Source organism: Monodon monoceros, unplaced genomic scaffold (assembly GCF_005190385.1).
Source record: "Monodon monoceros isolate NGI ecotype Baffin Bay Population unplaced genomic scaffold, NGI_Narwhal_1 Super_Scaffold_7, whole genome shotgun sequence".
Lineage (NCBI taxonomy): Eukaryota > Metazoa > Chordata > Mammalia > Artiodactyla > Monodontidae > Monodon > Monodon monoceros.
The window spans coordinates 94,839,074-94,969,892 of record NW_021703784.1 but is presented as its reverse complement, the minus strand read 5'-3'; the positions used below and the strand labels follow the sequence as shown (position 1 = coordinate 94,969,892).

At 42.4% G+C, this 130,819-nt stretch overlaps 1 protein-coding gene and 3 pseudogenes across 2 annotated transcripts; 1 reads left to right on the top strand and 3 right to left on the bottom strand.

Moving 5' to 3' along the window:
- Positions 1 to 28,595: 28,595 nt before the first annotated feature.
- On the bottom strand, positions 28,596 to 30,359 carry LOC114887200 (annotated as a pseudogene).
- Positions 30,360 to 55,850: 25,491 nt separating this feature from the next.
- LOC114887605 lies at positions 55,851 to 56,296 on the bottom strand (annotated as a pseudogene).
- An 18,882-nt stretch (positions 56,297 to 75,178) lies between these two features.
- On the top strand, positions 75,179 to 128,766 carry NUP160 (nucleoporin 160). 2 transcript variants are annotated; one of them, XM_029207061.1, is made up of 36 exons: positions 75,179 to 75,446; positions 75,701 to 75,812; positions 79,192 to 79,402; positions 80,022 to 80,244; positions 81,576 to 81,654; positions 82,540 to 82,654; positions 83,403 to 83,561; positions 88,517 to 88,594; positions 88,879 to 88,976; positions 91,134 to 91,218; positions 93,031 to 93,099; positions 95,103 to 95,186; positions 95,446 to 95,616; positions 96,375 to 96,474; positions 96,751 to 96,916; positions 97,612 to 97,739; positions 97,826 to 97,986; positions 100,152 to 100,285; positions 100,946 to 101,016; positions 101,652 to 101,811; positions 103,107 to 103,176; positions 103,761 to 103,859; positions 105,123 to 105,242; positions 116,451 to 116,546; positions 116,647 to 116,741; positions 116,836 to 116,932; positions 117,021 to 117,126; positions 121,020 to 121,180; positions 122,525 to 122,585; positions 123,339 to 123,449; positions 123,626 to 123,749; positions 124,702 to 124,803; positions 125,426 to 125,567; positions 127,219 to 127,344; positions 127,780 to 127,884; positions 128,348 to 128,766. In XM_029207061.1, the coding sequence occupies exons 1-36, from the start codon at positions 75,347 to 75,349 to the stop codon at positions 128,435 to 128,437; spliced, it is 4,209 nt and encodes a 1,402-aa protein (XP_029062894.1). In that variant the 5' UTR covers positions 75,179 to 75,346; the 3' UTR covers positions 128,438 to 128,766. The 2 variants fall into 2 exon arrangements, with proteins under 2 accessions (XP_029062894.1, XP_029062895.1); XM_029207062.1 differs by lacking the exons at positions 127,219 to 127,344; positions 127,780 to 127,884; positions 128,348 to 128,766 and having other exon boundaries at positions 75,339 to 75,446; positions 125,434 to 125,499.
- LOC114886524 lies at positions 88,679 to 89,636 on the bottom strand (annotated as a pseudogene).
- Positions 128,767 to 130,819: the final 2,053 nt, after the last annotated feature.

Genomic DNA, 130,819 nt, shown 5'->3' with positions numbered 1-130,819 from the left:
CCCCCCCCGCGGCATTTTCTCATTAAAATGGAAGAAGGAATTAAGCCCCCACGCACATATACACTCACACACCCAACATAAAATGGGGAAATGGAGCTTAGACAGACTAGAGTTCTAACCTTCACTGTCTATATGACCTTGAAGTTCCCTGAGCCTTCCTTTGCTTTCTCATCTGTGAACTGGGAAGAAAATTCAAGACACCTGACTGGGTGCTGGGAAGAGCCTTCCTGCCCCTGTTTAGCTCCTCCCCCAAGCTTTAGCCCACACTCTGACCAGAGTTGTCCCCCCTCTCTCTGTCTGTCTTCTCACACACACACGCACACACACACACCAGCTCCCCAGCCCCACCGCAGACATGCATACTCATTAAATGTTAGCTGTCGCAGTTATTACGGTTGCTTAGGTTCACCTCGTGAATGCGAATTTGGAACCAAGACCACCAGCGCAGGGTCAGCTGGCACCACCACCACACTGCCTCTGGAAGCAAAGCACTCTGAGGAGCAAGTCGGATGTGACGGGGTCAGTCCACGCAGCATAAGAGAGAGCCACGACTGTCTCAGCAGTGGCTTTAGCATTAGCCCACCAGCTCATGGCTACTCCGTGTTATTGGCCCCAGACCTCCACCCACCCCAGCCATTCCACTGTAGTAATCATTTTGAGAGAAGCCTTGAAAGATCACTGGTCTCTAGGCCTGACAGTTCTTCCTCTTTCTCTTTGTCATTGACTCTACAGACTTTGACCTCTAAGCCTTAAGGGGCTCAGAGAGTAGTGAAAAGATGTAGACATCCTGAGGCTGCCTTTGTCTATGAGCTTTGCTGCTAAGCTGCTTTGTAAACCTCAGGGAAGTAACTTCTTTTCTCTAAACCGTTGGTTTCTAATCTGCAAAGACAGAAAACCAACATCCATTCACGGCTACCAGGTGTTTAGGTGCACGTTCGTATTGTTAACTAATCGTTTGCTCTGTAAAATGAAGGAGTTGGACTATGTAATTTCTGCGTCTCTTCCGGGAAAGGTTTCAGTAGTTGCTTTCAAAACCACTCCAGCTCTCAGCCCAGGGAAGGGGCTGTGACCTCACAGAGAGGACACAGGATAAAGACCCAGGCTGGCCTGGGTTTAAACCTCTGGTCTGTCATTTCTCAGCTATGTTGACATTGGGCAAGTCACACGGGTGCTCTGAACCTCAGTTTCCTCATCTACAAAATGGGAACAATAATATCTCCCTTGTAGGGCTGCCTGGAGGATCAAATGAGATGGGTGTGTAGGAGCCTAGCGCTGCACTTAGGAGAGAGTAGGGCTGCAATGTGGGTTCCTGCCTCCTTCCTTAATTACCCAGATTTGAGGATGTCTTTATGCTAATTATCTCTGCTAACCCCTTTAAGGTTTTGTTTGTGAGAAGGAAGCAGAAAGTTGCGTCTGATGGTCTAAGAGAATGCTGATGACAAAGGTTTCATTTCTGCAGCCTACGCTCCAAGCCAGTGTCGGATGGTCATCACCACAGATCCAAGCAAAATCAGCCTTTCCCTCGAGACTCTGATGCCCAAGAACAAGTATATTCCTTTCCAAACTTTTTTATTTTAATTTTAAAAGTTCCCCTCCACTGTGCTAGGTGCAGCCCAGAATCTGGGTCACTTTCTCTGAGAGGCTCTCTTTGACACCCCTGTGTATAATTCTAGCCCCTCTCCCACCTCTGGCCACTCCCCATTCCCCTTCCTGCTTTGCTCTTCTCCATAGCACTTATCACCACACAACAAACACACCCACACACGCAGTTCCCTAGAATGTAAGTACGGGGAGGATTAGGGCTTGTAGGGGCTGTGTGTTCACTGCGGTGTCTCCAGTGCTGAGAAGAGGCATTAGTAGGCAATAAATAGTAAGCATTAGTAAGCTCTAAATAAAATGTGTTGGAAGAATGAATCTGAACCTGAGTCAAAGCCAAGCTGGCAGTTATGGCCAGATAATAATAAAATACCACACGAGCCCCTCATTTCACAGTTTGCAAAGCCTTCTCACAGTATCTATTTGATCCTGTGCAGAAGAACTTCTGCATTTTCTAGGTGAAGAAACTCAGACATGAAGCATCTCTGGAAAACAGAGGAAGCTCTCCTGGCCTCTTGGCCTTGAGCAAGTCACTTCCCTTCTCTAATCTCATTTTTTCCTTATGAGAAAATGACAAGGTGTGGACTGGTTCCCTTCTGGGGCTCAGACTTTTAAATTCTTAAATCCTGTGACCTGATTGTTAACCCTTTAAGGACTGACTCAAATGATGTTACCCATAAACCGTAATTGCAGAATCAGGACAAGTTGAAACCTCTGCCCATCTGATTCCACTTCCAGTCTTCTTTCAGACTGCACTCCACTGGGGGACATTGCAGGTGGGTCTGCTGAGACACAGTAAGTTCTATATGCCAATGAGTTGTGGTAGTTGTTTTTGTTATGGGGTCAAAGAAGGTAATTTATTTAGTTTTTAAACTATTACTCTGCCTTTGGCTGGGTTTCCACTAGTCTTCTAACTTGACTGTCCATCTCCAAGCTCTCCTCTCCAATCCATCTTACACACTGCTTGGAAACTAAATGAACAAACCTTGCTTTCAGGAAATCAAAAACTTTCAGTGGCTCCCTACTGCCTACAGCATACACATAGACGGGTTAGCCTACCATTTGAGGCCTCCTCAATCTTCTCCTGACCCTTTCAAACATACTTCCCTACCCCACCCTGCTTTGTTGCACAAGAATTCCCTGCTCCAATCAATTCAACTCATTCATTCGTTCATTCATTCAATAACTATGTATTACATTTCCTACTATAAGCCAGACACTCACAGCTCTAGGCGCTGCTGTGATGAACAAGTTCTGTCCTCAAGAAGAATATTTTCTAGAGGGGAAAATGTTGGGCAATAAGCAAGGAAACAAGTTAACCAGATTATTTCAGGGCTTCCCTGGTGGCGCAGTGGTTGAGCGTCCGCCTGCCGATGCAGGGGACACGGGTTCGTGCCCCAGTCTGGGAAGATCCCACATGCTGCGGAGCAGCTGGGCCCGTGAGCCATGGCCGCTAAGCCTGCACGTCCGAAGCCTGTGCTCCACAACGAGAGGCCACAACAGTGAGAGGCCCACGTACAAAAAAAAAGAAAAAAAAAAAAAAAAAGAAAAAGATTATTTCAGATAATGATAAAATCGACACTTGTGCTTTGGTAGCTCAAACAAAGCAGGATGCAGTGGTAGAAAGTGGTGGCACGATCTTAGATCCTGTGATCAGGAAGTTCTCTTTGTGGGGCCACATTTAGGGAAGACTTGAGTGAGAAGAAAGGGACAGCCACGTGGAGACCTGGGAAGAGGGTTCCAGGCAAAAGCAAGAGCAAGTTGCAAAGGCCCTAAGGTGGCAACAAGCTTCACATGTGCTCAGGGTGGAACGAAGGCCAGTATGGCCAAATCAATGTGGACAAGGAAGAGATTGGTGGGAGATGAGGTCAAGGAGGTAGGCAGGGGTCAGCTCAAGCAGAGCCTGGTGAGGAGTCTGGATTTTATTCTAAGTATATGGGAAGCCGTTAGAAGATGTTCATAGGAGAGTGACATGATTGATACATATTTTAAAACATGACTCTGGCTGTCGTGTGGAGAGTGAGTTGTGGACAGTATAAGAAGAGAAGCAAGGGGACCAGTTTGGAATCCTTCTTCACTTAATCTCTGGTTACTTGTTTGTGTATGTGTATCCATCAGTAGGCACTGAGATAAATTTCTGTTTTGATGGCTGTGTTCCGCCTTCCCCTATTAGGTGATTGATTCTTCAAGGATAGGGTAGGTACACCAGCAAAACTGTAGGACAGAATGGCATGTTAGCTATGAGCACCTCCAGAATCTCATTTATTAGTGACACCCATCAGATAAGTTACTGACTTCTGTGAGCCTCAGCTACATAACTGAAAAAAAAAAAAAAAAAAGATGGGGGTGGAGGTGTGATTACCTAAATAATGCATGTAAAGTGCTTAGTACATACAGTTCCTGGCGTATAGTAAGCCTTCAACAAATCATAGCTGTGGTTATTATTTGCAAGGCGGTTGTGCTGCTGGTGGCTATGACTTTGGGCAAGTTTTTTTCCCCTTTGAGTCTCAGTTTGTGCATCTGTAAAATGGGTTGCAGATAGAATTCAGCTCTAAGATTCTCAATGCCTCTGTTCTATTTGTAAACACTTTAGAATCCACTTTAAGTAATGTTGCCCAAAGCCCATGTGATGTGATTTATTCTTCATAATGTTGCACCGCCCTCTGTTGGACATACTCTGCCAGCATACTTGTTGGATCCTTAAATCAGCAGATGAACAGAAGCCCAGACCTCCCTCGCCTATATGCTGACAACTGTCTCTTCTTAAGTAAGATCTCTCTCCATATAGCTACGGATTATTTTTAAAACAACAAAAATAAGGTGTTTTTTGCATTTTTAAATTCTGTCCCTACTTTATTCCATTTTTAGGACTTTGTAAAAGTTTAGGATTTTAAAAATTTATCTATTTTAACACAATTTCAGACTTACAAAAAAGTTGGAAGAATAACACAAGAATTAACACTATATCTTCACCCAGATTCCCCAGATATTTACAATTGATCGCATTTGTTTTATTATTTTCTTTGTCTGCACACACAATACATGCACACATACATACATATGTAATACATACATATTTTTTCTGAATCATTTGAGAGTGAACTACAAACATGAAGCCCTTTTATCCCTAAATACTTTATTGATGATGATGTAATATTATAAAATCTTCAGACTTTATTCAGTTTTCTCAAATTATCTCGTCTCTTCAGAGCAGAACAAAATCCTACATCCCATTTTACATTGGGTTGTGCTGTCTCTTTCCTTTACTCTGGAATAGTTTCAGATTTTTTCTTTATCTTTTTTTTTTTTTCAGTATTCTTGGCTCACTCTCTTTTTTTTATTATTTTTATTATTTTTTTGGCTGCATTGGGTCTTCATTGCCGCGCACAGGCTTTCTCTAGTTGTGGCGAGCCGGGGCTTCTCTTCATTGCAGTGTGTGGGCTTCTCATTGCAGTGGCTCCTCTTGTTGCGGAGCACAGGCTCTAGGCGCACAGGCTGCAGTAGTTGTGGCACTTGGGCTCCGTAGTTGTGGCTCACGGGCTCTAGAGCACAGGCTCAGTAGTTGTAGCTTAGTTGCTCCACGGGATGTGGGATCTTCCCAGACCAGGGCTTGAACCCGTGTCCCATGCATTAGCAGGCGGATTCTTAACCACTGTGCCACCAGGGAAGTCCCTCTGTGTCTTTCAAGACACTGACATTTTTGAAGACCACAGGCCAGATATTTGGTAGAATATGTCTATTTGGTTTTGTCGGATGTTTCCTAATAATTAGATTCAGGTCATGCATTTTTGGGCAACCCAATACCACAAAAGTTCGGGTGTTTTTTGTTTGTTTGTTTGTTTATGTAGGATCTTAGTTACCCGACCAGGGATCGGACCAGCGCCCCCTGCAGTGGCAGCCCAGAGCCCTAAACACTGGACTGCCAGGGAATTCCCTGTGGCTGCGGGGAGTGGCTGTTGAGTTTAAAAACAAAGAACAGGGGCTTCCCTGGTGGTGCAGTGGTTGAGAATCCACCTGCCAATGCAGCGGACACGGGTTTGATCCCTGGTCCAGGAAGATCCCACATGCCATGGAGCAACTAAGCCCATGTGCCACAACTACTGAGCCCGTGTGCCACAACTACTGAAGCCCGCGTGCCTAGAGCCCGTGCTCTGCAACAAGAGAAGCCACCACAATGAAGAGTAGCCCCCACTTGCCGCAAGTAGAGAAAGACTGTGTGCAGCAACAAAGACCCAATGCAGCCAAAAATAAATAAATTTTTAAAAAAAGTATGTGCTTAGGAAGGGTATGCAATAATATACATTAGAAATTATTATAATCATGTATCTATTTGTTTATTTGCATAAACAAACACTTGGGCTCTTTTGAAAAGTACTGATGCCAAGACCCACCCCTAGAAATTTTTATTAAATTGGGATATTGCTTGCATATTAGTATTTTCTTAAAGCTCTATAGGTGTTTCTAATAGGCAATCAGGATTGAGAGTCATTGATTTCTACTCTGCTAACTCAAAAAAGAATATTAGACAAATTACAGAGATCCATAAAAATACAGTAAGATAAGATGAATTGCAAGACGGGAGGGACATTCAATAGGAGAAGGACACACATCAAGTCTCATAGGCTTGCTTTGAATGGGCTATAAATTTGTTCTAACAAACAACATGAAGATAATGAAATAATGTTAAAGACAGAGACCCAATTTTAAAATGATATATACAAGGTAAAACTACACTGCGTCTAGAAAAAGATGAGAAGAAATAAACTAAAAAAGGTGTCAGTGGTTGCATCTGAATGGTGACATTATGAGTGATCTTAATTTTTTCCACATTTTTCTTTTAAATTTATTTATTTATTTTTGGCTGTGTTGGGTCTTCATTTCTGTGCTAGGGCTTTCTCTAGTTGCGGCAAGCGGGGTCCACTCTTCATCGCGGTGCACGGGCCTCTCACTGTCGCGGCCTCTCTAGTTGCGGAGCACAGGCTCCAGACGCACAGGCTCAGTAGTTGTGGCTCACGGGCCTAATTGCTCCGTGGCATGTGGGATCTTCCCAGACCAGGGCTCGAACCCGTGTCCCCTGCATTGGCAGGCAGATTCTCAACCACTGCACCACCAGGGAAGCCCCACATTTTTCTTTAATGTCAAAATTTCCTTTAAAAAATCTGAGGTATTTTTAGTAATTAAAATGTTTTCAAAATATCAATATAATTAAAATAATTTTCTTTTGCATAGCACTTAATTTGCAAAGCTCACATTATCTCATAATAGTAATATGTAATAAGTAAGTGATAATAATGATTTATTGAATGCTTACTATGTGTCAAGTACTATACTATAAGCTTTACATAGATTCTCTTTTAATCCTTACAGATACTCTTTGAGGTCGATACTATTATGAACCCCATTTTATAAGATAGAGAAACAGACTCAGATCGGTTAATTCACTTGCCCAGTGTCAAACAGCTTCTCAGTGTCAGAGCAAGGATTTCCCTCTAAAGCTTTAACATCTAACCACTAAGTACACTATTGTCTAATTGCTAGGAAAAACAGGTACTCTTATGCAAACTCCACTAAATTTAGTTATTTTGCATGCTGTTTGTTAAAGGTTTTTTTCCATATCAGATGAATGTTTTATATGAAAAATGCCTTGGTATGCTTTGATTAGTAGCTTTGAAAATGAAATGAAAACTCTTGCTATTACTTTGGTTGGTAGCTTTCCACCAACATTCAGGCACGGGCTTTTTTTTAAAAAAGCAAAGTCACAAAATAAATGACAATCACCAGGCAATATTCAGTAATTTTTATTTATAATAAGGATTATAAACATGATGCGACATTTTAAAACATTTATAGAACAGTCGTTCTTCGTTCAAAAGGAACTCAAAGGATGTCTTTAATTCTTTTCCCATGCATCAAGACCAAAAACTTTTACTGAGATCTGTCTAAAAGGCTTAGGGATAGAAAAACAAAATCTAAAAGTCTGGTTTGGTTTAGTGTAGTTGAGTTTTAATTGCTTTTGTTTTTAAGAAAAAGAATTGGAAAAAGATGTGGGCTGTCCACTGTGAGTTATAGAATAAGCAGAGGGCTAGGGGGTCAGGAGTCCCGGGTTTTGGTTGTCACTTCCCCTCTCTGGGTTTTTACTTCCTTATTTATAAAATGAAGGGATTGGACCAGACAATCTCTAAGGAACTTCTCAGCTCAAAAATTCATGATTTTACAACTGGATTGTCCTGACTTGTTCTGTATTACCTGAATCTAAGGAACAGCAGAAGCGGCAGCCCTCTCCTAGTCCTGAGACGGTGCCAGTGTGTTGTTGGACAGCAGAAGAGAAATGAATCAAGGCTGTTTCCTCCCTGTCAACCCTCTATCCACTGAGGCTGCTCTCAGCTCTAGCTAGAGAATGGAGGCCCCAGAAAGAAAAGAAAAACAGGGATGGCACAGTGGTTGAGAGTCCATCTGCCGATGCAGGGGACGCGGGTTCGAGCCCCGGTCCGGGAGGATCCCGCGTGCCGCGGAGCGGCTGGGCCCGTGGGCCATGGCCGCTGGGCCTGCGCGTCCGGAGCCTGTGCGTACCGCACAGAGAGGCCCGCGTACCGCAAAAAAAAAAAAAAAAAAAAGAAAAACAGGGATGGAAGCTGAATAACTGGATTTGAAGAAGTAAGAGGAAGGAGAAAGCGGAGTTGCAGAAAGAAAGTGAAGGGAAAAGATGTCCCTTTTTGTTAAGGATTTTCGTATATTTAAACATCCCAACATTTTGTAAGCAAATCAAAGTTTACATGATATATTCTGGTATTCCAAAATGGATATAGTAAGTTTAGATCTGTAAAGAGCCCATTAAAAGTACTGCATTTATTTAAAGCTTTTTCTTCCCATCACTGGTAGTTTCTAGAGCTGCCCTGTCCAAAATGGTAGCTGCTAACTCCATGCGGCTGTTTAAAGGTAAATGTAAATTAATTAAAATGAAATAAAATGTAAAAGTCAGCTCTTCAGCCGTAATAACCACGTATCAAGTGCTCAATAGCTACGTGGGGCTAGTAGCTACCATACTGGGCAGCACAGACATAGGGCATTTCAATTATGGAAGAAAGTTCTACTGGACAGCACTATTCTTGAGGGTTTGATTAAAGGGAAATGGAGTGCAGAACATCTGAGAGAAGATTAATTAGACAATAGGAAAATGAAAATGATGCAAATAGGCAGTTGTTAATAATTATAATAGTTCCAGCTACTGGATTTCCCAATTTATATGCATTCTGTCACTCACTCCTTAAAATTTCCTCATGAGGTGAATACACACATTATCCCCATTTTACAAATGGTAAAACTGAGGCTTAAAGAGATGAAATTGCCTAAGGTCACATAGCAAGCAAGTGCACCCAGTTTACACAGCACCAGACTCTGTGCCTATTGCCTCCTTACCTCAAGTTTAAAGGGCAAGAACCGCTGGCTGGTTGCTGTAGATGTGATGCATGCTGTCCTAGGCACAGGGGACACGGTGTGACCAAGTCCCCACCCTTAGGGCAGGTGAGAAACAAGGAAGGAGTAAGCAAATAAAGGCATCATTTCAGCCAGTGACTGATGCAAAGAAGTTAATAAAATGGAGTAATATAGACATGGGGAAGGGGGTCCTGGAGGCTGTGTTGGGGGAGAGGCCTCTCTGAAGGGTGGCATTGGAGCTGAGACCTGAACGATGAGGAGGCACCAGCCCTAAGGAGAGCAGAGGCATTGACAGAGCAAACACCCTGCTGCAGGACAGAGCTTGGTGAACCAGAAGACCAGCAAGGACGCCAGCCTGCGTGGCCATCGCTGAGGACAGAACGGAAAGCATGGGGGGTCTGCAAATGGAGAGTCAGCAGTCCCTGCCTCGAGCTTCCTCAGCTGTGGGGAGAGAAATAAACCCAAAGGGCCACCCAGGCAACTCTCGTCACTCATCTCCACTCTGACCTCCCAGGTGGAGCCACCCTTCCCTTTCATCTTACCCTAATGGTGCTTAATCTTCTAACTGGTCTCCCCGCTTCCACCAACACCCCCTAGAGTCTGCTCTCTACTCAGCAGCCACAGTGATCCTGTTAGAAGCTAAGTCGGTGCACCCTGCCTCAGCTCATAGCTCTCCGAAGTGCCCCATCTCACTCACAGTAAAACCCAAAGCCATTGTGATGGCCGACAAGGTCCTATGCAGTCTGCTCCCTGCTACTTTCCTGACCTCATCTCCTCCTATACTCTCCCCTGCGCACTCCATGCCAGCCACACTGGCCTCCTTGCTGTCCCCAAACATGTCAGGCCCCCTCCTGCCTCCATCCTGCTCTGCTGGAACGCTCCCTCCCAGACCTGCCAGTTCACTCCCTCGCCTCCTTAAGTTTGGGCTCCAATGTCACCTTCTCCATGAAGCCTTCCCTGACCACCATATTTAAATTCAAACCCCTCTTACCTGCACTACTTTTCTCCCCGTCACTTATCCCCTTTGAACGTGCTATGTTTTTCCTTATATTTCTTACATGCATTTAGACTGTGTGTTGTCTGTCTCCCATCTAGAGTTTACCCCTTCCCTGAGAGCAAGAATCTTTGCTTTGTTTCCTACTGGATCCTTCGCCCCTAGAACATGCACATAGTAAAGAGCTCAATGTTTGTATTTTTTGATAAATGTAGAATGAACATTGAGCTCCACTCTCTTGGGAGTCCTCTTCCAGATTTGGGGTCTATCTCCTGGCACAGTAAATGTGGCAGAACCCCTTTCTCCCTATGACCCCCTGATTTTTGTTATTGGTCACAGGTGATTGATATTAAAAATAGTTTTTTAAATATTTAAACCAGTGACACATCTCAGTTTAAAATTTGCTGGCCTCTCCCCAGCCTCAGGCACAGACACTCTCTAGAGCAGCACGGGCCAACAGAAATAGAATGCAAACCACATATGTAATTTTAAATTTACCAGTAGCCACATTAAAAGAAGTAAAAAAGAAACAGGTTAAAAGAGTTTTAATAATGTATTTTATTTAACTCAATAATCTAAATATTATCATTTCAACATGTAATAATTATTTTTATAATTTTTAATTTTTATTTGTTTATTTATTTATTTTAAATGTTTATTTCTTTATTTATTTTGCAGGTCTGAGTTGCGGCACAGGAACCCTTAGTTGCAGCATGCATGTGGGATCTCGTCCCCTGACCAGGGATCGAAACCAGGCCCCCTGCATTGGCAGCACGGAGTCTTACCCGCTGGGCCACCAGGGAAGTCCCCATCAACATGTAATAATTATTAATGAGATATTTTACATTCTCTTTCCATACAAAGATTTTCACGTTCAGGGTGTATTTTACACCTACAGCACATCTCCACTTGGACCGACCACATTTCAAGCTCTCGAGAGCCACATGTGGCAAGTGGCTACAGCCGGCTCTGCGGTCTCTGGAGGAGAGGGTATGGGGTCCATGGTGCCAAAGCAAGAGCTTTGGGCCTCTCACCAAAAGTGTTGGTAAAAAAAAGCTCGCATAGGGCTTCCCTGGTGGCGCAGTGGTTGACAGTCCGTCCGCCTGCCGATGCAGGGGACACGGGTTCGTGCCCCGGTCCGGGAAGATCCCACATGCTGTGGAGCGGCTGGGCCCGTTAGCCATGGCCGCTGAGACTGCGCGTCTGGAGCCTGTGCCCCGCAACGGGAGAGGCCACAGCAGTGAAAGGCCCGCGTACTGCAAAAAAAAAAAAAAATCTCGCATCAGCAAAAGCTCCAGAAGCAGCCAAGCCTCTTTCTTTCTCCTTCCCTCAACCCCTGCCCTAGGCCACTTTAGGCTCTGGGCTCTCCCTTGGGTGCTGTGGGTTTCTGCTCCTTTCAGGGCTCTTCCACTTGGAGGCATCCCCCTCCGTGACACTCGTGTGACCCACCAGGGACCCAGACTCTCTGCAGTGGGGAATGTCCAAGGTCAGCCTCGTCCATCAAGGGGAGGGACGCAGGAGAACAGACCCTCTCTCCCAGCAGCCCTGGGAACAGAATGCACACATGGGTTCCTCTTCTTCAGGGAGAGCAACTGCGCACCCAGCCCAAGGAATGGGGGATGGGAGAGGGAAACAGGCCCTTCAGCTGGAATTTCTGTTCATGCTTCTCTCCAGGAAAAAAAAAAATTCTGGAGCAATTTTGGCTTTCCTCTCTTACAAGTCAGGACAGTTGACCCGTTCCCAGGGTGAAGTTTTCTGGACTTCAGCCCCCCTTCCTATAAAGCTCTTCCCCCAAAGACTCTGCAACATGGTCCCGTTTTGCATCTGCAGCTTGCTTCAGCTTGTGTCCAGGCTGCCCAGTCCCTAGGCCTCTCACTTGCTGACTGTATTTTTATCACCCTCCCCTCAACCCCACATGCTTATTTCTGCCTTTTCTTTCGCCCCTCCAGGCTCTGCTGTGGTTTTTGATGATTTCCCCTTTGTTTAATCATTCTGGTGAAATTGGACTCAAAATAGAAAGCAAGAGAGTGCTGACATGGATGGAAAATAGATCTGCTAGAACAACTTCAAGTAACAACATGCTAATCGCTGTCCCCTAAATATCACCAGCTCACACACTTCTGGACATGGTGTCACCTCACAAGCCAGGGGCAGCCCTTTCACTCCTCGGACAGCACACGTGTATTAGGGTTCTACGAGGGACAAGGTTCTATTGCGCCAGCCTCTGGGGGAGACAGAAGTGGGTAGGCTGTCAAGCCTTCTGCCCCAAAGGACCTTGTACGGAATAAAGACGATGCCTGCCCTGAGCTCAAAGCTTTCAACTAAGCTGTAAGGAGGCAGGGGTCTCATGGAAGAGGGGCACTTGAACTGGGACTTGAAGGATGGAAGGATTTTAAGAGGCAGAAACAGCAAGGAACTGCCTATTTTGCCACCAGAGGAAAGGCAGTGTAGAGGCAGGGAGTGGGAGAGACACACCCATTTGACAAAGCAACTGGCTTTTGCCTGATTGGTCTCTGCTGGTGCTGGATGGATGGCTCAAGTTTTTGATATTCTCCCTGAATGGAAGGGATATGCCAACTTCCATGCCCAGGGCTCCTGTCCATGTTTCCAACACTAGGGCTTTATGGCTCTGAGAGCATCCGAATGAGACAGTTGAGGGAGGAAAGCCTGAAGAACAGAGGGATGCCCTGGAATACTCGCAGCCGAGCTGCCATCACCATGGGCGCTTCTGCAGCCTGTGGGCCACCTAGATGAGATGACAACCTTGAGCTCAGGTGGCTTGAATTACTGAGCTGAGGCCTCCCTGGAATTGTCCCAAGGCCATTGCCCCATGGTCTGTCCGCTTCAGTGTGAGGGGCAACCCTCCTTGTAGTGGATGGTTGAAGATTATTTTCTCTTTTACAAAAGCAGAATTAGAGAGAGAGAGAGAAAAGATGTCTCCAACCTCCCCACCTCAAGAAAGTAATTCCTCCTATTTAGGGAACCAATTGATGGGGAAAGTCTGAAAGAGCTTCACAAATCACACAAATTCAGTGCTGGGTTTATTTTTACCTCTTCTGGAACCATCCCCCCAAGCTCAACTCAGGCATCCAAGAGAGATCATGCCTGGTCCCCATTTTAGCGGTACCCGGCACATGCTCCGTCATATCGCCTAGGTTTGACTCTTTTTTGTTTTTCCACAGCATTGATCACTATCTGAAATTCTCTTGTTCATTCACTTGGATTCTAGTTGATCGCTGGTCTCTTACCCCGCCCCCAACCACACTGTGTCCCCAGAAGAGCAGGATCTGTCATGGCACTGCAGTATCCCCCGTGTTTTGCAACAGTGTTAGCTTGAAGTGGGCACTCGATAAATATTTGTGCAAGTCCACAGAGGGCCGCATATTAGTATCCAACAAACTTACAAATGCACATGCCCTCAACTCACAGTGACTGAAAAATGAGATCAGGAGGGTGAATCTATTTTCCTTAAAGGAACCAAGAGAATCTCGGCACCTCAATCATCAAAATAATTCATTACACCACTGTTTAGAATAACAAAAGACTGGAAGAACCTAAATGTCTACTTGGTTATGCAATAAGGATGCCACGCATACCTATGAAAGAACAAGGACGCTCTTTGTGAACAAATATAGAAAGATTTCCTGAATCTAATCTTTTTTTTTTTAATTATAGTTTGATTTACAATGTTGTGATAGTTTCAGGTGTACAGCAAAGTGATTCAGACATACATACATATATTATTTTTCAGATTCTTTTCCATTATAGGTTATTACAGGATATTGAATATCATTCCCCATGCAATACAGTAAGTCTTTGTTGTTTATCTATTTTATATATAGTAGTATGTATCTGTTAATCCCAAACTTCTAATTTATCCTTCCCCCCTCCTTTACCCTTTGGTAACCATAAGTTGTTTTCAATGTCTGTGAGTCTATTTCTGTTTTGTAAATAAGTTCATTTGTATCTTTTTTTGTAGATTCCACATATATGCAATATCCTGTGATATTTGTCTTTCTCTGTCTGATTTACTTCACTCAGTATGATAATCTCTATGTCCATCCATGTTGCTGCAAGTGGCATTGTTTCATTCCTCTTTATGGCTGAGTAATATTCAATTGTAAATATATACCACATCTTCTTTATCCATTCATCTCTCGATGGACATTTACGTTGCTTCCACGTCTTGGCTATTGCAAATACAGCTGCTATGAACATTGGGGTACATGTATCTTTTCGAATTAGAGTTTTCATCTTTTCCTGGATCTACTCTTAAGTGGAAAAGCAAAACACAGGACAGTGTTAAAGTATGCTGTTAATGGTGGGAAAAAAAAAAAGAGAGGCAGTGTATTTGTATTTGCTTGTTTATACAAAACAACATTTCTACCAGTTATCAAAAAACTCTTCAATAGTTATAAGGACAATCTACAGGGAGGGGAACTGGATTACTTGGGAGCAGGGAAGTTTTTGTAACTTTTGAGCTTTGAACCATAAGAATGTGTTACCTATTCAAAAATAAAATCCACAACCATATTTATTTAAAATATATATTGATTGAATAAACTGATGAATGTAATTCAGTTTCTCTTGGTGGCTTTCAGGAAATGTAATCCAGTGTCCCTCCCATTTTCATTCACAGGCACAACCCTGGGCCTGCCCTCACTCTTCCCCTCCATTCCTCTCCCCTCCACTAAAATAAAGCCAAATTCCTGAAGGCTGGGCCCCGTAGGAGCTGTCTCACTTACTCACTGGAGGTGTGTGAAGGACAGGTAAACAGTGGCATGTGGTGGCAACCGAAATTCCCTCCGTACCAGTGTGTTCGTGTAAACAGAATAAAAGAACATCATCATGTTTACCTTCTAGGGAGTTTTACAAAAACAACTTTCCTGCTTCCTTAAACTACTAGATAAGAGCAAATAAACTTGGCCCTGCTCTGAGTCAACTAGCTTAGTTGAAACCATGGATTCTGGGGGAAATTTGGGGTAGAGAAGTGGCAGCAGCCTCTTGTATACCTGGTGTATCCTGGCTGCTGAGAGAGTCCTGTCTGGACTCTGTATCGTTCTTGAGCTGATGGAAAAAGGGTCTCTTAGAAGCCACAGTATCCAGAAAGATCAGGGCCAGCTCAGACAGTCCAAACCAATCTCCTGGCCTGCCTCTGAAGGCAGCAAGCAAGGCCAGCTTTGTGGGTGTTCAACCCACACTTAGAAGGAGCCCTGCACTTGGTTTAATATCCTGCTGCCACCATCTTGAAATTCTTACTAATTTTTTAACAAGCAGCCCACCTTTTCATTTTGTCCTGGACCCCCCACATTATTTAGTCAGTCCTTCAGGAAGTGTCACAAAAATCCTTGTCATCTCAGGCATTCTAGTTTATTGTTTGTTGTGAAATATATAGTGTCTGTTCTCATTTGTCTCATCTGGGTTTGTCAGATCCTTTCTTGAAAGCCATTTTAGGAGAGCTTGAGGGTCCAGGTACTTGCAAAGGTGGACATGCAGGAGGGGAAGGGCATGGTCAAGATCAAGGGACAGGGTAGGCCACTCCAACAACTTGAGTACAGCCAGACACTGCCAGCATTTCTTTTTATTCCTGGTTCTCACAGGGTACCTAGAATTACTGGTTCACAGTGTAGCTCATCTGAAGAAAATCTTCTGAAGAAGACACAGGGGCAAGGCCTCTAAATTTTTTTTTTTGTGTGTGTGGTAAGCGGGCCTCTCACTGTTGTGGCCTCTCCCGTTGCGGAGCACAGGCTCCGGACGCGCAGGCTCAGTGGCCATGGCTCACGGGTTCAGCCGCTCCACGGCATGTGGGATCCTCCCGGACCGGGGCACGAACCCGTGTCCCCTGCATCGGCAGGCGGACTCTCAACCACTGCGCCACCAGGGAAGCCCAAGGTCCCTAATTTTTGCATTTGTCCTTTCATTCCAGAAATATTTATTGAGCAAATAGGTGCTGGACATATAATAGGAAGGCATTTTCCCTGCCCTCATGAGCTTACAGTGTAGTAGAGCCAGGCAATAAGCAACTAAATAAACACAGTGATAAATATGAATTGCAGTAAGTGCAACAGAGGAAACATAATGCCAAGAGAGAATAACTGGTGGGAAATTAGGAGGGCTAAAGGGACTAGGATAGGGTCATTAGAAGAGGCCTCTCTGAAAATGTGACCCTTTGGCTGAGACCTGAAGGATGAACAGAAGCAGCTATGTGTGAAGAAAGGAGAAATGGCAGACCAGGCAGGGGAACAGCCTGGGAAAGGACATTGGGATATTGGCATGTGTGGGAACCTGGCCTGTTCATGAACCGGACAAAGGCCAGAGAACAAGGGGGAGAGTTCAGCGAGAGGGGGCTAGGGCACAGACCTGTTTCTGCAGGACTTGATAGAATCCACTGAGGATCTTGGCTTTCATTCCAAATGCAACAGGTAGTCTTTGAAGACTTGTAAGAGAGATAGTAATGCCATCAGATTTGCATTTTGGCAAGTTTACTCTGGCCTGATATATGTCCCGCTTCACTGGAATGAGTGTCTCAGGAGTGTTAGTGGTGAGAATGGGGGGAAAATCAGTGTAAATGAAGTATGCTTTAAAGGGGGAATAGACAGGATTTGATGATGGATTTTGGGGCGGGGGGATAAAAGAGAAAGAGAGATGTCAAGGATCCTGACCCATAGGTATCTTGCATGGGAGACTCAATGGCTGCAAGTGACATTTACAGAATTAGGAGTAAACAGATTTTGGAGCTGAGGACCAAGATTAAGAAACCGATTCTGAACATATTAATTTAGATGACTGTGAGATATCAGAGTGGAAATGGCTAACCCCTCCCCACTAGACAAGTGAGAGGGAGGCTTCTGTCCAACGGCCCACTTGGAGGGACAGGATGGTCAGAAGAGACGGACAGAGCCTGGCTTCCTACTCCCTGTGAGCCACTGGGTCCTGGTCCCCACCCTGAAACTCCAGGACAGACTCTCCCTGCAAGATCTGGAATCATCAGTGGCCTCTCCCTCCCACCCCCACTCCACCCTCCCAATTGCCTCAGTTTACCACCTGATATGGCACTCATGCACAGAATAACAAGGTTTAGGACAAATGCTCTGTAAGCAGCAGACATGTGCCTTGTGGAAGGGCTCATGCTCATTGAATGTGGGCACTAACTTTTTCTCAGAGCAGAGTCCCTGAATCACACTGGCCTGGGAGGCGGGAGCCCTGGGTGGGTAGGCCCTCCAACTACACAGTGCTTGAGGGCTTACAAAGCACTTTCACATCCACTGTCTTATTCTCTCAACAACCTTTGAGACCAGGTGGGGATTATCATTAACCCCACTTTATATTAGGAGGTTCAGAGAGGTTAATTAATTTGCCTAGGTCACACAGGTAATTGAGAAGTCAGTCTGTCTGATGCCAAGATTGAGGCTTTTTCTAGAAAGCTGTGTCATTTCATGGCAGGGACTGCCCATGTTTAGAGAAAGCTGCCTTCATTTCTGAGATACTGAAAGGCACTGGGAGGGCCCCACTGCCTAAGACACTGCCCAGAACCACAGCCTATTAGAGTTGCAAGCACCCATAGGGATCCTATCCAGTCTCCTCATTTTACAGCTGACAGGAAAAGAGACTCGCAGAGGGAAGGAAATTCGTGGCAGAAGAGGACTAAAACTCAAATCTCTAGCCTAGATCTCTTTCCACTTCCCTCAAGGCTTCCAGGGTTTGGCACCCTTCCATCTACGGAAGAGTCAGCCCTTGTGCTAGGAGAACTTTGTGGGAAAGAAGAGTAACCAGAACTAAAAGGTAAAATGTTGCTTGGCAACTAGAAATGTGGGCATGTGCGGCACCTGGCATCCATTTACCCTTCTTTCTTGTGTCCTCATCCCCAGGCTTCCTCCAGGGGGACCACTCCCAACCCCTCTTCAGGTTCTGCACCTGGGTGGAATTCATTTCCAGGAGTCCATTTCACTTCCTGCTTTAGGAGTAGGCATGTGACTCAGGTCTGGCCAATCAGAGCATCACATTTCTCTGTCCACAGTGATTGGCTCAGGAATGAACATGTGACCTAAGCTCAGCCACTCACACTCTCTCCCTCAGGACCCTCAGTCTTAAGAAGACTGCCTCATGGACAGAAGAAATACCTGGAGTTATTTGTTTTTGCTGCTGCAGCCTGTGCTTTCTAACCTAAATATTTTTTTTTTTAATTAATAAATTTATTTATTTAATATTTGGCTGCATTGGGTCTTCGTTGCTGCACGCAGGCTTTCTCTAGTTGAGGCGAGCAGGGGCTACTCTTCATTGCGGTGCACAGGCTTCCCACTGCAGTGGCTTCTCTTGTTGCAGAGCACGGGCTCTAGGCACATGGGCTTCAAGTGGTTGTGGCACGTGGGCTTAGTTGCTCACAGCATGTGGGATCTTCCCGGCCCAGGGCTTGAACCCGTGTCCCCTGCATTGGCAGGCGGATTCTTAACCACTGCGCCACCAGGGAAGTCCCTAATCTAAATCTTTAACCTTCCTGACAATTCATCCCAACTGAAGACCTCTCAGCAATTAGGAAATCAAGTGATAATATCATTTCTTGTATCTCCTGACAAGAATGTTTTACTGAGATGTAGCAGCTTTGTTCCTGAGTATTTACTTGGAAAATGAGACTTAGTGCAAGAAAATTCAGCTAACACAAAACCTTTTAATGATTCCTTTAAGTCAGTGACTCTATATATGTGGTCCCCAGATCAGCATCATCAGGGTCACCTGGAAACTTGCTAGAAATGCTGATCCACACATCACACCCAGATTTACTGGATTGGGAACTCTGGGAGAGAGGCCAGCAGTCTGGGTTTTCAGAGGTTCTCTCTGATGCCCACTAGAGCTTGAGAACTACTGCTTTTAAACCATTGAGCTCAGTCCCATATGGGTTTACTAAAACATTCAGGTATGAAGAAAAAAGATGCTTTAAAGTTGTGTCTCATTTCAGACCAAACTTTACAGGATCATTGTATGTTAATCTAAGGAGTTGGAGACATCAGACTTAAGTTCTAATCCTCTCTGAGCTATTTGCTGGTTGTGTGAATTTGGGCAAATGATGTCACCCCTTAAGCCTCAGTTTTCTCATCTGAAAAACTTGGAATAATAACATCTCCTTTATAGGTTACTGTGGACATTAAATAAGGTAATGACTATAAAACTGCTAGCATATAACAAGCTCTGGATAAATTTCAGCTCATTGTTATCATGTGTATGGAATTAAGGCTACTAATTACTTATTTAAAAGCACTGACTCCCTTTCACTATCCCATGGTGGCTGAGAACACATTTCCCATGTGTCTGAAACTGATGTCTAGCACAAAGAATGGAACCAGAAGACCTATGTCTTAGGCCTGGCACTGCCAACGATTTACCATATGTCATGAAGTGAGCCAGCTTCTATCTCTGAACCTCAGTTTCCCCATGTGTTAAATAAGTTGGTTGGGACTGGATGGGCTATAAGGTCCTTCTGGGCTCAGACACTCTGAAATTCTAAGTCTGAAGCCTGGAACAGAGTTTTTTTAATTGGTCATAGGAAACATAGTCTTCAGAGCCAAAATGCATCTGGAAGCAGCTATTTCTTAGGATATGTGAAAAGAGAACCACCCCCTAAAAGTGGGCATTAGAGGGAGGCAAATCTTCCCACACAGCAAATGTCTCTATAGATTTACCCACTTGTCTTGGGGACCACCCCATCCCCTGGGCTGTACCACCAAGGAGCTACCTCCTCACTCAGCCAGGAGAAAGAGTTTCCCTTTCTCTGTCTACTGATCATTGCTTCATTGCTTGGCTTGAGTTGAGTACTCAGAAACTCTGGCCAAAGGCCCTCCCAAAACAGAAAACAGAGTGACCACTAGCCCTTAAACCTGCCAACAAGAACAAGAAGTTCAGTCTCTGCTGGGTTTTAAGCCAGGATCCAGTACATCTCACAAAGTCCCTGCTCTGCTTAAGCCAAAACGGCAGGGCATCAAATCACACCCATTTCATTTTCCTCTTTTTGCTTATCTACATTTTCTATGTTTGTCCCCCTAAGCTGGATGCTTATCATTTCTGGTTAATCCTCAAAGCAGTAACTTCAAATGGAGGCTCTCGTCAAGCCCAGTAATGGTTTTCCTTGGTGATAACAGTTCAGTGCATGGGGGGACCCCATTCTAACACCAGGGCAGTGGATGAGTGGATGTCCTGGGAAAGTCACTTAGCATCCCAGGGTCTGCTTTTCACTGTGGTAAAGTAAGGGGAAGTTGGACCCGTTCTTCACCTACACTACTTCCCAAGACTGTAACAAGCGCCACTCAAGGTTTGGTAGCTGTTGAAAACACTGTGCAAAGTCCTGAGTCTGATCCTGCCCCTCCACACTACAGGCCATCGCCTGGTTTGGGGTAGCTTATTATGGATGTGAGTAAATAGGGAAAACGTGAACTGACTGATGCAAATCCATTAACAGTACAACCCTGATGTCCTGCTAAGGGATGGGGCGTGAATGGGGAGGTCTTGGAAGGCTTCACATACTTCCCCAGACTCCCAACTCATAAAGGACAAATTGGGAAGACAGTGGCAGAGCCCTGGATTCACCCATCTCCTCTATATTTCAGATAAGGAAACTGAGGTCCAAACTGGAGAAGTGAGCCCTTAAGGCCACACAGAGAGTAGGTGACCAAATACTGAGCCAGCAACAGCCTCTGACTCTGCTTTTATGGTATGAAAGCTAGTGGGTCCAGGGAAATTTTTTACTACTAAGTTGGTAGATGAGATGCAGCCTTCAGCACTGCAGATTGAGACCCTCGTCAAAGCTGAAGAACACCCTCTGGCACCCCTACCCCCTCAGAAGTAACAATAGAGGCCGTGCTGACTAGGGCTGCATTTTTCCCAGGCAGTCTCAGACAAAGGGCTGGCCTGGCCTGGCCTTGTTATCTCTTGGTCTTAATCAGCTCCACTCCATTTTCTGTCATGGTTTATCCACAAAAGACTCTTTGGCTGCCCAACAGAAAAGCCAAGCCAAGGTCCCAGAGTTAGTATGAAGGCCAAGCTGGGACTGGTTTGATGAGAGAAAAATACAATGAGTGTGCTAGGCCTGCAGCCTGCAGAACCCTCAGAAATCCACATCTCTGCACAAAGAGGCAGCGCCGGGTAGTGAAAAGAGCCGGCAGACAGGCCTGGGTTCAGATTCCAGCTACTTCCCAGCAGCATGACTTTGAATTAGATACTCAGCCTTCTGAGCCTCACTTTCCTCATCTGTAAAATAGGGATGATACCACTGGCCCCACAAGTTGTTGGACTGTGTATGTAACATCTCTAGCTCTGGGCCTGGAAGAAGGGACTCTGAGTATGTTTGTTTTCCTGATGCTCAAATTATAGAGTTGTGCTAGTGAAGAATTAGAGGTTCAGCCCTGACCTGTGGGCGGGCATGGCGTGACTGGCAGAGCCCATGCATTGGGTTTGAGGATGACTCTGATGTTCACCAGCTGCGGCAAATCCCTCCTCTTCTCTAAGATTCAATTTCCTAGTCTCTAAGTGGGAAGCTTAATGCCTTTCCTGCACCCAATTTATGAATGTGCTTCATCTACTATAAAAAATGCCAGTGTTGGGCTTCCCTGGTGGCACAGTGGTTGAGAGTCCGCCTGCCGATGCAGGGGAAACGGGTTCGTGCCCCGGTCCGGGAGGATGCCACATGCCGCGGAGCGGCTGGGCCCGTGAGCCATGGCCGCTGAGCCTGCGCGTCCGGAGCCTGTGCTCCGCAACGGGAGAGCCCACAACAGTGAGAGGCCCGCGTACTGCAAAAAAAAATAAATACCAGTGTTACCTCTTCTCATTAGCACATACTGGTATGTAATCAAATCCTCCTGAGGCCTTGGGCAAGTCATTAAGCCTCTCTGGGTATATCAATCAGGGTCCCAGCAGGCAACAGATGGCACATCCAAACTGGGTAATTTTCTTAGAGCATAATAACAGGGCTATTTACAAAGACATGTGCACAAATGGATAGTGGGTATCTCAGGGCTAGTGACCTCAAGGAGTCTTTACTGCCGCTAGGCCATGAAGGAGCAAAGGAGAAGCAGTCACTAGGACCAGAGAGGTCAGCTGTATTGAGAGGCCACCTGTTAGGATGCTGTGGCCATCAGAGGAGGAATGCAGCCCATCCAGAGTGCCCTAGCAGGGGAGGGAGTTAAGGAAATAATACCCTTACCTTGATCTCCTCCTGCCGTCCGATCTCCTGTGTGTGCTTCCCTTTGGTCTGATCAAACTGGAGGCCAGAGAATAAGGGAACCCAGTGATACAGTACATCCAGGGTAGCCTCCCAGGATAAAACACAGAGTGGAAAAGGGTGAAGAGAAGGGCTGGAGGGGCATTGGGCGGGTATCCAGCACACTGGGCATCAATGTCTTTCACAGTTTTTTATTTTTATTTATTTATTTATTTTGGGCCACACCGCGCATCTTGTGGGATCTTAGTTCCCTGAGCAGGGATCAAACCTGGGCCCTCATCAGTGAGAGCACAGAGCCCTAACTGCTGGATTGCCAGGGAATTCCCTTCTTCCACAGTTAAAGGAAGGTATTGAAGGAGATGACCTCTCCTTCTATCTCACCCTCTGATAGATTCTCAGCACTTTTTCTAAGCTTCAGATCCAGATCTAGAAGGGTTAGACCCTAGGAGGGAATCCAAGCCCTCTCCTAGGGAGATCTTTAGTCTTCCCAATTAATCAGGAGAAATGACATCCTTTTCTGGCAGCCCCAAATTTAAATTATCGCCTTTGAGGCCCATACTCAAAGCAGAGGGCAAAGCCAGCCACAGAGGGAGTCATTCTTTGGATGACTATGTTTTAATATTTATTTTTCTCTTTTAACCAAAGTGAGCCAGGTGCATGTCTCAAATACTAAACAGATGCCCTCTGCTTCCATTCACTGGAAAAAATATAATGCAGTAAGGTGTCTTTAGGCCTTATCTTTAGAGATAATAAATTGCATACAAGTGAACACACTGGAGCAATCTAATTTTTTTCCAGCACCTTCTAGCCGACAGTCAGTGTAGCTCCCAGGGGAGAAATCAAAGAGCTGAGTAATCTTGAAGAGACAAGAGTTCCCAAATCCCCTTTTCACTCCATCCCATTCCAGATGGGTGATATAAATCATGTGCCTATAAAAGGAAAGATAAGAGAGATCTTCCCAGGGAATCTCAGCACAAGCAATCCGGGGCAATAGCTAAACCCCTGGGCTCTAGAATCCTGAAAGCTCGGATTCAAGTCCTTGCTCTGTCACTTACTACTTACCTTTGTGACCTTGGACAAGTGACCTAAGCTTCAGTCTCCACATCAGTGCGTTTGACAGATTACGCTCATTTAGAACAATAATAATGCTTTACCTACCTCATAGGCTTATTTCAAGAACGGAACGAAATAACACGAACACTTAGCACACAGTAAGCATTCAATAAATAGTGGTGATGGGGAAATGGGGAGCTGCTGACAGATCTATGATGCTGGATCCATAATAGTGGCTCTCCCCTGGTCATGGGACTTCGGCTATGCTTCTGCTATGGCCCTAATCACTTTCCCTTGCATTTTAGCCATCCATATTATCCCCCTGCTCTAGAGGTGTCAATCACAGTGCTTGCCACACCCATAGCCCCTTGCCATGGAGCACCACGCTTCCCGCACTATTATAAATCAGAGATAGTTTTTAGCTCCTTGAGCAAATCATCATAATAAAATACTGTATTTTATTTAGTCCACTGTTTAGAATACAGGGCAAAGAAAGGCCATCCCAATCCTGTAATGCAGATGGTACTAGAATCTACTGATTTAACCATAAAAGCTATAGGAAACCTATCAAACAAGCTGTGACAGTACAAATAGTACCTGTGGAAAGGCAGCCTGTAAACGCAAAGCATACCTAAAACAAAAGAAAAGGAGGGAGCACAAAAACATATTTACCTTTTATTTGTTTTTTTTGTTTGTTTTATTTGGTTTTTTTTTTGCGGTACGCGGACCTCTCACTGTTGTGGCTTCCCCCATTGCGGAGCACAGGCTTCGGACGCGCAGGCCCAGCGGCCATGGCTCACAGGACCAGCCGCTCCACGGCACGTGGGATCCTCCCGGACCGGGGCACGAGCCCGCGTCCCCTGCATTGGCAGGCGGACTCCCAACCACTGCGCCACCAGGGAAGCCCCTATTTGTTATTTTTAATATTTTTATTTATTTTACCTTTTATTTGTTAGGAACTGGCAAGGAGTTTTCCTATGAGATGGTGAGGTAGGACTACCAGGAAGAAGCTTTACCCTTCTTTTTTTTACAGTTAAGTAAACCTCGGACAGGGTGATTTACCAGGGTCACACAGCTAGAGAAAAATTTCAAATCTCAACAAACTGATTTGTATGTTTTATGCCACCCCTTTCAAAACTATTTTGCTAGCACTGTCTATAAATATCTCCTGAAGTGTGCTGGTGACCCAACTCCACAAGGTTTTTTGTTTTTTTTTTTTCAGTACGCGGGCCTCTCACTGTTGTGGCCTCTCCCGTTGCGGAGCACAGGCTCCGGACGCGCAGGCTCAGTGGACATGGCTCACGGGCCCAGCCGCTCTGTGGCATGTGGGATCTTCCCGGACCGGGGCACGAACCCGTGTCCCCTAGCATCGGCAGGCGGACTCTCAACCACTGCGCCACCAGGAAAGCCCCACAACGTATTTTTCAATGTTGTAAAATTTTATCATGATCCATTTGCATTGTGACAAAAATCATACCTAAGAAGACCCCTCATCTAATCTGTTGTCTAATCTTTTACATCCATCTTTTACGGTGATAAACTACTGCCCCGGAGGAGCCATCCACAAAGTTTAGGAATGGCGCTCTTCCAGCCTTGGCTTGTGTGTCGGCACCCTCCTTCGCTCATGCAGCCTTTAGAAAGTGACAAGATCTCACTCTGAACACTGGAATCCGTGTCCCTGTTTTTCTGCACCTTTCTCCTCTTTCCAGCCCCACTGCACCTGCTCTACTTCAACTCTTTCGATTATTACAATAAACTCTCGGTGGTCTCCCCACCTGCAGCCCCTCTCCAATTCAATCTATTTTGCACACATTGCTGATTAATTTATCCACAACCTCACTCATATCACAGTAGCTTCCTATTGCCTATAGAAAGAAAAGAAAAGCCTCTTATCCCCCATTCAAGACCTCAGTGATCTCTTTCCAATCTTAACATCCCTGCACCAGCACTCCCAGTGAATTGGGTTTTTCACTATTGCCCTCTACTCCCCTTATATTCCCAAAATGATGTGTCCAAGACCCAGTTCCTCTCTCTGTCTGTCTCTGTCTTTCTCACTTTCTCTCTTTCTATTTATCTATCTCTATCTCCCAGCTCTACTTCCTCAGTGAGTGTTCTGTTCTCAGAAGTCTCTCCCCTTGTTCCTGTAAGATAACTGCCAGTGGATTTGAAGAACACGTGCTTCCACATCAAATTCAGTGGAGAAGAGGAACGCCTGTTTCCTGGTAGATCTCATTGTCTGTGACTGGCCTGACCTTTGTCATACCCCCATCCTTTAATCAATGCTTGTGGCCAGATGGTGGGATAAGTTCATTGTAGGAACTCCCTAAAGTTCCTAGTCATGAGGTTTGGGTAGGACTGACCCCTGCCTTCAAGTCCAGAGATGAGCCCTGACTGACTTGGTTGTGGATAAATTAACCAGCAATGTGTGCAAAATAGGTTGAATTGGAGAGGGGCTGCAGGTGGGGAGACCATTGAGAGTTTATTGTAATAATCTAAAGAGTTGAACTAGATGCTCTGGAGGTCCTTTCTTCCATGGAGCCTTTCCCCTACTGCCCCAGCTAGAAAGCAGCTTCCTTCTCCTCTGAACTTGCAAAGCTCTTTATCCGCATTTCTTTTATTGCAGTTACCATTGTCTACCTTGCATTCAAGCTCTCTGGCTTATCTCTGTGTCCTGGGCATCAATCACGGTGCATATCACACCCACAGTCTCCTATGAGGAATGGCCCTGTCTACAGTTCCTGGCTAAGCAGCCAGCCCTGAGTTACTTTATGTGACCATGTCCACCCTGTCTCCCCGTTGGCCATGCTGATTGGACCTGGGGTGGGCAGCTGACCGACAGGCAGGCAACCATAGGCTAGCCAGCAGCTTCTGAGGGTCTGAAGTGAACAGTTCTACCCAGAGACCTCAGTAATTAGCCTCACAGCCCTGAGTGAACTACGATGATGTGCAGGCAGAATCTCTGTGTAAGCAGAAGCCAGAAAGCAGGGGAAAACACAGCGAGTAGAGAATGAAGACTATAACCCTCAAGAATAAGAAAGTGGAGACTCAGAGAAGCGAACTAATCTGCCCAGCAAGTAGTCTAGTGCTAAAGCCTTCTCTCCCAACCAGTACACTACCCTCCCAAATTGCTACCCAGAGCAACTGCATTATATTCGATGCAGACAGACCCTTAGTATACAAGCTAACAGATGCAAATGTTAAAAGGAAAAGAACAAAAGGGTCATTAGTGTTGGCTCTTTTCTCTGGGATGGTCACCCAGGGCCTCTTCCTGCCCGTTAGTCTTTTGGTCACTTCTTTTAAGATTGTCCAGGAACCTTTCCCCCACATCATACCCTGATCAGGAACGTTTTTCATCTTCATTGACCCTACATATCATGGGCAGAAGGCAAAGCCCTGGAAGAAGTTCATTGTCATAGCTCCCTTCGGGGGAGGCTACCCAGCCGGCAAGAACCCACAGTTCTCAGAATGTTTCTCCACTCCCACCCAAGACTGGTTCCCAGCAGCACTGCATTAGGTACTTTTATTTACATTGATGCGTCTTATTCTCACAATAACCTTGAGATGTAAAACTGAGATTCAGTAAACCATTCAAGGCCACGAATCTCTAACATGCTATCATCGTGATCTTAACGCAAGTCTGGCGGGCTCCAAAGCTCAAGCTCTTTCCACTGTTCACCACTGCCTCCAAATTGGAAAGACAGTGGGGCTAGGATACAACCGTGACATACGCGCATAAGGTTTTTGCTTCATTTTCTTTTTTTTTAATACTAGAACCATTGGTTCATTTATGGATTCACTTAGCACATTTATGTGAGTGCCAGGTGTGTTAAGTTTTTACCCCTGGAAATACAAAGGTTTATCTCTTTCTTTTTTTTTTTTTTTGCAACGTCCATCACCAACATGTTTTAATAAAGGTGAACGTACACATTTGGCTTCCTCGGAATGTTCACTTCAAGCAGATATCTCCAAGCAGACGGTCAGTCTTCTCTGGCCTTTGATGGGATCTGGCATCTTCGTCTCTCCTTCCCTAAGTTCCTGCCTTCATGGCGGGGAAAAGGCTCGTGGAAACCAAATCCTGGAGGTGGATGTTGTCTGCTGAGACACAGCATCAGCCCTTCCTCTGGAGGCCAACTCCCAAATCCAGTTGACCTCCCTTCTCTTTCTTTGAAAATGTACACGTTTCACACATCTGGGCCCGCCCGTTCCTCCCTACCCATGGTATCCATGCCGTGGGGTCCATTGCTGGAACACCAGGAGCTGCCTCTATGGAAAGACCAAGCCACCCCTTGACAGCAGGGATGGCAGAGAATCCAGGGAGGAAGGATTCCTGGTCCCCTGGCCCGCACGGGAGCAGGTGGCTGGGGGGAGCATCTTTCTGTTTCTCGGTCCATTTGGCCACCCACCGCGCTCAAACTCCAAAGCACTGAAACCTGACTTAACTGTTTTCTTGCCCCAAGAGTCACCAATCAGCCTGACCAATGAGGCGGCCAGAAAAGAAGCCCCCTGGCGCGACTTTTGCTGCTTCCAAAGGGGAGGCCCCTGCTTTGGTCGTGGACTTGGTTCTCACCTCCCTTTTGCCTCCATCTGCAATTCCTGGGGGTAAAAGCTTTCTGAGGCTGTCATCTAGTGCAAGCCCAGCTGTCCTCGTGGCCACATTTGGATCCCCTGGAGCCAGGGACAGCAACTCCAGGAGGGGGCCAGGTGGAGGCACGCGGCTCAAGTTCAAATGCATGTCCATCGGCCAGAGTCTCCGCTACTCAGCCCTGGGAAGGCAAAGCGAGGGGCCCCTTCCCTGGGAGCATTTCTCAGACCCAAGAAAAAGCTGCTCAGGCCACACCCAGGTCACCTGCAATTTCAAAGAAGAAAGCCTGGGGCCGGGGATTGCAGGAGAAACCTAAGAACAGGTCCAGCGGGTGAGTGGCAGGTCTCACAGGGGTCCCGGCCTGGAGTGTATCTACAAAGATCTTTCGGTTGTTGTTCACCGAGGCTGGGACCGGCTGACTCTGGATGGTGTCCAGCTGGCTACCGGCGTCACCAGGCACTGCTGAGGTGGCAGTTTTCCCATGCAGATCCACAGGTTATTAACAAACCCCCACACACATATACGGAGAACCCCCCAGAGCAAATGCCTCCCCAGCCCCGGATGGATCTTGATAAATATGAGAAAACAGTCAAGACACAAAACCTCATTGGTCCAGGTGGCACCCTTGGGTGAGTTCTTGATGTGGGCAGTGACGATCGGTGCCCCCGCCGGGCTCCAGCAGCTCCCCGCTCTCTACAGCCTCAAAAACCAGCTCAGCCCCCCATCAGTCCCTACTCCTGAGAGCCCGAGTTCGACCTAGCGACACCTGTGTCGTGCGTCCCTCGGCCGACCATCTCCTGGCCCCACTCCCAATGGCTGGACTCCTGCAGTCCACGGCCTTTGGTCTCAATGGGCAAAAAGCAGGAGGCCAGGGCAGCCAGGAGGCAGCAGCCACTGTAAACCACCAGCGTCAGGTACACGGACGATTCCAGCATCACCTGAGCAATGAACGGGGTGATGAGCGCGCCCACCCTTGCCATGCCACTGCAGGTGCCCAGGCCCAGAGCTCGGGTCGCCGTGGGGTAGACCTCAGGTGTGTAAACATAGGCTGCTTGGAAGCCTCCAGAAATAAACGCTCTTGCAATGAAGAGTAACAGAGTGAGCATATTTCTTCCAACACAGATAAACAGCAGGAGGATGCAGAGGGAGAAGATGACGAAGCACAGGGCCATGGTCTTCTTGCGGCCCAGGCGGTCGATAATCCAGAGAGTCACAAGAACACCTGGGAACTCAGACAGGGTGGTCCACAGCAGGTCCATGTAATCCTCCTCACTCAGGTACTCACAGGCCAGGCTGCATTTTGCCTCTACTGCCTTCTTCCGGCTGGAGGTGCTGCAGACATCTCCTGCCTGGAAGAGCTCAGTGGTGAGCAGAACTAATCCCTAGTAAGAGAATGCATTGGAAAACCATATAAACCACAGCAGCAAGGTTGTCCATCTAAAATGGGGTGTGAAGAGGTCCCTCATTTTGCCTCGGTCTTCCTGTCTGGATATGATGAGTTTCCCCAGAGGCATGGGGGCTCCGTTTTCTGTGGCTATCCTCTTTAAGGTGGTGATGGCCTTTTCCTGGTTTCCGGACAGCACATCATACCTTGTGCTCTCTGGCAGCCAAAAACACAGAACAGCAAAGAGGAGGAGTGGGACAGCCGAGAGGATGAGCAGCCAACGCCAGCCCAGGCTGGGCATCACAAACACAGCCAGGACAACCTCGAACACTGTCCCGATGGCCCAGAACACCTCAATCAGCAAAATACACTTAGCTCTGGCTTTCATGGGAAGGAACTCAGCATACAGCGTCACCGACTGGGGGACCCCTCCGATCCCGAAGCCCACCAGGCCCCGGAGCACCAGGATCCAGCTGTACACGGGCGCGAAAGCACTGAGGATGCCATAGTACAGGGTCCAGAGCACACTGATCTTCAGCCCTGTTTTCCTGCCTTACTGGTCTGAGATGTTTCCCCAGAGGGTAGAATTGGACATCATGCCGACAAAGACCACCGAGGTCAGCAACGCCACCTGCCAGCTGGGCAGCCGCCACTCGCAGTGCAGCTGCGGCGCAAGGATGCTCAGGATCATCATCTCCATGGCGTCAGCCATCCAAGCCAAGCCGGTGAGAACAGAGGGCTTCCATTGAAATTTTCCAAAACCAATGGCTTCCACCGCATCTTCCACCATGAAAGTATCGTCAGTGGGATTGGCAAACTCCTTAGGCACAGCTGCCCCATCATCCAGCTCGACGGCCTCTAGGCCTGCACGGACCCCTTCAATCTGGACCTCATGCTCTCCCGAAGCCGTGTCGTCCTCTGACCTTGCACTCTCGCCTGTGCGACGGAATTTCACCACCGGCAGCTGCCTTAGCTGGAATAAGTCCTCCTCCATGTCCGCGCTGCGCCAGGACGAGCCCTTTTCATGGCCCTTACATGGTGGTGGTGGATGACGAGGGCTCGGGGGCTTCAGCACTAGGGCTCTGGACCGCGCGGCTTCCTCCCTCGGTGGCAGCTGTTCCGGGGAGGGAGCCGCCAGGGGCCAGCCCAAGAGACAAAGCCGCCGCCGCCACAAAGGTTTATCTCTTGATTTAAGACATTCATTAGGCACATATGTGAACATGTTAAAAGCGAACTGTGTCACATTTTCCTCAGGTTTACAATAGGAAGGAAAAACACACATGAACAAAATTGTTTCAATGGTTAAATTATGATCCTGATTCTTCCTATAAACCGCCTTTAGAAAGAACACTCTAATTCACTTGAAGTTGTTCACATTTCCCCTAACTTGATGAAACAACTTTTCTCTTTAGTGTGATCATCTACGGCTGTAATGAATGAAGCCTCTCAATTTGACTGCTTGGTGGAAAAAGCAATGAAGGAAACATTGTTCATTTTCTTTTTATTGGCATCAGTAGTATTCATAACAGATTGTTATCTTGAGCATTTATTTTGGCAATGACATATTTGTAAAACACCAGACAGACCCCTGACTTGCTTAACAAGCTGGTATCCTGAGTCTGAGGAGTTTGTGCACGTGGTCATGTCCAGCCACGGGATACAAGTGTTGAAACTAGTGGCTGTCCCAGGGGTACTCAGTCGGGATTCTCTTGTGATGAGGATATTACTGATGAGAAATTTTTAAAGACCCGAGGGAAAACCCTCCCTTGATTATGGAACACTTCCAATATATCTGAGTGCAGTTGGAAATGTGTATGTAATATCCTGATGGGAGCTCTTCTCTACGTGTCCAAAGTTGTTTAGGCAAGTTCATCCAGAAATACTCCCCAAATGTAGCTAAACTTCAAAATTTAAATGGCTCATGTCCTAGTTTCAAACTATTTCACTGTGTGCTTCTATTTGTCCAGTCTATTCGAATAATACCACACTGATTTGAAAGAAGGAAATATTTTATCTGTTTCATTTATAAAGTCAATAAATTTATTCTGAGTGGCAGGTACCAAATTTATTCAAATTTATTCAATATGTGGCAGGTACCAAAGACTCAATGATGGGTGAAAAAACACCACCTCCTCCATGAAGGAGCTTTAGTCTTTAAAGCAACAGGTGTTTCTGCAATTCTATACTAGTACTAATAAGAGCTTCTTTCCGCTGATTCATTACAGTTTGTTTGAGCATCACAATAATCCTGGGGTAGGCGAAGCTGGTTTTACAATCTCCGTCTGACAAATGAGAAACGTGAAGATGAGAGAAGTTATGTGTTTTTTCCCAAAGTCCCACAACTTATAAATAATAGATCTGAGATTCAAGCTCACTTGGTCTAGGGGTCCCTTTTATAGAGTCAAAAGTGCTCTTTGATCATATTTTAGACTTGATATTTCTTGAAGGCACACAATTTTCTGCTTGCGGTAGTCCAGAGTAAGGGTTAGCAAAATATGGTCTGTGGGCCAAACCTACCGCCACCTGTTTTCAGAAATAAAATTCCATTGGAACACAGCCACACACATTCACTTGCTTTCATGCTACAACAGCAGAGCTGAGTAGTTGCAACAGAGGTTGTATAGCACAGGGGTCCCCAACGCCCGGGCCACAGACCAGTACAGAAGGAGGTGAGCAGCAGACGAACAAGCGAAGCTTCACCTGCCGCTCCCCATCACTCCCCACTGCTTGCCTTACTGCCTGAACCACTGCTCGCATTACCACCGCTTGCATTACCACTGCTAGCATTACCGCCTGAACCACTGCTCGCGTTACCACTGCTCGTATTACCACTGCTAGCATTACCACCTGAACCACTGCTCGCGTTACCACTGCTTGTATTACCACTGCTCTCATTACCGCCTGAACCACTGCTCGCGTTACCACTGCTCGTATACCACTGCTCGCATTACCGCCTGAACCACTGTTCCTATTACCACTGTTCACATTACTGCCTGAACCACTGCTCGCGTTACCACTGCTCGCGTTACCGCCTGAACCATTCTCACCACCATTCCCCCCGTCCGTGGAAAAATTGTCTTCCATGAAACCAGTCCCTGGTGCCAAAAAGTTTGGGGACTACTGGTATAGCACACAAAGATTAACATACTATTTCTGGCCTTTTATAGAAGAAGTTTGCTGACCCATGTCTGCAATATTAACTTAACTTCTCTTCCCTTGATTTGTAAAAATTAATTAATTAATTAATTGTTCTTGGCCGCTCCATGCAGACATGCGGGATCTTAATTCCCTGACCAAGGACTGAACCCTTGCCCCCTGCAGTGGAAGTGCAGAATACTAACTACTGGACCGCCAGGGAAGTCCCCCTTCATGTTTATCTTTGGCCAGGGTCATGGGTCATTCTGACACCAGGATCAGGGTTCAGCCTAGGGCTATCAAGATGACAGTTCCGCAAATTCTACCATTCATAAGGGTTTTCTCCATCTACTTGTCCTCAAATTTTGCCTCATGTCCCTACCTCTTCTGGTAGACTTAGGGCCCCAGAAGAGCATATGACTTCATATCCAAAGGAGGAAATATTGTGCATAAACAAGGACTTGATTTGCTAAAAAACTGCCCTCATTAACTCTATCCTAAAGCCATGGCATATCCTTTCTCTGTATGTAACGTCTAACTTGAGAAGAGGCTACCCAAGAATGCAGTTGGGTGCACTGGACTTGGTCCAAAAGTCAAAATGACTCTCTAAGACCAATCCTGTGCTTTCCCAACTGTGCCTGAATTTGAAACAAGTTCTCCTTATTTTGCAGTTCCAGCGGAAGACCAAGCAAATGTGCGTAATTAATGGTCAGGGTTTCCATTCACACCGCCCATGCTTCTCCGCCCAATGCACCCTTTTTGATGCCCTCACAGCAATTTGTATCCATCAGTGACAGTCTCTATGCCTGGCACCTTCAGTGCCTATTAATTCAATAAACAGGTCCTGTAGTATGCCTTAAGCTCTCTCTTTGACACTAGGAAAGTTGGGGAAAGAGATGAGAGCCAGTTAATCCAGATCCCTACACTGACAAAAACCTCAGATGCACTTTTGGCAGCATCTACAAAAGAACTTACACTTAGAGTCACTGTGCTACACCAGCAGAATTACACTTGATTCTGGACTATGGCACTTAGAGTCTACTTTGAATTAATATTGCTTTCTATTTCTGCAATAACTTGTGAATAACATTATAAAATTACATTTTTTGTGGTAAAAATATTAATTTGTTAAATGTAAACATTTTAAATATACCACAATATGTATCACACTGCTTTTTTTTAATGAATTTATTTATTTAAAATTTTTTTTAATTTTTGGCTGTGTTGGGTCTTCATGGCTGCATGCAGGCTTTCTCTAGTTGCGGTGCGCAGGCTTCTCATTGCGGTGGCTTCTCTTGTTGCGGAGCACGGGCTCTAGGCATGTGGGCTGCAGTAGTTGTGGCACGTAGGCTTCAGTAGTTGTGGCATGTGGGCTCAATAGTTGTGGCTCGTGAGCTCTAGAGCACAGGCTCAGTAGTTGTGGCACACGGGCTTAGATGCTCTGTGGCATGTGGGATCTTCCCGGACCAAGGATCTAACCAGTGTCCCCCGCATTGGCAGGCGGATTCTTAACCACTGCTCCACCAGGGAAGTCCTGTATCACACTGCTTTAGACCTTCTTCATATTTTCATTTATCAGGAGCTACAAAAAACCAGAAGAATCCTGAGCTTCCATTGACTTCCAGAGGCCCATATGCCTCAGTCGGGTTGATCTAATAAATAAAGGTGTGCTGAAAGTAGACACTGAGCTTTCCTAACAACATCCCCGAGTTTGGCCATAATTGGGTATGTTTCACTTCCTACTATCATGTTCCACATTATTTGTACTTCTCAGGATCCATGTAGATCAATGAGGAGGAACTCATGCAATTATGGAAGTCACCTGCCTCTTCTGCACCTCCCTCCTGGAAAAAGGGAGAAAGATTAGCCCAGGGCAGGGCTTATTTTTAAATCTCGGACATGGGGCAACTCCAGAACTGTCTACTGCATCAATGAAACCAAAATGCAGACTTCCTGAAACACAGCTATAACCTGATACATACACTCAAATATCATTAGCGTATGAGCAGCCAGCAGAATTGTCTGCCAATCACCTCTTTAACTTGGCCCAGTGTAGCCCACAAAGCTGATGTTAATATACATGTGTATGTACACACATATACATTCATATATATAATATATATACATAGTCACACATATATATAATGAGTTAAATTAACACTAATTTCTGAAATTTTGCTCTCAGTTTCAGGTGATAGGGATGAAAGCTACTGTATCTTTACATGATGCAGTGAAACCCAGAGTCTAAAGGGCCACTTGGGGGTGGGGTTATTATTCATTTAATAAACCTTCATTATGATGTCTAGACACCCAGGATCTAGGAGCTGAATAAGGAGCCCATGCCTATGAGGCGCTCACTGGACAGTGGGATACACCAACTCCAATGTATGACCACAGAAAGTGCTGTTCTAGAGATATAAACCAGGTGCTGCTGTGTCTCCAAGGAGAAATGAATTGGGGCAATGAACTGAGGCTGGAGGAAGACTTCACCTAGAAGTGATATTCAGCAAGGCCTTGCAGAATGAGAAGATTATGAGAGCCAGACCTGAGGAAGAAGATTTTAATTCAATTTAACAAACACGACTTAATCCCCTACTCTCTACGCAAAATACTAAACTCTGTGCCTTTCTTGGAATAGATGCTCAGTAAACACTAGCTTTTGTGTTGCTAGGTGCAGACAGGGCCAGCAATAGCCCATAGGGCACCTTTATTCAATTAGAAAAGGCATCCCTCCTCTAGACATTCAGAGGTCGAAATCAGGGCTCATGACTTGGTGAGTCAGGCTAGATTTCAGAATCACTTACAGCTCCACTTACCCCTCACACTAAGCTCTCGTGCAGAGTGAACAACCTTCTCAACTGTAAGTGGTAACCCTGGGAACAGGAAACACAAAGATCAATAAGGCATGATCTCTGCCTTGAGGAGCTCATCTGGTAAAGGAAAACAAAAAAACACATATGATATCATATAAGTGACATAATAAAGGTATGTGCAAATATGGGAAGGAGCAGCGAAAGGGAGATGTGATCAAAGACTTTAAGACAGGAAACATGGGACCAGTTTAGGGAAGGCTGAATGCTCTTGGGCAGGTAGATTTATTTCTCTACCCCAATGGTTCCCTAGCCTAGAAGATCACCAGAATCACTTGAGGAACACTTAAGAAATGACAAACTCCTGCCCAGGGTAGGCCTCGGGTGGAGCCAGGAACCTTCATCGTCACACGTTCCCCCAGGTGAGTGCTGGGTTAGGAACCACAGGTGTGAACCAAGCCCCCATTCAGCCTCTACTCTCCCAGCACCCAATTTCTCTTGGTGAAATAATAGTGTTCAGAACTTTCTCCCTATGATAAAAAGGAAATGAAAGTTCTGTGGTTGCTCAAGCTGACTGCCCAGGTGAAATTTCAGTTCTGCTTTAGAAAGAGAAAGGCCACCTGAGAAGTGAGATAACTGACACATCCAAGGGGTGGGCTATACAGGGTTGTATGAGCACTTTTGATCCACTAATACAGCTGCTACAGACGATGCAGAGAGGGAAGGGGCAGCCTGACCCCAGGAGAGTGACCCATGGGCAGGAGTCCTGATGATGAACCCTCGGAGGAAACTGTTCTGGTGTCTCTGAACCTGACTATGATGCCCGCACCCCCACTGTCATTCTTCCTTCCTGACATCCTTGATTATGACCTTGAGCTGTGTACTTGGGGAATTCAGTGCTTGGGTTACCGAGTTGGAAGATGAAGCATGCTCCTGGGTTACCAGCAAGGCAGGCTCACACACAAACACACATACACACACACACACACACACACACACACACACAAAAAGAATTTGACATATTTTTTTAAAAGCTCTGATGCCATCATAAGAAAAAATAATATTCCCCTCAGGAAATATTATAATAATATTTATTAATATAATAAATATTGATAAATTATTTTATTTTAATTATAAAATATAATAAAATAATTATTTTTATTATTAATTAATAATAAAAATAATATTTCCCTGGAAGCCCAGGTTTGTTTATTATATGTTGTTCTTAGTTCAAATTACTTGTAGGAGTGGAGGTGGACCACGATTTTTTTTTTTGCTTTTTTTTAAATTAATAAACTTTATTTTTTAGAGCAGTTTTAGGTTCACAATTGAGTGGAAAGTACAGAGTTCCCATATGCCCCCTTGTCCTCATACAAACACAAACTGCCCACAATCAATATCCCCGCCAGACTTCCCTGGTGGCGCAGTGGTTAAGAATCTGCGTGCCAATGCAGGGGACACGGGTTCGAGCCCTGGTCTGGGAAGATCCCACATGCCGCGGAGCAACAAAGTCCGTGTACCACAACTACTGAGCCTGCGCTCTAGAGCCCGTGAGCTGTGACTACTGAAGCCCGTGTGCCTAGAGCCCGTGCTCCGCAACGAGAAGCCACCGCAATGAGAAGCCCGCGCACCGCAACGAAGAGTAGCCCCCGCTCGCCGCAGCTAGAGAAAAGCCTGAGCACGGCAGTGAAGACCAAATACAGCCAAAAATAAACAATAAACATTTTTAAAACGTTAAAAAAAATATATCCTCACCAGAGTGGTACATTTGTTACAATCAATGAACTTACATTGAATCAATGAACTCACATTGACACACCATTATCACTTAAAGTCCATAGTTTACATTAGGGTTCACTCTTGGTTTTGTATGTTCTATGGGTTTGGACACACACATAATGACATGTATCCACCACTGCAGTATTGTACAGAATAGTTTCACTCCCTTAAAAATCCTCTGTGCTCTGCCTATTCACCCCTTTTCCTTCCCCAAACCCCTGGCAACCATTAATCCTTTTACTGTCTCCATAGTTTTGCCTTTTTCAGAATGTCATATAGTTGGAATCATAGCATGTATCCTTTTCAGATTGGCTTCTTTCACTTATAATATGAATTTAAGGTTCCCCCATGTCTTTTCATGGTTTGATAGCTCATTTCTTTTTAGAGCTGAATAATATTCCATTGTACCCAATATATCCATTCACATTCTGAAGGGTATCTTGGTTGCTTTCATGTTCTGACAATTATTTTAAAAGCTTCAAAGCTCTATTTACAATAGCCAGGACATGGAAGCAACTTAAGTGTCCATCGACAGATGAATGGATAAAGAAGATGTGGCACATATATACAATGGAATATTACTCAGCCATAAAAAGAAACAAAATTGAGTTATTTGTAGTGAGGTGGATGGACCTAGAGTCTGTCATACAGAGTGAAGTAAGTCAGAAAGAGAAAAACAAATACCGTATGCTAACACATATATATGGAATCTAAAAAAAAAAAAAAGGTTTTGAAGAAACTAGGGGCAGGACAGGAATAAAGACGCAGATGTAGAGATTGGACTTGAGGACACGGGGAGGGGGAAGGGTAAGATGGGACAAAGTGAGAGAGTGGCATGGACTTAGATATACTACCAAATGCAAAATAGATAGCTAGTGGGAAGCAACCGCATAGCACAGGAAGATCAGCTCGGTGCTTTGTGACCACCTAGAGGGGTGGGATAGGGAGGGTGGGAGGGAGATGCAAGAGGGAGGAGACATGGGGATACATGTATATGTATAGCTGATTCACTTTGTTATAAAGCAGAATCTAACACACCATTGTAAAGCAATTATACTCCAATAAAGATGTTTTAAAAGAAAAAGCTGCTATAAACATCCATATGCAGTTTTTGTGTGGACATAAGTTTTCAATTCATTTGGGTAAATACTAAGGAGTATGACTGATGGATCATATATCAAGAATATGTTTAGCTTTGTAAGAAAATGCCAAACTGTCTTTCAAAATGACTGTACCATGTTTCATTCCCACCAGCAACGAATGAGAGTTCCTGTTGCTCCACATCCTCGCCAGCATTTTTGTTGTCAGTGTTTTGAATTTTGGCCATTCTGCTAGGTGTGTAGTTGTATCTCATCGTTGTTTTAATTTGCAATTTCCTTATAGCATATGTTACTGAACATCTTTTCATATGTTTACTTACCATCTGTATATCTTCTCTGGTGAAGTGTCTATTCTGGTCTTTTGACCATTTTTTAATTGGGTTGTTGAGTTTCAAGAGTTCCTTGTATGTTTTGGAATAAAACCCTTTATAATATGTGTCTTTTGCAAATATTTTCTCCCAGGTTGTGGCTTGTTTTCTCATTCTCTTGACAGTGTCTTTTTCAGAGCAGAAGTTTTTAATTTAAGTAAAGTTCAGCTGATAAATTATTTCTTTAATAAAGCATGTCTTCAGTGTTATATCTAAAAAGTCATTGCCGTACCCGAGGTCATCTAGGTTTTCTCCTGTGTTATCTTCTAGGAGTTTTATGGTGTTGCATTTTACATTTAGTTCTATAATCCATTTTTTTGTCTGCTTATTTTCCTTCTGATGAATTTTTAGTTTTTTAAATTAAAATACTGAATTGAGGGAAAACTCCACATCCCAGACAGACTGACTCCTAACATATACAAAAAAATAATGCTCTTAAGGGCTTCCCTGGTGGCGTAGTGGTTGAGAGTCCGCCTGCCGATGCAGGGGATACAGGTTCGTGCCCCGGTCCGGGAAGATCCCATATGCCGCGGAGCGGCTGGGCCCGTGAGCCATGGCCACTGAGTCTGTGCTTCCGGAGCCTGTGCTCCGCAACGGGAGAGGCCACAACAGTGAGAGGCCCGTGTACCAAAAAAATAAATAAATAAAAAATAATGCTCTTAATTGTTACATGTCTGGCTATGGTGGCTTTTTATATTTCTTTTCTTTATGACCCATTTTGAGTTACTTTTTGTGAAGGGTGTAAGGTCTGTGTCTAGATTAATTTTATTGCCTGTGGATGTCCAGTTGTTCCAGAACCAGTTTTTGAAAAGACTATCTTTGCTCCATTGTATAGAATTTGCTCATTTGTCAAAGATCAATTGACCATATTTATGTGGGTCTATATCTGGGCTCTCTCTTCTGTTCCACTGATCTATTTGTCTATTCTTTCACCAATACCACACTGTATTGATTACTATAGCTTTATAGTAAGTCTTGAAATTGGGCAGTGTCAGTTCTCCAATTTTGTTCTTCTTCAATATCAAGTTAGCAGTTCTGAGTCTTTTGCCTTTCCATATAAACTTTGGGATCAGTTTGTCTTTATCCACAAATAACTTGCTGGAATTTTCATTGGGCTTACATTGAATTGAGCTGGGAAGAACTGACATCTTGACAATATTGAGTCTTCCTATCCTTCCATGGAATATCTCTCCATTTATTTAGTTCTTCTGTGATACCTTTCATCAGAGTTTCATTGTTTTCCTCATATAAATTTTGTATGTATTTTGCTAGGTTTATGCCTAAGTATTTCAGTTTGGGGGTGCTCTATAAGTGATTTTATCTTTTTAATTTCAAATTCTACTTGTTTATTGCTGGTATAGAGGAAAGCAATTGACTTCTTTATATTTACCTAATGTCTTGCAGTAATCAAGGTATTCACTTACTATAATCACTAACTAGTTCCGTGAGTTTTTTTGGTCAATTCTTTTAGATTTTCTACATAGACAATCATGTCATCTGCTAAAACAGACAGTTTTATTTCTTCCTTCCCAATCTGTATACCTTTTATTTCACTTTTTTTTTGGTCTTACTGCATTAACTCGGACTTCCAGTATGATGTTGAAAAACAGTGGTGAGAGGGGACATCCCCATCGTATTCCTGATCATAGTGGAAATGCTTCTAGTTTCTAACCATTAAGTATACTAGATGTAGGTTTTTGTGGATTTTCTTTGTCAAGGACATTCCCCTCTGTTCCTAGTTGCCAAGAGTTTTTATCGTGAATGAATGTTGGATTTTGTCAAATGCTTTTTCTGCATCTATTCATGTAACAATGTGATTTTTTCTTCTTTATTCTGTTGATGTAATGGATTACATTAGTTGATTTTCAAGTGTTGAACCAGCCTTGCATACCTGGAATAAATCCCACTTGGCCATGGACTGTGAACTTCACCAGTGCTTTTAAAACCCACCCACCTGCCATCTTAGTTGGGCCAGGATGGCTGGAGGAGCTGGAGTTACATATTTCCCTTTTCCCACACAGAAGGCTAGAAGGGGCTAGAGTTGGGTATTTCCCTTCCCCAAGGTAAATTAGGCTCTGATAAAACCCCAGTAGGTTAAGCTCTGGTGAAATAGTTTCTCCTGAGGGCAGGCCTTGTTAAGAACAGAATGCTCAGGCTTCCCTGGTGGCGCAGTGGTTGAGAGTCCGCCTGCCGATGCAGGGGACACGGGTTCGTGCCCCGGTCTGGGAAGATCCCACATGCCGCGGAGCGGCTGGGCCCGTGAGCCATGGCCGCTGGGCCTGCGCGTCCGGAGCCTGTGCTCCGCAACGGGAGAGGCCACAACAGTGAGAGGCCCATGTACGGCAAAAAAAAAAAAAAAAAAGGAACAGAATGCTCTAGCATATTCAAAGTGGTTCCTTTCTCCCCTCCACCTGCTGAACATGAGTACTTTGCTTCCAACATTCACTGTGAGTGAATAGAAAAATGTGGGGAGGACCCTTATGACTAGATACCCCTGGAGTTCTTAACTCTCAGATTGGTCCACACTGTGCCTCCAGCAATTTGTCAATTACAGGTTTTCCCACTGTTGGTTCCCCTGGTGGTTTCTGCTCCCTTAAGTTGTGAATCTGGGTACCTACTGATCTGTCCAGTGGTTTGCCCTGTGACCTCATTTCTCTGACAGATCTAAGAAAAGTTGATTTTGTTTCAGTTTGTTCAGCTTTTTACTTGTTGTTAGGACCAAGCAGCAATTTCTGAGCTCCTTACATGCCAGACAGGAAACTCGAAGTCCTCCACCATAATTTGTTCAATACTGATGGGTCTCTAAAAGGTCTTACTCTGCCCTAGGAGAGCTGAATTTCGGTTAACATTTGTCAAGCACCATCTATGAGCCAGATGTCCGGTAAATACTTTCACACTTGTTATCTCACTAAGTCCTCAGAACAGCCCTGAGAGGTAGTTATTATAATTATCCCCATTTTACAGATGAGGAAGCTGATACTTGAAAAATATAAATGGCTTGGCAAGATCACATAAACAGAAAGTGATAGAGCTAAGATTAAAACCAGGTCTTCTTTTAACTCCAAGGCCGAGGAGACTTAACTTTAGGAAATTAAAAGTCTTGAGTGATAATTTTAGAAAATTAAAAATCTCAAGTGATTTCCTCTTCCCTTCCTCCTCTGGGACCTTCACTCGTGTTTGGGTTAGCATGGAGGTGGGGACATTGGGGAAGCTGAGGCCCACCCACTGAATCAATGTTGTAGCAGAGGCTTGAGCAACTATATGACCAATATAATTCAGGTTTATTCTGACTTCCCAAAATGTACTGCCAGAATTAGCAGGCAACTGTCACAGTTCAATTTCATAAAGCAGTTCTTCCATTTTTTTTCTTGACTGTATAGACCAGAAGTTCATAACCAGGGTCTAAGATTCCTCAAGGGTCCTCAGGGGCATCAAGAGGTTTGTGAACCTCTTGAAACTGTGTTGCATTGTGTAGGTGTGAGAAAATGAATTTTTCTGAGGAGAGGGTTTATCTTTTTCATCAAATTTTCGAAGAGTTCTCCAATGCAAACAAGGTTAAAAAATAATTAATATAGGCTTTGTCCAACAAGAGTTTGTTTTTAAATTTTCTAACTCCTGCCTAGGGAGAGAACCAGATACTAGTAAAGAACGCAGTAGTTCATATCAGGAAATAATAATCACACTAATACTTCGGTAATTACTTTTTTCCTCTGTGCTGATGGAGACATAGATCTGGCTTTGGTGAAACCAAAAAAAAAAAAAAAAAAGAAACCCCAATGGTTTGTGTGGAGACCAAGAGGATGCATCTGTTTCCTGAATCAACCAGATCAAATGAGCACTGAATCAAATACTGTCTGTGCTGAGACTTTATTTTCTTGCAAAGAAAGATGAAGCAGTTGCACTCAAACAGGGGAAAGAAAAAGAAAAAAAAAAAAAGAAGAATGAAAGAGTAAGCCTAGGCAAAATAAGAATTATAATCTCTGCTTTGGAGTAATGCCAATGGATTTCTTGATATGGTACCTTCTCCAAATTAAAGTTCACACCTAACAGGTATTATTTCTATAGTACCTGTAAAGTAACTCTAGTCAATGAAATTTTTTTTTTTTGACCACGATGCAGTGGCTTGTGAGATCTTAGTTCCCTGACCAGGGATTGAACCCAGCCCTGTCAGTGAGAGCACGGAGTCCTAACTGCTGGACCGCCAGGGAATTCTCTGAAATCTTTATACAATGGAGACTTTGGCTCACTCTGCCTAGATTTATTTCAGCAAGTGCTTCATTGTATCTTGGCTCCAACTCTTGCATCTTTCCCAGTCTTCCAGATGCTTGTCACGATACAGTCATGCTTAATTCTTTGACATGTTCTCCATTGCCTCTGCACTTTGTATTTGCTTTTCCCTCTGTATTTGCTGTTCCCTCCGCTTGAAACACCCTTCACTCCCGCATCCCCCTCACTATCTCCTCCTCAGCCCTCAGGACATCTCTTCTAGGGAGCTTTCTTCAAGCCCTTAGGAGGAATTTTCTGTCCTTGATATCTCGTAGGATCCTGTATGGACCCTTATCCCATCACCCAGTGCACCGCTCCACTCTAAGCTCCTTGAGGGCAGCAGCCATGTCTTTCACCTGGAATCTCTAAGTGTGTCTGACACATAACAAGCTTTTACCAAATATGTGTAAAATGAATGAGTGGTTAATTTCCCATCTGTGCCTAATAAGAGGCATTAAGTAATAGACCCTTGTGCAAATATTGTGCGGTTGAAAGTAATCAAAATATTCTCTGTTCCCTTTTTTCCCCCTCTTGGAACCTGGGGATTTTATAAATACTAACCTCTCAACATCAAAAAGCTCAATTTAACACCCCCATGCATATCAAAGGAGCTCTAAGAAAAAAAGATGACCTGATTTATTATACAGATTATGAAATACATTAAAACAAAAGAAAAGTTTTAGATTTTAGTCTCAAAACTACGGCTTATTTTTCTGCAGACATTCCCATGATGTTCAGGGTAAATGGTCATCACTGACCATTCTTTGAAATCCGCCGCATGTGACATATAAATTCCTTTAACTGTCTGTTTTTCCCAGGGGCCGAATCAGAGCTGCTTATTTAGTCATAATGATACTCAACTCGAAGTCTGAGAAAGGCTGTTAGAAAACAGAGAGACTATGTAAAGCTTTTAACTTCCTTCCTCTAAAAAACGTAATAGTGGAGAGGAAAAAGGAGAACAGAGCAAAGATCAGTGACTTCAGTAATTACATCTGACTGGGGAGACCTGAGCCTGGTCTCTGATTGCCTAATGTGCTTAAGGCAAATGAAATTAATTGAATCACATACAAGAAGAAATACTGATACTTTAATCCCAGAAATGGGACTTGAAATAAATCCACATTCTTTTTAATTTATTTAGTTTTGGCTGTGTTGGGTCTTGGTTGCTGCGCGCAGGCTTTCTCTAGTTGCAGCGAGCGGGGGCTACTCTTCCTTGCGGTGCGCGCGCTTCTCATTGCGGTGGCTTGCTCTTGTTGCGGAGCACCGGCTCTAGGCTCGCGGGCTCAGTAGTTGTGACTTGCAGGCTCTAGAGCGCAGGCTCAGCAGTTGTGGTGCACGGGCTCAGTTGCTCCGTGGCATGTGGGATCTCCCCGGACCAGAGCTCGAACCCGTGTCCCCTGCATTGGCAAGCGGATTCTTAGCCACTGCGCCACCAGGGAAGCCCGAAGTAGATCCACATTCTTAGAGAATAGAAGCTTCTCTCTTTCATGAAAGCGGGTAGCTGCATAAAACGACGAGCTGATGCTAGAATTCTCATTCTTTTTTTTTAAACATATTTATTGGAGTATAATTGCTTTACAATGTTGTGTTAATTTTTGCTGTATAACAAAGTGAATCAGCTATACGTATACATATATCCCCACATCCCCTCTCTCTTGTGTCTCCCTCCCACCCCCCCATCCCACCCCTCTAGGTGGTCACAAAGCACCGAGCTGATCTCCCCATACTATGCAGCTGCTTCCCACTAGCTATCTATTTTACATTTGGTGGTGTATATATATGTCAATGCTACTCTTTCACTTCGTCCCAGCTTACCCTTTAGAATTCTCATTCTTTTTTCATGTTGAAATGGTAGATCATACACTTTTAGATTTAAGAGGAACTTTGAAGATCAGTTACTACAAACTCTCACTCTCACCCATCCTGATTTGACTCATATCTCCCTGTCATTATATTCCTGGGGAGCACAGGTGGAATCCAACCTAAAATAGGCTTTCTCAGAAGGATTTGGTCCTCTGAATATTTGCCCCAACGATCATCTAGTCTAAACACCTTCATTTCTCTCACAAGGAAGGTGATGTCTAAATATAGGCTCCCGACAGATGTGCCCAGTGCCTTATGATGTACAAAGCATGTTCTCATCACAGTATCTAATTCAATAAAGAATGATTCAGAGGCTCTCCAGGGTCACCCAGCTCGTTAGTGGTGGAAACTGGACCAGGAGTCCTGGTGTAATAGCCATTCTCCTTCACCGTGGCACTTACTGAAAATTATTCCCAAGTGCTCTTTGTATGGTTCCGAGCAGGAGGGTTTGGCCATATCCGGGGATCGTACGCAGTTAAAGATTCTGATGTTTGATAGTGAAATTAACAAATCCCTTCACGAGGTGGGCACACTGCACACAGCCCTTGAGGAAACGTGAAAGAGACATCTCAAAGCTGAGGAGAAACTGGTAACCCCAAACCCAGGGGTGTTTTGCCTCATTTTAAAGCATTTCACAGGATTATAGGGGAGGATGTGTTGTTAGCAGTGCTCTCAAACGTTAATGTTTATAGAGGCATCTCAGGATCGTGGCAAACACAGATTCTGATTCACAAAATCTTGGGTAGGGCCTGAGATAATGCATTTCTAACATTCTTCCCGGGTTTACCAATGCTGCTGGTCCAAGGAGCACACTGTGAGTAGCTAGTTGTAAGGAAGAACATCAGTCTAGGAACCAGAAGAATGGGATCCAAGTCTCAGCTGTACATTTTGAACCACGTGAACTTGGGCAGGTCTCACTCTGTCTGTTTCCTCACCTGAAAAGTAGTGGTTATAATCACATCTCTAGAGACTTCCCTGGAGGTCCAGTGGTAAAGAAACTGCCTTACAATGCAGTGGACACAGGTTCGATCCCTGACAGGGAACTAAGATCCCACCTGCCTCCGGGCAACTGAGCCTGCGCACCACAACTACTAAGCTCCTGTACCTCAACTAGAGCCTGCACGCCGCAACAAAGACTTGACGCAGCCAAAAATAAATCAATTAAATAAATAAATCATAAATAAATCTTTAAAAAAAATCACGTCTCTGTATGCGCCAAGTGCCTTGGGACTGACTGCTGTGTGCCATCCCTTTTCTGGGACTCTATCCTAAGCATGTGTGCATATGTGTGGGAGAATATTTTTGACCGTCAGAGATGTTTCTCACAATACTTTTTACGATAGTGAAAAACAAGAAGAAACCTAAATAGCCAAAATTAGGGAAACATTTTAGACTAAACTAGGATAGATCCATTGAATTGAATATTAAGCAGCCATCTAAAATCATGTTTAGGGAGAAAATATAAGAATATGGGGGGAAAAGTTCATGTAATAATGTAAAGTTTTTAACACAAAATAGTATATACGGACTAAACTCTACACTGTATAAAATCTCTGCCCTGTATGACTCACAGGGACACCAAGAATAAAATGAGACAGCATTGATAACTCAGTATATAGCTATGAGGTATTATTATAACTATTTTCTAATGGTATTGAGAAAATCCAGGTCAGGGCTCATTCCCTGCTTTGGCAGCCTGCCCTAATTCTGCAACATAATGTTTCCTAGAAGGCCAGCTTCTATCTGAACATTCCCTCTTAGCCGGAAGAATTCATTCTGACTGTGATTGAAAATATGAACCCAAGAAGCAAAGAATGTGTATTTCCTGTTTCTGTTGTTACCCTTCAGAAAGAGGAAGAAGAGGACAATTTTTAAAAATGTTTCTGGGGCAAACTATTTTAAAGGTGAGGTTTAAAAGATAGAAGGTTATTTTAAGATCAAACGAGTTTGAATCCCAGATTTGTCATGGATTGGTGGGGGACCTTGAACAAGTCAAAACCAATTTCTCTTAGCTTCAATTTACAAATCTGTAAAACAGCTTTCATAGTATTCATCTCGTAAGATAATTTGAGGATTAAATGAAATAATTAATGAAAAGTGCCTGGTATAGTTCCTGGTACACAGCAGACTCTCAATTAGTCACATGGCTAATTGTGGAGGACATGCCCTGGGTATAGGTGGGAACTTTGACTTGCTTGTAACCAAGAGAATGTGACAAATGTGATTAGAATTACAATGATATATATAAGGTTCCGCCCTGCTAGCACACACTAGAGAGATTCACTCTCCGTTACTGGCTTGGAAAAAGGAAGCTGCCATGTTGTGAGAGGGTGGCTTGCGGGACCTTAGTTACCAGACCAGAGATCGAACCCGAGCCCCAGCAGTGAAAACGCCAAGTCCTAACCACTGGACCACAAGGAATTCCCTGTGAGAGAGCTTATGCAGAAGGCCACATGGCAAGGAATTGAGGGCAGCCTCTAGTAAAGAGTAGCCCCAGCTTACAGCCAACAAGAAAACAGAAACCTCAGTCATACAATCATAAGAAAATGAATTCTACTAACCACCTGAATGATATTGGAAATTAATTCTTCCCTGGTGGAGCCTACAGGTTAGACTATGGAGCCCAGCTTCCACCTTGATTATTGCTTGATGAGATCCTGAGCAGGTGACCCAGCTAAGCCATGCCAGACTCCTGACACATAGGACTGTGAGATAATAAATGTATTGTTTTAAACCTCTACATTTGTGGCAATTCGTTACACAGCAATACAAAGCCAATACATAATATAAAGTAGATAACTAACCCTTGTCTTTTGCCCAATGCTTGCAATGAACAAGCTCACCATCATTTCACCAATGTTTATTGAGCACCCACTATTCTGTTGGGGCCAAATCAAAGAATAGGAGACAGAGCCTGCCTTTGAGGAGCTAAAGGTCAGTGGAGGAGACAGAGAGGAAAACAAAAAATTACAATAAAAAGCAATAAGTGCTATGATCGAGATAGTAGAGCTTCACATTTCAGCTAGATCATGAAGAATCTGCTAAATTAGACATTAGCCAGACAGAGGAGAAGGAAAGGTACTCCAGGCTGATGCACTGGCACATGCAAAAGCATGGGGACGAGGGGTTACAAACTGTACCTCAGGAAACCCAAGTGGTTGACACAGGAAATTTTCTCTGGACAGAAGTATTCTAAGGGGATTTGAATATGACATCAGCAGGGTCAGTGAGTGTTTCTCTCGGAGACTGATGTATGAACAATGGAAGAAAGAGAATCTCTGTTGGATGGCATGAGGAAGCTGGAATGTTATAAGCCTGGAGCTTCCATCAGCCATCTTCCCATGGACACACAGAGGAAGACAGTTTGAGAGAGAATGAACTCCAAATATATCAAAAAGGAGCAGAGTCGAATTATGGAAACAGAGAGGGAGATAGAGAGAACATCATTTGACCTTTTTTTTTTAATTAATTAATTTTATTTTTGGCTGCGTCGGGCCTTCGTTGCTGCCCACAGGCTTTCTCTAGTTACGTCAAGCGGGGGCTACTCTTCATTGTGGTGTGCAGGCTTCTCATTGCAGTGGCTTCTCTTGTTGTGGAGCACGGGCTCTAGGCACGTGGGCTTCAGTAGTTGTGGCACACGGGCTCAGTAGTTGTGGCTCGCAGGCTGTAGAGCACAGGCTCAGTAGTTGTAGCACACGGGCTTAGTTGCTCCGTGGCATGTGGGATCTTCCCTGACCAGGGCTCGAACCCATGTCCCCTGCATGGGCAGCGGCTTCTTAACCACTGTGCCACCAGGGAAGCCCCGCATCATTTGATCTTGATCAGTGCTGTTCAACAGAAATATAATGTAAGCCATAAATGCAAGCTGCCATATGCAATTTAAGTTTCTAGTGTCCATGTTAGGAAAAGTAAAAGGAAGCAAATGAAATGAATTTTCATGCTATACTGTATTTAATCCAATATTTCCAAAATATTATTTCAACATGTAATCAACATAAAAGATCATTAATGAGATAGTTTTCTCTTTTTTATGCTACGTCTTTGAAAGCCAGCATGTATTTCACATCACATTTCAATTTGGCTAACCACATTAAAGTGTTCAACAGTCACATGTGGCTAGTGTCTGCTTTGTATACAACACAGCTCTACATCCATTCCTGCTGAAGCCAGTTCTTGTTCTGTGTTTGTTTAGATTCTGTATTTGTCTATTTGGCATCCATTAGTCACAGGGACAAATTAACAGCTGAAGTTGTTTACATCTCCTCTGAGATCCAGAGCTCATGCTCTGAAATCGCCTCCTTTATCTAACTCTTACACATCAAGCCACTATTTCCCCTGCCTCAAATCAACCCAGGGCCAGATATCAGACAGCTAGGAACAGCTGCTAGGCCCCAAAGTCCAGCAGAATTATTCAAACTAGCCAGTCCTAAGCTGTTTACCCTGCCCTGCCATGCCTTTCCTGTAGAAACCCCAAAAAGGCTGTGGTCTACACCTTCCCCTGGCTCTTTTCTACTTTCTGGCCAAAACTGGTGCTTCCTTAGGTGGCCCTGCATGGCATGGCACAACCCTTGCTCTCTGGAAATGTAAGTAATAAATTCTTCTTTCAATGATATTGACGTCTCCATGTCATCACTCAATCGAAGTGCCCCATATATAATTGAGATAGTTTTATTCCCTGAATTTCCAAGGAAATAATGGATTCCTTTTTTGACCTAAGCTAGTTTGAAATGACTTTCTGTCGCTTACAATCTAAAGAATTCAAACTAATATATACAGATTCCCAGGTCCTTTCCCAAACTCTAGAAACTACATCTTAAAGTACGGCCATTCTTTCATAGCCAACCATGCACAGACCCATGCATAAGCTGGAGTTTGGGAACGCTTGCTGTGGGCCAAAAGGCCATGGCAAGTTCTTAAGTAGATGGAATGATCGGATTTCGGTTTTAGGACAATCACTATGACGGTTGGTTTGGAAGATGGACCAGAAGGGCGAGAGATGAGAGTAAGGCCACTTCCAGGCCTAAAGGGGCTACACACAGATTTGTGGTGTGTATTCCCCAAGCTCTTGTGCCATTCCCAGGCCACTGGGTGTAAAAGGAAAAGGAAGGGATGTGGGCATTTGCTGACGCTGAGAGCTGGGTCTGCTCCCTTTGTGCTGCTCACTCAGGAGGGCGTATTTTTGGGAAGGGGTGTGTTCTGAAAGTAAGGAGGAAGTCGCCACCCCATTGGAAAGAATCTGCCACCCTGCCTTCCAGCTGAAATATCAGATAGAGTCTGTTCTTCTCCATGGGCAGCAATGGAATGGCCAAAGGTTTTTTTTTTTTTTTTTTTTTTTTTTAGGGATTGTATGAAAGAACATGATGTCTTAGGCTCACAAAGGGAAAAAAGATAAGGGAAAAGTGGCAAGTTAGAAAGTCCATTGTGCATGTTATCTCTGTTATTTTAGATTAAGAAAAAGTAAATATGGCAGACCAGGCTCACAGTTTATGCCAGCCTGGTCCAAAATCATTGCTTTTATTTCTTTCCTTGATTTTGCATCTTGGCAGTGGGTTTTCCCTGGGAGTTTTCTGGCGCTCAGCACCACATTACCTTGCTAAGGAAGAGAATAGGAGGCCCACCGAGTCAAGCAAGGGAGATGGGGGTCCGCGGGAAGGGGAAGATCTCCCCAAACTCTTGAAGCAGAAACCTTTGGTGTGTAGGCACCACTGTGCTTAAAAACACATTCTTTTCTGGTGGGAATATAAAAAGCAGGGGTGGCCCTAGAACGCAGGAATTTCAAATGGAAAAATAATGGAGGTTGGGCATATCCAGGGAGGGCAGCAAGCTGGCTCCCAAGAAGCCTTATTCCTCTGGTGCACATACCCCAGGCCAAGGCTGTCCTCAGCCTGGTTGTTCAGAATCCAGAACTTGTCAGCTTCAGCTTTAGCTCTTAGGATCAGACACACATTAGCTAAGCTTGTAACACTGATGGATAAAACTAGAATGCCAATCTATTAAACAGTAGACTTTAAACCGGAGCTTCAGAGAGCTGAGCTGGGACTCAGACACTTAATGTAACCAAACTCTCCAGTACATCATCATACTAGTAAAAGTAATAATAAAAGCTGACATTTACTGAGCACCTACTACATGCTAGTCACTATGCAAAGTACTTTATCTAAATTTTTTCACTTAATCTGAAATAGGTACTTTTTTTTTTTTTTTTTTTTTTTTGTCTGCACCGCAAGGCTTATGGGATCTCGGTTCCTCAACCAGGGATTGAATCTGGGCCACCGCAGTGAAAGCGCCAAGTCCTAACCACTAGACTGCCAGGGAATTCGCTGAAATAGGTACTTTTATCATCTTCATATTGCAGATGAGGAAATTCAGGCACGAGGAGGTTAAGTAATTTGCCCAAGGTCATATGTCTACTTCCCATCTGGCCCTTGAACTGGAATTGAACAGGACAGAAAGTAGACAGAAAACTTGAATGAGAGACTTTATGAGCACGAGTATTGCTGCTCTGGGGTATGGGTAGAGCACACTGCACTTCAGTGCCTCCACCCAGACCTAGCCCTGCTCCTCGCCTGGAAGACAGGTGGTGTTAGAAGCCTGGGAGAAGGCACTGGCACCTAAGTGGGTATTCTCACACTGAGACCCTCTAACCTCGGCCACAATGAGGCTCCATCAACTAGTCTCATGGGTAGGGGATTTGGACAAATAGAAGCCAGAGTCAATGATGAAGAGGCAGACTGACAGGCTATTTTGAGAACGTGGGTGAAGTACTTCTCTGGCGTTATTTGGGACTACTTTAGTGGGGGAGGCTAAGTTCCTACTTTAGCATGTGGCCAGTATAATGTGAGCCCACATAAATGACTTCCATTTGCATATGCTGGTTCTAGAAGCCAGGTGATGGAAGTGACACACAATGGTAAGGGATTCCATGGGGACCCAAATGCCCATGCCAGCAGGACCAGGGCATTCTCTCCCTGAAGATGGACCCAAGGGGATATCAAATTGTAATCCATTTCAGCATCACTTCCTCAGAAATGCCTCCTCCCTTCCCTTCCTCAAGTGCCATATTTACTGTAATATGCACACAGCACCCTCCACTTATGTTTTTAGCACTTGTCAAATTGAAGTTGAATAAATTTGTTGACTGTCTCTCTTCTCTGCTGGACTGTCAGCCCCCTGAGGATAGAAACCACATCTGTTGGCTCTTCTGTTCCAACTTAGGCATCTTATATGATGTCAGAGCATAGTGAGCATTCAATAAATAATATTTCTCCACTCTTGAGCATAGCCAAGCTTCTCAAGTCATCTTTCTCCTTCACCACCCATTCACTCTTCTGCCTGCTCTCATCTGGTGACCCTAAATCATTCTCCTGGGGTTGCTGCGACCCGCACATTGCCGAATCCAATAGACACTCTCAGTCTTGATTTACTAGATCTTGGAGCACCTCTTGACATAGTTGACCACTCCCTTAGTCTTCAGATGCTCTCCTCTAATCACAATGCGATACCACTTCACACCCATTAGGATGGCTATTATGTTTAAAAAAATTTTTTTTTGAACAGAAAATAATGTGTTGGTGAGGGTATGGAAAAATTGGAACCCTTGTGCATTGGTGCAACTTCTGTGGAAAACAACATGGTGGCTCCTCAAGAAATTAATCATAGAATTACCATATAATCCAGCAATTCCAATTCTGGGTATATATCCCCAAAATTTCAAAGCAGGGTCTCAAAGAGAGATTTGTACACCCATGTTCATAGTAGCAGCATTCACGATAATCAAAAGGTAGAAGTGACCTAAAGTGTCCGTTGACAGGTGAATGGATAGCAACATGTGGTATATACATAAAACAGAATATTCTTCAGTTCTAAAAAGGAAGGAAATTCTGGAAAATGCTATAATGTGGATGAACCTTGAGGGCATTATGCTAAGTGAAACAAGCCAGTCACAAAAGGAAAAGTGCTGTATAATTTTACTTATATGAGGTCCCTAGGGTAGTCAAGGTCATAGAGGAAGAAAGTAGAATGGTGGTTGCCAGGAGCTGGGGGGAGAGGAGGGAATAAGGAGTTAGTTACTGTTTAATGTGTACAGGGTTACAGCTCTGATGGAAAAAGTTCTGAAGAGGGATGGTGGTAATGATTGCAGAACAATAAGGATGTATTTAATTCTGTTAAAGTACTTAACAGAACTGTACACTTAAAAATGGTTAAAATGGTCAATTTTATGTTATGTATTTTTGCCACAATTTTTTAAATGCTTTCTCTCTAAGCTTCTAGTATACTTCCTGCTTCTGGTTTCTCTTTTCCTAACTCCGTGGCCACTTCTCAGTCTCCTAGTCAATTTCTTCTCTACCTAAATGAGAAATGTTGGAGGCCTTCTTTTCTTTCTTCCTTCCTTCAGCAAATATTTGAGTGTCTACTCTGTATTGGGAATCAACAGAGACAAAAGACACAAAGTTTCTCCTTATGGAGCATCTATTCTTACTGGATAGAAGATGATCCAATGAACAAATAAACAAGTAAATATGTAGTACGTTAGATCAGGGGTCCCCAACGCCTGGGCCATGGACTAGTACTGGTCCGTGGCCTGTTAGGAACCGGGCCACACAGCAGGAGGTGAGCAGTGGGTGAGCGAGCGAAGCTTCATCTGTATTTACAGCCGCTCCCCATCACTCGCATCACAGCCTGAGCTCTGCCTCCTGTCAGATCAGCAGCGGCATTAGATTCTCATAGGAGCATGAACCCTTCTGTGAACTGTGCATGCAAGGGATCTAGGTTGCACACTCCTTATGAGAATCTAATGCCTGATGACCTGAGGTGGAGCTGAGGCGGTGATGCTAGCACTGGGGAGCGGCTGCAAATACAGATTATCATTAGCAGAGACATGACTGCACAGAGACCATAATAAATCAATTGCTTGCAGACTCCTATCAAAACCCTATCAGTGAGTGGCAAGTGAAAACAAGCTCAGGGCTCCCACTGATTCTGCATTATGGTGAGTTGTATAATTATTTCATTATATATTACAATGTAATAATAATAGAAATAAAGTGCACAATAAATGTAATGCACTTGAATCATCCCGAGACCATTCCCCACCCTCCCCACCCCTCGTCCCTAGAAAAATTGTCTTCCACGAAACCGGTTCCTGGTGCCAGAAAGGTTGGGGACCACTGCGTTAGATGGTCTTAAGAGCTACAGAAAAAAACAAAGCAGGTTAAGGGAGATTGGAAGAGCCAAGGTGTGGTGGCGGGCTGCTGTTTTTTAGGGCTGGTCTGATAAGGTTACATCTGAGCCGTGAACTGAAGGTAGTGGAAGAGAAAGCAATGTTATTATATGGAAGAGTTTTCTAAACAGATCACAAGGCCCTGAGGCAGAAGAGAGTCTAATGTGTTTGAAGAATATCAATGAGGCCATGGCGACTGGAGCAGAATGAGATGGGGCAGAGTATATACTCTGAGAGGCAGTGAGGTGGAGACACAGGTCATAAAGAGCCTGGCAGACAGTTTTGTCGAGTGAGATGGGAAGTGAATAGAGTGGGGCAGAGGAGCGGCATAATGTGACCTACGCTCTAACAGGACCTCCCTGGCTGCTGTGCTGAGAACAGATTGTAGGAGGGAAGAGTGGGAGTGGGGGGCTACTGCAACAATCTAGGTGAGAGAAGAAGGCAGCTCAGACCAGAGAGGCAGTTGTGGACATAATAAAAAGTGGAAAATTGTGAATATCTCCTGATGGGAGGGTCTGTTGACAGACTGGGTATGGGAGGTGAGAAAAAGAGGAGTGACCAGATGATTCAAAGTTTAGGGCCTGAGTGCCAAGAAAAATGGAGTTGTCGTTTACAGAGTTGGAAAAGACTGTTATGAGGAAATTTAGGGTGAAAATCAGGGTTGGGTTTTGGACATTTGGTTTGAGATATCTATTAGATATCCAAGTGGAGATGTTGAATAGGCAATTGGAACATGCATCTGGAGTTTAGCATAGACACAGAATTTCAAGGTCAAGTCCTGGGTTTTCCTTCCTCATCCTTTTAAGTCTGTCTCTAAGTAACCTTATCCATTTCCTTCGCTTTCAATACCCCCTATAGGCTCCATCGATTTTAACCTGTACGATCACACAGAACCCCGTGTTACAGTTCCCTGAGCTTGGTTTTATGCTCTGCTGTCACCATCTTGAAATTCTTAATAATTTTTGGACAAAGGGACCTGCATTTTCACTTTGCACTGGGTTCTGCAGATTAAGGAAACTGTCCTGCTCCCAAATGTGTAACTTTATTTTGGATTTCTCTTTTGAGCACTTTGTCTCATATGCCCAACTGTCTACTTGACGTCTCCACTTGGATAATAAAGAGATCTCAAAACTAACATATCCAAAACTAAACTCTTAACCTTCTCTAATCTGCACTCGTTCGTTCTTGCCCACCATTCCAATCAGAAACCAGAGAGCCATACTTTCCTTTCTCTCCCCATTCTCCCTCCCCCATCCAACCCAAGTCATACGGATTGTACTTCAAAAATATGTTTCAAATTAATCCACTTTTTTCCACTTCCACTGCTCCTAGCCTGGTCCAAGCAATGATCATTTCTTATGTGGACTACTGTAGAAACTCCTGGCTGGTGTCTCCACCTCACAAGTTTTGCCCCATCTCCAACATGAAAAAATGGTTTATTTTTCACATAGCAGCCTAAGGGGTCTTTTAAAATAAACCACAATGTGATTACACCATGCCCCTGCTTCAACCTTCCAATGGTTCCCGTTGCATTAGAACAAAACCTAAATCCTACAAGCCGCTGCGTGAACTGAGCTCTCACCACCTCATCATCTCTCCTTTGCCCCATTCACCCCTCCCTCACCCCAGAAAATGGCACAGTGGCATTTCAGTTCCCAATGCTCTGACCTCTCCTCTGCCTTAGGATGTATGTTTTGTCTGCCTACAAACCAACGGCCCCCAACTCCCTCCAGCTTTTGCGGTAGGGTGGGAGGAGGGGGGGTTGTTTGTTTTTTGTTTGTTTGTTTGTCTTTGCCTAACTTTTTTTTTTTTTTCTGCTGATACTCATCACTTTATTAGTGCAGAACTGTGGTCTGGGAAAGGGGAACCTGGGATGAACAGGACCAGCACCCATCTCGGGGGATTTTCCTGGACATCAGGGGTTCCTCCATGCACGTTTAGAGGTAACACCTTCATAGATAAAATCCCCAGAGGGCAGCGTTGTGACTGCCAAGCAGCAGGGGTAGGAGGGGTGCCCTGGGCACAGCTGGGCCCTGGGACAGTCAGGCTCCACGTGGATGGTCAGAATGCAGCGGCTATACCTGTGCCCAGGCACACGGCCCAGGCCACTTCTTTGCCACACACCAGAGACCAGGTGATGAACCTGGGGTCGGTCCTGAGGGCAGTGGCGGCGACACTGGGCGTGGGCAGAGCCTCGCGAAGGAAGACAAAGAGCGGGTACGCCTGCGAGCCATTCACCTCACATTTCTCCACTTCTCGAAGAGCATGAAGTTGGGCTCGAACCTGTTGCCTGGTCTGACGTACTTGAGGCAATTCAGGATCTCGTTTGGCGTGTTTCCCTGATGCCCAAACCGGTTGCACGCGAAGCTGAGCACGACCAGGCCTCGGGGCCCGAGGCGCCACCTCAGCACTTTCACCTGTGTGTCATCCTGGACCGCTGTGCCTCCGAGCGATGCCAAGTCCTCAGTGAGCAGGGCCCTGCCCCGCAGGGCAGGTCCACGCGGCATGGGTGTTGGAGAAGAGAGGAGAGGGGAGAGCTGTGAAGTAGAAGCGCCTGTTTTTGCATCTTACTCATCTGACAGGTCTCAGCTCAAATATCACATTTTTAAAGAAGCTTCTGTGTTCGGCTAAGTTCCCCAGAAAATGAAACCCAGGGCAAAAAGCTGCTGGGCTCTTCTTTTAATAGGGAAGACGAGCCCAGGGAGCAGGAAGGAAGAATTGGGAGAGAAGCAGGGAAAGAGGAAGAGACAGTGTGTGGATATGCTGGCCATCTCCAAATGCAACCGATCTCTTAATCTGCAGGACCACAGCCCCAAGAAGTCTTGGGACCATCCTTCAGAGGCAGGCAAAGGGGAGATATTATCCTCTGGCTCCTACCTCCCAGCGCTCAAAGGTTCAGCCCTGGGATGTTAACTCCCCTGTATTTCTAGGCTGCATGTGGGCATTGGGTGCTGAGAAGCCTCCTGGTGGTTCCAACAGGGTGACATCAGAGCAGGAAGCCAGAGAAGTGAGGTACAGAGCAGAAGCGGTATACTGTCAGGTTACACCTACGTGAAATTGTTGGCGCCACGCAGAGCTACAAGAGACAAGTGAAGCTGAGAAGATTCAAAGTGGAGGAAAACAACTGAGACCTTTGCCCTGATCCACTCCAGCCCCATCCAGGTCTTCCTGTGTATTCATTCATCGGACAAATGATTTTCAAACACCTCCGAAGAGCCAAGAGTATGCTAGTGACAGTGACGCAAAGAAGTATAAACAGACACCACTGCTGCCTTGGAGGTGCTCACATTCTAACGAGGTTGATGGTTAAAAACGAAGTATAGGAGAAAAAAAAGGTAAAAATCACTGTAATTATAGACTGTGACAAGTGTAGATAAGAAACAAACAAGCGGGGGGGGGGGGGGGGGGAGAGAGAGAGAGAAAAAAAGAACAGGGGGGGGGGGAACAAGGGGGGGGGGGAGAAAGGGGAGGGGGGGGGGGGGGGGGGGGGAGAGAGAGAGAGAGAGAGAAAACAGGACCAGTGGGCTGGAACTCATGGGAGGAGGGGACAATGGCATGAGATGATACAGGAGAGGTTGACAGGAGTCAAATCATGTAGGTCTTGCTAGTTTCTTCAAAGAAGCCTGTTTTTTGTTTTCCTTCAGAGTATTTATTTATTTGAGTCTTTAATTGTTTTCTCTCTGTCTACCTGACTGGACTAGAAGCCCCATGAAGTCAAGGACCAGATGCCCTTCTTGTTCTCCATGGTATACCTAGTGCCTAATCCCAGTGCCTGGAGCCTGGCAGCCTTCAGTAAATAATAATTGTTGAATAAATCTGTTGAATACAGGAATGAATGGATAGCAAAGCACTTGCTGTGGAGAGCAAGGACTTAAAGCTCAATGGCATCAGGCTCTCCTAATCAGATTCATGCATCTCCACAGCAAGGGACCAGAAATCCTACACGGATGTTGACCCAAGTCTTCCTGGGCTGTGCTTGAGTGAGCAGGAAATGCTCCATTTTCTTAACTGATCAAGTCTTAATTTAATTAACACATCTTTATTTATATTTAAAACTTTCAATCAGCTTACACTGAAGCCCTGGGAGCCATATTATTGTTTTAAGAGAGGCTCCATAGCCTGGCTCTGATCCATTACGTTTCAGGAGCGTGATGTAAATTAATATTATTATCATGCACTGCCCTGACAGCTGGTAAAAAGGGGAAGTCCTCAAATGGCCTAACCACATGGTCCCCTCACCACTCTTGCCCCCCAAGCCAAATAGCCCTCCTTATCAAATGAACCAAGTGCAATTCTTTTTTTTATAAGTAAATTTATTTATTTATTTTTGGCTGCGTTGGGTCTTCGTTGCTATGCGCAGGCTTTCTCTAGTTGCGGCAAGCGGGTACTCTTCATTGCAGTGTGCCGCCTTCTCATGGCGGTGGCTTCTCTTGTTGCGGAGCACGGGCTCTAGGCCCGTGGGCTTCAGTAGTTGTGGCACATGGGCTCAATAGTTGTGGCTCGAGGGCTCTGGAGAGCAGGCTCAGTAGTTGTGGCCCACAGCTTAGTTGCTCTGCAGCACGTGGAATCCTCCCAGACCAGGGCTGGGACCTGTGTCCCCTGCATTGGCAGTCACATTCTTAACCACTGCGCCACCTGCAATGCTTGCTTACTCCTGAGTAGCAGATTTCAATTCCCTGACAGCCCATGGAATTATTCAAACACGCCAGTCACATCCTCCCTAAGGAACCAAGGGGCACCTCACTCTCTTGATACTACAAAACTTGCCTCCTGCAGCCCCCAGGGAATTCACTCTTTTCCCAAATGCAGCCCCCATGTGGTACTGCATGGAGCAGTGTCCCCTTCCTCTAGACTGTGAGTATACGTACTAATAAACGGCTGTCCGTCTCATCTGTCCAGTGTCAGGTGTCATGTGTTTGGCTATCCCCATAATCCCAGGGCATCCCTCCTTCCTCCACAGGGAGGGACTTAAATGTAAAATATGCTGGGACTTAAACGTAAAATCTTACAATGTGACATTGACATTGAATAGGAGATGATCAAAATAAGTAGTTTAACCTTTAGAGGGTATATTAGTTTGGTCCATCTGCAGGTATCAGAGACCAAAGAGCATGGGTTTTTTTTTTTGTTGGTTTTGCTTTGTTTTGTTTTTATTGGAGTATAATTGCTTTACAATGTCGTGTTAGTTTCTGCTGTACAATGAAGTGAATCAGCTACATGTATACCTATATCCCCTCCCTCTTGGACCTGCCTCCCACCCCACCAAACAGCATGGTTTAAACAAGAGAAAAGTTTCTTTCCCCACTGCAGTGTAGCAGCCCTCTTCCTCAAAGTCATCAGAGGCCCAGACCCTTCTATCTTGAGGCTTCTCCACCCCTAGGGCATGGCCCTCATCGGTATGTTTCTTATGGTGGAATCAGTGCATTTTCCTGTTAGGATGTCCCACAAAAATAGCTGCAGATGCCCCCAACTCCATGACTTAGGACCAGTCAGCTGAAGATCTGGAGGCTCCAACACACCTTAAACTTTTAAACCTGAAAGCAGTTGGGACACCCACCCCCTCAAATGGAGTCTAGCAGAGGGACAATATAGAATCTTGGTTAAGAACTAAAATTCTAAAGCTTAGCAATTCTGGGATCAAATTCCAACTTTGCCACTTGCTGGCTGTGTCATCTTCAGCAAGGCACTGACCGCACTTTACGTTTCTGAATTTGTTCCTGCAAATGTAAACTGGAGTTCATAACAGAAAGCACCTCAAAGGGCTGTTTTAGGGATTCCATGACACACGCCTAGCAAAGCACAGGCACAGAGTAGGGATTCAATGAATCGGCCATCTGGTACGTCCTTACCCCACCTGACCAAGGAATGAGCTCATAAATATTCAGGCTCAGGGGAAATTTTGACCTAGTGTATGGCAATGAGACGTACATACACACTTAGACATTCTGAACATGGGAAAGCTTATATAGGGCTGTCTTACGTGACTACCTGAAAGGGAGGTGTGATGAGGGTTAGATTAAATGAGTTAATATGTATTAAATGCTTAGCACAGGGTCTAGTACACAGTAAGCACCATGTTGGTATGAGCTATTATAATTATTACGATCATCATACCTATAAGAGGTCGGTATTACTTACTTGTCCTGGTAAAAGGCTATGGGCACTTAAATGTAAAATATTACGACGTGACGTTGTCACCTTCCCTGAGAGACTTTCTGTGTATGAGGTAACTGGCGGTTTCACTACCCCCATTTGTGCAGTTTTAGTGAAGTTGGTAATTGCTAACATAGTAAAGGGGACATGTGCTACCATGCAGCCGTACAAGGAAACAGAATCACATTTTTTGAGGGTTCCTGACGGCGCAGCACTTTTTTCAAAAGTTCTCTGTAGAATTTTCAGTACAAAAATAGGTGTGAACTGTGTGCCCTTTGGAAGGGAATGAGTTGGCCACTGCAGCGCTAAGATTGGTATTGTTCAGAGAATGAAATTCCTGTTCACTGATGTTGTTTTGGGTTGGGCTGACCTTATGAACTGGATTTCTTTTCAGATGGGTGTATTTTTCCTTATTGCAAATTTCCTTCAATTCATCAGCAGAAATTCTAGCCACTTTGCTGGGAGCTTGTGACCCTGGTTTGGACGGCTTATGTACTCGCCTTTCGACAAATGTGGATTTATTTTTTATTTTTTATTTTTTTTGCAGTTCCTGCTTGGCACTTCCCACTTTCCCTCTGGGACGCCATCTTTAGCCTTCTGTCACCACTCTCTGGTTTCATCCCCTATGAATCACTTCCTTTGGGTCACTTGAGTTTTTCTCCTGTAGGAGAGTCTAATCATTTTCAACAACTAAGTTAAAAAAGAATTTCCGTTCCTAGACTCCTGCTTTACCATTCATTCACTGATTCCTGAGCTTCATGGCTTAGTCGCAATTCATATATCCATTGACATATTTATCCATACCATAAATATGGTGGCCACATTACTCAAAGGGGCATTGCCTTTTCTAACACAATCCATGCCATACTGTGGCAGTCCTAAGTCCTATCAAGGTTTGTTGCCTGAGAGAACTCATTTTCTCTGAATTTTCCTACCCACAAATGTTTATTTTACTTATTTATCTACAACTTATCTTCTTGTCAGAAGAATTTAAGGCTGCTTATAAAAATGCAAACACTAGAGGAAGATCAAATAAATTGGAAATAAGAAACATGAGGGAAAGCAAAGGTATAGAAGTAAGATGCAAATTGTGGAGCCCTTGCGACAGATGGGACAAAAGTTGGCTCAGAGCCTCCCGGTAATCAACGCAAGAGAGAAAAATGATGGATTACAAAACGCACAGGGTCCCTGAAGGATAAACACACCAGTTGCATAGACAGAGCATAATTGTTCTAAATCGACAGTGTCTCCCATGGACCCTTCCAAAGAAGTTCAGTGAACAGTATCCTAGTAACATCTTTCTCAAAACACAGTGAAGGATTGCCTGGGCCCTCCTTAACAATACCAAAGCCCAAGATAGCAGAAGTATTTCTACCTGAGGCTACAAAACTGGGCTAACCTCCTCTGACAATACCCAGAGATGAAGGCTGGATGGAATGACCTCCAGGAGGGCCTCAGAGAAGAAAAAGGAAAAAAGTGCCTGGTGACAGCCCTCCGACTTCTGGGGCACTGTAAAATGCCAAAGACCACTCAGGAGCTAAGGATTTGATCAAATCTATTGTTTGGGGCTGTGATGACCACAGAACCCGTTTGTTTCATTAAACCCAGTGCTCTGAATTCCACTGCCAACCCTTACCCCCGTCCTTGGCTTTGTTGGGTCCTTTTGTCCCCCAAGAAGAAAAATGGAAAAGGAGGTCAGAGTCTTGAGAAAGGCTGGGGGGCAGCCCCAGGCAGGGGTGCAAAAGACGGCCTCGCCCACATAGGGCCGGTAGAACTTCAGTGGGTTCTTTGGCCCCATACTGACTTTCTTTATTGACTTTTAGTTTATATGAAATTCAGTTGAATCCATTGTGCATGCTGACACTGCCTAGCAAAGATGGCAGTATTAGCCATGAAATTTGCTTTATGCGCTATCAGAGTTCGCATAATATCTTTTTCACTAAAAATGAGGTAGCTTTTTCCTATCAGGGCCCTTCAGTTTAAATCTCATGATATAACCCAGGAGATGGACAAATTATTTCCAACTGGGGGAAAAAATTCTTGAATTTATGTCAATAAAACTCCGCTTTTGTGGTCATTTCTTCATTGTTGTTAGTGTGAAATTATAAAGTGTTTCCACTCTGAACCTCAAAGAAATCGGCATGTAATTTTCACATGAATTTTTCATAATTGTCCTGTGGAGTGTACAAGGGGGAGCCACATTAATCCGAGAAAGCGACGCGCATATGTTTCTGTACCTTAGGAGAGGATGGAGAAGGGGAGAGGGGAGGGGCAAGAATGAAAACTTAGAAATAGTGACGAATAATCATCAAAATTGAAAACCCCTCAAAATGAAGGATAATAATAGCTTTCTCTGAATCGCCATTCAATCTGCACAGAATATTATCACCAACAGGAATCCTGCATTTACCAAAAAAAGGAAAGAGAAAGCATTTTTTTCTAACTTCTTTTTTGTAGATTAATGGCTAACTTAACCTCCAGTATGGTAATTCAACATAATCTAGAGTTGATACAAATGCTCCTGTATAGGCTAAGGTTCACTAGTAAATTTAATTTTTTTTTTTGATGAAAAGATTTTTAAAAGTATGTGTTACCAAATTTAGAAATTGAAAATAAAATTTTAAGACTTTCAAAACTATATGTTACTAAAAATAACATTGACCCTTGATATTTGTCTGAGGAATCTCTGGAGAGAAAAAGATTTCATCCCTTGAAGATAAATGGGGCCAACTCATCTGCAGTCTTTGGTTTAATTAGCTAAACCCTTCCAGATGGAGAACATTCAAAGCAAAGGAATATTTCTGAGCCCCCTGGAATTGTTAATAAGCATAACAATATGTTACATGTAAAAGAAAATATGTGTCTTTTATCTTTGCCTTTAAAAGGCAAACGAGGAAGTACTTGGTAGCATTATGATTTTCAATTTGATTATTGAAAATGAAATGTTCTAATTTTATTCAATGTTGAACAAACATTGTTTGCTTTTCTCCTGTGCTAAGCACTGGGGAGGGAGAAATAAGACAAGACTCCTGTCATTATGGAATCTATAATTTAACTAGAGGTTGCATTCTCAGTGCCCGGCACATAGTAGGGGCTGGATAACTCTTTGTTAAGTAAATGAGTGACTGACACGACACTTGAATAAGGAATTGCATTAATAAAAGTCTGAACAAATTACTGTGGTCGGAAGGGAGCATAGGGGCCTCAAGTTGTCAGAGAGGCTTCACAAAGAAATTTGTCAGGTAGGAGCACAAAAGACTTGCAGGCACAGAAAACAGCATGCGTAAAGGCATGCAGAAGAGACAGAGTAACGCGTACTTAGACGACAGCCAGTGATTTGGTGTGCTTGGAGTGTAATGTGTATATAGAATGTGCCTGGGAGACACTGAGACCAGTGAGATGGGTTGGGCTTCATTTGAAGAGGACCCTGAAAGCCTAAGTTTGGACTTGATCCTTTAGTATGTGTTGGCATTTTAGAAAGATGGCGAGAGACACAGTACAGAGCGTTCATGGAAGGGGAAAAGGAAGTAATAGATAACAAACGGTTAAGTGCCCTGTTTGCGACTAGCACTAGGATAGATCCTCTACATATTTACATTAAATCTCATCCAGTCCTTGCAACACTTCCAGTGGGTATATAATACTGTCCTCCAGTATCCAAGGGGGGAAACTCAGAGAGGTTAAGTGACTTTCCCCGAATCACACAGCTAATAAAAAATGGGACTAGGATTTGAAACCAGGGTCCTAAAAATCTTGTTAGAGAATAAAAATACCACTGCACTCAAACAAATTAGAAAAAATATACAGTGGAAGTTTGGAGAAAGTTAGTGAATATGAAGAAAGACACACATGCAAGATACAAGAAAAGCATGACTATACAAAAGGATATTTACAGTAAGGCAGATACAACACAGGAAGTGGGAAGATAATCATAGAGAAACCACAACATGTGTTTTTAAAATGCAAAGCCCCAGGGAGGAGAAAGCGAAGGATACAATAATGCCATTCACTCTGGCATCCCGTGCATTTGGTTTTGCTCTTTACTCTTTTTTTTTTTTTAACTTTAAACAATTTGTTATGAGAGTAACAAAGATACAGCTCATGATCTTGCAACGCTAATGCCCTAAATCAGAAACAGATGGTGCCTAGTGTACCCTGTTTCCTAGAAACTGCAGAATTTTGAGGACAACACCCTCTATGCACTGCACCACTGATTTCAGCTCCTTCACAGATACTAATACATGGCTAAATAATGTGTTAGCTGGGCATTGTATTGGAACATCTGTTTTCCTTGCTCCAGAATCGTTTTGAAGGTTAAAACTTCTCTCCATATTTATTGTGTTTTTCTGATTTCCAAAGTAATTCATTTTTATTGTTAAAAATTTGGAAAATATTGAACAAGGAAGAAAATTTAAATCCCCCGTCCTTCCACCCAGCAATAACCAATGACCCCTGTTAAAATTTTGACGATAGTCTTCTAGTCTTTTTCCTACACATGCACACACACGTGCACACACACACACTCTATTGAAAATAGGATGTATAGAAACTGTTTTTTAATATGTTTTGGGCACTGAATTTATCATTAGCATTTTTCCATATCACCAAATACTTATGATGACTGCTAGTATTCTATCATATTGCATACATTAATTTATATAAATTGATCTCTTTTTCATTCAACAAGTTCAATTCATTGAACACCTACTATGTGTCAGAACTGTTCTTGGCACTAGGTGCATCGTGGTGAGTGAAACAGGCAAAGTCCCTGCCCTCATGAAGTCTACAGTCCTATTATTGACATCTAGCTTGAAAAGTTTTATTGTTAAAAAATAGCATGGTGAGGGAATTCCCTGGCAGTCCAGTGGTTAGGATTCCGTGCTTTCACTGCCGAGGGCCTGGGTTCAATCCCTGGTCAGAGAACTAAGATCCCACAAGACGCGAGGGGTGCCCCCCCCAAAAAAATAGCATGATGAAACCTGGCAAACGCTACCTCCGCTATGTGATTAACGTCATTGGTGAAATTACGTAGACAGCTGGTACCCCTGATATGATGTATCAAGAATGGCACTTAACTCTGCGGTCTCTCTCCCAGGAACCAATAACATCAGTCTATTCATGATTTTTAAAAAAATCAAACCAACCCAAATCCAGATACATTCTACAGAACACCTGACCAGCGCTCCTCAAGACTATCAAGGTCACCAGAAATAAGGAAAATCTGAGAATCTCTCACCAGCTTAAAGAACCTAGGGAGGAGCTTCCCTGGTGGCGCAGTGGTTGAGAGTCCGGCGCAGTGGTTGAGAGTCCGCCTGCCGATGCAGGGGACACGGGTTCTTGCCCCGGTCCGGGAAGATCCCACATGCCGCGGAGCGGCTGGGCCCGTGAGCCATGGCCGCTGAGCCTGCGCGTCCGGAGCCTGTGCTCCACAACCACAACGGTGAGAAGCCCGCGTATCGCAAAAAAAAAAAAAAAAAGAACCTAGGAAGACATGACAACTAAATGTAATGTGGTGTTCTGGATAGAATCCTGGAACAGAAAAAAGACATTAGGTAAAAGTAGGGAAATATGATTAAAGTATGGATTTTAGTTAATAATAATGTATCAATACTAGTTCATTAGTTATGATAAACGTATCCTACTAATATAAGTTGTTAACAGTAAAGGAAATGGGGAGGGAGGGTAGATGGAGTATATGGGAACTCTTTGCGCTATCTTTGGAACTTCTCTGTAAGTCTGAAACTATCCTAAAATTAAAAGTTTATTAAAAAAAAAAAAAGAACTTTGTGACAGTCATTCTTGTATCTTGAAGCACATCTCTGATTGTTTCCTTAGGATAAAGCCCCTAGAGTGAAATTGCCAAGTCAAAATGTATACATATTTTTATTTACCAGAGATTATTCTTTTAAAATTATTCTTTTTTTTTTTTTTTTTTTTGCGGTACGCGGGCCTCTCACTGTTGTGGCCTCTCCCGTTGCGGAGCACAGGCTCAGGGGCCATGGCTCACGGGCCCAGCCGCTCCGCAGCATGTGGGATCCTCCCGGACCGGGTCACGAACCCGTGTCCCCTGCATCAGCAGACGGACTCCCAACCACTGCGCCACCAGGGAAGCCCCTAAAATTATTCTTTTTATATGTAGATGTTTTGCTGACTTCTTGAACATGTTTTAGCCTTATGTCTTAATTTCAGCTTTTTCCTATGTGCAGACTTCTGAAACTGGAAGAAAACCAAAGGGATCATGAAACCCAACTTCCCTGTTTTATAGATGAGTAAACTGAAGCCCAGAGAACTGAAGTGACTTGCCCAAGGTCAAGTGGCTAGTTAACAGTGGGAAGTAGAGGGACTTCCCTGGTGGTCCAGTGGTTAAGACTCCGCCCTTCCAATGCAGGGGGTGTGGATTCGATTTCTGGTTGGAGAACTAAGATCCCACATGCTGCACGGTGCAGCCAAAAAATGAGAGAAAAAAAAAACAACAGTGGGAAGTAGAACCCATATCCCTGTGGACTCTAATCTGTGCTAGGCTGTCCCTGGGTGTGTCTAAATGAAATAAAATTTTCTGACTCATGGTGGAATTAGCAATCAACACTCAGACCTGTGTCTATTTTCTGTAAGTAAATGTAAGCGTCTGCTTCCTTTGTCTTGGACGTGGTTGCTAGCAGCTAAAAGGATTTTTAAGTAAATTTAAAGAATGGATTCAGATACAACTAATAGAACTTCTTGACTAAATTCTTGGGTATATCAGTTTTCCTTTCTGAGCTATTTCTTCCCTATCAGAAAAATTAGAATTCCAACACGTACTTCTTAGCCTCTGACAGGGACCTTGTAGAAATTAAATAGCTAAACGCGGATATATCTGCAGAAGCCTTAGAAATGTCATTTAAGGAAAAGGCAGTTGAATGAGAACAAAGGGCACATTTTCTGTTAAGTGGTCTGTCATATCCCAAGAAAGTTCATTTCCTTGCCTGTACAGTCTCTAGACAAGGAAAAATCCCAGACTTGGCATTGGTAAGGAAGAAGAGGGCGATGGAAAGGAAGGGAGAGAATTGTCAGACTTCTTGGCTGGAGTTCAGAAACAAATAGTTCCCGAGCCTGGCATTGTCAGGGGCCAGCGTCAGGACCAGCCCAAGAAGGCAGACAAGGAACATTACTGTTCCTGACTTGGCTCTGCACACCGTTACTCAACAGAAACTGATGCGTAAGCAGGATCCTAGAGGATGCAAGGGGAGCATAAACAATCACTGGGTGCGGACCTGTGGTTGCCTATAGAAGCTTTGCCAGGCCCAAGATTATAGTCATACATTCTTATTTAATTTCCAGACATTTTGCAGGATTTGGGCGATGACAAAAGCAAGCTAAAACAAAACTAAAGTCTGGGATTTAGGAAAGCATTGGCCTCTGACCTCAAACTGGAGCCTCTAATCAAAGTCCTAACACTTGCTCAGGTCAGTGAGCCTCCTTGCTTTGCGATATGGAAATGACCTATTTGCCTATAAACATCTGTCAGCACCTGCACCAAACTGAAACTTGGCAGACAAAATGAGGAAGGGGTAATACTTCTTAAAACTCTATTTTTATGGTTTGAAGCTTTTTACTCTTTGAAGGACTAGAACAGGAGAGAGAGTTAGAGAACTCACAGGAGGTGATGAAAGGAGAAAAGAATTAAACAGATGGCAAAATCTCCCAATTGTTATTAATTGCCATCATTGTTTTGCTGAGGAAGATGCAAAGACATTACCCATGACGAAAGAAGTGACAGCCCTGAGGTTTTAAGAAAGGACAGAATGAGAATGGAGCATTTGAAGTGGGTGCGACGTCGCAAGAATCTAGATTCAAATGAGAATCTATACTTAAAAAACCTGAATCGCTAGATTAATTATATTGTGTACTTTCACATGAAAAAGCAGCTCTGGGTTTTGTGTACATGCAAGTAAAACTGTTTACTGGATCAGCTTTGATCTTGGTCTTTAAGCTCAATATTAATTATATTTTATTGAGATGGCTTAACTGTCCCTGTTAAGCCTGTCTATACATCTGGTTCCTTGTTGATGCCTCCAATTCCACCATTAGAGTTCCACTTCTTTGAATTAGATGGTAAATTGATTACTTATCACATGTTAATTCCAGTCAACTGATAGCAGCTGTCTGAATCACTGTGTTGAAAGGATATTGAGGTAGGAAAGGACTCCCACAACTGATTAGCAAGATGAGCAAGAGAGGCAAGAGTGACAATGGTCTGTGGGTTAAGGGAATGTGTGTTGCAGTACCCATACCTCTGGGAAGGGCAATTTATTAAGCTTTTCTATCATTGACATCTCAGCATGAATTCATCTCAGATCATTTCCAATGCTGGTTTCAATAGGTATAGCACACATAGAAGCAAAATTCAGGATATATGGTTCAAGCACTTTCTTTTCTGGTTTTGTGAATTAAGTACATGCAAGCTCTTACAAAGATATAAAAATAACATTTAAGTAAGCATGTAATGAACCACAACATATTGAAATTTATGGGAAATATTATAGGAAAGGTGAAAAAGATCCAAGGCATATGGTCCCCACGGATGAGTCCAAAGCACAGGAAAATCAGGTCTGGGTGGGAACCCTGGGCTTTCAGGGGCCATCAGAGGACCCTGCTTTCTGAAGTCATGGTGGTTTTCTAAGCTGGTAGAAAGAATCATGTAAAGGGAAGTGAAACGTCACCAACACACTTTGCTTATTCCACAATTTTGCTTTTTAAAGCAACTTCTCCTGATGGGCTCTGCTCTGGGGGCTTCCTGGGGAGAATTTCAAAATTCTAGACAGAATGTTGGGGCAATTATTAAGAACCTACAATGTCATCCTGGTTTCCCCATGAGTTACCAACCCTACAGTGATGTCTTCTCTGTTTCAACAAGGCCCACGCATATTAAGGTTCTCTATACTGGGGTCGGATCAACCTTTCAAAAAATTTTTTTGAACTATTTACAAAGTTTGGTTTGAGATCCAATAAAATTCTTATAGCAAATCTACAACAAGAATGTCTAACAGAGTACTTTAAGCACTGAGTTGTAAGGAAAGACATTTAAGTAAATCTAAACTCTTCAGTAATAAAGGAAAAGCTCTTGCAAAAGGTCCCCAGCCTTCTAAAAACCACTCCTCGGGCTTCCCTGGTGGCGCAGTGGTTGAGAGTCCGCCTGCCAATGCAGGGGACACGGGTTCGTGCCCCGGCCCGGGAAGATCCCACATGCCGCGGAGCGGCTGGGCCTGTGAGCCATGGCCGCTGAGCCTGCGCGTCCGGAGCCTGTGCTCCGCAACGGGAGAGGCCACAACAGTGAGAGGCCCGCGTACCGCAAAAAAAAAAAAAAAAAAAAAAAAAAAAACCACTCCTCACCCCAGTTCTCTCCATGCTTCTAAGACTTTTTGCCTGGAATGCTCTTTCTCCTTTTGGTACATATCTCTCTTATATTAATTAACATATTTTACTGTTATCTGTATTTCTCCTTTGTCTCTCTGTTAAACTGGCAGAGTCCCAAAAGCAGAGAGTGTGAAAGTTTTATTCTGTCCACAAATACTACTTCATGAACAAAGAGGAAGTGCTGGTCACAATGCTAGGCACCAGTGATACAACAGAAAACGAGGCAGATAAGACCCCTGACTGCACAGAGCCTATATCCCGAGGGATCTTTCTAACCCCAGTGACTAGCACATGGTAAGCGTGCAATCAAGACTGCAAGAATAAATGAAGCTCCTGCCAGGAATCTGAAATGTAGTCGCTATGATTAACACAGCAACAAAGGTGAATGGCAATTTAAAAAAAAGAACAGAAATAGAAAATCTCAAGTCATTTGCATTGTGGTTATATCCCAAGTCATTTCTGCTATCACTAACAGCTATTACTGAAAGTAACTGTCCAAACAGCAGGAAACCACATTCCTAAAACCCAAGAAGATTTCATAATACATATTCAATGTGAAATAATGTTAATTTCAATTAAAGAAATTATTACCTAAAATATTAACTAAGATCCTTATAAATGTAAGGCATGACTATGACTTCTTACAATACTCCTTGAATTCACCATGTCTAGAACATGGACATGAAGGTCAAAGAAGGCTTTGTAGTCAGGAAAACACTAAGCAGTAATCATTTTTTTCTATTTTAGAATCTTTTACTAATAAAATGTAGTAAATTAATCTTAGTGAATTTTCCCATACCTTAGTAAACCCAAACATGCTTCTGTACAAACACAAAATCCCCATACTCACCAAAACAAAATGAAAAATCTGGGTATTTTTAACATATGGGGAAAATGACAATAAAGCAGTGCTTCCCCAATTTTTTCCCATAGAACAATGGTCCAATGAGTTGTTCCTTGAAAAGAGCATAGAGTCTGGGAAACACATCACACATAAGGCCCAACTGGAGGTTTACAAAGCACACTATCATATTAATGTCTCTGAAAAGTTCTGCAGGAAAGAAATATGTTGAATTTCATTTATCATCATTTCCCATGCTTATTTCAACCACTGATTTCTTCTTTTAAGGAATAGCTAGCTATTCAGTTAGTTTAGGAAAATCTGCTTTAAAGTTCAATTTACAATACCCTTCACTTATACTTAGTGGTGATCTAGCAAACCAAGACACTCTCAAGACAAACCAAGACAATAGTGTTAAGCAATAAAAATATTTTTCCTATGAAAGTATCTGTAAATAAAACTTGCTGCACAAACAATAATCTTGGTAACATTCTGCATTATGTTTCTAAATGAAGTCACCCCCTAACCACTAGATGGCAATATAATTCCACTTATGTTACAACCATACCATGCCAGTATATTAATAGTTCAAAGGGTAATTGAGTGTTCTAAGAATGTATATGCTCATTTATTCATCTTTAGTCACTCTTTCAAACACTTCCTAGGAAATTTTAAGTTCTGATGGATGCTGAAAATAAGAAGAGGAATGAGACAGTTGTCAAAAACTGTAGTTCCTGGATTCCTGGGAAACGAAGATGCCCCATCAATTTACCAACTTTTTTTGGAAAAAAAAATAAAAGAAAGAAAGAAGATGCCCCATCAATTTACCAACCTTTTTTTTTGAAAAAAAAAATGAAAGAAAGAAAGGAAGAAACATGACTACATTAGGCATATTGATTGCATGACACATTCTTGCTTTTTTATCTTAAACATTTTATTAATTTTTCACAGTTAAGCCATTTATTATGCAACAAAATTTTTAATCTTTTTTACTCTTTAATACATAAAAAAATTTTAAGTATACATCACAGAAGTGAGAAAATGTGATGTATGGAAAGCACTGTGATAGACAAGTACCTAAGAAATTATCACAGTCTGAACTAAGTGGCACAAAGGTCACAGGTTGGGTGACTCTGAAGTCAATTTTGACTCAGGGAGGACATGCCAGTCCTCAGTCCCAGGGAGCATTCTGAGCCTTGAAATTAAGGAGAGATGAAGCTGAAGACCCAGCCTGTCTCTGACTTTTAGGCCACAGACCCTAGAGCTTTAGTGTCAGGAAAGAGCTTGAAAGTCAATAAGTACATCATCCTCTTCTAAGAAACTGATACACAGAGATCTTGGGGGACTTCCCAAGTGAAAAGAAGTTAGCTGGGACAGAGCTAGACCTTGAATCCCAGCCTTCTGATGCCCGGCTGATGTTCTTTCCAATACTGCACCATCAATTTTGGAATTTAGGAAAGATCCTCGCCTAAACTCTTTCCAACTTTTTTTTCCCTGCTGGTTCCCAGCTGGCTGCCCATCCTTAGACAAGAGGTGATGTGTGACTGTCTCCTACAGGATTCCCCGAAGCAACACTCTGAGGCAGAGATTTGCACACAGGAGGTTTGTTGGAGGGCGCACTCAGGACGAGCACTTCGTAGGGACTAAGCGAGGCAGGACTGGGCAGAAGAGAAGTTGAAGCCTCAGATGATCCCACTCAGTGCTCTGGAGCTGAATGGTCCTTCACAGTTGTTCTAGATCCAGGCAAGAGGGCAGGACCTTCAGATTTTCCACACTGACCACTCACTGGATACAGGGGGCATAACCATACGCAAGGCAGCTAAAAGCAAAAAAAAACAGTGAGCTAACATCAGGGTGTTGGCAGGGTTCCACTCCTTTCTGGAGACTTTAGGGGAGAATCTGTGTCTGTGCTTTTTCCAGCTTCTAGAGGCTGATCATATTCCTTGCTCATGACCCCCTTTCTCCATCTTTACATGCCAGCCATTTCGTATAACTCTAACCTTTCTTCCGTCCTCACATCTCTCTCTTTCTGACCTCAACAGGGAAGTGTTCTCTCCTTTTGAGGACTATGTGATTAGACAGGGCCCACCTGCATGATCCAGGCTCATCGTTCCATCTGTAGATCCTTACCTTACTCACATGTAGTACAAAGTCCCTTTTGTCATGTAAGGTCACAGGTTCCAGGGATTAGGAAGTAGACATCTTGCGGGGGTGGGGTGGGGGCATAATTCTGCCTACCACAATCTGGATTATATATTTTTTGCAAGAATAATTTATATGTTCATATCAGCATTATTCATAATAGCCAAAAAGTGGAAATAACCCAAATGTCCAGCAACTGATGTATATATGTGTGTATATGTGTGTGTATGTGTGTATATATATATAGTATAGGCAAATCTATAGAAACATAAGTAGGTTAGTAGTTTCCAAGGGCTGAGGAGGGGGGACGGTCAGTGACTTCTGGGTGATAAAAATGTTCCCAAATGAGATTGTGGTGATGTTACACAACTATGTGAATATACAAAAATCACTGAATTGCACAGTTTAGAGGTGGGGATTTTATGGTATGTGAATACTATCTGAAGAAAGTTGGTTAAAACTGCCTTACAGGGAACTCCCTGGTGGTCCAGTGGTTGGGACTCCTCACTTTCACTGACGAGGACCCAGGTTCAATCCCTGGTCGGGGAACTAAGATCTTGCAAGCCACACAGTGTGGCCAAAAAAAAGCCTTACAGGTGATGTTGCATCCTTCATTTGATAGCACACCAGGAGGCACCTTATATCTGGTTGTCCTTATTAGTGAGTAATGCTAAGATTGAACTCTGGGTTAAGGTGATGACAACTGATGGAAATTATATTTTTAACAAGTGCTTCAGAAAAGTTATCTACCTTACAAGGATAATGCTGCTTTACAAGGATGTTATGAGAATGAAATCAGAATGTGACATGATTAGTAAATCATAAATATGATGGGTAAAAAAAATGCCCCCCCCCCAAGAAAGATGTCCACATCCTAACCCCTGGAACCTGTGAATATGTTACCTTACATGGCAAAAGGTACCTTGCAGATGTGATTAAGTTTAAGTATCTAGAGATGGGGAGATTACTCTGGACTATCTGGGTGAGCTCAACCTAATTACATGAGTCCTTAAACGCAGAGAACCCTTCCCTGAGATCAGAGAGAGATATGACACTGCTGGCTTTGAAGATGAAAGAAGGGGGCCACTAACCAAGGAATGTGTTGGCCTCTAGAAGCTGGAAAAGAAACGGAAAGAGATTCTCCTTTACAGTCTACAGAAAGAATACAGCCATACAGACACCATGATATTAGCCCCATAAGACCTGTATTGGACTTCTACGGAACTGTGAGCTAACAGTATTGTTTAAGCCACTAAATCTACGGTAATTTGTTCTAGTAGCAATAGAAAACCCATACGATAAAGCACACAGAACTCTAATAAGAAGATGACATCACAAGTGAAATAGTTCAATATGGTAAAACCCAAATTTCCCCAACCCATGGATAAAAGCACAGTTACATTAAAAATGTGAACAAAGGGCTTCCCTGGTGGCACAGTGGCTAAGAATCTGCCTGCCAATGCAGAAGACACGGGTTCGAGCCCTGCTCCGGGAAGATCCCACATGCCACAGGGCAACTAAGCCCACGCGCCACAACTACTGAGCCTGCGCTCTAGAGCCTGCGTGCCGCAACTACTGAAGCCCGCACACCTAGAGCCCATGCCCTGCAACAAGAGAAGCCCCCACAATGAGAAGCCCACGCACCGCAGCAAAGAGGAGACCCTGCTCGCCACTACTAGAGAAAGCCCGCGCAGAGCAACAAAGACCCAACGCAGCCAAAAATAAATTAAAAAAAAAAATCAGTATGGAGTTTCCTTAAAAAACTAAAAATAGAACTACCATATGACCCAGCAATCCCATTACTGGGCATATACCCTGAGAAAACCATAATTCAAAAAAAGTCATGTACCACAATGTTCATTGCAGCACTATTTACAATAGCCAGGTCATAGAAGCAACCTAAGTGTCTATCAACAGATGAATGGATAAAGAATGTGTGGCACATATATACAATGGAATACTACTCAGCCATAAAAAGAAACGAAATTGAGTTATTTGTAGTGAGGTGGATGGACCTAGAGTCTGTCATACAGAGTGAAGTAAGTCAGAAAGAGAAAAACAAATACTGTATGCTAACGCACATATATGGAATCTAAAAAACAAAAGTGAACCTAGTTGCAAGGCAGGATTAAAGATGTAGACATAGAGAATGGACTTGAGGACACCAGGTGTGAGGGGGAAGCTGGGGCAAAGTGAGAGTAGCATCAACATATACACACTACCACATGTAAAACAGATGCCTAGTGGGAAGCAGCCGCATAGCACAGGGAGATCAGCTCGGTGCTTTGTGACCACCTAGAGGGGTGGGATAGGGAGGGTGAGAGGGAAAGGATACGCAAGAGGCAGGGGATATGGGGACACATGTATGCATATGGCTGATTCACTTTGGTGTGCAACAGAAACACAGTATCGTGAAGCAATTATACTCCAATAAAGATCTATTTAAAAAAAAACCACGAATACAGTCTCTTTAAAAACTTTCAACACAAAAGGCCCCTCTGCCCTTCACTCCCTCTCCTCACTGTCCCTACGGTCGCTTAAGAGCAAAGAAAAGGAGACAGGGTGGAGATTCACTGACTGACACAGCGACGCACGGAGAGGTGACCGCAAGCTAGGAATCCAGCAGAGGGCGCCCATCTGCTGGGCCTCCCCGGACCTCGACCCTCGCGGGAGACTGGGCCCCGCTGCCCAGGCGGGCGTTTTTAAAATGGAAACAAGCCCGGCCCCGCCCCCTGCCCTGAGAACGCCGGGAAAATGGCGCCGCGCCTTGGGGCTTCCTAGCAGGCCACGCAAAGGTCCCCGCAGGTAGAGTCTGCAGGCTTCCCCTACCCGCTTCTCATCTGGCTTCCTCCCTGCCCACCCTGTCTCCAACTAACTCGGTGGGAGCCTCACAACGCAGTGTCGGACACGCGCTTGACCTCTGCCGGCTTCTTCACGTGCCCGCATCTCCGCCCGCTCCGCCCCCGGAAGTGACGACGTCCGCCGGGTCCTGCTGGTGTCCCGTCGGGCCTCGCGGTGGCGCGGAAAGATGGCGACGGCAGGAGCCATGGAACGGAGCTTCGTGGAGCTCAGCGGAGCTGAGCGCGAAAGGCCGAGGCACTTTCGGGAGTTCACAGTTTGCGGCATTGGTACGGCGCGATCCGATCCTTCGCTTCTGGCTTCTCCCCTGGATCCCTAAATCTCTGACCTCCCGTTCATCCTTCTGAGCCCACATGCCTATAGCCCCAGAATCAGAGCTTGTTTAGTGTCCTACTTCTGCGTCTTTTCTTCCCCTTCTTTTTGTATGGATTGTCAGTCCGTCACCCTCTGCTTTGTCAGCACCCTCAGTGCGTGTCTATTCCCAGAGAACCCCCTGTGCAGGCTGACCACTTTCATTTTGCAGGAACTGCAAATGTCGTGGCCGGAGCCGTGAAATACGGTGAGAGCGCGGGAGGCTTCTGTTATGTGGAAAGTGGCAAGTTGTTCTCCGTCACCAGAAACAGGTTCATTCATTGGTAAGTGCTGTGTTTGTCAAACCCCCTGGAAGGTCGGGTTGTTCGGCGGCTGAATTTTCGCGGCTGTTCTTAAGGTGTCATTCATTCTCCGAAGTGGTCATCGACAGGAAAAGAGAAAGACTGTTTTCTATTCATATGTGAATCAGTGGAAAATTAAGGAGACCCAGAGTTCTAGAAGAGGTACCCTCCCAGGCAGCACTAAAAGCAGAAGAAATGTAGCTTAGGGGTTAAAGTCCAAAAGACCAGTTTTAAACATGAACCCATTATGTTTTTATAGTACTTTACAGCTTCCTTCATTCTACAAATATGTTTGAGCCTTTATAGTCAGGCACTGCTAGGTGTGCTGGGGGTGAAGTGAGGAACAAAAACAATCACCATTTTCATCATGCAAGATGTAACAGTGTAAGAATAGATGTGGACCCACCTTTCATGGGGCAGTTTTGAGAAGGGGGAAGACATTATATAGCTAATGACCACATTTATAAATACAAATTTTTCATACTTGCCTCGGAGGAAAAGTATAGAGGCTTTGAGGGGCTAATGGGAGTACCAGATATTATTGGTGGTGCTGGGAAGGCCTAAAGCAAGTCACATTTAAACTGATATCTGAAGGATGAAAGGTTAGCCAGGCAAGGGGTTGAGGGAGAGAGCAGTTCAGCAAGTGGGATCACCGTGCACAAAATCCATGAGGTGGAAAGAACGTGACAGGTTTGAGGAACTGACTGAAGGTCTGTGTGGCTTAGGTGCAAATGGGCAAAATGGAAAATGATGTGACAGATGCTAAGACTAAGGAGGTAGGCAGGACTCAGATCAGGAAGGACCCTAAGGTCCTTTTTAAGGATTTTGGATTTTATCCTGAGTACATTGAGCAATCATTGATGGGTTTTAAAGGATTACTAAAATGATCAAAATCACATTTTAAAATAATCAGTCTACTTTGTGGAAAGTAGATTTGGGTTGGATGGGTACAATACAAAAAAAGAACAACTTGCTTATATGATGGACCAGGTAAGATGTTAGTGACTCAGTTGTGGGAGTGGCTAGGAAAAGAGAAATACATGGATTCAAGATACACTTAGAAGTTAACTTCATTGGGACCTGGAGATAGATTAAATATGGGGTGAGTGAGGGGTAGTAAGGGAAAAGGAGGGAGCAAGGACAAGCTCCTATTTTCTAGTGTGACTAACCAAATATTGGGTAGAGGGGTTGCCATCTAATGAGATACAGAAAATGGGTTTTGGAGAGATGTAAATAATTCTTTTAGAGGTACTATTGAAGTATCTGTGTAGTAGCTCTTTGGCAATGTCAAGTAGGCATTGAAATTTATAGGCTCAGAAGGAAGATCTGTGTTAAAGATGCATATCTCATTTATATAAGAAATATTTATGAGGGAGTTCCCTGGCGGTCCAGTGGCTAGGACTCGGCACTTTCACTGCTGTGGGCCCAGGTTCAATCCCTGGTCAGGGAACTAAGATCCCACAAGCTGCTCAGCGTGGCCAAAAAAAAAAAATATTTTTGAGTGCCTAATATGTTCCAGTCAATGTTTAGGGACTGAGGACATAGCAGGGAGCAAAGCAGGCAGTCCCTGCTCTTGTGGAGGGAGCAGATCAACAACAATAACCAAAAATACCAAGTAAATATAATTCACCAGGTAATAATTGGAAGAGAACAGGGAAGAGGGAAGGGGAATTATTATTTTTAATATTTCACATAAGGTAGTCCGGCAAGACCCAGTGATAAGTTGGCACTTGAGCAGAGGAAGTAAGGATATCTGAGGGATGAGATTTCAGGTAGAGCCTTCCAAGAAAAAGGAACAAAAAATGCAAAAACCCTGAGTCAGGAGCTTGTGTGTTGTTTTCAAAGAATGGCAAAGGGCTAGGAGTCTGCAGCTGAGTGAACAAAGGATAGAGGAATAAGGTAGCCAAGAGCCAGATTAAGGCTTTGTCGGTTATTTTAAGGCTTTGACTCTTACTCTGAGTGAGATCAGAGGTTTTTAAGTGAAGAAATGGCATGGTCTAAGTCGTGTTTTTAAAAGGTTGCTTGGCTGCTGTGTTGAGAACCGAGTGTAATAGGAAAGGGTGGGAGCAGGGAGACCAGTTAGAGGTTGGTGCCACAATCCAGACAGAAAATGGTGGTGGCTTAGACTGGGGTTGGTATTGTTAGAGGCAGTGAGAAATGTTCTGATTGTGGATATGTTTTTTTTTTTTTTGCGGGGGGATGCTGTGTTGGGTCTTCGTTGCTGTGCGTGGGCTTTCTCTAGTTGTAGCAAGCAGGGGCTACTCTTCGTTGCAGCGTGCGGGCTTCTCGTTGCAGTGGTTTCTCTTGTTGCAGAGCACGGGCTCTAGGTGTGCGGGCTTAGTTGCTCCACGGCATGTAGGATCTTCCCAGACCAGGGCTCGAACCCATGTCCCCTGCGTTGGCAGGCAGATTCTTAACCACTATGCCACCAGGGAGGTCCCTGTGGATATGTTTTAAAAGTGATTTTATTAGAATTTACTATTAGATCAGATGTAGGGTATATAGAAAGAGGAGATTCAAGGGTGACCCCCAGATTTTTGGCTTGAACAACTAGAAGTTATAGAGATGTCATTAATGAGTTGGAAAAGTGCAGGTGAAGCAGGTGTTTTTGTTTCTTTGTCTTTCAGGTTTGCTGTGTCCTGGAATTCTGTTTTGGACAGGTTTAGTTTGAGATCCCTGTTAGACATACAAGTAGAAGTGTTGAGGCAGTAGTCAGGAGGTCAGTGGAGAGTTTGGGCTGAATGAGATACAGATTTAGGAATTGTAGGCATTCAATGGCATTTAAAGCTGTTATATCAAAGGAGATCATCTAGAGAATGGATTCGGGTAGTGTGGTAGATGAGGTGATGGCAAGTTAGGGCATTCCCAGAATAGTGCTTTCTATGGTTCCAAAGCTACCACATGGCAGAGTTGTGCCTCAAGAAGAGTCTTCCCTGCATCCTAGTAGGAGGAAGCTATAGAAGGGGAAATACCCACATTTATAAGGTCACTGTAGTTTGACCCTGTAGTAACATATGTAGAGGCCACATTGCACTATAAGTAATGAGGGTGTGTGGTGTGAATTTTCATTATAGTGGAGTTTAATTGCTTTGAATATTGTTTTTAAAAAATGGACTATGAAGTTTGGAAATGCCTCCATTTAACAGAGAATCATATAATAAGATTTGAATTTTATACAGTGCTGTGTTTTGTAGATTATATAATGTGGTGGTTTGGAATGTCAAAATTGGTCTGAGTTTGTTTATCCAAAATTTTCAAATTGGGAGAGTTCACCTGGAAATTATTGCCATACATTTCAATGCAACAATCAGAAAGAAAAGCATAAACTTTTTTTTTAACAAATGTCTCTTCACTTTAATAGGAAGACCTCTGGAGATACATTGGAGCTGGTGGAAGAGTCACTGGACATAAATCTGTTAAATAATGCAGTTCGCCTCAAATTCCAAAATTGCATCCTCTTACCCGGAGGGGTTCATGTCTCTGAGACTCAGAATCATGTGACAATCTTGATATTAACCAATCAAACAGTGCACAGGTTACTTTTACCACACCCTTCCCGGATGTATAGGAGTGTAAGTTGGTTAAGTATAATATCCTTTAATTCCCAAAGTTACTCTGACTGTCACAAATTTAGTAATAGAGCAATGTCCTTTGGAATTGAAGAATATTTGGATTCTTTGCTGGCCCTAACCAAGCATACTATCATAGTTACTATTTAAAATGATCACACACATTTTAAGCTGCAAAAATAGTTTCATTAAAAAGAGTAGCTTTGGGGACTTCCCTGGCAGTCCAGTGGTTAAGATTCCATGCTTCCACTTCAGGGGGCACGGGTTCCATCCCTGGTCTGGGAACTAAGATCCTGCATGCCATGTGGTGCAGCCAAAAAAAGAATAGCTTTCTGGGAATTCCCTGGTGGTCCAGTGGTTAGGACTCCACACTTCCATTGCCGAGGGTGCAGGTTCGATCCCTGGTTGGGGAACTAAGATCCCGCAAGCCCTGCGGCCCAGCCAAAAATAAAAATTAAAAAAAATAAATAAAGTGGAGAGCCATGATTTTAAAAAAAGAAAAAATAGCTTTCTTTTTAAGCTCAACAATTTTTTACTTTAAAAACTGATAACGATTGGAAGGAACTGAGCAAAATCCAGTTTATTTTGGTTTAACAGATTTTTCTTTTTAATTACTCCACAGGAGTTGGTAATTGAAAGTCAGATGCAGTCAATATTCACTGACATTGGAAAAGTTGACTTCAGGGATCCTTGCAACTATCAGTTAATTCCAACAGTACCTGGACTCTCCCCTAATTCTACCACCTCGGCAGCCTGGCTTAGCAATGACGGGGAGGCTCTGTTTGCTGTACCATCTGCCTCTGGGGGAATCTTTGTTCTTAAACTACCTCCTCATGACGTACCTGGTAAGAACAGGAACTGAGCATGAATTTAATTTTAAACAAAGGAATACTGGCATTAAAACAGATGTTAGAAGTCCAAGGCCATCATCCAATGCAGGAATTGCTTCCATACTACCCTAAGATGATCATTCATTATTGCTTGCATTATGACTCCCTAATGCTTTACTGTTTTTTTCCTAAGAGGGCGGGATTTTATATAGTGAACGAGGAACTGTCCAGCTTACTGGAGTATGGGAAAACAGGTAACTGTAAGGTGACCTATTCTAAGGCCTTTAGTAGACATGAGTTGACTGGTTTTCTACCTTCACTTTGTGGTATTGTAACTAAAATAAGTTACCTGAAACAAGGAAGCTCAGTGCTGATACCCTGCTCCAAGTCACCACTCCTCTTACTTGGATTATTGCATTTGCTTCCTAAATAGCTCCCCAGATCTGTCCTTACCCCTCAGCAGAAACTTCTCAGGAAGACCGATACATTTTAAAACCCAGGGTGAGTCATGTCATTCCACTACTCAAAGCCCTCGGATCGGGGCTGTTCTTCATCTCACTCTGAATAAACCCAAAGTCCTTACTGTGACACCCCACTGCCTCTCTAATCTCATCATCTCATTCTTTCCCCCCTCCTCTGAACCGGCCACATGCCTTCTTGCAATTCCTTGAACATACCAGGTACACCTAGCTCAGGGCTTTGGCGGGGCTAGTCTCCCCAGCTACCAGTGTGGCTCATTCCCTCAACTCCTTTAGGTTCTTACTCAGTGTCACCTCAGTGAGTGACCTGACCACCTTTTTAAAATTGTAACACAATTTTAACAATAACACAGTTGTACACATGCACCCCATCCCTGTTCACTATACCCTTTCTATGTTTTATTTTTCTCCACTCTTTACATTCTACTTAATTTGTTAACTGTCTCTGCTTCTCCTTTCCTGCCAATGGAATGTAAGTTCCATGAGGACAGGAGTGTTTTAATTTGTTCTATTTACTGCTGTATCTCTAGCATCTAGAACTGTGCCTAGCACATGAAAGGTACTCGGTGTTTCTTTTGGAAAGAATGAAGTGCTGCTTCTGAGCAGCAATATGGGTTACTGCTTGTAAATGGCAAAAATTTCCCCTAGGAATATAAAAATGCTGTTATTGTTCCCATAATGATTCAAAATATTTTAGGTATGGTGTATGTGGAAAGGTACAGCCTAAGACTTCTTAGTGTAGAAATGTAGAAGCCTGTCACCTGTTATAAATTCCTTGTTCATGGTTGCATCCTTCTTGCCTTTGGGCTTCACTAAGTATGATCAAGAGATGCCTTGGATACCATTGGTCTATTTTCAATCTTGTAGGGATGGTGTCAGTTGTGGAGCTGAAACAGAGTTCAGTAATGCAACGATTGCTTATAGGCTGGATGCCAACAGTTATCAGGTGAGTGGTCTCTGGTCAGTAAATCATAGGGCCCAAGAACTTAATCTTTTGCCCTGGTCAACACCTGTTAGTACTTCCAGTCTGACTCCAAGGCAAATAAACATTATACTGGAAAGGAGAAGGGTCTACACAACGTTACATTCCGTCTGAGAAGAGCTGCACTCCAGAGCCCACTTCATTTGGGACTTGACACTTTGACAACAGAAACTGGCTTACTATACCTCTCACAATATCCAGTTCAGTGCTCTGCCCTGACTTACCAAATCCAATTTTGTGTAATATTAGAAGTAGAAAGTTTGATGGTTAGAACAGTATTCCATTGATATCTAGAGCTTTTTAAAATTTATCAGAATAATGGATATAAATCAAATAGAAAATGTAGTTATCTTTTTTTTAAAATTAATTTATTTTTGGCTGCGTTGGGTCTTCGTCGCCACACGCGGGCTTTCACTGGCTGCGGCGAGCGGGGGCTACTCTTCGTTGCGGTGCACGGGCTTCTCATTGCAGTGGCTTCTCTTGTTGCAGAGCACACTTCTAGGCACGTGGGCTTCAGTAGTTGTGGCGCGTGGGCTCAGTAGTTGTGGCACGCAGGCTCTAGAGCACAGGCTCAGTAGTTGTGGCACACAGGCTTAGTTGCTCCGTGGCATGTGGGATCTTCCCAGACCAGGGCTCAAACCCATGTCCCCCTGCATTGGCAGGCAGATTCTTAACCACTGCGCCACCAGGGAAGCCCAGAAAATGTAGTCATCTTATACCAGCCTATAAACTCTTTTCCTTTTGTTAAGAGTGTGCATTTATAATTTTATTTTATCTCTTAAATTGCAAATTCTAATGATCAGGTAATTTGCAACAATAAAACTCTAAAACTTGGCCTTATGTTTTCAGAGGTGATCAGGGGCCTTCAGATCGTCCCCTGAGTCTTGCTGTTCATTGTGTCAAGAACGATGCCTTCATCTTTGCTCTATGTCAGGATCATAAACTACGAATGTGGTCTTATAAGGTAAATGCTACATTTATAGTTACTGCAAGTTAAAATAGGATTGCAAATTGAAGGGGAATTGAAGTAAATTTTGCTTCTCATAATATGATCAGATCTCTTAGTTTGGAAATTATGGGGCATTTCCAGATTCAGACAGTTTCATTTAGCTTTATTTTTCATACATTTCTCCCCTAACTTTTTGTATTTTTATTTTGAAAATTATGAGTCCTACAGAAACATTGAAGTGGTACAGAGTATACTCTTCACTTCGAAACAAATGTATTTTTATCTTTCTTTATTTTATTTATTTATTTATTTATTTTTTGTGGTACGCGGGCCTCTCACTGTTGTGGCCTCTCCCCTTGCGGAGCACAGGCTCCGGACGCGCAGGCTCAGCGGCCATGGCTCACAGGCCCAGCTGCTCTGCGGCATGTGGGATTTTCCCGGACTGGGGCACGAACCCGTTTCGCCTGCATCGGCAGGCGGACTCTCAACCACTGCGCCACCAGGGAAGCCCAACAAATGTATTTTTAAAATGCAAGTTGGTAAAATAGTTTTCAACATTCGCCAACAAAACAGCTGATGATTTTATCTATCAGACTAAAGAGATACTTTCATCTCAGCCCTTTAAAAAAGAACCCTTAGGGCCCTTCAGATGAATTAGATACAGTGCTAGATGTAATGAATGTGCATTCTTTAAAAAGGGAAGGAGTTTGTTTTTCTTCCTGAATATTCTTTAATACTACTTACTAAATGTTTTCTTGGGCAGGAGCAAATGTGCCTGATGGTAGCTGACATGCTAGAGTATGTCCCTGTGAATAAAGATCTTCGGCTCACTGCTGGGACTGGACACAAATTACGATTTGCCTATTCCCCTACCCTGGGAGTCTGCCTAGGGATATACATGCATGCACCAAAGCGAGGACAGGTATGAAACAAATAAGACACGTATCAAGTTATTCTGTATATACTGATATGGGGAAGTAGCTATAGACTCATTGAGTCTATCTAAGCTTTTCACACCAACCTAGATGTATCTTGTGTTGTTTCCACGGAGATGGTAGGTTTTGTGCTAATATGTGAATTAAAAGATCTTGAAGGAAAAGTCAGGATGAAAGGGAGTAGAGAGTTTAAAGGAATATGGAAGGAAAAGTTAACCAAAACTAAGCAAGAAAGAGCCAATTTGAAAGTCTGGATGAAAAAATGGAGTTGTGAAAGGGATGTAGGTGTTATTAAGAGGTACAGGGGAAGTTAATTTTTAGAAATAATTTTGCTCATCATCTAATCGCTAGCTATTGTATGTCAGTGAGGTATTTAGGATACAATACAATAGTATAATCATATAATAAACAGCCACGGGAATTCCCTGCCATTCCAGTGGTTAGGCCTCTGAGCGTCCAATGCCAGGGGCCTGGGTTCAAAGGGGAACTAAGATCCCGCAAGCTGCGTGGCCAAATAAATAAATAAACAGCCGCTTGTTGGGTATTGTGTGTTTGGCATGTTGCCAGGCCCTTTATGAACATTAATAGCAAACGCTTGGACTGTGCTTATTACTCACACTGCACATATCATCCATTTAATCCTAATAACATTCCAGTGAGGTAGGGTTTGTCCTCACTCTGCCGGAGCCCTGATTCCCCGTGCTGGCTGCTGCTCTGCTTGGTGCCCTCCTCACTCCTATTGGGCTCTGATATCCCACTCCAGGTTGCCCTTCCACATGGATGCCCTCCTCACCCTACTTAGGCCCTGACGCTCTGTACTAGTCCACCCTCCCCCATGCAGTGGACACCCTTCTCACCTACTTGGGCTCTAGTCCCCAGTGCAGGCTGCCACTCTCTGTGGACACTCCTCACCCTGCTTGAGTTTTCACCCTGCCTCAGACCTTCCATATATGTGGACACCCTCTCACCCTACTCATACGCCTCACCGTAAGCCAGGCTACTCCCAAATATGAAAACTCTTCTACATTCTTGGGTTCTTGATTCATTCTGCAATCCCCTCCTTGGGCTCATAATTTGTTAGAATGACCCACATAATTCAGGGAAACACTCACTTACATTTACTAGTTTATTGGGTGATAAATGATGAAGAGGTATGTAGGGCAAGGTCCAGAAGGGTCTCATGGTATTGAGGTGCACCACCCTCCCAACACATGGATGTGTTCACCAACCTGGAAGCTCTCCAAATCCCATACCTTAAGAATTTTTAAGGAGGCTTCATCACATAGGCATGATGGGTTACTAATTCAATTTCTAGCCTTTCTTCACTTTCCAGAGGATGGGAGTTAGGGCTGAAAGTTTCAAGCTTTTAATTAGACTTGGTCTTTCTGGTGACTAGCTCCCATCCTGAAGCTATCCAGGAGTCACCTCATTAGAACAAAAAGTGTTCCCATAACCCAGGATATTCCAAGGAATTTAGGAGCTCTGTGTCGGGAACCAGGGTCAAAGATCAAATATTAGAACAAAAGATGCTCCTAGCACCTCTATCACTCAGGAGATTGCAGGAGTTTTAGGAGCTCAGTGTCAGGAGGCAGAACCAGAGACCAATGTATATATTTATTATTCACCGATTCTGATAGAGGTTTGTTGACTCTGTAGATCATATTGGAAAGAATTGGCAATATTAAGGCTTTTGGTTCATGAACATGGTATGCTTTTCCATTTATTTAGATTGTATTTAACTTTTTTAGCAATGTTTTATAATTTTCATAGTATTAAGTTTTGCAGGGTTTCTTTAATCAGTTTATTTGTATATATTTTATTCCTTTTGATACTATTGTAAATGAAATTATCTTCTTAATTTCATTTCAGATTGCTCATTGCAGGTTTATAGAAATACAATTCGTTTTTTTATATCAATCTTGTATCCTGTAACCCTACTGAACTCTTACTAGTTTTAGTAGTGTTATAGTGGAATTTTTGGGACTTTCTATTTACAGGACAATATCATCTGCAAATAAAGATAGTTTTACTGCTTCCTTTCCGATCTGGGTGCCTTTTTTTTTTTTCCCTTAAATTGCCTTGGATAGACCCTCCAGCACAATGTTGAATAGAAGGGACAAGAGTTGTCTTATTCCTGATTTAAGAGAGAAAGTTTTTAGTCTTTCACCATTGAGTGTGATGTTATCTGAGTTTCTCATAATGCCCTTTATCGCGTTGAGGAAGTTACTTTCTATTCCTAGCTTGTTGAGTGTTTTATTAATGAAAGAGTATTCAGTTTGGTACCACAGCCTTGATTCACATTGACACCAATAATTTTACCTACTGTTGCTTTTGCATTATCAGTGCAAATATTAACACAGTGAAAAGGGCAAATGATGTAGTATTATTATGAAAAGTGTTTTGACCTCGCTAATCCCCTGAAACAGTCTTAGGGACCTCTAGGAATCGGACCTCTAGGAATCTATGGACCATATTTTGAGAACCACTGCTCTAAACATTAGTCTGAGATTGAATATGCTATTTTAGGAGTGGTATCAAACTGAGCTGAGCTATTACCTCCTTTGGTTTGAGCATTATGGTTCTATTAATGAAGCCTAAAATCAGATATACTTTTAGCAGCCATGTAACACTGTTGTGCCTATTCAGAGTATAATGAAGTTGAGGTCTTTTTTTTTTCCCTTCTTCTTTTGAACAAAAACTGCTCTTCAGCATGTTTTTTTCTCCCTAATCTACACATTTGAAGGTTTTATTTTTAATCTCTGTAATATTTTACACCCATTCCAATTTTTTTTTATTAAATTTATTTATTTATTTATGTTTGGCTGTGTTGGGCCTTCGTTGCTGTGCGCAGGCTTTCTCTAGTTGTGGTGAGCGGGGCTACTCTTCATTGTGGTACGTGGGCTTCTCATTGTGGTGACTTCTCTTGTTGTGGAGCACGGGCTCTAGGTTCGCGGGCTTCAGTAGTTGTGGCTCACGGGCTCTAGAACGCAGGCTCAGTAGCTGTGGTGCACGGGCTTAGTTGCTCCGTGGTATGTGGGATCTTCTGGGACCAGGACTTGAACCCATGTCCCTTGCATCAGCAGGCGGATTCTTAACCACTGCGCCACCAGGCAAGCCCTACACCCATTCCTGTTAATTTCATTTGTTTCTTCTTGGTTTTCTTTTCGTTCTTTGGGTTCTAATTATGTTAATAAGTGCATTAATTTAATCATTTCCAGCATCATGTTCTCAGTGTTATAAATATGCCGTCTGTATTTCCATCTAGGACACTAATAAAAATCTCAAACAGAAGTCCTGTAGACCTATGGTGTGGTCTGTGGAATGGTCCTGGGCCACAAATTATTTGTTACTGGATTGCAGTAAGATAGATAAAATCAGAAAGTGAGAGAATGCATTAGAAGCTTTTATAGTGACATTGCCACAGACATTCAAGGTTTCTGTATTTCATAAAAGTATCAGTCTGGAACAGATTAGAAATTAAAGAAAAAAAAAAACACTGTTCCTTTCCACAGATAGTTTGAGAAGCACTGCACTAGACCAGCATTTTTCCAACTTTTTGGCTAGAATCTACAATATTTTGCATTGCTACGTAGTATATGCATATGTGGTGATGATGGGCATGTAACAGAAAATAGTTTTCATGAAACATGTTTACCTTTACCATGAGTGATGAACTGATAAACTCTGATACTTTGTTTCTTTTTCTTTTTTTTTTTAATGCTGGTTGAGACCTCCTAAATTTGATTCATGTCCCACTAATGGGTTGAAATATGCAGCTTGTAAATACAGCTCTAGGCTAGAATGAATATGATCATTACATATATTTCTCATATTTCATACACTCCTATTTTTCTCTCAAAAGGACTCTCACTGTATATTTTTCTTTTAGTACTTCCTTGTGAACAGTTGCTTGTGTTATAAGGATAGAATCTTCATCACTCTTATCAGTTTATAATACACTTTCTTTATCAAAAAATTAAAGTATTGTCCATCAAATATTATTTTTGAGTTTGACATTTTTTGTTTCAGCAACAGAGTTAAATACTAAACATGAATTATTTTATAGGGTTTTATTTTTAGTGAAGATTGACTAGAGTTGATTTGTATTGTGTGTATGTTTTAAATTAATTTTGGCACTTTGGTAAAAATATAAACTTAAAAATAGATTTCTCACCATAGTGAGATACCACCTCATACCCAAAAGGATAGCTACTGTGGGGGAAAAAAACAGAAATGCCAAGTGTTGGAGGGGATGTGGAGACATTGGAGCCCTTGTGCATTACTGGTGGGAATATAAAATGCTGCAGCCACCATGGGAAACAACATGGCAGTTCCCAAAAAATTAGTCATAGAATTTCCATAGGGTCAAGCAATTCCACTCCTGGGTGTATACCCAAAAGAATTAAAGTAGGGTATTTAAGTGCTTTACAATGGTGTGTTAGTTTCTGCTTTATAACAAAGTGAATCAGTTATACATATACATATGTTCCCATATCTCTTCCCTCTTGCGTCTCCCTCCCTCCCACAGGAAGGAAATTCTGACACGTGCTGCAACATGGATGAGACTTGAGGATGTTATGCTAAGTAAAAATACAGTCCCCAAAAGACAAATGCTGTTAAGATTCCATTATGTAGCAGTCAAGGTCATAGTAGAATGCTGGTTGCCAGGGGCTGTGGGGAGGGGGAATGGGGAGTTATTTAATGAGTACAGGGTTTCTGTTCTGAAAAAATGAAAAACAGTTTTGGAGTTCAGTTGCACAACAATGTGAATATACTTAATACTACTAATCTGTACACTTAAAAATAGTTAAGATGGTAAAGTCTACATGTATTTTACCATACTTTTTAAAAAAAATTAGCTTCCGAATGCTGGTAAGTCTTGCATAGAAGCATAGCATGTTGGTTGTTTCAAGTACTGAATTATCAACTTGTGTTTTAACAGTTCTGCATTTTCCAGTTGGTAAGCGTTGAGAATAACCGCTACAGCATAGATCACATTTCCTCACTATTCACTTCTCAGGTAGGTTGAGTCATCCTTTGCATATCAGAGAAGTACAGGAAAGAAACATTGGCTAACTTAACTATGTTGTAATGGGATTGAAATCTTAAAATGGAATATTTAATGAAACTTCATGCAAAAAAATTTCATTTGGATTTTACCAAGTTCACGTGGTACTGTCTTTTGTTTTCATGCTTTTACCTCTCCTACTAATACAAGTTTAAGTCACCATAACTTAGTACCTTTTCTTTCTTGTTTTAACAAGAGTTTTTGTTTATTTGTTTCCCCCCTACATTTCCTTCTAGGAGACACTGATTGACTTTGCCTTAACCTCTACGGATATCTGGGTCTTGTGGCATGATGCTGAGAACCAAACAGTTGTGAAATATATCAACTTTGAACAGTACGGGTCCCTCACCTCTGTCATCCTACCTTACCCCAAGCAAATTCATACTTAGAAAAGAAGGAGAGCTTTTTATGTAGAACAAAAGTCAAATGTTCGCATTTAAAGGATTCAGACCCGGGTTTGCCTATTTTCTGACATACCTTCTTTTTTATTTTTTGTTATTTCCGACCTTATGATTTTAGGACAAAATAAGTATTCTTAGAGTTGGAATGAGGTGAAGAAAATACCATCTTTTGGGGGAGAGATAGCACATAACCAGAATACTTCTTTTTTTATTTAAAACAAGCTCTGGCTGGTTTTATTAAAGAAAAGTTGTGCATGATTTACTTTTCACCAGTCTGTTCTGGCATGCTTCTAATGATATCAGAATCACCTGGATCAGTGATAGCCAGTGTGCACACTCTGTAGTATTTTCCACACATTGTGCCCAGTTCAGTATTATTGCCACTGTAGTGATGGATACATGGCATAATACTCTATTTCAGATTTCCCCAAGGCTGGGCAGTTGTTGGCAAGGATGACCAGTTTCACTTTGCCTTGTCTGATCATTTTCTAAGTCTCCTTGTACCCGAGCACATACTTTCCACTTTTCATAACAAGTTGGAGCCTAGAGTTGATCGACTCCAGCGACTTTTTTGTCTTCCTTGCGGGCACCATCTTCTTGCCTGAGGTGCAGGACACCCCCAACCAAGAGCAGCTGCCAAGATGGCCAGGGAGCGAGAAAGGCCCCAAATGCTTCTAATCTGTGCATTTTCTTTGTTTCTGTGCAAAGACTATTTCTGATACCCACAACTTCCAAAAGACACTGCAGCCCCTTTGGGGTCTCAGTTTCCTCATGAGATGAGAAGTAGATTGGACAAATACAGTGCCTCTCAAACTTTTTTTTAAAGCAGGAATCCCTTTTTTTTCCAAAAGATAATGAACTCCAGGGCTTCCCTGGTGGCTCAGTGGTTGAGAGTCCGCCTGCCGATGCAGGGGACACGGGTTTGTGCCCCGGTCCGGGAAGATCCCACATGCTGCGGAGCGGCTGGGCCCGTGAACCATAGCCGCTGAGCCTGTGCGTACGGAGCCTGTGCTCCGCAACGGGAGAGGCCACAACAGTTCGAGGCCCGCATACCACACACACACAAAAAAGATAAATGAACTCCAATATATAACAAAACCAGTATTTTATGAATATAAAATTATAACACAATTTAACATGTTGATAACTAATATTAGATATATTTGGAATATCTGATATTTTTAATGTACATGATATTCATTTTAACATTTTCAATAGTTACAAAATACATTTAAAAACAAATTTTGAATCAAACACTTGTGTAGTCCCTGAAACACCTGTGGAGGATTCCCTAGAACATAGTTTGACATCTCTGGAACTGCAGTTGACCCTCAAACAACATGGATTTGAACTGTGGGGGGTCCGCTTAATACACGGATTGTTTTCAGTAGTAAATACTGCAGTACTGTTTGATCTGCAGTTGCTTGAATAAGTTATACATGGATTTTTGACTGCACAGAGGGTCGACACCTGTAACCCCCCCCCATGTCGTTCAAGAGTCAGCTGTAAACTAATTGAGCTCAAGTGGGTCTCTCATGACCCTATATTCTAGAATAGGATTCTAGGAGTGGTTGCCCCCAGATTGACCCTGAACCACACCTCAGAAGATAGAGAGTACTCCTTATAGATGGCATTCAAGCAAAGAATCTGCGGTCAGGTGAGAGTTTGAATCCTGGTTGTACAACTTACTAGCTGTGAGATACCCTAAACCTCACTTTTGACATCTTAAAAATGAGGGCAGTGTATCCTTCAAAGAGTTATCGTAAGGTATACATGAATAGTATCTAGAATTGCACCTAGTATAATGTGCAGCATATGGTAAATGCAGAATGAAAGTTAGCTATTTGTAGATTTGTGTTTAGAGTTTTAATTTCAGGAAGATGCCTATTAGAACAAGTAAGAGCACTTCTATAGTCCAGACTCTGCTATGAAGGTGTTTCTTTTTTTGGAAACTTTTTTAATAGAATTGATCAAGCAGTAGTTGCAGAGGTTCAGTGATGGGACCCTCCCTGCCCAAATACTGCCAACAACATAAGCTTCAATTTTATTCATCATCTTTATGTAGACTGATGGGCTTTTTCTCTCTGTAGTAATGTTACAGGTCAGTGGAATCCAGTTTTTATGCAGCCTCTGCCAGAGGAAGAAATCATTATCAGAGATGATCAAGACCCCAGAGTAAGCAATGCTACAGTCTTACGTAAGGAGATGATTTACCCTGATCATTAGTTTGAGAAGAACCAGTTGTATTAGCAGAACTCTTTCAGCTGCAGATGAAAGAAACCCACCTCAAACTGACTTAAGCTGGATGTACTGGCTTGTGCTGCTGGAAGTTCAGAGTTACCTGGTTTCAGCCATGGCTGAAACAATGCCTTCAGGGCTTGATCTCTCCTTTGTCTCAATTCTGCTTTCCTCCTTGTTGGGTTTATTGTCCGGCAGGCTTTCTGAGCAAGCTTGCCTTCTGTGAACTTAGCAACCCCAGGGGAAAGAGCACTTCTGTTCCAGGCCCTGGAGTTGACACTGGCCTGGCTTTAGTCATGTGCTAATTCCTGGCATAGTCACTCTGATCAGAAGGAATAGAATATTCTGGCTTGGCATGAGAAACATGTCCAGCATGGGCCTTGCTATTGTGGAGGGTGAAGTCAGTTGGGTATGGGTACGGGAGGAATGGTTCTTCAGAGAAAGGTAAGGGATTTGTTAGTAAAAGAAGGGGAAATGGATTCTAGGCAGGCACAGACAGTAGGTGTCCACTATACTAGCCATGTGAATATATGCATAAAAACTAGACATAAGAGGTATAAGCTATGACGAACATAACTTTAAAAGGTAATGCAGGGCTTCCCTGGTGGCGCAGTGGTTGAGAGTCCGCCTGCCGATGCAGGGGACACGGGTTCGTGCCCTGGTCCGGGAAGATCCCACATGCCGCGGAGCGGCTGGGCCCGTGAGCCATGGCCGCTGAGCCTGCGCGTCCGGAGCCTGTGCTCCGCAACGGGAGAGGCCACAACAGTGAGAGCCCCGCATACCACAAAACAAACAAACAAACAAACAAACAAAAAGGTAATGCAGTAGCAAAACAGGCCAATTTCCCTGTTTTTCAAGGACATCCTCAAGATAAATGGAAGAAAAACTTTCAGTTGATGCATTAATATTAAAATGAGATAAAGATCATGGGCTCTGGGTCTGAAACAATGACCCTTTGTAGGATTGGAAAACCCATTTTGAATATCTGAAATTGAATATTGCAAAATTTTTAATCCCAAGAGTTTATTGGCACTTAACTTTTGTCTAAAAGCCAAAATCACATGCTAATTATTAAAATTCTTGTTTTTCTCCATTTTGGTCATTTTATAAATATCTCCTAGAACCTCAGTAGAAGGAAGGAAACTTGAATGAAGGTCAGCCAGGTTTGCTACTTATTGCCAAATCTGGTTTATAAAATTTGGTCAAAATGAGACCATAGGCAGTATGAGACTTTCCATTTTGTTCTCTCTACTTCATTTCCCCACTTGTGAGAGCTTATTGCAGTTTTTTTTGTTTGTTTTTTACATATAATACCTATCATTATCAATTCCTTTTCTTTTATATGTAAACCATAAAATGAGTTCTTTTGTGGATGGTGTAGAAACCACCTTAGTTTAATTATTCTCTTAACCAGCGTTTGTCACTAATAAACTAGATACAACTCTTGCATTTAAGATTGGCATTTGACAAGCTGTGTTTTCCAGTGGAACCCATTGAAGTGCACCATGAGGAACACAGCATTCTCAGTGTAGTACATCTAGTTGACTCACAGACACTGCAGGCTTCACAGTGTGAAAATATATGACTGCTCTGCCACTTGCTACTGCTCAAATGCTGAAGGGCAGAATTTCCACATTCATGTAATAGGAATGCAGCCTTTGGTTTTAATGTGTTGAACTGTTCATTCAGATTTTTCCAAACTTTATCTTTTTTAGAATGATACTAATTCTTGTTTCAATGTTCTAACAGGAGATGTATTTGCAGAGTCTTTTTACACCAGGGCGATTCATTAATGCAGCTTTATGTAAAGCTTTACAGGTCAGTGAGAAAATATTTAGTGTTCATTTAAGACTCTCTTATTTTATTACTAATATTATATAATTAATGATTACTGTTAATTTTGTTGTTTTGCATATACTAATACCATAGTTTTGCAATTGTATATACATGTGTTTGTAAATGCTACTGTAATTTTTTAAAATGTTCTTTCCATAAAAATGGCAAGAGTCCAGGCGGGGAGATAGGATTAAGGGCACTTTCCCAATGACTAGTGAAGCATGTCAGTAGTAAAAAGAGAAACTTGTACCTACACTATTGTAAAAAGATATACCATACTACACTGCATATAACCTCTATGCTTGAAAGAAGTTTTCTTGGGTAGGTTTGATGGTACTGTTTTTACCCTTTTGTTAGTACAGTGAAGGTCTGACTTGGTTCAGGTTCAAGAAAATAATCTAAGCTTCAAAGTTACATGGTTTAAGAGATGTTTAACCTTTTCCAAAAGAATTCTTTACTTTAAAGTCACTTAGGCTTCCTTAAATTGCTACTTAGCTTCATGAATTTAAAATAGAATAATCACTTATAGAATTGAAAAGTTACTTAGAATCTCCTGATCTGACCTCCCACACAAAGCAGAAATACCTTCTGAGGCTTCTCTGACAGACAGCTATTCAGCTTCTAGTTGTGTCTGCCTCCAGTGACAAGTCTCTCACCAGCTCTTTTGTGACTTACTGTTCAAAACTGTGCCACTTAAAAGTTCAACCCTGGGAATTCCCTGGCAGTCCTGTGGCTAGGACTTGGTGCTTTCACTGCCCGGGCCCAAGTTCAATCCCTGGTCGGGGAACTAAGATCCCACAAGCCGTGCAGTACGGCCAAAAAAAAAGTTCATCCCAGTATTGGATCAAATTTAACCCCCCATCATTCAGGTAGCACCTTTCTTTGGGAACTTCATAGAACATGTCTCTTCTATAAAGCAACCCTTCAAATATTTTAAGAATCCTTCCATGTTACTTCTGCAGGGTAAAAATATACCCAGTTCCTTAATTTTCTCTCAGGTGATATGGTTTCCAGATCCTTGACTTTTCTTCTAGGTACATTCTTAAATACCTGGCTATTCTATGTTTTCTGTTTTCTCTCTAATAAAACTCCAAGATGACATGGTCACTTTCTTCTAAGGTATTATTTCTTTCATCTCATCAGCCCTTCTTATTAACAGTAATCACATGTATGATTTCTCATGGTATCTCTTGCACACGGAGATATTGAATAATCAGTAAGGCGTTGCTCACAAGCTTTGCCTTAGGAGAATTATTCCCATTAGAGTGACCTACCCCACCACTAGTCTAGCTCACCTTTGTGCCAGTCAGGATGTATATGTTTGGCATCATCTTATATCTTCCTCCAGCTAAGCAATAGCCATTATGTTTCCTTTTGCTTTTTGTAATGATCCAGATGTACCCAATTATAATTCTTACAGATTCATGAGCTTCTATAGTTTATTCTGGACTATAGAAACTATTTCAAAGTTGCTATGATTTCACAATTAGAAGTTATTTGCATACGACTTCCCTGATGGCGCAGTGGGTAAGAATCCGCCTGCCAATGCAGGGGACACGGGTTCAAGCCCTGGTCCGGGAAGGTCCCACATGCTGCGGAGCAACTAAGCCCGTGCGCCACAACTACTGAGCCTGCGCTCTAGAGCCCGCAAACCACACTACTGAAGCCCATGTGCCTAGAGCCCGTGCTCCACAACAGGAGAAGCTACCACAATGAGAAGCCCGAGCACCCCAAAAAAGAGTAGCCCCACTCACCACAACCAGAGAAAGCCCACGGGCAACAACAAGGACCCAACACAGCCAATCAATCAGTTTATAAAAAGAAATTATTTGCGCAATGTTAAGAGTAAATGTGTGTTTCAGGCATGTCCAGTCTCTATTGTATAGTATATTACCTCAGTATCTTCTGACCTGGAGTATTTTTCATTCAGTTTTTAGTATTATGTGATACTCTAAAGTGTCTCCTTGTGTCTGTTTTATTTTTAGATTTTCTGTCGAGGAACTGACAGGAATTTAGATCTCTCCTGGAATGAACTAAAGAAAGAAGTTACTTTAGCTGTTGAAAGTGAGGTGAGGTTTGGGTAAAGAAAGAATGATAATTTCTTTCATCTCCCTATGGAGCAGATTGGTACTGAGAAATTGTTCAAATTGTTCCTTGGACCTTGTTAGTAAGAACTATAAATGTCTAAACCTTTTAATTAGTCTATGGCCTGTAATGCATAAGGGATATTCATTTGCCTATAGCTGAGTAAAATGGTATTAAACAATTATGTTTTGGGGGGAGAAAGATCCCAAATGGTATCAAGAGTTTTTTTTTTTCCGTTGCCAGCTCCAAGGAAGTGTAACAGAGTATGAATTTTCCCAGGAAGAGTTCCGAAATTTACAACAGGAATTTTGGTGCAAGTTCTATGCCTGCTGTCTTCAGTATCAAGAAGCCCTTTCTCATCCTCTTGCCCTACATGTGAATCCACACACAAACATGGTGTGCCTGCTGAAAAAAGTAAGAGCAGAAACATAACAGAAGAACTCCTTTAGACTGTTCAGTGGGTCTTTCAGAATGTAGTGTCTATTGTAGTTAGCTTTTAGGATTTTGGTGGGTTTTTTGTTGGACGGGGGTCCTAAAATTATAGTTCATTTTTGTTTAAATATTCTTCTGCATTATTTATACTTTTTTGCATCTTGTTTTGTATTGAAGTGATTTCTAATTTGAAAGTTACAAGAGTAATACAGAGAACTTCTGTATACTCTTCAACCAGATTCACTGTTCCTTAACTTCCATTGCTTTTTTCTTTCTATAGATATGTTTTTTTCTTCCTGAGCCACTTGAGAGTTAGTTATAAACATCATTCCCCTTAATCCTTACACATTTTAGCACGTATCTTAAGCACAAGGGTATTCTTATATTACCACAGCACAATTTAAAGATCAGGCAGTTTGATATTGATCTAATATTATACAGTTTATATTCAGATTTTACCAGTTGTGCTTACAATTTTTATTCTTGATCTGGGATCCAATCCAAGATCTTGCATTTATTTAGTTGTCAGGTTTCTTTAGCTTAATCTCCAGCTGTTGTCAGCCTTTCTTTGTCTTTCATGACAATGACATTTTTTTGAAGACTACGCCTGTTGTTTGGTAGAGTGTCCCTTAATTTGGATTTGTCTGGGGTTAGCTCATGATAAGATTCAGGTCTCAAATATTTTTTATCTTTAAACATTCACTGAAAAAAAAGTGTAACTGGAAGATTTGTATTTCCAGGGGTACCTGTCTTTCCTTGTGCCTTCCTCCTTTGTGGATCATTTATATCTCCTACCTGATGAGAATCTTTTGACAGAGGATGAGACAATCATATCTGATGGTAATAGTAATTGTTATGTCCGTATTTAAGCCCTTTCCGCCATGAACCCTATGCTTTCTTTCAAATGAATGCAGAAAACATTGATTTCCACTGTGGTCTTTCCTGGCCAGTTTACCACACTGTAGATATTTTAGGGGAAACTGAAGAGGGGTAAACATCTTTAAGACCTCAGATAGATACCTGGCATTTAATTATTAATATTTTAATTTAATATAATATTAGCTAGCAGCTCTTCATTGGCTTGAGATGTGAATGTCAACTTTCTCTTGCTTATAGATGTGGATGTTGCTCGGGATGTCGTATGTCTCATAAAATGCCTTCGGCTGATTGGAGAGTCAGTAACTATGGATATGTCAGTAATGATGGAAATGAGTTGTTACAACCTACAGTCTCCAGAAAAGGCTGCAGAACAGATTCTGGAAGATTTGATCGCTATTGATGTGTAAGGAGAATTTAGGGTAAAGTCCATTTCCTAATGGAAATTTAGCAATTCTCAGTGCCAAAATCAGGTGTTTTTTTTGGTTTGTTTTTTGTTTTGTGGTACGCGGGCCTCTCACTGTTGTGGCCTCTCCCGTTGCGGAGCACAGGCTCCAGACGCGCAGGCTCAGTGGCCATGGCTCACGGGCCTAGCCGCTCCGCGGCATGTGGGATCTTCCCGGACCGGGGCACAAACCGTGTCCCCTGCATTGGCATGCGGACTCTGAACCACTGCGCCACTAGGGAAGCCCCCCCAAATCAGGTTTTTAATGTACACTCAAGTGTGTACAAAGTAGAGGCTTAAAGTTAAAGTGAGTTGCCATGATTCTCAGTAGATATTTCAGCTTTTAAACAGAAAATCTAATACATGAATTCAGGTTTGGAAACAGACTCATGAATTATGGTCTGGCTATTAACTGAGCTATAAATTCTAAAATATAAAAGTATTTTTCTCACATTCATTTTGTCTGTCATTTCCAAAAAAAAATGAGGGAAAAATTTCTACATGGAGTAAAAGTACCTTGTACACCAGAGTGATTATCTCTACTCCATTATTATATGGCTGGTTTTCCTGTTTCATAGAGCATTTAGCTTACACGGCATATAGAGTCTATCTCATATATTCTCGGTAGTAATAGGAGTTTTCTAATTTCCTTATAGAGACAGTGTGATGGAGGATATTTGTAGTAAACTGCAAGAGATTAGGAACCCAACCCATGCCATTGGACTTCTTATACGGGAAATGGATTATGAAACAGAAGTGGAAATGGAAAAGGGATTCGATCCAGGTAAATGACAGAACAACAAATGTACCTCTCTGATTTAGAGAAAATAGTGATACATTTAACTGTTTTGTTTTGTTTTTTAATTACAGCTCAGCCTTTGAATATTCGAATGAATCTTTCCCAGGTCTATGGTAGTAGCACAGCAGGGCGTATTGTGTGCAGAAGTGTGTGTAAGATTGCCAGTACTCGCTTCCTCATCTGCCGAGACCTCTTGATCTTACAGCAGCTACTGATGAGGCTAGGAGATGCAGTAAGTACTACTTGAGGGAAAGCGTGTAACATCTGAAACCTTCTTGACCTACAGGCACATAGCAGAATGTCAGCTCTGAGAGCACGGAGACTTCGGTCTTTGTTCACTGCTCTATCCCCCATGCTTGGCCCTTAGTAGGTACTCTGTAAATACAGGTTGAATTAAGAATGAGTAAACATGATAACCTAAAATTACAGATTAAGAACGTATATGAAGCAGGTTGTTTTACTCTTAACCTTTGTGTATATAATGGTGGGATAATTTGTGTATATAATGGTGGGATAATTTCCTAGGGTGGCTCTCCCAAAATGTAGTATTATTAGTACAATTTTGGATGTGATAGCAGGGCACCATTTAGTGGGGAGGAGAGAGGAAGAAGAAGAAAAAGAACTTCTCTATTTCTGCAGTACAGGATTTACCCTAAGCAGTTTTAAGATTATAGAGTTTGTTTTGGGGGTCCTCCTAACTCCATTCTCTGCATCCTTTTCCATTTTATTCTCCTTAGGCCACCAGACCCTTGTTGCCATACAACTGCCCTCTTCTCCCCACCTACTGAATGTTTTATGTTCAAAAATTACCTTTCTGCCCACCATCAGAAGTCCCATTTATCTCACTCATCTGAACCTGACAAGGAAGCAATCTAATTCATGTTAATGTATAAATGTGTAAATAGCTGAAAGGCCTTTGGGGCTCCCAGGGATACTTATACTTTTTAAATCAGAATTTATTAACTCAAATATGTTGCTAATGGCAGAATTTCAGGTAAAAATAAGGAAAAAACATTTAGGAAGATGATTTGTTTAGGACACCAAGGAGAAACAGGAACCTTTCCTGAGAGTCTGTCACTTAGGGCAGCCCTTACTAACCGAGTTCTTTTTAATCTTTGTAGATTCTTCCATTTCTTCAGGTTTTGGGGGGTATTTTTGTTTGTTTTTTTGTTTGTTTGTTTGCCGCATGGCTCGTAGGATCTTAGCTCCCCAACCAGGGATTGAACCCAGACTCTGACAGTGAAAGCCTGAGTTCTAACCACTGGACCACCAGGGAATTCATCTGTAATCTTCTACCCAGTGATAACCACTATTACATTTTTTAAAAATATTTATTTATTTATTTATTTTGCTGCGCTGGGTCATAGTTGAGGCATGCGAGATCTTTTCGTTGCGGCATGCGGACTCTTAGTTGCAGCATGCCTGCGGGATCTAGTTCCCCAACCAGGGATCAAAGCCAGGCTCCCTGCATTGGAAGCGTGGAGCCTTACCCACTGGACCAGGGAAGTCCCGCTATTTACATTTTGTTATACACCCATTTTTTTTCTCTGCAAATAGTTTTAAAATTTTATTAGAAAATTAGTATATGTTATATATTATTTTTCAGAATCTGGTTGTTTTTATTCTTCCACTTTACAAATCTCACCAGCATATTCACATGTTATTAAGTATTTTTATACAACATTATTTTTAATACTTACCTACTATAATTTTAATTTATTCAACCAATCCTGTGGCCATCCAGGTTGTTGCCAGTTTTCCCCTTATAGATAGAACTTTCTGCACCCCTTTGACTATATCTCCAGGATGAATTCTAAGAACTAGAATTGATTGGTCATAAGTTAACACACATGTTTTTTTCTTTTCGGCCACGCCGCGTGGCATACGGATCTTAGCTCCCTGACCAGGGAACGATGAACCTGTGCACCCCGCAGTGGAAGCGTGGAGTCTTAACCACTGGACCACCAGAGAAGTCCCAAAGTTATGCACATTTTTAAAGCTTTTGGTATTCTTGTAAAATTTTCCTCTAATGGTCATACCTATTTTTACCCAAGACCAGAAGCTTAAGAAAGGACTTAGATTTCCCTGTTACTCTTCTTGAGTCCTGAACCTACAGATTTAATGAAAGTTAAGCTGTTTGTTGTTGTTTTCTTTTACACCATCGGCTCCCATGACATAGTGAGCTGTTTTTTATTATTTTGTACTGTTAAATGGGTAGATATTTTTGCCACCTGCTACCCCAAAATGTAACAGGTGTGTTGCTTTTATGTATGTGTATGTGTTGCTTTTATGTATGCCCTTTGTAACTGTATTATTTTATTTTACCTCCACCTGAACCTAAGAGTTATCATTACTAATTGCTATTTACTGTCTCACCCACCCACCCACCATGTATAGGTGATTTTGGGAGCTGGTCAGCTCTTTCAAGCTCAGCAAGACCTACTACATCGAACAGCTCCCCTACTCTTATCTTATTACCTCATTAAATGGGGAAGTCAGTGCTTGGCAACTGATGTTCCAGTTGACACACTGTGAGTTTCATTGTTCTGATTATTTTAAAAATAAATTGTGAGCTTAATTATTTTTTCCATTGTGTGAAAGAAAAAAAATTTAATATTATGCTATAGCACTGATACGCCTTTAAAATTCAGAGCTTTCAGGTACTCCCTTTTATAAAGGTTAAAGGCAACTTCCAAGAATGAAAATAATAAATATATATTTATTATTATATATGTGTATGTATAATGCAAAGACAAATCCTGTTGAAGGCAAAATAATAAGATGAGGTCATGGGGAAAGTTAGACCACACATAAAAACGTGCTAGTTATTAAGGGTAGGCTGAGATTCTTTATAGCCAAAAAAAGAAAGAAAATTCAATATGTACCTACAAGACTCACATTTCAATTAGATAAGCCATTTTGTTTTTGCTGGCAAGGGAAAGATTTTCATGGCATGGAAGTCTTAAGAAATTTCTGCTCTGGCTTCTCATTGAAGGATCACTGAATGATACGATGGGCAACAATCTAAACCATGGCTCATTTTCCAGATTTTCTTGTGCTTTCAATGGAGCTTTCATGTGTAATTTGTTAATAAAATTGACAGTGTTCTTGATAGGCTAACTTGTTGAAGTAATGTTTAGCATAGGAGAATTTATTGAGCTGTTGTTTTTCTGTTTTCCTTTTCCTCACAGGGAGTCTAATCTTCAACATTTATCAGTACTGGAACTAACTGACTCTGGTGCTTTAATGGCAAATAAGTTCGGTAAGGACTGGACTGTGTATGCATTTGATTTCAAGTTTGGCATTTATTGCATATTCATTAAAGTGGTCTTTTGCCACCTTTGCTTTGGAAAGGTCGGTTAGGCTGTGCTTTCACCTTGAGAGGGTACGAGCAAGCTGTGTCCTGAGGCCTCTGGTTGTGACAAGAGGTTTGTGCAGGTGTAACCCTAGACCAGACATAAATGAAGGGTATTGCGTGTGTTTATATGCACTGCTGCTTTTCCATTGTATATTGACACTCCAGTGATTAATTCAACAAAATCTTTTTTTTAATTTGCGAAGTTCATATAGCTTTTGTAATCTTGTCTTCATCAGCGGATATTCAAAAGGAGCCCTCTCTCACGCTTGAGAACCATTCTGGAGATTTTATTTTCTATTGTTTAGGTATAAAACTTAGAATCTTAGGACTGTACTTACTGGAAGCACTTTCTAGAGAAAAGGAATGACTACAATGTTAAGCGGTTTTTTATCGCATTTATATAGTACTTCATAGTCTACAGATGCTTTTATTTATATTGGCATTGATTACACCAGTGATGCATTTTATGTAGACTGTCTTAATTGAAAATTGATGCTACTCTCACAAGTTGGTGACTGTTAAAACTTTTTATTTTTAAGTATCTAGCCCTCAGACAATTGTGGAGTTATTCTTCCAAGAAGTTGCAAGAAAACACATTATATCTCATTTGTTCTCTCAACCAAAGGCACCTCTAAGCCAGACTGAGTTGAACTGGCCTGAGATGATTACTGCAATTACCAGTTATTTATTGCAGCTTTTGTATCCTTTCATTTAAAAGCCAGTTGAATGGTTTCTCTTATCCAAATAGTCTAAGATTCAGTAATATTCTGCCTGTGTAATGAAGATTTTTAATGAGGTTGGGTACTTATCCCCCCAACAAGAGATGATATTTATTTTCAGATATCCCAATTTTTATTTTCTTTTAATTTGTTTTTGTGCTCAGGAGTTGAGCCAGATTTTATTGGTGCACACACATTTGATACCTAGATCTCTTTTTTTTATATATATATATTATTTATTTATTATTTTATTTTTAAATTTTTGGCTGCAATGGGTCTTTGTTGCTGAACACGGGCTTTCTCTCATTGCGGTGCGCGGGCTTCTCATCGCAGTGGCTTCTCCTGTTGTGGAGCACGGGCTCTAGGGTGTGCAGGCTTCAGTAGTTGTGGCTTATGGGCTCCAGAGCGCAGGCTCGGTAGTTATGGCACACGGGCTTAGTTGCTCCGTGGCATGTAGGATCTTCGGGGACCAGGGCTTGAACCCATGTTGCCTGCATTGGCAGGCAGATTCTTAACCACTGCGCCACCAGGGAAGCCCTAGATCTCTTTTAAAACATACATTCATCAAATATTTATTGAATGGCTCTGTATGCCAGGCGCTGTGTTAGGTACTGGGTATCCACTGGCATAGTATGCTTGTGCAATATACTAGCTAGAATTAGAAGTGACCACCCAGTGATGAAATACATGCTTTAGTCCATTGTTAATTGAGCTCTAATCTAGGTGACTAGGCTCCTAGTATCTAACCTTTCCACTATGCTTGTCTAATATTAAAGTTACATAATTACGTAGAAAGGACGTGTGCCATGCCACCTTCCCTTTACCTTTTTTTTTTAATTAATTAAAAAAATTTTTTTATTTCTGGTTGCGGTGGGTCTTCGTTGCTGTGCGCGGGCTTTCTGTAGTTGCGGCGAGCGGGGGCTACTCTTCCTTGCAGTGCGCGGGCTTCTCATTGCGGTGGCTTCTCTTGTTGCAGAGCACGGGCTCTAGGTGTGCAGGCTTCAGTAGTTGTGGCTCACGGGCTCTAGAGCGCAGGCTCAGTAGTTGTGGCGCAGGGGCTTAGTTGCTCCGTGATATGTGGGATCTTCCCAGAACAGGGCTCGAACCCGTGTCCCCTGCACTGGCAGGCGGATTCTTAACCACTGCACCATCAGGGAAGTCCCTCTTTACCTTCTTTTTAAAAATTAAGCCATTTCATGGAGTTTGATGCCTAACATGTATTGATATATTTAAGTTTTGCCAAATCAGTAAATAATCTCCTTAACCAATGACTAGATGGCCTAGCAATCCTGGTTGCCTCTTTCTAGAATGTTTGATGGGAAATTGTCAGTATGTACAATTGCAGGTGAGTACTGTTGAACATTTCAGGACAATCATTCTTGTAAAGAATGGGATTTCTGGGACTTTTTTCTTTGTAAATGTTTTCTGCATTTTAATTGGGCTGATAGTAAGAACCACAATAATGTACACTCATTTACACTGAAACATACCCCAGAGAGATTTTCTTTACTTCCCTCTTGGCAGTATCATTCCTAACAATTTTTTATAGAGTATTTTTTTGTTAGTTCTCTTTATTGGGTTCTCTTTATAGTAAGAAAACATACCGTTGTCTTAATATAAATCCTTCACTGGAATCCAGCCAGTTGAACCAGTAAATACCAAAAGTTGGAAAATTGCTAGGATGGAAAGTGCATGTTTGTTTACATGTGTTAGTGTTATTGCAGTCCTGTTTGCTTTCTTAAAGTGTCTAATAACCTAGTATAAGAATGGATTAATGGGATTCGGTTTTAATCTCCAGATGATTTCTGGAAATACAACTTTTGTGTTGATTGACCACTATCTTCTCTCCCTCTGTGAAGAACTTGGAAATGAGTATCTCCTTAAGGAATATTTATTCTCTAATCAGAAAGCATCTTTTATGCCTTTAAGGATTATATTCAACTGCTACATCCCTGGTGTCAAGTCAATGTTGGTTCCTGTCGATTTATGCTGGGACGGTGTTACCTGGTTACAGGAGAGGGACAGAAGGTAAACTGCATTTGAAAGACGAGCAAACCTTAGTGCAAGGAGAACACTTAGTTTCCATCTAAGTGAGGGAATGGGAGGCACAGAATCCTCCAGATAAAGATACAGAAAGCTGATAGTGCCAACAAGGGGCGTAATATACCTGTGGGGACCGTTTAGCTTCACATACTTTGCAGATTACTTAGGACACAGGAAAATATGAAGAAGAAAACATTAAAACCCTCCTGCCCCTGTGCAGGTATTTTTAGGGATGCGTTTTTGCAAATAAAATTTATTTCTCAATTACACTTTTTATTATATCTTTTTTTTTTTGGCTGCATTGGGTCTTCGTTGCTGTGCATGGGCTTTCTCTAGTTGTGGCGAGCGGGGGCTACTCTTCGTTGCAGTGCACAGGCTTCTCATTGCAGTGGCTTCTCCTGTTGCAGAGCAAGGGCTCTGAGCGCATAGGCTCAGTAGTTGTGGCTCGCAGGCTCTAGAGGGCAGGCTCAGTAGTTGTGGCGCACGGGCTTAGTTGCTCTGCGGCATGTGGGATCTTCCTGGACCAGGGCTCGAACCCGTGTCCCCTGCATTGGCAGGTGGATTCTTAACCACTGCACCACCTGGGAAGTCCTATATCTTTTTTTTTATGCTGGTTTTCTTCCCATTATGATAGTTTACATTTCTAATTTTTTCTTGATATCCTGTTATGGAGCTTTTCAAACATAAAGAAAAGTTCAAAGACTTTCATATTAAACAATCATATACCCCCCACTCAAATTCTACAGTTGTTAACATGTTGCTACAGTTGGTGTATCACATTTATCCATCAATTTTCTCATTAAAGTTTACTTTTTAATTAACAGCATTTAAGTTAAAAAATTAGATAAATTAGGGCTTCCCTGGTGGCACAGTGGTTGAGAGTCTGCCTGCCGGTGCAGGGGACACAGGTTCGTGCCCTGGTCCGGGAAGATCCCACATGCCGCGGAGCGGCTGGCCCCATGAGCCATGGCCGCTGAGCCTGTGCGTCCGGAGCCTGTGCTCCGCAACGGGAGAGGCCACAATAGTGAGAGGCCCGCATACCGAAAAGAAAAAGTTAGATAAATTAAAGAAAATATTAAATATTGCATCAGAGAGAATTTAGATATGACAGAAACTGCAAATGCAGTCAATGGTCTTAAATAATTTTATTTCTTTTTTGGTTTTCGTTGGTACAAGAAACCTTGACTTATAGCACCTAGAAGTGGAACAGTCTATCATAAGTCATTTTGTATTCTTCTATTTCTCCAGGCTCTGGAATGTTTCTGCCAGGCAGCATCTGAAGTGGGCAAAGAGGAATTCTTAGATCGCTTGATCCGTTCAGAGGATGGGGAGATTGTGTCCACCCCCAGGCTGCAGTATTATGATAAGGTATATTCTGTCATGGTTTGGTCCTTCTTACACCACTCTGTGTAAAAATGTAACAGGGCGGGGGGGCAGATAAATTAGGAGTTTGGGATTAACATATACACGCTACTATACATAAAATAGGTAAACAACAAGGACCTACTGTATAGCACAAGGAACTATATTCAATATCTTGTAATAACCTATAATGGAAAAGAATCTGAGAAAGAATATGAATATATACGTATAGATAAATATGTATAACTGAATCACTTCGCTGTACATTTGAAACTAACACAACATTGTAAATTAACTATACTTCAGTTTAAAAAAATGTATCTGAAATACATTAGTTTGGTATTTGGGGAGAAAAATAACATAAAAATTTAATCACTCCCTGACTCTCCAAATGAAGAGAAAAATGAATTTGCCTAGAGAAATTGAAGAAACATATTTTTAAATTTGATATATGTTTTTTTTGTTTTTTCATTTTTTTTTATTTGGTTGCACTGGGTCTTAGTTGCAGCAGGAGGGCTCCTTAGTTGCGGCATGCATGTGGGATCTAGTTCCCTGACCAGGGATCAAACCCTGGCCCCCTGCATTGGGAGCACGGAGTCTTAACCACTGCGCCACCGAGGAAGTCCCTGATAAATGTTTTTAACTTAAATGAAATTCCCATCATGATATAATTTTGTTAGCTCTGTCATCATTAGAACTTTGTTACTTAGTATTCATCTTGCTGATATCTCAAAGAATTAACTTGTAATGCTGTATTTAGCCTTAGTTTGTGATTTAGCCCTGGGTACCCCTCCTGACCTTTTTTTCCTTCTACTCTTTCCTGTGGTCACTCACTCAGCTATAACAGTAGTGGCCTTCTTACTGTCTCATAAAAGCCAAGCACATACTCTGTTCCCTTCAGGACCTTTCTCCCTGCTGTTCCTCATCCTGGAATGGTCTTCCTCCAGGTAGTCAAGTTTCTAATGCCCTCATTTCATACAGGTCTCTGCTCCTGTGTCACCTCCTGAGAGTTCCTCCCTGCCTTGCCTACGAAGAAGCAGAGTAACTGTCGTGCACGTGCTCTCCTGCATACCTGCTCCTTCTCTCCCTTAGTGCAGAGTGAGGCACTGTGGGCAGTCTCCTTGCCCCGCTTTATTTTTCTTTATGACATTTAGCCATGCTTGATGTTATATTTTAGACTCTATGTTATTTTTTTTCGCATCTTTATTGGAGTATAAGTGCTTTACAATGTTGTGTTAGTTTCTGCTGTACTAAGTGAATCAACTGTATGTATACATATATCCCCATATCCCCTCCCTCTTGAGCCTCCCTCCCACCCTCCCTATCCCATCCCTCTAGGTTGTCACAAAGCACTGAGCTGATCTCCCTGTGCTATGCAGCTTCCCACTAGCTATCCATTTTACATTTGGTAGTGTATATACGTCAGTGCTGCCCTCTGACTTCATCCCAGCTTCCCCCCCACCACCGGTGCCCTCAAGTCTGTTCTCTACATCTGCGTCTTTATTTCTGCCCTGCCGCTGGGTTCATCAGTACCGCTTTTTAAAATTCCATATATATGCATTAGCATATGGTATTTGTTTTTCTCTTTCTGAGTTACTTCACTCTGTATGACAGATTTTTCGTCCATTCACCTCACTACAAATAACTCAATTTCGTTCCTTTTTATGGCTGAGTAATATTCTATTATATATATGTGCCACAATCTTCTTTATGCAGTCATCTGTTGATGGACATTTAGGTTGTTTCCATATCCTGGCTATTGTAAACAGTGCTGCAATGAACACTGTGGTATGTGTCTCTTTTTGAATTATGGTTTTCTCAGGGTATATGCCCAGTAGTGGGATTGCTGGGTCATATGGTAGTTCTATTTTTAGTTTTTTAAGGAACCTCCATACTGTTCTCTGTAGTGGTTGTATCAGTTTACATTCCCACCAACAGTAGGAGGGTTCCCTTTTCTCCACACCCTCTCTAGCATTTATTGTTTGTAGATTTTTTGATGATGGCCATTCTGACTGGTGTGAGGTGATACCTCATTGTAGTTTTGATTTGCATTTCTCTAATGATTAGTGATGTTGAGCATCTCTTCATGCGTTTGTTGGCCATCTGTATGTCTTCTTTGGAGAAATGTCTATTTAGGTCTTCCGCCCATTTTTGGACTGGGTTGTTTGTTTTTTTGACATTGACCTGCATGAGCTGCTTGTATATCTTGGAGATTAATCCTTTGTCAGTTGCTTCGTTTGCAAATAATTTCTCCCATTCTGAGGGTTGTCTTTTTGTCTTGTTTATGGTTTCCTTTGCTGTGCAGAAGCTTTTAAGTTTCATTAGGTCCTGTTTATTTTTGTTTTTATTTCCACTACTGTAGGAGGTGGGTCAAAAAGGATCTTGCTGTGATTTACATCATGGAGTGTTCTGCCTATGTTTTCCTCTAAGAGTTTTATAGTATCTGACCTTACATTTAGGTCTTTAATCCATTTTGAGTTTATTTTTGTGTATGGTGTTAGGGAGTGTTCTTTTTTTGTTGTTGTTGTTGTTGTTGTTTTTGGCTGCATTGGGTCTTCGTTGCTGCACACAGTCTTTCTCTAGTTGTGGTGAGCGGAGGCTACTCTTCCTTGTGGTTTGAGGGCTTCTCATTATGGTGGCTTCTCCTGTTGCAGACCGCAGGCTTCAGTAGCTGTGGCACACAGGCTCAGTAGTTGTGGCTCATGGGCTCTAGAGCACAGGCCCAGTAGTTGTGGCGCACGGGCTTAGTTGCTCCATGGCATGTGGGATCTTCCCAGACCGGGGATTGAACCCATGTCCCCTGCACTGGCAGGCGGATTCTTAACCACTGCGCCACCAGGGAAGTCTGGGAGTGTTCTAATTTCATTCTTTTACATTAGCTGTCCGTTTTTCCCAGCACCACTTATTGAAGAGGCTGTCTTTTCTCCATTTTCTATTCTTGCCTCCTTTATCAAAGATAAGGTGACCATATGTGTGTGGGCTTTCTATCTTGTTGCACTGATCTATATTTCTGTATTTGTGTCAGTACCATACTGTCTTGATTACTGTAGCTTTGTACTATAGTCTGAAGTCAGGGAGCCTGATTTCTCCAGCTCTGTTTTTCTTTCTCAAAGATTGCTTTGGCTATTTAGGATCTTTTGTGTTTCCTTACAAATTGTAAGATTTCTTGTTCTAGTTCTGTGAAAAATGCCATTGGTAATTTGATAGGGGTTGCATTGAACCTGTAGATTGCTTTGAGTAGTATAGTCATTTTCACAATATTGATTCTTCCAATCCAGGAGCATGGTATGTCTCTCCATCTGTTTATGTTATCTTTGATTTCTTTCATCAGTGTTTTATAGTTTTCTGAGTACAGGTCTTTTGCCTCCTTAGGTATGTTTATTCCTAGGTATTTTATTCTTTTTGTTGTGATGGTAAAATGGGATTGTTTCCTTAATTTCTCTTTCTGATCTTTTGTTGTTAGTGTACAGGAATGCAAGAGATTTCTGTGCATTAATTTTGTTTCCTGCAACCGTACCAAATTCATTGATTAGTTCTAGTAGTTTTCTGGTGGCATCTTTAGGATGTTCTATGTATAGTATCATGTCATCTGCAAACGTTGACAGTTTTACTTCTTCTTTTCCAATTTGTATTCCTTTTATTTCTTTTTCCTCTCTGATTGCTATGGCTAGGACGACTAATACTATGTTGAATAATAGTGGCGAGAGTGGACGTCCTTGTCTTGTTCCTGATCTTAGAGGAAATGCCTTCAGTTTTTCACCATTGAGAATGATGTTTGCTGTGGGTTTGTTGTATGTGGCTTTTATTCTGTTGAGATAGGTTCCTCTGCACCCACTTTCTGGAGAGTTTTCATCATAAATGGGTGTTGGATTTTGTTAAAAGCTTTTTCTGCATCTATTAAGATGATCATATGGTTTTTGTTCTTCAATTTGTTAATATGGTGTATCACATTGATTGTTTTACATATATTGAAGAATTCTTGCATCTCTGGGAAAAATCCCACTTGATCATGGTATATGATCCTTTTAATGTGTTGCTGGATTCTGTTTGCTAGTATTTTGTTGAGGATTTTTGCATCTGTGTTCATCAGTGATATTGGTCTGTAATTTTCTTTTTTTGTGATATCTTTGTCTGGTTTTGGTGTCAGGGTGATGGTGGCCTCGTAGAACAAGTTTGGGAGTGTTCCTCCCTCCACAATTTTTTGGAAGAGTTTGAGAAGGATAGGTGTTAATTCTTCTCTAAATGTTTGATAGAATTCACCTATGAAGCCATCTGTCCTGGACTTCTCTTTGTTGGAAGATTTTTAATTACAGTTTCAATTTCACTACCTGTGGTTGGTCTGTTTATATTTTCTAATTCTTCCTGGTTCTATCTTGGAAGGTTTTACTCTTCCAAGAATTTGTCCATTTCTTTCAGGTTATCCATTTTATTGGCTTATAGTTGGTTGTAGTAGTCTCTTATCATCTTTTGTATTTCTGTGGTATCAGTTGTAACCTCTCCCTTTTCATTTCTAATTTTATTGATCTGCGTCCTCTCCTGTTTTTTCTTGATGGTCTGGCTAAAGGTTTATCAATTTTGTTTATCTTCTCAAAGAACCAGCTTTTAGTTTTATTGATCTCTGCTATTGTTTTCTTTGTTTTTATTTCTGCTCTGATCTTTATGATTTCTTTCCTTCTACTAATTTTGGACTTCCTTTGTTCTTTTTCTGGTTGCTTTAGGTGTAAGTTTAGATGTTTATTTGAGATTTTTCTTGTTTCCTGAGGTGACCTTGAATTGCTATGAACTTCCCTCTTAGAACTGCTTTTGCTGCGTCCCATAGGTTTTGGATTGTTGTGTTTTCGTTTTCATTTGTTTCTAGATATTTTTTGATTTCTTATTTTATTTCTTCAGTGATCTCTTGGTTATTTAGCAGCGCACTGTTTAGCCTCCATGTGTTTGTGTTTTTTACTGTTTTTTCCTGTAATTGATTTCTAATCTCATAGCGTTGTGGTCAGAAAAGATGCTTGATACAATTTCATTTTTCTTAAATTTTCCAAGGTTTGATTTGTGACCCAAAATGTGATCTATTCTGGAGAACGTTCTGTGTGCACTTGATAAGAAAGCGTATTCTTCTGCTGTCGGGTGGAATGACCTAAAAATATCAATTAAGTCTATCTTGTCTGTTGTGTCATTTAAAGCTTGTGTTTCCTTATTTATCTTCTGTTTGGATGATCTTTCTATTGGTGTAAGTGGGGTGTTAAAGTCCACCACTATTCTTGTGTTAATATCGATTTCTCCTTTTATGGCCTTATGTACTGAGGTGCTCCTATGTTGGGTGCATAAATATTTATAATTGTTGTGTTTTCTTCTTGGATGAATCCCTTGATAATTATGTAGTGTCCCTCCTTATCTCTTATAACAGTCTTTATTTTAAAGTCTATTTTATCTGATGTGAGTATTGCTACTCCAGCTTTCTTTTGATTTCCATTTGCATGGAATATCTTTTTCCATCCCTTCACTTTCAGTCTGTACGTGTCCCTAGGTCTGAAGCGGGTCTCTTGTAGACAGCATATATAAGTATCTTGTTTTTATATCCATTCAGCCAGTCTGTGTCTTTTGGTTGGACCATTTAATCCATTTACATTCAAGGTGATTATCGATATGTATGTTCCTATTACCATTTTCTTAATTGATTTGGGTTTGTTTTTGTGCGTCTTTTTCTTCTCTTGTGTTTCCTGCTTAGAAAAGGTCTGTTAGTATTTGTTGTAGAGCTAGTTTGGTGGTGCTGAATCCTGTTAGCTTTTGCTTGTCTGTAAAGCTTTTGATTTCTCCATCTAATCTGAATGAGATCCTTGCTGGGTAGAGTAATCTTGTAGGTTTTTCCCGTTCATCAGTTTAAATATGTCCTGCCACTCCCTTCTGGCTTGCAGAATTTCTGCTGAAAGATCAGCTGTTAACATTATGAGGATTCCCTTGTATGTTATTTGTTGCTTTTCCCTTGCTGCTTTTAACATTTTTCTTTGTATTTAATTTTTGATAGTTTGATTAATATGTGTCTTGGAGTGTTTCTCTTTGGGTTTATCCTGTATGGGATTCTCTGTGCTTCCTGGACTTGATTGACTATTTCCTTTCCCATGTTAGGGAAGTTTTCAACTATAATCTCTTCAAATATTTTCTCAGACCCTTTCTTTTCCTCTTCTTCTTCTGGGACCCCTATAATTCGAATGTTGGTGCATTTAAGGTTGTCCCAGAGGTCTCCGAGACCATCCTTAGTTCTTTTCATTCTTTTTTCTTCTGCTCCCTGGCAGTTATTTCCACCGTTTTATCTTCCAGCTCACTTATCTGTTCTTCTGCCTTAGTTATTCTGCTATGGATTCCTTCTAGAGTATTTTTAATTTCAGTTATTGTGTTGTTCATCACTGTTTGTTTGCTCTTTAGTTCTTCTAGATCCTTGTTGAATGTTTCTTGTATTTTCTCCATTCTGTTTCTGAGATTTTGGATCATCTTTACTATCATCACTCTGAATTCTTTTTCAGGTAGGTTGCCTATTTCATCTTCATTTATTTGGTCTTGTAGGTTTTTACCTTGCTCCTTTGTCTGTAACTTTTTTTTTTTCACTTCTTTTTTTTTTTTTTTCTTTTTTTGATGGGTGAGGCTGTATTCCTGTCTTACTGGTTGTTTGGCCTGAGGCATCCAGCACTGGAGTTTGCAGGCAGTTGGGAGGAGCCAAGTCTTGGTACCGAGATGAGACCTCCAGGAGGCCTCACTCTGATTAATATTCCCTGGGGTCTGAGGTTCTCTGTTAGTCCAGCGGTTTGGACTCAGAGCTCCCACTATAGGAGCTTGGGCCCGACCTCCAGCCTGGGAACCAAGATCCCACAAGCCATGTGGTGTGGCAAAAAAAAAAAAAAAAAAAGGAGCAATACAATAACAAAGAATAAAAAACAAAATAAAATTAGAAAGATAAAAAATATATTAGGAAAAATAAAAATATAATTGAAACAACTGCAACAAGGTAAAATAAAACCACAACAGAAAAAAGAAAAAAGGGTGGTGGGGGGGGGGAACAAGCCAAAAGGAGCAGAACAATAACAAAGTATAAAGAATAAAAGTAGAAAAATAAAAGATTTATTAGAAAAAAATATAAATGAATCAACAAGGTAAAACAGAACACCAATCTAAAAGAGCAAAAAAGAAGAAAAGAAAAAAAAAAAGCCTTGGCTATGGGGGCAGAGTTTAGGTGGGGGCGGAACTTAGGCAGCGGCAGGGTTTAGGCTGGGACAGGACCTAGGCGGGTGGGGGGTGACATCTGAGCATGGGGCAGGGCATGGACTTAGGACCCACGCAGCTGGAAAAGGCCTTGGGGGTGAGGCCTAGCCAGGGTGACATTTAATTGTAGGGTGGGGCCTCTGCTTAGGACTTGCGTGGAAGGGGAGTGGCAGCACCTCCCAAGGAGGACCTCTGGAATGTGGGGTTCAGGAGTTTGGAGTAAGGCCTTGGGTGTGGGTGTGTGGGTGGGGTTTAGGCCTGGCGTGTTGGAGGGGGTCTCAGAGGAGGTCCCCAAGTGTAGAGGTGTGACCCTGGGTGGGGGTGTAGGGGTGGGGCTTGGGCTCTGCGCTGCAGGAGGGAGGCTCCCTGGGCAGAGTGTTGGGCCCCAGAGCCCAACAGGCTCTCCAGTGCCTAAGTGGACAGGGAAAGTGCTGGCTGCATTCCCTTCCATTCCTCTGTGCCCCCCTCTCCCCCCACAGTCTCCCCCAGGGTCTCCCCCATCCCCTCTGGACCCCTAACCGTGGGTGGGTTCTGCTGGGTATAGGAACTCCTCCCCTCCTCCAGCCGCCCCTCAGGGGTGCAGTCCCGTAGTTCCAGCCTTTATTTTTGCTCCCCCTTCCCTCCCTCCCACTCCGCCAGGACCCCGCAGCTGGAGGGGGCCTCGGTGGGCAGAGGATCAGGCCCAGATCTCAGCAGGCTCCCGGGGGCCCAAGTGGGCAGGGAAACCTGGCCACTCTCCCTTTTGATCCTCTGCCCTCCCACTGGTCCCCCAATTTCCCCCTTTGGGTGTGGGATCCTTCCCCCTCCCCCAGCCGCCCCTCAGGGGCACCAGTCCTGTCCAGCCTCCACTTCTCCTCCCTCACTCCCCCCCACTTCACATATCCTACTTGGTTGCTGGGGGTTCCTGCCATCCCCTTAGGTGTCCATGGTCCCCCCCACAGGTTCCTGTAGGTGCCCTAGTTGTGAGGAGACACGAATTCCGCGTCCTCCTCGTCCACCATCTTGACTCCACCCCTAGATTCTACGTTATTTGTTTATCTGGATTTCCTACCAAAAAGTAAATGCGACAGGAGCAGGCTTCACAGTTTGTTCATTGCTTGTTAAAGAGATAAATGAATTTATACGGAAGTAGATTTGTAACTCTTAATAACTGTCTGCCATTCTACTAATGAGAAAATTATTTTGAATTTTAAGTAAAGATTTTTAATCTGAGGCCAGATAGGTTTGAGGTATCAGTACATCCCCTGAAAATACGTGCAAAGCATTTTGTATTTTTTTCTGTGGAGACACTCCATAGTTTTCATCACTGGAAAAAAAAAAAACATAAAAAATCACTGCTCCAGTGGACTCTCTCACAGAACAAATAAATTAAGATGTGGTGTTGTTTAATGTCAGGATTGACGCCGGCGCCCTTATTTGGTCCTTTCACCAGGTGGTCACTTGTCACTTAGTCTCGAGGTAGGCATCTGAGGGAAGAGTGAGTCACAGCGAGGGGCAGGGTTGCAGAGTGGCACTCTCACTCATCCACTTGATTTCAGTATGTTTGCCTGGTTAAGCTGATTTACACATTATATTGCTTAATTTTAATGAAAATCACCAGAAAAAAAAAAAGAATGTGTATATATGTATAACTGAAGCACTTTGCTGTATGGCAGTAATTAACACATTGTAAATCAACTATACTTCAATTAAATAAATAAATAAAATTTTAAAATAATGAAAATCACCTTCACAGTATGGACTTGGCTTTTAAAAACTCATGTGAAGGGACTTCCCTGGTGGTCCAGTGGTTAAGACTCCACGCTGCCGATGCAGGAGGTGTGGGTTCGATCCCTGGTTGGGGAACTAAGATCCCACATCCCATGCATTGTGTGGCAAAAAAAAAAAAAAAAAATTCCTGTGAAGCAGCCAGATTGAATATATTAACAAAGTACATACGAACAAATTAGGATAAGATAGGGCTGGCACTTCTACTTTTGATATAGGCTCTTCATCAACCACATTGCAAGGTAAAAACAGTGACGGTCTATAATCAGGTCTGAGAATCAGCCAGAAACAATTGAACTTTTCAAGAATGCCACTTTAAAATCTAACTAAGTGTACCTTGAATTAAAATGTCAATTCAAGATAGTAGGAAGCCATGCAAATAATCAAGGCATCCTGATCACCTATGGTGGAGTATAAATTGGTTACAGCCACTCTGGAAAACTTTTTACCTACTGGCTCCAATCTTTGACATGCCTTCTGACCCAGTAATTCCAATTCTAAATATATATGGAAAGATATACATGTTTACTAAAAGACATATGTATATATGTTCCAAGCAGCATGTCATAAAATTCATGTACTAGAAACAATCCAACTATCCATTAACAGAATGGATCAATGGATTATGGTATATTCTTTCAATGGACTACAACACAGCAATGAAATGAATTGCTGAATGAAATAACATAGATCAGTCTTACAAACATGTTAAGCAAAAGCAGGCAGACAGGGCTTCCCTGGTGGCGCAGTGGTTAAGAATCCACCTGCCAATGCAGGAGACACGGGTTCAAGCCCTGGTCTGGGAAGATCCCACATGCCGTGCACCACAACTATAGAAGCCCGCGCACCCTAGAGCCCCTGCTCTGCAACAAGAGAAGCCACCACAGTGAGAAGCCTGCACACCACAATGAAGAGTAGCCCCCACTCGCGGCAACTAGAGAAAGCCCGCGTGCAGCAACGAAGACCCAATGCAGCCAAAAGTAAATAAATAAATAAATTCATTTTTTTTTAAAAAAGAAAAAGAAAGTAGGCACACACATACAAAAGAATACTATAGATCCTGTTTCCATGAAATTAAAAACAAAACTAATAAAATTCAGTAGTGGCTGGAAGGAGTCATGCGGGGGCTTTGGAGTATTGGTATATTATAATTCTTAACTTGGCTGCTGGGAACATGGGTATGTTTACTTTGTGAACGTTCAACCAGCTATGTACTTAGGATTTGTGTACGTTTCTAACTATGTTATACTTCATTAAGAAGTATAACCTTAAAAAAAAAAAAAAAAACTGTAAGCAGGGCTTCCCTGGTGGCGCAGTGGTTGAGAGTCCACCTGCCGATGCAGGGGACATGGGTTCGTGCCCCGGTCCGGGAAGATCCCACATGCCATGGAGCGGCTGGGCCCGTGAGCCATGGCCGCTGAGCCTGTGCGTCCGGAGCCTGTGTTCCGCAACGGGAGAGGCCACAACAGTGAGAGGCCCGCGTACCGCAAAAAAAAAAACAAAAACTGTAAGCATCCAGAAGAAAAAGATTTTTATACTGCTAATAAGGCAGAAAAAAGCAAATAATCAGTAAGTACTAATAACTACAAATAATAATTTTTAAACTACCTTTATCTTCATCTTTAAGAAATTTCTATTTTGAAAGTGTTATTTTACATACTTTTTAGAAATGTGTGTATATAGTATAAGTAAATGTCTGGGGGGTGTACTCAGACATTCTCAATAGGGTGGACAATCAAAAAAGTTTAAAGAGCACTATCCTATGTTGTATTAAAATGGGTTATGTCAAACATTAATGTATTCTCTTTAGTGTTTCTATAAGGCTATGATGCTAATTTACTAGGCTTTAAATTCATCTGTGACCTAAACAGTTAGTAGGAAAAGTTAGTAGGGAAATTATATTTGCTCATTCAACAAACATTTACTGAGAACCTATTATGTACTAAACACTGAGGATAGAGCTGTGCACAGAAAAGACCAATAAAGGGTTTTACAACAGGTGTCTTATTTAACAGTAGAATCTAAAGGAAAATCTCAAATATTAACCAAATAATCTTGTCCATCTTGTTGTCGGCACCTTTGATTTAATCTTTATCTTAACCTACTTATCTTTCTAATTGATTTTAAATCGTATTCCAATTTGAAGTGCACTATACCACGTTAATATTAATGGAAATTTCTTCTTCTGTTTCCCCTTAGGTTTTGCGTCTGCTTGATGTCGTTGGGTTGCCTGAACTGGTTATTCAGTTGGCTACATCAGCAGTAACTGAAGCAGGTGATGACTGGAAAAGTCAGGTAAGGACTAACTGTAATCTAGTTATTGCCCTTGAGGTTTATCGTGGATGTGGTGTTTTAATTTCTATTGTTCTTTTTTTCCCCTATGTTTGATACTTAGGCTACTTTAAGGACATGCATTTTCAAACATCATTTGGATTTAGGTCACAATAGCCACGCATATGAAGCCTTAACCCAAATTCCTGATTCCAGCAGGTAATCAATCTCACAGTCTTATTTAGAGGAGGCAATTTACCAGCCCTGTGTAATCCACTAAGAAAATTTACCCTCATATCACTTTTCCTTCTAGACAGTTAGATTGTTTACGGCAGCTGGTGGTAGTTCTTTGTGAACGCTCACAGCTACAGGATCTTGTAGAGTTTCCCTATGTGAATCTGCATAATGAGGTAATTTTATTTATCCACTGATGACTGGACACAGCTGTGGTGGTTGTCATGCTGGTTACTAACTTTCATATCTGATTGCCTCCTTTAGGTTGTGGGAATAATTGAATCACGTGCGAGAGCTGTGGACCTTATGACTTACAATTACTATGAGCTTCTGTATGCCTTCCACATCTATCGTCACAATTACCGGAAGGGTGAGCAGTTGAAGCGTACAGTCTTTGTGGAGGCAACCTTATCAGTTGTATCGTGTCTTACAAAAAATATTATCTGTTTGACTTAGTAATTTTTACCTTATTTTTACCATTGGACAAGTGTTCTCTACAGGCATTTGGGGAACTTATGTTTAAGTTCGAGGTTAGCTTCACCTTTTTGTGGATTACCTGTAAGCCCTAAAGATAGGCACTTCTCGTGAATTCCCTGGTGGTCCACTGCTTAGGACTCCCCGCTTTCGCTGCCGAGGGCACAGTTTCAATCCCTGGTCAGGGAACTAAGATCCCCACAAGCCACTCAGCGCGGCCAAAAAAAAAGGCACTTCTCCCATTCTAGAACATTCTTGAGGCATTTCTAGTTAGATGGCATTCTGTGTGTATCTTCCATCTAATTTTATTTTTTATTATTATTATTTTTTTTTTATTTTTTTGGCTGCATTGGGTCTTCATTGCTGCCCACGGGCTTTCTCTAGTTGCAGTGAGCAGGGGCTACTCTTCATTGTGGTGTTCAGGCTTCTCACTGCGGTGGCTTCTCTTGTTGCAGAGCATGGGCTCTAGGCATGTAGGCTTCATTAGTTGTGGCGCACTGGCTCAGTAGTTGTGGCTCAAAGGCTCTAGAGTGCAGGCTCAGTAGTTGTGGTGCACTGGCTTAGTTGCTCCGCGGCATGTGGGATCTTACCGGACCAGGGCTTGAACCCGTGTCCCCTGCATTGGCAGGCGGATTCTTAACCACTGGGCCACCAGGGAAGTCCATTCCATCTAATTTTAAAAGAAATGTTATTTCACTAAAGGCACCTTGAATTCTTGTGGCTGGTTTTAAGTTCCTGTACCATTTTGCTTTTGGCCTTTCTTTTCTCTTATTTTTGCTGATCCTTTTGAGAGTAAGTTGTGGACATCATGTCTCAGTACATAAATACTTGCATCTCAAGGACATTTCCTTATATAACCTCAATACAATTATCGAACTGAGAACATGTAACTAATTTTGTGAATTAAATGTAAATGTGGTGCTCTTATGTGCTATTCACATTTAAATATGGCCAAACATAATGGGTTTTTTTTTTTAATTTATTTATTTTTGGCTGTGTTGGGTCCTCATTGCTGTGCACGGGCTTTCTTTAGTTGTGACGAGCAGGGGCTACTCTTTGTTGCCGAGTGCGGGCCTCTCATTGTCGTGGCTTCTCTTGCTGCAGAGCACAGACTCTAGGCGTGCGGGGCTCAGTAGTTGTGGCTTGCAGGCTTCAGAGTGCAGGCTCAGTAGTTGTGGTGCATGGGGTTACTTGCTCCACGGCATATGGGACCTTCCCGGGGCAGGGCCCAACCCCGTATCCCCTGCATTGGCAGCAGATTCTTAACCACTGCACCACCAGGGAAGACCAATGATTTTTTTTAATAGTACATTTCTCCCATACTGTCCTCACCCCCTGATCTAGGATCACATTTTGCATTTAATTGTCCTCTTTAGTCTCCTTTAATCTGGAGCATTCTTTTAGCCTTACTTTGCCTTTGATGACATTGGTATATTTGAAGAAGAAAGGCCAGTCATTTTTGTAGAATGTTTCTAAATTTGGATTTGTATGATGACAATGAAGTCATTATCAGGTCAGCTAAAATAAAGGGATTACATATCTGTTTTAAGATCATATTTTACAAGATGACCATTGTGGTTACCCTTTGGAACCTCAAACATTTTTATACCATTTTCACTCAGAGTTTTTTATTAGGTTTCTTACTCATTTTCATTGGAAAGAATGGATGGAAGTAATTCATAGGCATGTTCTTAATATTCCTAATGGTAAAATATGTTTACATATTCCTTTTCTTTTTTTTTTTAAATAAATTTATTTATTTATTTTTGGCTGCGTTGGGTCTTCATTGCTGTGCAGGCTTTCTCTAGTTGTGGCGAGCAGGGGCTACTCTTCATTGCAGTGCATGGGTTTCTCATTGCAGTGGCTTCTCTTATTGCAGAGCACGGGCTCTAGGCGCATGGGCTTCAGTAGTTGTGTCACACAGGCTCAGTAGTTGTGGCGCATGGAATAAGTTGCTCTGTGGCATGTGGATCTTCCCAGACCAGGGCTCAAACACGTGTCCCCTGCATTGGCAGGCGGATTCTTAACCACTGCGCCACCAGGGAAGTCCTGCATATTCTTTGAGTAATGCAAGAAAGGAAAAATAGATGATTCAAGATCTATTACTGCTTTCACAATGACAACATCCATTACATCAACCTGATTAAGACCAGTTTAGCTAGATTAACGTTCAGGTCTTTCTGGAGCAAGGCTGTTTTTCTGACAAAATGTCTTACATATTGCAGGCACTCAAAATATTTGTTGGGATGAAAAATAGTTTAATTTGGAAATTGAAAGGGAATTTTAAAATCTGTTTAGTTTCTGGAGTCCCATGCTGTCTCAGAACAATGTTTTTTCAATATTTCATTCAACCTATGTAACTAAAGCATTATAAAAATAAGAGTCTGGGACTTCCCTGGTGGAGCAGTGGTTAAGAATCCACCCACCAATGCAGGGGACACAGGTTCGAGCCCTGGTCTGGGAAGATCCCACATGCCACGGAATGGCTAAGCCCATGCACCACAACTACTGAGCCTGCGCTCTAGAGCCCATGAGCCACAACTACTGAGCCCACGTGCCACAACTACTGAAGCCGGCACGCCTAGAGCCTGTGCTCCGCAACAAGAGAAACCACTGCAATGAGAAGCCCACGTACTGCAACAAAGAGTAGCCCCCGCTTGCCGCAACTAGAGAAAGCCTGCGCGCAGCAACAAAGACCAAACGTAGACAAAAATAAAAATAAATAAATTTATTAAAAAAATAAAATAAAATAAGAGTCTGTGATCTTGGGGGACTTCCCTGGTGGTCCAGTGGTTAAGACTCCACACTTCCAATACAGTGGGTGCAGGTTCAGTCCCCGATCGGAGAACTAAGATTCTACATGCCACATGGCGTAGCCAAAAAAAAAAAAAAATGAGTATGATTTGGACAGAGCACCCAAATCCTGGGTGGGGAATAGGTGACAATATGGCTGAGACTAGTTCTCTGTACTCTCTGGGAACGTAGTATCTAAACATCAAAAGTAACATTTTAGATGTTTGGGGGATTTTTTTTTTTTGGTGGTGGTGGTGGTGAAGTACATATACATAAACACTACTATCTTAACCATTCTTAAGTATTTAGTGGTGCTAAGTACCTTCACATTACTGCGTAACCAATCTCCAGAATTATTTTCATCTTGCAAAATGGAAACTATACTCCTTAAACAACAACTTCCCATTCCCTCCTCCCCCATCCCCTGGCAACCACCATTCTATTCTGTGTCTATAAATTTGGCTACCAGAATCATATAGTATTTGACTTTGTGACAGACTTATTTCACTTAGCATAAACTCTTTAAGGTTCATCCATGTTGTAGCAAGTGTCAGAATTTATAATATTCCATTGTATGGATATATCACATTTTTCTGGAAACTTGGATGTTTCCATCTTTTGCCTGTTGTGAATAATACTGCTAGAAACAAGGATGTACAAATAATTCTGCAAGACTCTGCTTTCAGTTTGTTTGTTTGTTTTTGGGGGCGTGGTATATACCCAAAAGTGGAATTGATGAATTATAAGGTAATTTATTTTTAATTTTTTGAAGAACTGCCGTACTGTTTTCCGTAGTGGCTATACCAGTTTACATTCCCTGCAGCAGTACACAAGGGTTCCAATTTTTCCACATTCTCACCAGCACATGATTTTTTGTGGTTTTAAGTTAAACTCAATTTTGTTTTAAATTTTAATGTTTGATAAGTGTGACAAACTCTCTGTGTATCTCTAAAGAGATACATTTTTGAAATTGTAATATCTATTATTGCCTCATAGCTGGCACAGTGATGTTTGAGTACGGAATGCGTCTTGGCAGAGAGGTTCGAACTCTCCGGGGACTTGAGAAGCAAGGCAACTGTTATCTGGCTGCTATTAATTGTTTACGCCTTATTCGCCCAGAATACGCATGGATTGTTCAGCCAGCATCTGGTGCAGTGGTATGAAAACTTTCCATCCTGGAATTGGGGGATCATTTAATTTATTTGGTTTGGTCCTTTGAAAACTATTACCTCATTTTGCTTCATTTCATTTAAAATTTCCACTGAGATATTTGTGGACTTAATATATTTTTGTAGCAATTCATTTGTTATACGTTACTACCCCTTTAGTTTCCAAGTTAAGAATTATTGTAGGAATAAGTATTACAGAGTGGTTTTGGAGTTAGACAACCTAACTTCAGGCAAATTACTTAATCTTTTACTGTCCAGTTAGCCTCTTGGATAAAATAGGGATGATGATAATAATAATGTCTACCTTATAGGATTGTTTGGGTATTAAATGAGATAATTCATGTAGAGTGCTTAGAGCAGTGACAGTGCCTGGCCTGCAGAAAGTGCTCAGTTAAGTGGTAGCTGCTTTTATTTCATTCATTTTTGTTAATTTAATCTATTGCTACTATTTTAGGGGAGGCGAACCGTGAGGTGTTTTTTTTTTTGTCATGCTGATGGGGTCATATACTCCCAGCTACTTGTATTGTATAGTTCCTGAATGTACTATGCTTTTTCCCAGGGTTATGGGTAGAGAATGTAACTCTGAAACCAAGGAAAGTCAAGTGGTTTATATGGAGATCAAATCTGTGTCCTTGGACTCAGTAATATATTTTAGCTAAGTGAGCCAAGTTGGCAAACAACTCCACTTCTTTGTCTAGTAGTTACAGTACTTTTGTGAGAAGAGCTGTGCTAGTTGAAATAAACGTAATTTACGTTGAGAGAATTTAAGCCTGAAAGCTCTGGATAATAGTTAATGAAAAAAAAAAGGGTATATATTAAAAATGAGGGGCTTCCCTGGTGGCGCAGTGGTTAAGAATCTGCCTGCCAATGCAGGGGACACGGGTTCGAGCCCTGGTCTGGAAAGATCCCACATACCGTGGAGCAACTGGGCCCATGAACCACAACTACTGAGCTTGCGCATCTGGAGCCTGTGCTCCACAATAAGAGTGGCCCCCGCTTGCCGCAACTGGAAAAAGCCCTCGCACAGAAACAAAAACCCAACACAGCCAAAAATAAATAAATAAATAAATTTTTTTTAATGAATAAAATAGAAAAAAGAATAAAAGTTCCCACACACAAAAAAAATGATATGAAAATAAAATGCTCATTTTTCAGGGACTTCCCCAGCGGTCCAGTGGTTAAGACTCCACGCTTCCACCACAGGGGCACGAGTTCAATCCCTGGTCAGGGAACTAAGATCCCACATGCCACATGATGCAGCCAAAAAATAAAATTAATTTTTTAAAAAACCCCTAGTTTCTCACAGTTATATCTATTGTTTTGTCTTTTCAGTATGATCGCCCTGGAGCATCCCCTAAGAGGAATCATGATGGAGAATGCACAGCTGCCCCAAGTGAGTCAGGGATCTCATGCTGATTCTTTGCTGAAGAGCAATTATATTGTTATAGTAGTATTATTTATATTTATTTTTTGGATAGTAGTTGTAATACTGTGTATAATTGTATTGTAGTATATTGTATATGTATGGTAGTTATATTATTAAAATATTGTCAAGTTCCTTCTTGGTAGTTTGTTTTCAATATTCTGTTAAAGGTTGTCTGGTAGCTCTTTGAAAACTTTGTATGCCTGTATGGGAAATGAAAATGCTTAAAAGTGTGTGTGTGTGTGTGCATTTGTTGTTTGTTGTTTTTAAATCAGCTTAGTACCAAACTTTTTTTATCAGGCTCCTTTGGTATCACCATGGAGGCATGATTTCCTTCCTTAAAGAGCCTGGGCTCTAGAGTCAGGCACAGTTGGTTTTCATTCTGCCTCTCACTTTGAGCATGCTCCTTTCTTACTGATAGAGATAGCAGTGTTTCACAGTTGTAAGAGTTAATTGAAATTATTTGTGAAAGGCCTTGCAAGTGCCCCCTCATTTGCAGCTGTTGTCATTAGAGTCCTTTGATTTGACTCAGCTGTAGTGTGAGACCGGGATGTTACTTTATTTTTCAAGTTAGCTTTTATTGAACCCCTTGTTTTCTCCCCACCTTCATGAAATTAAAACTGAATGTTACTTAATTTTTAGTGGGAATTGACAGGTTGAGTTAGTCTAATAGGCACTTCCTTTGTACTTTGGGAATTGAAAATGTTTTTCTTTGGCTTATAGCAAATAGACAAATTGAAATCCTGGAACTAGAAGATCTGGAGAAAGAGTGTTCCTTGGCTCGCATTCGCCTCACTCTAGCTCAGCACGATCCCTCAGCAGTCGCGGTTGCAGGTAGGCATTCAGCACCAACAGCACATTTTAGGGCCGGGCAGTGGACATAGTGTACTAGACGGGTATTAAAGCATGTCACTGTTATTCTGAGGTATTCATCACGGAAGCAGTCTTTGGGTTCAGTTCATTTCCATATGCCGTTGGGTGCACTAAATAGCTCTTTTCCATTTCCGCAGGAAGTTCGTCAGCAGAGGAGATGGTCACTCTCTTGGTTCAGGCTGGCCTCTTTGACACTGCCATAGCACTCTGCCAGACTTTTAAGCTTCCCTTAATGCCAGTCTTTGAGGGACTTGCTTTCAAGTATGTATGCAATTGTCTTTCTGTAATCTTAATTTTCTAATGCAAAAATACTCTACTGTTGCTTAGTGTGAAGCAGTAGTCACACGAGCCGGTATCCTACAAGGCTGCTTTAAAGAACAGTTTTTGTGTAATACACACAATGATTTTTTTTTTTTAATCTTGATTTATAGCTTCTTTTGAGAAATCAGATCTGGCATTCCTGAGCCCACATGGCCACATAACAGTAGATAACCTGGGTTAAATAGTGGTGTCCATTTAGATAAGGCATATGTTCTCTTCAATCCTTTAGGACATCTAGTGGCCCCTGCAAACATTGTTAAAAAGTACTTCTTGTTAAAGTTACATTATACCTAAATATTAGTCAAGTTGTTTGTGAGTTAGAAATAAACCATCAGATTTTTTTTTTTTTTTGGCTGCGTTGGATTTTCCTTGCTGCATGCGGGCTTTCTCTCTCTAGTTGCAGCGAGCAGGGGCTACTCTTCGTTGCGGTGAGCAGGCTTCTCATTGTGGTAGCTTCTCTTGTTGCAGAGCATGGGCTCTAGCCGCACGGGCTTCAGTAGTTGTGGCTTCCAGGCTCTAGAGCGCAGGCTCAGTAGTTGTGGCGCATGGGCTTAGTTGCTCCGCGGCATGTGGGATCTTCCCGGACCAGGGCTCGAACCCATGTCCCCTGCATTGGCAGGCAGATTCTTAACCACTGCGCCACCAGGGAAGCCCACCATCAGAATTTTTCATCATCAATTTTCTCTTGTAAGTAAATAATCTCAACACTTATTAATGGCCTTGTGGGTCATCCAGTTGTGTGGCTGTGAAGAGAGGGAAGAGCCAGTACCCAGGGTGAATTTAGTAATAGACTAGAGCTAAAGTTGTCATCTCGTCTCCAGTTTCAGTAGCAAAATAATGTGGTACTTTTCAGCAAATTAATTTACTCTGTGTGGAACCATTTTCATTGCAGATGCATCAAATTGCAGTTTGGAGGAGAGGCAGCCCAAGCAGAAGCCTGGGCCTGGCTAGCAGCCAATCAGCTCTCATCAGTCATCACCACTAAGGAGTCTAGGTATGGCCCTAGTCTTCATCCAACCCTGCAAGGGCTTACCCTCCATATCCTTCCCCAGTGTCTACCTGAATGTACTTTAGTGTCTTCAGAATCCTTCTCTAACAACCCTAACCCTCAGTAAACTTCCCTTTCCTGAATTGCATTTATAATTTGTATTATGCAGCTTAGCACTTTAGAATTATAGCATTTTACAGTCTTGAAGTCTTCTGACATTATTTTTCAAACCCTAAATTAACACCGGAATTACTATCAAAGTACAGATTACAAGACATCACCCTAATCTTCTAAATCAGAACTACTGCATGATTCTAATGCTGGATCAGGTTTGGAAATAGTGGTCTGAGCCAATTTCCTTGTTTTAGAAATCTGGAACAAACAAGTAAAGTGAATTGTTTAGTTGAGTTAATATGTGGTTATTGGGAAATACAAGAATCCAAGTCATCTAGTTTCTAGTACCACCCCTAAGTCACATTGGCCCTAATAATGTTAGTTGTCATTTAGCTGTATTATCAATTCTGTTGTGAGTGTCTATAAAGATTTTTTCCATGTAAATACATGTTTTGAATGGTACTATAATTATCTATTAAGAATCTGGAACTCAGTCCTTTCTCCTTTTATCAAGTGCTACAGATGAAGCATGGAGGCTATTATCAACTTACCTGGAAAAGTACAAAGTCCAGAATAACTTATATCACCACTGTGTAATCAACAAGCTCTTGTCTCATGGAGTGCCTCTGCCTAACTGGCTTATAAACAGTTATAAGGTAAGTGGTATCTTAACTTGTAAGAGAGTTAAGAACCTGGTCTTTATCGTCCTGAATAAGTTCATGAGATGATTAAAAAGGAAAAGATAGAGTGACAATTTATGGAAATATACCGACTTATATACTTACAGCTTCTCAGTCTTAGCTAAAAACAGTTTACTTCAGTCCTGTGAAGTACTGGGTGTTTAGATTTAAAGTTCTCCGTGTTGGTGATTAAGTTAATGCATGCTTGTGTGCTCACTGAACAATGAGTATGTATTTAGAACAATGAGTATATATGGAACACAGCATTCACTATTCATTACTCAAAAAATTCACAGGAGTGAGTGGAATTCTTTTCAGTCTACTGTTGTAGTTTATCTTATGACAGGGCCGAAAGCAAGCTCGTCACACGAGATGAATTGTGCCGAAGCACAGCAGTAGAGGGCTGCCGCTCGCTCAGGCAAAACAGCGCCATCTGTCCTGCTGTGGTAGCTTTTATTAAAGCATTATCTAGGTTTACATTTTAAGACTTATTTTCTTAACATCCCAGAAATGCCAAAGCAGCAACATATGTTTCTATTGATTATACAAGCAATAAGGGCTTTCTTGAAAACATGCCATGCTTCGTCCTTGAGCGCAAAAGCAGCACAAGGTTCCCACCATTATTTTGATTATACTGAAGTAGCACAAGGACGTTTCCTTGCGTTCCCACCACTCTGATTATACTGAGGACATCTCATGGATCAGTGCCCAAAGCACTCAATGCTTCTTCGCAGGCCCCCAGTTTGCCAGGGGGCGGCTCATGGGTCACGTCTCCTTTCCATGTCCTCAGTTATTCCACTACATTCTACAACAGTGTTTCTTTCAGTTTCTGTCAAAATTGGGTCCTTGGGCCACCTGCATTAAATTATTTTGATGGTGGGCTTCTTCAAAATATAGATTCCTGGGCTCCATCCCAGACTTACAGAATCAAATTACCTTGGAGTTGGGATCCAGGATCTATATTTTAACAAGGTCATGATTTGATTTGATGCATGCTGTTTGAGAACTACTGTACCTGAAATACATTGGGCACAATAGGAAAAGAGAATATAAAGCTTAAGAAAGTTAACCTATTTTTTTAAGTTAGAAAGTAGAGAAAGCAGCTAAGATGGTAAAAGTTAAGACTGTGATCAAATCAGAATATAGAAAGCATAATTGACATAATTAGGAGAGGCCTTCCAAACTGAGGCTGTATCACTTTTCTCTCACCCTGAGTTAAATACAAATGTAATTCAAGCATTTAAAGTTGATGATTCTTTTAACTTCTTTCTCATTTGTCATTCGTATGTTTCTGAGAATTAATGTGACTATGTTATCTCTGGTATTCAGCATTTCTGGGAAGGTTTGTTGACTTACTACTGTGGAAACGAATTAGGAAAGAATTAAAATGTGTCTTAGATCACAGAACAGGTGAGGAAGGGCACTTAACAGAAGGGGCCTCTCAAGGTGCGCACAGGTAACTGGGCTCTTGGGAATCTGACCCTCATCCCAAGATAAGTAAACCAAGGTGTTTGTTTATTTATAATGAAAAGTATAAATGCCAGGGAATCAGACACTCAACATCCTTTGGTCCATGCCCAGGTAAGATGGAAATTGGTAAATGTTCTTAATCACTAACTTTTTACAGAAGGTTGATGCTGCTGAGTTGCTCCGTCTCTACTTAAACTATGACCTTTTAGAAGAAGCTGTGGATTTGGTTTCAGAATATGTGGATGCTGTATTGGGAAAAGGACATCAGTACTTTGGAATTGAGGTAGGCTCGTGTCCACATTTCCTTTTAATTCTGTATTATCACACTTTACTTTTCCAAAGTTTTTTCAGATAATTTACATCTAAATTTCAGACTGGAAATAGTATCGTTCATTGACAATTTAGAGAAGAGTTTTGTTGAGTGTGTTTATCCCGAATCAGCCTTAGCCCTACTTTAAGATAAAAGATGATATGAATTTACAAATACATTTGATTTAACTAAGAAAAGGACCAGTTCCCCAGTTGAAAAGAGATGCGGGGTTCCAGTCATGTACCGTGTGCACACGTGTGTGTGCGCAGATGCATGCATACACACACAATTTCTTGTTGTGAAAACAAGTAAAGCATTTCATGTTATCGAATCCTGTGGAAGTAGCTACCCAGAAGAAATGGTCCACTTTTCAGATTTTCTTCAAATAATAGGTATTTTTCTTTCCAGTTTCCACTGTCTGCAACGGCTCCAATGGTGTGGCTCCCATACTCTTCCATTGATCAGCTTCTCCAGGCTCTGGGAGAGAACAGTGCCAACAGTCACAACATTGCAGTGAGTAAATCTTCTCCTGGGGCATTTTATATAAGCCCTTGCATTAGCAGTTACACCTTAAAGCTTGCTTTTCTGGTTCTCAAGGATTAAGGAGAGGGCAGAAGCCATTTATTGCCCTTCACATGCTGCCCAATCCCTTTATGAGATGATTAGTTAAATCAGATATAACCTCTCTGGTTCTGGGAAGAGAGCTAATAAAGCTTTTATTAAAAATACTGGTATGATTTGCATATTTAGAAATTCGTCAGGGAAACAGGGTTGGAGTATTCTATATAGCAGAAAAGTCCAGTTATATCAGTGGAGTCACAGAGCAGACTCCTATACTGAATGGTGGTTAAATGAAGCACAATGGCTAACAACTTTATTAGGGGAAATCTGGCTGCTGAAGTCAAAGTGATTGATAACTTTAGTCTTTTTCAGTCCTTGACCTATTCTCCAATGATTCCCTTCTTTTCTCCTACAGCTGTCCCAGAAAATACTTGACAAATTGGAGGACTACCAGCAAAAAGTTGATAAGGCAACACGGGATTTATTATATCGTCGGAACTTGTGATCTGGATGGTTGCCCAGCCTTTGTAACTGCTTGGTGCCTCTTAGGGCTTAAGACTTTACCCAACAGGAAACCTGTACTCCAGGCCGGTTTTTATACCTGTAAATGATATGTACAACAGTCAAGTCTGCATTCTGCACAAGAAAGAAAGGCAGATGAGTCACAGGACCTGTGCTTGCTGGTGGTGCTAACACACAGTTTCTGGTTTTCAACCTTGGTCTCAGACAGCTGCTTTTGTATATGATTCACAAGCTTTTTTAGAGTTTATATTTTTTTAAACTACCGAAGACATTCTTTATCTGAAAATTAAAACTCACCTACACTTTCCAAAACAGCTGATGGTTGTTGGTTCGTTGTAGCTGACCACCAAAAGCAGTCACTGCAAATCCTTTCATTCTTCCCTATCACTTTTTGTATTTCAATGGAATTATTTTGGTCCAGAACTGACATGTATTTTCTGTATTGCAAACAGAGGCTAATGATTTTGCATACCCTTTTCATTATTTATTGTGGAGTTTTTTATGATCTCCAATAAAGTATTAAGTAATTTGCCTAGATTAAGCCTAACGTGATGACCAGCTGTTAAGGAAGATATCTTTTTTTTTTTTTTTTTTAAGGAAGATATCTTGAATCTGGTTCTGAGGCTAAAGTGGAATAAACTCTTAGCTAAGAAAAAAATTGAAAATTTATCATCTGTAAAAGTAATACATTTTCAAAGTAAATTCCATTAACCTCTATGATTTATGATAATCAAGCCGGACTTGATCATACAGGCAGTCTAATAACGTACTGGACCAAAATATAAACTTTCCTCTTCAGATTCAGAGGCATTCATGGCCACAAATTCGGGGGGACGTGAAAAAATAAACTCTTGAATTTTATTCTGTATATTAAAATTTATCTTTTAAGGAAACCATCTGTATAGTACTTGCTTATATGCCCTTTGATCTTTCTTGAGTTGTTCATAAGCATTTAATTTTTATGTCAATACCATATTTACATTATATATTTTAAATAACAATGTGAGTTTCCCTGTGGTACAATTATTGGTAGATATTGCGGTATGTGACTCTTTCTTCACATTATCTCTGCCACGATTAATGCGAAGTGTTTGATGCAATTAGGGGCCACAAGATGTCTTGCCTTTCCAGCTCCATAAACTTGTGGCTTACAACTGTAGCGAGAAATATATTTTGACCTGTATACATATATATAACCAAGAGAAAGCTTTCACAAAATATGTATCCTCACTTGATATATTTTCATGAGTGACTAATGGATGATAACCTACAGCCTGAAAATGTCAAACCCTCTTGTAGCCATTTCTGAAAGATAAGAAGTAGCTCAAGACTGGCCCTGTTGCAGAAAGCTGTTCATTTGCATTGTTGATCAAAGCAGTGGTTTCCATGGTGGCAGTTCATAAGACACTGACCAGCTTTTCCTGTCCTCACTATTTTAGTTCAAGACCTAGAAGTCATGCTGGAGCCAGCCCAGCTCTTCTGTCAATTCTCTTCCACCTTCCTCACTTTGAAATCCAACCAGAACAGAAAGAAGGTGTCCACATTCTTTCACTTCACTTTTCTCATCACTTTGAGTCTGCAGTTTCGTTTTCTGGACCATGTGATGTATTAATAGCATCGTCTTTCCTTGTGTTTTCCAACTCTGGCAATTTTCTGATTACAAATTGCTATTAAAAGGGGTCCCTTCTTTTTTAGTGCTTAACTACCATTAAATAAAGGTGTGACTCTTGGAGGAAAACTTCATAGTTCTTAAATAATTTAGCATAATGTAACTAGTAAGGTTACACCTTTCCAGCCTGTGACAATAAAAGTAGGTACCATTTCTGTTAATAATAGAGTTTATGGCACACAGAGTTTCATATTGACCATTCTTACCAAGTTTATTGCTATGATTTTCGTGATCTAAGAAAGCTTATTTGTTCTACAGAGCCGCCCATCAGTGAACACATTCTAGGTAACAGAATTAACCTAATTTACCTCAACCTGATGATACTTTTATTTTCCACTAGAACACAGTATATATTATAGAAAATTCTAACATTTCTTTTTTTTAATTTTATTTATTTATCTATTTTTGGCTGTGGTGGGTCTTTGTTTCTGTGCAAGGGCTTTAGTTGCGGCGAGCGGGGGCCACTCTTCATCGCGGTGCGCAGGCCTCTCACTGTCGCGGCCTCTCTTGTTGCAGAGCACAGGCTCCAGACGCGCAGGCTCAGTAGTTGTGGCTCACGGGCCTAGTTGCTCCACGGCACTTACATTTCTTTTAATCTTCACAGCTCTTTCCAATTTTGTACCTAAAAACAAAGATAGTCCTGCATTATTTTTTAATATAATCGGCTCATCATTAACCCTAAGCCACAAGAATATA

What these genes read in the sequence shown, in the direction of transcription:
- NUP160 (XM_029207061.1), top strand. Translation starts at nt 75,347, where the DNA reads ATGGCGACGGCAGGAGCCATGGAACGGAGCTTCGTGGAGCTCAGCGGA. An exon ending in AAATATATCAACTTTGAACA is followed by an intron (nt 88,977 to 91,133) that starts GTACGGGTCCCT and finishes TTCTCTCTGTAG; the next exon opens with TAATGTTACAGGTCAGTGGA. An exon ending in CTTTATGTAAAGCTTTACAG is followed by an intron (nt 93,100 to 95,102) that starts GTCAGTGAGAAA and finishes TTTTATTTTTAG; the next exon opens with ATTTTCTGTCGAGGAACTGA.